We start from the raw sequence: 144,179 nt of genomic DNA on the forward strand, positions 1-144,179 counted from the left end.
ATGTAGCTGAGGAGGCGAAGCAAACAAGCATGCCATTTCCAACTACAAGAGCTTCTGTTGAATAAACACAGACTGTGTCAATGCATAGAGCAAATGTAAGAGTAAAATCTGTGGAGAGAAAAGTATTTCCCAGGGAATTGGGAATTATTTGGAAAAATTAAAGCCACAACTATGTTAGCCATCCCTTAACAGGTTTTGTGACTTACAGATGAACCCTGCTTCAGAACCACTACCAACTTCTCCATTACTGTGGCAAAAGTCTAGTAAAATATCCCCCCCGACCCAGTTTACATGTTTGTGATTCTTGCTTGGAAATATTCTGGAAAGGATAATGTCATTTTAAGATTCTGAGTACGCAAATCTATTTTTGAAGTTTTCTTTTAGTCTCACTTTGCTTTTAGGAAGCATTGTTTATCTTATTGGTCTTTTAGTTGTGTTTTATGGTTTTTGATTTTTTTATGTGTTTGGGGTGTGTGTGTGTGTGTGTGTGTGTGTGTGTGTGTGTGTGTGTGTGTGTGCATGAATGAGTGAGTGGGCATGCACATTTCAAATGCTCTTTCTTTCATTTTGTTTTAGCCTTGCTTAGTTCTCTTTTTTATTTACCTGATTGTTTTCTTAAGAGAGAAAGAAGACTTGGAATTGGAAGTGTCAGGAGGTAGGGAAGATCCAGTAGGATATGAGGGAGGGAAAATGGTGATCAGAATATATTATATTAAAAATCATTTATTTTCATAAAAACAATATAATAAAAGATTCTAAGTACTATTTTAAAGATTCTCTATGTGGTTAAAAAAAACACATATAACCAATTTTTTTTGAAGAAATGACTTGCTTTCAGTAGGAATTCTAACTAGAGATAGGTTTGTCAAGGTGTCAACCATTTTTTTTTTCACAAGGCATACTTTTTTCCCTAAATACTAAGGCACTAAATCTGCCTATTTCCTGATTGTTTACATGATCTTCCCATCCAACTCCACTCATTTCCACAACCCATAGAACAGGTCTGTAAAATTCTTATTTAAAACTACTTAAAAGAGAAGCTCTGTGTTCTGGAAACCCAATCACATACATCATTGGCTGTTGAAATGCTCCTTGGATATCTACAAAGCTGTTCCATGGAAAGCAATGCCCCAGAGCTTACACACAGCTGTCTCTAAAAAAGTAAGAACAGTTCTCCCTGCTGTGAGGCCCAAGCTATGGCTTTGCCAAATGACAACCTTGGACATTGCATTTTTACTGGCCCAGAAACACCCTCCACTTCCCCCATACACAGTGTCTATCTGGCCTATTGTCTTTTCCTCTCCTCTTGCTGTTCTCTACTTTTCTTTGTAGACTTCATACCATAATTCACAGCTGGTGGGAGAAAAATGGGGTTTTGTCTCAGGTGTTCACTTGGTCTTGGCTGTTTAGTAGATGATCATCTCTTTTGCATCTGGGAATGAGTCTGCTAAGAACTGGATCTTTAGAAAGCAACAGGTACACAGAAGGAAATAAATCATGTATACAGAGAAGACACATGTTTTAGAAATGAAGAGATATAAAATAGATGTATGCCTTGGGAAATCCACATTAAATAAAATTAAATGTCTTACTAGACATTAAGCTTTTAGCCTTTGTATGTTGTGTTTCGATGGGAACTGCTAGGATTCAAACATCTAATGAAATTAAACATCATCATGGACTTCCAGTGCTGAAAATACTGGTGTTGTTATCACCATTACTTCACAGATAAACTGAGCCCTACAACACAGGAGAGACCCAGACATCGCACAGTAAATACCATTCACTAGCAGAATAAATGTCATCTACAAAAGGACTCTGACATTTGTTATACATTGTGTGACATCCCCCTCCCAAGAGTAAAGGTGCTGTTGGCTTTAGCAGAATGGCATATTTTTTTATTTTTTATTTTTGCCTTTCTTAACCCTAAAAGCTTCATATCCCTTGTTTTCTCTAGTTCCTCTTATTTCATTGATTACTTCTATTGTGGCTTATCACATTCTCTGGAGGTTGTAATATATATATTTCACCCCAAAACTGTCTAAGAACTACTGTACTTTTTGTTCTCCAGTTGACCATTGTTCTCTCAACAAATGAATGACCAAATGACCAAATTCTCAAGAACTTAAACTTAGAGATCATGAAATCACAGTTATATGGTATTGAGAACCAGCCCCAAAAATTCATGGTTAGAATCAAAGACAAACTTGGCATCATGATTCAAACAAACTTCAAAAACAATATAGCTATGAGATATGGAGATGGATCCATAAGGTGCTTGCTTTGGGGATATGGAGATCTTGGTCTGGAGCCCCGGAACCCATGTAACCAGCTGGGTATGGTGGCACATGCCTGTAATCATAGCAAAGATGAGATGAGAGGTGGGTCCTTGGGAACCACCTATTTGGCCTATATGGTGCTGCTTCAGGTCAATGAGAGGTCTTATCTCAAACATAAAGGTGGAAGGTGCCTGTTGTGGTTCCATTGTCAAATGTTCCCCTTAGCTCATGGTCATGCCATCTGTAGCTGCTAGTGCAATTTGGGAAGGTTGTAGATCTTTAAAAGGTGGAACCTTGAGGCCACTGGTGGCAGGCCTTGATGCTTCATAGCTTAGTCCCACTTCATATTCCAACTTTGAGTGTGGATGTAGTATGAGAACCGTGGTGCCTAATCTTGCCACCATGCCTTCCCTGCTTGCTGGCATGTCATCCTTGCCATGATGGACTGCATCCTTCTGGATCAGTTAGCCAAAATAAGCCTTTTCTCTTTCAAGTTGTTTTTGTTGAGGTATTTTACTATATCAAGAGAAAAGTAAGAAAGATAGTGTCTGAGGATTAACATCAGAGGTTGAACTCTGGGCTCCACATGGGTGCTATGCACCTGCACCCTATGAATTCGTATACGCACACACACACACACACACACACACACACACACACACACACCTATGATAGAACAGAAGCCAAAGGCTTTAGGTAGGGCTGCAGTCTACTGCCAATGTGGAGAAACAAACTTAAGTGAAAACCCATCAGAGGTCTAGAGAGATGACTTTAAAAGTAAGAGTATTTATTATTCTTGCAGAGGACCTGAGTTTGGCTTGCAATTGCTCTAGCTGCAAGGTATCCGAGACCCTCTTCTGGCCTCTGTAAGCACCTATAAACAGTTGACATGTACACAAGTATACACACATACACACACACACACACACACACACTCACACACACAAACTTTTTAAAAATCTTAAGCCACTCTCCAATTACAAGTTAAGTGTCACTATTTATATAAGCCAAACATTCTCTCTTCCTGTGATCCAGCCTCACAGCTTCCTGTTTTACCCAAGAATATAAATGATATATCCACACAAAAACTTGGACATAGACCAATACATTAACTCTATTCATAGCTGCCCAAATTTGGAACTTGCCAACATGTTTTTCAGCAGGTGAAAGTCTGCCTAAACATTGATATAAACAGGCAATAGCAAGCTATCAAATATTAAGAATAAAAGTATTATCTTTGTCCTATGTTGTTCAAACAGAATACCACAGACTAGACAATTTATAAAGGAAAGCTTACTTTTCATAATTTTGGAGTCTGGAAATTCTCACAAGGTGCTGGTACTTTTCCATCAGGTTCAAATTATTCCATCTTTTTTATCTTAGCTTCCTGTGCAATAATGTATTAAATCTTCCTTTATCTACTCACAGAAAGTAGAGTATAAATGGAAATGTTTGAAATTTTCATGTTTATTCTTACTTTTTCTCAAGAGAGGCAGAGAAAGAAAAATGGAACACAAATCATTTTTTCCTGAACATGAAGAAAGGAAGTAATATGCAAAGGAGAGACACAGACTGGAAAAGAATCAAGAATAAAGTTGTGGGAGATTAGTAAGGAGTGGGAAGGAGAAAGAGTAAGTTTGAATATGAAAGAGCAGCACGTTGTTTAACTGAGAACTCCAAAGCCTGGCCAAGGCACTACATTTACAAAGCTCAACTCATGCAGACTTCAAAAATGCTACAAACAGAACAACATGGAAATCAAACAGGGGTTTCCTATGAGCTCCCCACCACTGCTCAGAATTGACTTGATCACCCAGGTCTGCAGATGGTCCTTGAGCAACTCCTGTTTGCTTAACATGACTTGGCATGGAGTTGTAAGCTTTGGCACAGAAGGCCTGGTTTTGTAGTGACCTGCCAAAGTGCCTCATAACTTAGTGCTGGGCACACAGTTACTAAGGAAGACTGGGAGCCAAATTGGCCTTGGCGCTGCAGAAAGGAATGATCTAAGTTAACAGGAGAAAATAGAAGAGGTTTCCTCTGTTCTGATCATGCAAATGAAGTTAACTAAAATGAAGATGGACCAATTTCCAAATCTCCCTCAATGGAAACAGTAGCAACTGTAAATGTGAGAAATACATCTCTAAATAACACTAACACTATAACACTATGTTCCTTTTCTTTTTTTTTTTTTTTTTTTTTTTTTTGCTTTAAACTTTCCACTTTCCTTCAAAGGAAAAGGCCTAAGTTATGTTTTAGATGCCATACAGCTCTGCTCTGTATCAGTTATCCTAAGAAATTTTAACAACAGAGTACATCAATTCTAGGATCTGGATCTTTGTCACATATTCATTCCTAGTGTTTTGGCAAAGTCACCCCATGTCATTGGATTTATTGGTGGCAAGGATATTTTCCAGTTGTCAAATAATTTTTCTCCTATTTAAGAGTCAGAAATAGAAACATTCACTCATAAAGGAACTGAATAATTTGGAACATGAACAACATAAGTATTTATTTGAAAAAAATCATTTTCCGTTTCAGTAAAATGGCAAATCAGCTTTAACAGTTTCTCACTGTTAATTTTAGTCTGCCCTCACAGTTGCTTTTATCCATCATATTCAAGAGCTATTGCTACAGAAAACAGTTTCACAATTTTTCTAGGAAAAACAATAGTCTCTAATAGGTAAAGTTAATTAGAAACAATAAAGCTTGGCACCTGAAAGCTAAGAACGGGAAAAAAAAAACTGACATGAACACAAATAAATAAATATGTATGTACAGAAGAGACAATGCCAATGACAAAGGTAATTTTTACTGGGTAAGAACCAGTGATAAGAGTGGAAATTATCTCAGGACCATAGACTAAAGCTGTGATGTCACACAATGAAAAGAGAAGGTGGGGTGGAGAGGGAGGAACCAGAGCCTGGCATTGTTTAACATGTGGTTGGAGGCTGAAAGATGGGTCTCCTGTGGAATTCTTGCCCCATTTCTTCTCAGGGAGCAAATGCAAATGAAGACATGTATTTGGAACTGAAGGTAGAATTTAGATCAGTCTTTTCAATCCACTTGTAAATATTTCTAGTCTGGTGTTTCTTCATTTATTTTTCCTAATTTGTTTGCTGGACATTTTTTTAAGTGGAGCTGACATTATTGCCAAAATGAAAAACTAAAAAAGATTTTTCCAAGACCTGAATACTTGTAAGTAGAAATCAAAAGAAAAGCCATTTTTGAAGCTATGTCATAATTTTTACTATTAAATATGCACTTTGTGCAGAAATCTCACAATAGAGAGCTAATTAAAATCTACCTAAGTTTTTTTTTGGAGGGGCATGGGGGGAGTATGTGAATATTTAGTGACTATTATGAGCTTAAACTTTACCTATATGTATCCTCTTGCAAAATGAGCAGCCTGCTAATATAAGCCCAGAGTAAAGGATTGGCTTTACTGAAGTGAATCTTTCTCCTAAATGGACTCCTTCTCTGTGAAAGCTAAGTCTAGCAAAGTTCATGTATACCAAGATGGCTGTCCAGGCTGATACAAAATGCAAGGGCAACAAGAACTCACCACCACATTCTGTCAACATCTTTTTGCAGCCTGGCAAATACAAGCAGATCCTTCAGCTGTTGCAAAACCTGCAAGGTCTTCTATATCTTAGCTGAGAATGACCTATGTTCTGCACAGGTCTGGCCTCCCACTTCTGACTGCCTCTGCCAGAATCTCTCCCTTTTGTCATCATTGTGCTGCTGTTATGCTAAACCTGAAACTTCCTGAACAACCCTGAGAAAGGCTAAAGCCAGCAGGTACGAAGCCAGAAGATAGGATTCCATTACTTGAGAACAACCTATACCCTCATTAGCAAACACACATTGTTTAGGATCATTTAGGAGTTAGGTAAGCTGCTTAATGCTATATGTGACTTGCTTGCCACAGTCTGATCCATAAATGTTACACCATAGAGTAGTATATCTTGCCAGCCCTTCTTAGGCTCTTATATACTCTGATTGGAGGGCTCAGTGCAAATGGTTTTTCAACTAGCAGTTGTAGACTTACATATTTATAAATTATTTTGATTAACTGATCCAGCTGTATGTTTCAGTGTATGTTCCATGGAAGAAAACTCCAGGGGAAGTCAGAGGTCTCTGAAGTTTATGTGGAGTGTCTGATTTTATGGCTTAAAATCATTAAAGCAGGGATAGGCTCACATAGTCTCAAAAGTGTGCTCTTTACATGGTGGAAGAGGCCATCCCAAGCAAGGTTCTTAACTGGAATTCTCACTCCTCTCCTGAGCCAGTGGGCACAATGCACAGGGAAGGACAGGGGTGTGTGTGCAGCAGGTTTACTCTTAATGTCAAGGAAGCCCACTTTAATGCAAAGTCCACATTCATGTGTGCATGGGATGGTGACGATGTTTAAGCTGCATGTCTTGAGATATTGGAAATTTATATAGTATATAAACTACATCAAATTTTTGAAATACTTTTTAGCAAATTACATTCATGAAAATTAAATAGTTGACATAACAGAAAAAAACACATTTAAAATTACATGGGTCAAATATTAAACATCTTTTCTATTTACTCTTGAAATTTCACTGAAAAAGATAATAAAAAAAAAAACACTGCTATATTCATAGAAAATAGCATTGGAACAGAATCTGTGAGCACCCAAAATCACTAAAAAGATACTTAGTGTATTTTCTATGTAGTCCTTATGAAGCCAGGCCACATACAAGCCTAACCATGAGATTGGGTAGATGAGATTTAAACTAGAATTCACTCTTGGGTTTCTTCCTCTTGTGTCCTCTAATTTTAATGCCTTTTCCCTCAGATTCTCACGACTTTGATTCAATTATTCATGCAAAAAAAAAAAGTCCTACCTCCTTACAGTGTTCAAAGTGTTCTCATCTCTCAAGAGTGATGAATGAAGCTCTTCCACAGAAGAAATATTCTGAAAAGATGAATTCTGCATCTCACAAAAGCTTCTCTAACAATATCAGTCCTTAAGGATCTGTAGTTACCTAGGGAACAGCACACTGACTTCCGCTGGGCATAACTTTCACTGCCTGTAGAGATTCACACTTCTCCAGAAGAATTTTCAGTTTTTCTTTTCATGTTTTCCCTCTTATCAATGACATTAAAACTTTGTACTGTGGTTGAAGGTATCTGACAGGATAATATTTTTATAGAAGTTATCTGAATGAGCATTACAGTAACCCTTGACCTTATCAATAACCTGATGGACAGGGCTGATTGACATCTGTTCTCCACCATCATGGGTCAGTTTTGACAAGGACTTGTCCATGGAAGTACTGTCTGTAAGAAATGTTAAAAGAAATTAGGTTGCAGGATGAGCTAGTTACAAGTCTGCGGCCATGACACTCAAGAAACACACAAAGGAATAGAAGTTCCAGGTTCCCTGGCAAGTTAGGGAGTGGGTAGCACTCAAATATGTTCCCCTTTCAATGCACTTTTAATATTCACCGAATGTCAACTTGCCAAGTAATTTCTGTTGTAGCTTGTTACAACAAAATATGCCCCCAAATGACATTTTTTTAGAGTTAATGAATAAAATAGATGAACTTTTTTTTAAGAATATATGCACCAAATTGCCCCAAAGTCAGAAATGAGTTAACAACTGAATTAAAATGTGCTGAAATACTCATAAAAGATATGATATCTAAGATATATGTTTTACAATTAATATAGAGTAGAGAAAAATGAAAATATGGATGCCTCTGAGTTCACAAATAAAACGAGACTCACTACATTCTACTTAATATGTAAATTTGATGCTCTCAGAAGTTTTTTTTTGACACAATTTAAGCATGAAAGGCTGTGTTGTGATATGAATGGAGGTGAGCAGAAGCATTATCATTTGTAAAATCAAAACTCTCTTTACTGGAAATATTTCAGAAACAACAATGTTAGAGACAATAACCGCAACTGAGAACCACTAAATAAATTTCCAGAATTTTCCATCCTAGATAAGTACATGCTGCTCTTCTACAGATTTAGGAATTCTAAAATTGGCTCAGGTGATGGTATGAAAGTTGAAACTCATACCACCTTTATCATCTATGTAAACTATTGGGTTTCTCTTAATATAATCAGGGTCTGTCTTCCTCCTCCTTGGGGAAAGTTTTGCCCTTGAATTAACCAAATTACAGACTTCAGAGAGATGATAAAGGGGAAAAAATGGCTTCACTATAGTCATATCTCCTCTCTAGTTTTCCTCTAAACTTGGTGAGAGAGACAAGGAAATGCTATTCCCAAAACACTCATCTCAGTAGCTGGAGCTCCAAATGGAAGAAGCATTTACTTCCTTTTGTGTCTTGAGTAGACTCCATATGTGAAATGCCCCGTAAAATGCATCAATAGGCGACCAAAGTCCAAGGCATCTTTGTGCTATCTGTTGTTCCAGTACTGTTCTATGTTAGGACAAACACCAAATCAAAAATAGCCTAAAACAGGAAATGGCAGCGCCATCCCAAGCTAAAGGAAACCAGAGGAAAGAAGAGATCCTTCATGGGAAGATGGGCAGATGGAATAACAGCATAACTAAAGCATGTTCTAGCACTGATTAGAAAAAGCCTGGAAGAGTCACAGACAAGGCCCCGCCCATGAGGCTATCAGCAAGCTGGTTGATTTTGTGCTTCCTTCAGGTTCACAGATTTGCTAGCCACTGGTTTTCTATTGAGGATATTTATTAAATTAAATGTACATAATAAATAATTTGTGCTTGACGTTTTTAGCAAACAACAATTCCTCAGAGAAATGCTGAAGATGAATCCATTTTGCTTCCTGGATTGGTTCCAGGGGCATGGATTTTTAGAGGCTGTAACTAGCCCTATTCCAAACATACAATGCCATTGGATGGTTTTCCATGCTCTCCTAGAGTAGAGCTCTGTGTATATGCATCCAGTACATCCTATATGTACATAATTTCCCATGGCTTCTGGTTAAATACCATATTATGAGTAGCAAAGATATGAAAACCAGGGGCTAGAGATATGAACTGTTACTTGATATATATTACAAGCTCAGCTTGCAATGGATAAATTTCTCATTCAAGTCTTCTACGAATGTACCATGACATATCCAGTAATCCAAGACATTGAAAAGTAAAATAAAAAAAAAGTCACATCATATCACAAAGTTTATTAAGCACTTTTTTCTTTTGTCATTATATTACATGGTATGTTACCCATTCTTCTGGAGCATGGTACATTTCTTAGAAGGCACAGTTTGCACACACCTAAGCAGAGAAGAGCTGGCATAGCCCACTACCAGAAATTTCAGACTCTAGCTCAGAGTAGGAGCACCATTGTGCTAGCTGAGAAGTGCTGTAAAGAACAAGCCATTTTGCTGGTGCAGCAAGACCATTAGCTTAGTCCATGCAGACATTCTCATTACCTTGTACAAATTCATGCATCCAAGAAAAAGCAGTATAAGTTACCTGAATGTTCCTCTTTTGTTGAAGGAATTCTCTTAGGAGAAATTATCTATACCATAAACATATGAATGTCTAGATCAATTCCAAGAAATAAACCAACTACATATTTTTGAGGTTATGTGGCTACTCTCTGTATACCCGAAGCAATCCTCAGCAGACAGCTGTCCCACTAACAACCAAGAGGGATGTAGACTTGCAAATAAACTATAATTTGAGTGTTTTCAACATAAATAAGTATAGACACTTCACATCTCACTCCTTTTTAGAAAAATGTCAACTATTAGTGTTTTCTGTGCCATTCACTTCTGCTCATATGTTATATGTGGAGAAAACATTTTCAACTTATTTCCATTACACTCTTGGAATGTAGTATGTGTTAAGGCACTACAGCTGTCGGTCAAGGGCTTAATTACTATCTGAAACTAGAACCCCTATCATTATCCTTGGAAGCTAAAAGTTTAACCCTTTCACATGTCACTGTCAAGTAATGCAAAATTTTCTTTATTTCCCAGTTGTCATCAAGATTGTTTGGGAACATGTGGCCACAGCAGCTAGTCTGAACAAAGGACACAAACAAAAGCAGTGTTTCTCATGGTCCTTATGACTTTATAAGAATTGTGCTACCTTTCTTTCATATTTTATTAGTGTGCCAAAGGCAGGTTGCCACTGCTGCTCGTCACTTCCAGTAGTTAAGGAATTAAGTCTTAATCAAAACATTAATCCTGCCCCCATGCCAACTTGCCAGTTTCATCCTGGCAAGTTTCCTACTGGGCTGAAACATTTTGCAATTTGATTTCTGTATTTCTAAATAGAAATAACTTTTATTAAAATGAAGTATCACAATTTGAAAAAGAAAACTGTTTCAAGTTAATCTTTGAAGTTATAATAGTGAAAACTAGTGATATTATGGCTGTAGACTAGATGTAACTGGGTTAAAATATTTTAAATTTAAAATTCACAAGGCTGATGGATAAAGTCTTTAGATGGACGGTGTAGGTCATATAAGTCTACAGTCACCCTCTATTAGGCACTGGGATCTACAAGTCAGTGTCAGTCAGTTTTGTGATGGAATGGCTAGGTGGGAAACAACCAGGGAAAGCTTTAAATGACTTACCTGAGTGGCTGTTTTTTTTTAAATAGGTAGTGGAGCTGGATTTTGATTTAGATGTGAGGTACGTTGAGTTGGAGCCAATGGAACTTGAAGAAAAAGATTTCCCCAGGTTATCAGAGCTCTTCTTAATGATATTGGTAGCTGTCTTGCTCCAATCTGAAAGAACAAAGGACAGGACTTCATTAGTTGGCTTATTGAAAACACAAACTGTCCCAAAAATCCATTGCTGTGTCATTTAATCTATCCAGAACAGTCAGTTTCTTACTACACTCAGTGACTTAAAGAGAATGATATGGAAACAGGGAGAGGCTGGGGCAGAGAACTATCTTGCTCTGAACCCATGCATATCCCACTTTAATACCCTATAGATGAGAAGTGTTTGTAGGTGTTTAAAAGGTTAGTGACCCTTCCATTCAAATGTTATACATCCTAAGAATATTCTCTTCACCTAAAATTCAATTGAGAACCTAAAACTATGGCAAGGTAGAGTTACTGTAGTGGAACCTGCAGATTTGAATTGTCAAATTAGACATAAAAACTTAAGCAATTTTCTAAAGCTGTCTGGGATTCTTGTTTTTTCTCTACAACATTCAAAATGAGGTCCCATGCAGAATGTTCAGAGATTCCAATTCAGCATCTTAACATGCTTTGTTTCTATAGCACTCTTGGTGGATTTTGTTGCTCTGACAGCATAAGGCAGAATGCCAAAGGTTTCAACTGCTTCTCCAAATTAAATCTACCTAATAACTCTATTACCTTACCTGAATTGTCCGCTAACCGAAACCTGCCACAGCAGAGGTGGCGCCTCCACTGTTTTTGAACATTCTCCTTCATTGCACAGTGGAAGATAAATATAAATAAACCTGTGAGAAGAGAACATGTGAATATTTAAGACGAATGGTACATTTTAAAGGATAAACATTATGAACTATATGGAATTATCTTAGTATTTTAGAATTAAGTCACTGAGGGACAAAGATCTCAAAGAATGGAATCTTAGTGGGTGCAGTAGGCAGTTTAATTGTCTACAGAAGAACGCAGAAATTTGGGTAAATTCAGAATGAGTTCATGGATCTGATTCTATGCGTGTTCAGCATGCCTTATGACTTAACTACACTCCTAAGATACAGCAATGTTGTTCATCTTTGACTTCATTCCCATCTCACCCCAACACAAGATTCCAACCCACACAACCATATTGCTTTGGCTGAATCTTCTACATCTCATAATTCAGATGTTCTTAACTGAATCATAGTCTCATGCCTACCAGATCCAGGATACTGCAATAAACTTTTCCTTGTGGCACCAACAATGTGTACATTGAGTTGCTTTCTAGATGCTTCTAAGTTTCAGGGTGCTGGCAGAGCTAAAGAGTACCGAGATTGGAGAGTGAGACATGAGGTGAGATTCATGGATGCTGTGGTTCAGTCCTTGCCTGCTGGCTTAGGCTTACTAAATGTGTCCTATGAGGTTTTTCTGTTATATAACTGAGAACATAGGTAATTGTATTCTCTTAAAGAACTGTATAGTGCAATTGCCTGTGTGAGCTGGAAGATACTATACCCATTTAAAGAAGTTCATTCCTAGTATAAATCAAAGGGTTACTTTAGGGCCTCTCTGAGCCAGTGATTATCTTTCAATCTCACAGTGGAAAGTAAAGTTTTGTAGACATTGCTTTCCTTCATACTCTATTAATATTCTTTTGTAACACAAGTGTTTTCACATGTTGCACAGATGAATGAGAAAAAAGAAAATTCATAGGGTGTTTATGAGATTTTCAGGATACTAGGAAAGAACTAGGCTGTAAACTTGACCTTTTGGAGATCTAAAATATGAATTATTTTGAGAACCACATGCAGAATGTATTCATAGAGAATGAATTCAAAGAACTCATGTGAAACATTTTTAAAGAGCTAGAAACCTAGTGTAATAGAAGCTCCCAAGAATCCATGATGGTGACTCTACCAGAGACTCCTAGCAGTGGGGGATATGGAGCCTGAACTGTCCATCCCCTGTACCAGGAAAGACTTTTGGATTATATGACCTGCCTTTAATCTTTATTCTCATAGAGCTATTTAACTATTAGGGGGGAAATGATAGTTTCATTAGAAAATTGACCCACATGTGGAATGCATTACCTTTGCTTGATTCAGGCAGAAATATGGCTTTTAGTGTGGGTGTCCATAAAGATGGATGAACTCCATCTTGGAACAAGGACAGAGAGTTCAAAGCTGTCCTCAGCAAGTCATAAGACCCAAAGGTCAAAGGTGTGGCTACAGTAGGATGTTTGGATAAGGTATATAAGAGTGGTGAAAAAAACTCATGGCATTTCAGTATTGACTGATTTGTCCTCCTGAACTTTATTCTGTTTCTCTGTCTTTTCTCTATTGTCTATAGCCAGCCTTTCCTTCATCCACACTTCCCCACTCAGGTATGAACTTAGGGCCACTTGGCTGGTTCTAATTGCTGCCCCACAAAGACCTCTCCCAACATTTTAGGAGTACAGTGAAAATGAGTAGCTATTTGTTAGATGTTGAGCCTAATTATCAAAAAATTTAAAATAAAACATGCCAGAAAGACTTTCCCTAGATACAAAGGTGTAAAGTTGAAGTCAGTGTAAGTGGCCACCTGTCCAAAAGGTCTGATTTGAGTGCAGATGGAAGGGACAATGATAGTTTTGACTGCTAGTCTCTGAGAGTCCTTAATATCTAAAGGCCACTGGTACTTTCCAAAAAAGTAAACAATAAATGTGGATAAATAAATAAATAAAACAAATTTCACCTTTTCTGAACCTGAATGATAAAGTTATAGAAACACAGAGGGAAGACATAAACATTAACATAACATAAACTTAAGAGATTTCAGAGATCAGGTAAGCAGCAGTGGGTGATTGATGTCTTAGATCATGACTATAAATTTCAGACTTTTGATGTGAAAATAAGTCACTAATTCATCAAACCAGCTACTTGGGAAGAACATTAGCTTGATTCTTGACCATTGGGGAAACAGCCTAGATGGCTTCTAAGCTCTTGAGTGACTGTGCCCAAGACTAATGCCCTCCCATGTTCACTCATCACTCTATGGTTACGATGGGTTTATGGCTGTTTTGGGAAATGCATTTTGAATCTTCTTTTCATACTATAAAGACACCCTTTACAAAATTATTTCTCTGTAGCTCAAAATGCCATGTCAATGATGAGTAATATATTTCCTTACAGTGTGTCATATTTCATCCAACTTGATGTCATTTTGAGTGTCTGGAGTTGAAACGTGGGACAACTTTACCTTGGCAACCTTGGCAGCAATTACACATGTGCATGTTGTGTGTGTGTGCGCGCGTGTGTGTGTGTGTGTGTGTGTGTGTGTGTGTTGTGTAATAACTTAACTTCCATGAAGCTCCTAACCAGGCAAGGGAGATTCACCTGGAATTTGATTTTAGTGCACCCCAAAATTTAGCTTAATGTCTTAGTCTGATAATGGGATTGAGAATAATGACAGTGCCTGATGAATATCAAATGAAATTCCCACTATCTTATTCAAAGCATATTTGCTAGTGTTTTAATATATGGAGGTAGATATTCACTTCCTAAATAAGAACACTGACATAAACTGAGGGGCAGTTAAGAAATTTTCTTCAGTTTTGTTTCTATTGGAAACTATAAATTTTATCTTATGTCACCTTTTAATATGCTCTTTAATTTCCATATATATTACACACACACACACACACACACACACACACACTCACACACATACACACACACACACAATATTAGTATTTTGATTAGTATTTTGTTGTCAGATGCAAAAGGATCTTGGGAAAGTCATTAGCTTTTCTTACCATTAAAAGTCCTAAAAAGTAATGTTAATGATGGACTAACCTAGAAACCAGTATCTGTTCCTAGGATTTTGCTAGCTTCCTCTCACAAGGCCCTGAGATAAGAAGAATTCACACTGCCCCTCCTTTCCTGTGAGTCAACAGGTGGTAAATAGGGTCAAAAGATAGCTGTAACTCTGGTTTGCCCAGACAAGATTAATTAGCACACCTGAGGCCCTAAGGTCTGCTGACCCTAATAGCAGACCATCCGGCCTCCAAGGGTCACGTACTCAATGGACAGAGGGTCCCACCCCCTCCCTAAGCTTGTGGGTTTGCCTTTAAAAACACCTGGGCCCAGGGGAGGGGGCTTCTCCCTAGCCTGCATGCTGGAGGAGCCCGTTTGCGCAAATGTTTCCTGTTCATTAAAGCCTCTTGCATTTTGCAGCAACTGGACCGGACATTGAGTTCTTGGGGTATCGACCGAAACTGGAAGACTCCTCATTCTGAGGGTCTTACACCATCAGTTTGCCCATTAAAAAGGAGACTATGTCCTCTTTCTGAAGTTTCTGCATTTCAGATTTAGGAGCCTGATAGTAAATGATAGTTAGATGAAAGTGTTTCATTAACTCCTATGCACTACACAAATATATTTGTCTGGGTATCTTAATTTTATCAATGTAAGTAGCAGACTGATAATCCCTTTTTGTGTTCACTACAACAGCTGCTGATTGTACAACTATGCAATGCATTTATCATGCTCTCACATGTGGGTACTTGACTGCTAATGGATATTGCCCCCCTCCCCGGAAACAGAAAATGTATTTTTAAGTTCCAGGTATAAATTGAACTTCATAACTTGAACTTGTCAAGAAAGTCAAAATTCTCCTGATGTTGGAGAAATATATAAAAGGGGTTGGGGACCATATAGAATTTAGATAGTAGTTTAATCAAACCATTCTTTCTGATCCTCTTCATTTCAGAAAAAAAGAGAGAGAATTTTCTCAGTTTCATTGCCTCATGAAGCTTACCCTATTACCCCATTGTAAACAGAACCTCTTTATGTAATTCAGAATGGCCTAGAATTCAGTATTTTTCTGTTCCTGCCTCACAAGATCTGGACTCACCACCACACATTACTATACATGCTTCTAATAAAATATAACATTCTTACCAAAAGAAGCCTCATGTTGAAGGCAAAAATCAGCTCACCAATAAAAGCAATTAAAAATGTATATACTGTTCCAGGAAGTTTTCATATGGCCTAGCACTGAAATATTTGTTCATAGAGCCATGTCCTTAGTATCAAGGTCTTTGCATTTAAGTTTTTGTTTAGGAGATGATTTTTAATATCACTAGATGTGGATAAAATTGTTCAGAATGTATATGATTTAAAAACAGTCTTAAAGTCAGTTTCTTAAAGACTCACTGACTTGTTGGCAACTCATATTTTTCCTTTTCATTAGGAGACCCATGCTGGGAAAAGTAAAGCCTCCCAATTCTCATTAACAGAAATGGAGATATACATACAACTGTGGCTGTTGAAGTTTACTGCCAGAAATTCTAACAGTAAAATCAAGGTTGGGCTGGAAGTTGGCTGTGCCTTTTAAGTACAATCCTGCAATATAAAATCATGGAATTCCAAATACAGGTGGACACTCTTATCAATATTGTTTGGGAACTTTTTTGTAGTATATCACAAAAGAGATTAAATAGAGGAATATTGCCTTTGCTGAGCTGGATCCCTGTGTAGATGTGTTTATACACTATAAATTTAGCTTCCAACTTATTATTCCACATATTTATGATAACAAGCCTGAATATTTTGTCTGTTATGAGCCTAAATAAATTTGCTGAATTAATTAATGAGTATTTATGCAAGAGGCATCTCAGATTGGATCTAGGCCATGCTTGAGGCCTCTCCTTTCCCTCATTTTTTCCTTTTTATTTATTTAACAGTCACTGCACATCTACTTTGTGACAATTGTTTCAGTTCAAGAGTTAGCAGACATTGCAGGATGGTGAGTAATACTTTCCCTTCAGATAAGTATAGACATCTTAGATTATGGCAATAGGGAACGCCCAGTGAGGTAACTGAATTTTGAGATTAGAAAGCCCTGCTTTCTACCCGAGCTCAGATTTGGTACACAGTGAAATACACACACACACACACACACACATACACACACATACACACACACACACACGAGGGGGTGAATATTTCAGACTCTACCATTTAATTTCTAATGATGTGTTGCACTCCTGGTGCGTTAGTACACAAAAGAGTTTTGTCATAAGAAAGGAGATTGTCTGGTATCTTAAAGAATGTTATAGAAAGACTTGGGAAGTAGTGCAGAGTCTTGACATGTGGGAGACCCTAGGTTTAATATTCAGTACCACAAAGCAAAGAATGTCATTTAATTTTCAAGATGTAACCAACATACACTAGAGAATGCACCATGGAATCAAGATGATGATTGTATGGTATGGTATGGTATGGTGGTGCAGTAGGCAGGGGTAGAAGAATCTCTGTGAGTTAGAGGCCATCCTCTGGGATATATAGCAAATCTCAGACTAGCCAGAGCTACATAGTGAGACCATTTCCCTGTCTCTTTGTCTCTCTCACTCATTCACTCTCTCATATATGCATATATGACATATACTATAATATATATATATATATATATATATATATATATATATATATATATTTTCTCCAAACCAGGCATTGGCATGTTTGATAGGTTGAATTGATTCTGTATCTCATATAAACAAGTTTTTGAATTAGAGTTGGATTTTATTTTTAAACCTGAGAAGCTTAGGAGGTAAGGTGAACTGCTCTGCCCATGCATGGGAAACCTACACAGTTTACATGAAGGGCAGCTGTAGCAGCTGAACTGAAAAGAAGACAAAAGTTGACTGTGCCCCCTAAAACTTTTAGTTAGGCTCTGAGCTAACACTTTGTACTGCCCCATACTCCTTTGCATGAGCCATATTTCTTGAATACCTTCTGTCTACCTACCAGGAATTGTTCTAATGTGCCTGGAATATATTACTAAGGAAAGAAAAGTCAACTCTTTATCTATCCAAGAGCTTTTTAATGAGTGGCTACTTGTGCCTGAAACTATGGTTAGTACCCAGAGTAGTAACAGAAACTTGACCTATTCTGTCAAAACGGAAACTGTCTGAAAATATGATAAAATTAGAAAGCAACCACTGCTTGGGTACCACTTATCTTACCTTGTAAAGAATTGAAGATGGAAAAGAGGTACATGAAAGGAATATTTAAGGGTCCCCAAGCAAAGAAAGCAAATCCCCATGTCATGCCCAGCAGGAAGGTCAGGCTGACCACACTGCGAAGGTTCTTTAAAACCTCTTCTCTTAGGGTTCGGTTGCTTCTCTTTCCATTCCTCCCACATATCTGTACCATGACCACAATGAACATGGCAACATTCAGGAAGAACATGACTCCAAAGTACCCAGCACAGCTCACATAAAATACCACAGGGTCTTGAATCCAGCAGCTTAAAAGAAAAGAAAAAAGAACAAGATAAGAGAGTTTGGCAACCACACCCTGTTTACTCGTTAATTTCTTTGGCCTGGTTTACACAGCTAGCAGAGTTCTTTCTAAAACACCTATGAAAAGTCTGCTCACTTCTGTGGGCTCAGGTTTTGTTTTGATCCTTTCATAGGCAGTTTTTGTTTGCGTAGTTTTGGATGGCTGCTATCTTGATCTCGTTATTTAAGTCAAAATTAAAGAGCAAACAAGGTTGCTTGTTGAATTCTGATTGGTATGAGTGCATGCTTGTCTGGCTGGTTCTAAAGCACATATGACCCTTTCTCTTGTGTGCCCTTAGCTGTCCTTTCCTGTCAAATGGTGGCTGTGTGGATATCATTCCCCCAAAATAACATGGAAGCAGAAGTCTGCTAAGAGATTTTTATGAGAGCCATGTCTGCTTTGTACCTATGAAGGGAACAAGAGAGTTGCTGAGATGATTTTTAGCCACAGCATCAATGGTAGTGGTCACATATGTCCCTAGCTCCTTATCATCTGTGATTAGCAAATTCTTCTTTGTCACACTGAATGGAGGATTCAGGATACAAAGCAATTATTGTTTATATAACAGTTCTAGTTGCATCAAGATATTATGGAGTTAAAAGATTCATGTATGGAAGTTTCTTCCACACAATTATAAGGCATATGTAAATTATAACATATCTTCATTAAGAACAATATACTTGATTTTCAGAAATATATCAGATAATAGATGGAAGAAAAAGTCTAACTAGTTTGTGTTGCAAAATCGCATTAGGGTGAAGCTGAAAAGCAATACAATTTGCAGATGCCCTCATGTTTCTTTAAACTATTGAAATTCTTAAGTATCTGAAAAAATTCAAGTAATTTCAGGAAATCAAGTTCATCTTAAATGGACTACCCTCATTCTTGCTACTGAAGTGAATGTTCTCTTAAACAATCCCAGTTCCTTGAGCACAACATGGACCTCTAGCATTCAATGAATGCTCACTAAATGAGATTTCATGATGGCACAAGTTTTAAAAAGCTTCAAAATCCTATGACAACTGAGTAAGATAAATTTTACAGTCACTCGTTTAAAATTGATTTAATTTAAAATTCAGTGTTTCTCATAGGGATCCCCTAAATAACACTGCATACCCATGGCACTAGATTTTCTTTAAACTTGAAAATCGCCCAAAGATCCAGGAATATTTGTTACTGGTCTGACTTGTTAGGGTCTCATGGTGTTGCCTCAGAAATACAAGAAGAGAAGACCATGGGGGATGAGAATTGATTAGGTATAGAAGTTTTAGTTATCCCTTAAGTTTATATGATATAACGGGGGTCTCACATAATAAAAAAATATTCATCAAGCAATCAGTAATTCTTCAAATCAATAGACATTGATGATCCACAGTATCCTTGGTACATAAGAGCCAATTGTTTAAACCATATGATGACCTTAATCTCAATGACCTCAACTTCTGAAGGAAAGTTTTCTCTAAGAACTCACTGATCTCCCTGTGTTTTACAAAATCCTCACATTGGCATTGGGGCATTTCTGCTATTGCTGATATGTCTGGGTTGAAGGAGGAAAGAATAGTACAGAATCTCCTCCAATCAAATGTGTCTTCTAAGTCTAGAAGAGAGTATCTCAGGTTTCTGAACTCTCCAGACCACAAAGTACTGTATTAAAACAAAGAAAGGCAGCTCTGATCATTGAAATGATTAATCTGTGGCAGAAGGATCTTGGACAGATCCTCACAGGTGAAGTAAAACTTTTAAAATTGGGGCATTATTGTCATCATGGTAACTCATACTAAACTTTAGGAGACAATGTACATATCCCATCACAGTCTCCCCCCCAAATGTATTACTCACAATTCATCATCCTGCTCTTTCCCATAACTTTCTTTTCCATATACTTCAGGTTGTTTTCTGCTCACTAGGATAGTGGACACCACCAAAGCTGGCAGACCTGTTATAAAAAGATCATGATGTTGAGAGATCTCCTGAAGACTCTGGGACTGCCTCGTGGGACTGATACTCTTAAGTGAGAAAAGAAAACCCTCTACAACAGAGATTCAATTTTCTTAGAGTGGCTAGTTTGGTTGGTTAAAACCTACAACAAAATTCCCTTCTTAATGTGGAACATATGACTCTAAGTGGCAATAGTTAAAACCTACTCTTTAATGATAAGATGCTTGAGTCTTCTTTTGGGTCTAGTGGTACTCATTGGAGATCTAGACCCTGATTCTATGGAATGCAGCACCAGCCAGTATGGTTGCTGCTGCATTAGGCCACCAGAGTTCAGAAAGATGAGGCAAATATAGCTGTTTTTTATCCTTCTTCTTTTTTTAAATATAAAACAATGACTTTAGGAAAAGCAGGGGTAAACAGCAAGTGTAAGATGTCCTTTCTTTTGTCCTCAGAGATTCAGTAATATTCCTATATCTACTTCATTGAGCCATCCATGCCTCCTCAGTTCCTCAAGCCATCCTTGGGTTTCTCATGGCAGGATATGGAAAATTAAGGATGACTCAGCCTTGACTATTGCCATCTGAAAAGGGTATGTGATTGAGCTTTAAGATGCGCAGCTCGACCTAAAACCCAGATTAAAAAAGACATTCAACCAGAAGATTCTGAACAGGATAACATGGATGGCCTTTGGATATCTGACCCAGGATCCATGGTTATAAAAAAAGAAAAAAAAGCTAAAAGCAATACTTCTGTAAATGTCCTGGTTGTGCATGTGAAAATAACACTCTTTTTCTGGCTTCCACGACAGGAATGAGTAGAAGTAGGCATTTAGCTGGCTACAACATTTGGAAGCTTAATCGGCTGTCACTTGCTTCTTTAGCCCTGGGTGGACTGGCACTGTGCTCAGGAAATGAGTTTGTGGTGACTCGGGAGATAAGGCTTTCTCCTTTACTCCTGAATTTAGTGTGTACCAGTAAGAGGTTCACAAACATACAGTTCTGGGGAACTGAGGACTTCTTTTCCTTGGGATTGTCTTATGAATCATAGCACTTCTATGGGTCTTATAGTATGATATACAAGGAAAGATGTTTGTGGGAGGTCTTACCCCAGCCAATGATGCAGAACTTTAGAATATACCGATGGATGTAAGTGTTAAACACTTTCACAAGAGCAATGTACATGTGGATGGCTTCCAGCCCCATCCAGGTGAAAGTAGCCAGGAGAAAGAAGTGCAACAGGGCAGCCACAGCTGTACAGAGGCCAACCACATCAAAGGAAGTGATCCAACCATCCAGGAGGAAGATGAGATTCAGGAAAAGTAGAGCTGAACTCAGGTTCATCAGGATTTTGGAGGGATAATCCCTGCGCAGCTTTCTAAGGATGGAGAAGAAAAATGTTTGCAAGGAGTAACACTATGCACCAATGTTTTACTAACAGGCATCTGTTCCTTTTTCCTACCATCTTGATGGTAGGTAACCACATATACAAGATATGGCCCCACCACAGGGAAGAATGAAGATATTTATACATATTTTCCAGGCTCCAAAGAGTGATTTTCATTTCAAAACTGTTTCTAACATTTCCAACTTATTTATACAGAGTTTATATTTATTGTCTATTTTTGAGACAGGATCTTCTACTACCAGCTCAGGCTGTCCTCTATCTCATGGAAATTGTCCTGCTTGGTCCTTTTGAGTGCTGGGATTAAAGCCATGAGCCACTATGCTCACATTTTGTTTTTAATTTAGGAATTTTTCCAATTACAAGAATTACATATTTAATCAACTAAGTTGTTCACCTCTATCATCTGTCTCTGGCTCTGTCTCTGTCTCTCTCTCTCTCTCTCTCCCTCTCTCTCTCTCTCTCTCTCTCTCTCTGTGTGTGTGTGTGTGTGTGTGGTAGTACACCTTCATGTGGATGCTAGCAAAACCCATAACAGGGCATTAAAGACCCTGGAACTAAAGTTACAGATGGTCATGTGCTGCCTGATGAGTGTGGTAAAATCTAAACTCAGGTTCTTCTGCCAAGGTAGCCAGTGATCTTAGCTCCTGAACCATTTCTTTAGCCCTGACATTTTTATTTAAAGTAATTTCCTTTGAATTGTTTAATGTTTCTTGATTTTTAATGAGTCAGAGATCCCTTTCAAAAAATTTCCTGTTTCAAGAATGCTTGTATATAATTCATGAAGTAAATACCTTTTACAATGTAGCAAGTATTTCGTGTCATTTTAATTTACATAAGTGTTATGTTACTAAACCACTTTACAAATAGAGATATAGTAGTTATACACTAAAATTCTATACCTGGAAAATTCATGATGCATTATCTTATGGGAACGATGAGGATTAAAAGCGAGACAGCAAAATGATTCACAAACTATAGAATTGTGTCTTAAAGCTGAGGTAATTTTCATGCTCACATTTTCAATTGTTAGTACTGGGCTTCACAGACAGATATACTTACTCAAAAGCAACATATGTTAGGAGAGTTGCTGCTGAGAAAATAGCAGATATCCCACACCCAATGTAGGTGATGAAAGTGAGGACCTTTGTGTTTCTTCCATCTATTTGTGAGGCACTCCTTGGAAGATCCTAAAAAAACATAGGATATGGCTATATTATTCTTCTTCCATAACAGTGGTATTTTATGTCATTAGAAAGTTCACAGTTAACACTAGAGTGGTTCAGTCACAGGGCCTAGAAACAACAATGCTCACCAACACTGACATAGCCACTTGCTGCACTCTTGTGGACCAAGCCAAGAAAGAAAAATGAAGCGTTATTACAGAAGTAGGCACACACTGTTTTAAATCAGTACCTCCTAATCTAAGCCTTTGGCATCCTACTATAAGCCAATGAGTGAAACCACAGGTGGCCCCAACAGAAATGGTGGAGGGTACAGTTGTCTTGTATGATAAGTTAACAGTCACACCTGCTTCTACAAGGATAGGTGCATGAATATAAATGGAGGTCACTATGCAAACATTCTAGGCCCCTCCTAGGTATGAAAAGACTTCCCCTTCTTTGACAGCCCGAGTCCCTCAAAATACAAGGAAGACATGTGGGAATGGGGTTCAGGGTTTGAGTGAGTGCCACTAGACTCAAGGTGGGTGGGTGCCAATATGGTATACTCACTGAAGAATAAGCTAGAGAAATTAGGAGCTCTGTAGGATCATCTAGGTAACACAAACAACTGGTCACTAAATAAAGTAACAGAGTAATTTTACACACTGATAGCAACTCTCACAGAATTCAAATATCATGTAGTGCCTTCTGAAAAGGATCACATGGCAATGGTATCCTTCTGAGCCAGACAACATGAACAATAAAAAAATAGGAAAGTCATTTCTATTGCAGAGAAATATAGAAAAGGACAAGGAACATTTTCCATGGTTATAGAATAAAAGCTATAAATTTATGTGTTGTGGGATGATTTAGATTATCTTATACAAATGAACAAAGAGCTTGTAAATCTAGAAGAAAAAACTATGACTCAAGTGTTGGTGGTTTGGAAGCATCAAAAGGATGTAGACACATTGCCATAAAGGATGAATTTTTAGAAAGTCTTTCTTGCAGCAATTTATAATCTTATAAAAGAAGCCAAATAGAAAGTGGAATATTCACTAATACAAAAATCTCCACAAAAACCTGACTTTTTACTTAGACAACAACAGAAAATACAATGTACATTTATAAACCCAAATAAAACGTAAATAAATATAGTGCTGTCATGAGAGTAATATGCAGGTAAAAATCTGGCTGCATATAAATTACATTTAAGGAGTCAATTGTTTCAATAGCATCTATTTGTCTAGAAATAAAAGTCATAATCATTTTCAAACATACATGCATATTGTTCAAATAATTAAGCTAAAGCTCATATAGCTGAATGACTCATTATGCAAGTGTTTTTCTGAAGAATAACTTTAGTCACTTTTAAAGAAAAGATGGGAGGAAATATGAATTTCTGTTTAAAATGCATAGGGAAAACACACTATACTTTAGTTATTCATTATAATCTCCTGAAGAAAAAACATATTTTGACAGCAATAAAGTTACTTTCTGTGACTTGACACCTTTGTCAATGTCTTGTCCTTCTTGCCCAGAGTATTTATATCCTTGGATGTCAGGAAATTTACAACTTTCAGGGTTGTAAATTCATATGACAATGGTCATTTGCACAGGCCAAGTAGTTCATCTGCCAAGTACTGCAGTCCACAGTTGCTCACTGTTGCCTCCCAGACCACACAGGAAGAAGGCCATAGGATTTAAGGGGAGGAAATGAATACAACCTCATGTCTGTGATTCTGACTGGATAAAATGTTCCACTTCAATTCACACTACTCCCATCTTCTATGAAAAGGCAGGTGTGGATGATCCCTTGGTAGAACCCTTCTCAAAACAATAGCTATGCTATGGCTCAGCTTATTTTCCATACTAGAGATGTGCTTATACAACATAAGTGTACCAGATCAATGTTACTGACTCGTGGGTAAGTTCCAACACACCCTTGGGAATAAGATGAGTCTTGAAAATTTAATGGGATAAAACAAAACACTGATTTTCTCTTTTTTGATGCAACCTCTTACATGTGCTGGCTAGATATATTTTTTCTCTCTCTTTTTTTTAACATGGGAAAGTTGAGAACACCAATTCTTTGTGATAACTTTATAATGTAAATAGTATTTTTCTTTTTTCTTTTTTTATTTTACTTCATTTTTTTTTAATTTTACATGTTGATCCCAATTCCCTCTTCCCTCCCTCCCTCCCTTGTTCCCTTCCTCTTACTTTCTCTCTCCCCTCACATGCACCCTGACCACCCTCCCCTCCCATCCTCTGACCCCCATTCCACATGCAAGGCTATGCCATCCAGGTGGGGTCATTTAGATCTGTCAAATCATTTGAAGTAGATATATTTCTTTTTAAGGACAAGAGAAAGAAAGACTAGAACAAGTGAGCAAAACCTCAAGGGATCATCTTTCTTGCAGGACTGAAGTTACTGACTTAAACTACTAACTATCTGAACAGAGTGTCTTCTTTGGGAGAGAAATTAGTACAAGACACAATATCAGTTGGTAAGCAATTGTATTAAATAACACATAAGGAAGAAAACTCTTGATAAGATTATTAATATTCTGTTCTATAACAACACCCAACACTTCCTTTTTCCATTACTCTTTTCTTTTGTCTCTGTCTCAGCAACTCTTCCTCCCTTTATGAGTATTTCTTTTTGATTCTGGAATTAGTTCTCATCACCGTTAATGCTACAATCAAAATAAGGTAGAGTTCTTTTGTATGATGTTGTCATTTGATGTAAATATGCGACTTCTGTTAATCGGATGCTTCTTTAAGACTCAAGATCTAGGGCACAGATTGGCATGATTAGGAAAAAATTTCTAAGATGTACAATCTAAAAATGTGGGTTCACATAAAAGAAATGTGCCTTCTATAATTATAATGAGTCAAGAAAGGCCCCTTACCATCAGGACTCCGAAGTGAGTGAAGTGGTTACACAGGCAGATGGTTTCACCGGCATCTGAGTCAGAGTGTGCAACACATCCTGAGGTGTTCCATCCTCCAAAACTTTCTGCATAAAGAAACAAGTGAAGAACGGTAGCAGCTGTGTCCTCTGTGTGCCTTAAATAGCTTATCCATAATATAGGTGTCATTCTTGGAGCAACCAAGATGTAGAATGATTTTATATTTCTGGAATTCTTGACCATCTCAGAATTAGTCAGGTGGTAGTTTCAAACTGTGTTCCAAAGAAATATCTTGGAGTTTCTGAAGATGTTCACATTAAATTTTTAACAAAGTTTGAAATCAACTTCCATAAAAAAAGAAAAAAAAGTAAGATTTCTTTCCCATTGTTATGTGCTAATGAGATCTCCGAAGGCCAGCACATTTTTGCTCTCTGGTATCTGACTAACGTTTTGTGAAACATACAAGGAAAAGATGTCAACTTTCTTAGAATATTCTGTGATATACACAGTGATTATCAATATGAAGACAGGGGAAAATGGCTTGAACACACCCTACCTGATATTTTTGCCATTATATTTGTCCATTTATTTAAATATGTTTAGGCACAGGATAACACTTTTAACCAAGTAGACAAATCAATCAGGATCTCAAAAACTAAAACACAGCAACTGAACCATCTGTAATAAAAGCTGACAAAAAGAGATTTAGGGGATGACTAGACTGTATTTCTCATAGGCAAAGTAGCCAGTAATGCATCAGAATGAATTCAGCAGCAACATGGCATTAGGGATTCATGGGGAAGATGACCATTATGGATGAACATAGGAGATTTCCTTTTGCACATCCCCTTATTCATTTCCATACTCTCTACCTGGTGATTTGTTGATTCCTTACATGTTCCTTCCTGTCTTGATTACTCAATATCATTGTGGAGGTCATTTTTCCCTAAGTAATCTATGTTCTTTATAATCAAGATAATATTTATCTTCCCTCAGTAGGCTCTTTCACCCACCACATAATTTTTATACCTTGTGGATTTTAAATAATCTCATCAGATATATAATGGGATGAGCTTGAGCTTATGTTCAAACGAAAATGGCTATAATAAAAATATATCCCACACCATACATATAACCAAAATGAAAGTAGTCAATTCATTCAAACTGTGAAGTCAAATACATTTATCTATTGCAGTGACAAAAGTTATTTTAAAAGTGAGAATTAATTTCCCAAGCCATCTAATATATACTGTGAAGCTCAGTTGCCCTTAAGTTGTGGTCTGAGGTGGCAGGGGCACTGGGAATGCTTGACAACACTTGAAATTTTATGAATCTATATTAAGTCCCCCAGTATTTTACAACTTACTATTTTTGTTCAGATCCCAGAAAGCACAGATGGGATGATGTACTTCCTGTATTAACATAAGAATAAACATGCAAAATTGTATTTTATACTGTTTAAAAGTCACAATTCAAATGCAATGTCAAGGACATGAAAATGTCAAGGACTTCACAAAAATGCTAATCAGTACCAGACATGGCACACCACCTGAGAGGTTCAGTAGCCTGATAGACCTCCTCTCCCAAAGAGATCAAATCAAAATCAACTAGGACCCCCAAGGAGAATTGCACTCACTTTTCTGCCAGACACTCACTCTCTGTTTTGCTAAAAAATATCAAATCCACTATTATTTTTCATGTTCATAACACCTTCAAAACTCTCCTGTATGCCTAAAATCAGAGCCTCAAAAAGCAGTTGTATGCCCACAGCCAGATTACTTTATCCACAAAAAGTAGTCAGAAAATAGAAGCAACCCAAGTAAGCATCGAGGGATGAATAGAGAAAAGACAATGGACTGTCTTTTAAGGAAGGAACACCAGTCATTTGCTACAACACAGACAGATCCTGAAGGCTTTAAGCTAAGTAAAATAAGTCACTTCTGCAGGATGATTACTGCCCTGTTTTCTGAGGTGATTGTCAGAATTCGATCAGTACTACAGGAACATGGAATGAATAGAGGTTGTTAAAGATTTCTGGAAGGTAAGAACAGGAAATTAATATTTAATGGGGGCAGTGTTTCAACAGGGAAAGATTTAATAAAATAACTAGGAGAGATAGAAGAAATATCTGTTGGCAAAAATGCAACTGAATTATGTATCTAAAAATGGTAAGTTCTAGTAAGTGTGTTTCACCATGAGCTATAAGCCAAAGTCCTCCTTTATGAATGCCAAATCAAATGAATGAGGCAAAAGATGAACAAGGAGATCTCTGAGGGTCCACCATAATGGTAGGTAGATTCTTCAGTGTTTCGACTCCAGTCCTCCAGGCCTTATCAGCCTGCTCACTTCCTGTCTGGTTATTGTGAGACCATGACCCAAAAGCTCTACAAAGGTGAAAAAACTTGTTTGTGAGCTACAGGGGAGTGTATGAACTCCCACCTCCTTGCATCACATAATTGGATGACAAAGAGGTTCCTGAGATAAGAATGCTAACACTTGGCATAACTTGGGCCACTACACATCTCCCAAAGAACAAGTCTACTCACTGTTGCCCCTTTAGCTTTCTCATCTGCAATTGTCTTTGACTTTAAAATCAAAAAGAGACAGACTCATTGGTGGCTGCTGCCAATCATGGTGCCTGTATATTGCCCCTTGCCTAATAAGCACATCTCCCTTCTGGAGGATGGATGTTGACCCCTCATAAAATGGGTTGGTTGTTCTTTATTTTGTGCAGTTCTCTGAGGTAGTGTGCTACAAGCTGCAAGATCACACAGTAATTATACAGCTATCATATCATGAGATAGATAAGAAAAATTAAGGATTCTTCTGATAGATAAACCAATACAAAAGTTGTATTTGGCATTAGAGTCTTGTGAATGAATTGTTTCTTGCTGCAGATTCTTCCTATAGCTTATTCCTTTCTGCAACAAACTTGGGATTTACTTCCCATGGAACAATTACTCAGCACAATCTACCCCTCCTATCCCTGCCTCCCCTCCCCCGCTTTTGGAGTTTAGTCATTACACCCCCTAGCTATGTAAAACTTGTTCTCCATTAACAGGTCCTAGTTTACTGAGTACATTCCTTAGCTATATGTCAGACCTGTTTCCCACTATCAGGACCTTGTTCCCCTCTCCATTGTAATTGCAGAGATCTGCCTTCCTACAATTATCCTTATTGACAGGCATTTGGTCAATGTTTAGGGCCCGGCAAAAGCATCCCATCTAAGACATTCCCAGATATCCAAGGACACAGAATTGTTATATGCCCAAAGTTGTTGGTTCATAGTTGCCTAAGTAGACAGAAAAAATAGGTATGACCTAGTTTTAACTCACTGGCAGATAGAGAAGTAATAACCTAAACTAACATTTTTAAACTTCTTGTTTTATTAACTCAGTATTTTAGCTCAGAGATTTACTGCTTTTGTTTCCCATGAGAAGATAATGACAAAGGTAATCATCCCTTTCCTGAAGGCCTGGGCTGCCACTGAAGCCAGAGCATTGGAATACACCAGATTTTGCTTCTTATACAAATTAAACTTAGAACCACCCTTTGACCTACATCCTAAGAAATTGATGTTAACAATTGCTTCTAGAAGTTTTAATTTATTGCTCTGTGTGTCAATCTTATTTGCCTTGCTGACCCTGAGAAACTCAAGCCTCCCATTGTATTACAAAAAAAGAATTACTGTTGCAAACATATATAATATACCTGTACCTCCAAGAACTTGGAGGTGGGGGAGAACAATAAGAGAGAAAAAGAGCAAAAGAAGAATAAATGAAAATAGAGAGGATCAATTGTGTGTGAGTCAATTCCTTTTTTCCCTCAAATTTTAGTTCCTTCACTTATTTGTAGTTCCCATTTTTGAACACTGAGCAAAAATTTTAGAAGCTGGCCTTCTAAACTTTTTTATAGTAGTGTGCACTCTTCAACCAGTATCTATGGCATTTTCTTACCTGAGTTCTAGTGTGTTTGATTTTGATTTGAACTGGATCCTTCAGATTCTGGATAGTAATGTTCCCAATGCTACATGCCATCACATAACTCACTAGGACTTTTCTTTGTGATCCAATATCCTTTTAAAGAAATGAACAAATTGTGTGAATTAGTCCCAAGTACACACTTTCCTGCTCCAAAGTAAGCAAACTGTCAGCAACTTTTACACTTAAGATTTTCAGTTCTAGAACATCCTGTTTATAACTTCCAATTGCTGGCTTTCCTGAATAGTCTACATGATTTCCCTGATTATAATAAATACATTGCAGGAACAGCACAAATCAGGGCTATAAGGGAATGTTCATACTCCATTCTCCATCACTGCGAATGATGTCAGCCAATCGACAACTGAAGCAGTATGAACTTATAAATCATATGAACTCATTAAAAAGATGCGAAACAATTAGATAATTTCTCAACCCTAGAAAACAGGTAAAGTTATTTACGGTGTAAAAATTAAGAAGCAATTCATCATGCATGCCAATAGCCTGACACATTTACCAGCTTATACCTAAATGTAATTCTATAGGATTGAAGTTCCACCCAGAACTTCTGCCTTCTATGCTTTGGAACTCAACAGCAGTGCAGATTTCACACAGAAATTAGACCAGAGGCATCACTGATTCTGCACTGGCCAATGACTAGAGTACTAGCCTGCCTTCCTAACAACTTCTCTGGGTTTCTCTTCCATCTGGGGTTCTTGTCAAACCATGAATTTCTTTATACTGAAGTTTTTAAGTCAGTTGTATTAAAATTATTGCAAGATTTCTTAAGTTCCAAACATAATTCTAAAACACATCTTTTGATTCATTTTGTTTGTTAATACCAACAGAGTTGACTTGCATTGGGGATAACCATTGCTTATTGAAAATGTTCCTATCTTATCTAATATAAGAGAAGAATACCACAGAATCTTCACTATTTGTTTTGTTTTTATTTTTTGTAAGTTCACTTTAAAAAATACAAAAATGTACTACTGTACAAGTTCACTATATATACATATATGAAAGGAACATTAATGGAGCCAAAAATAATAGGAAAGACAAGACTCCAATTAGACATTTTACACCACCAAGTGAAGACCTCAAGTGCCAGGAACTGGGTCTTTAGGCAAAGGGACCCCATGGAAACTCTAAGTCTCTTAGGCTATGGACAAATCTGATTGTTCTCCAAAAAGTGATGGTAAGGTCATATTGCTAAAGACAACACACATCTCATAAAGCATGGAGAAGTCAAGCTGGTTCCTAACTCAAACTTGTATAAAAGACTGAGGTCCATTTATGCTATACACAAATATTTTACAAAGCCTATTCCTAAAGCATTTGTAGACAACATATTTAAGTTTTAAAATTAGTGCTCACCATATTCATCCCCCTTGTCATCTGTCTATCCATCATCTATCTACCTACCTATATCTATCTCTCATATATCTATCATCTATCATCTATCTATGAATCTATCTCTTTCATTCTATGACTATCTTTTTATGTCTGTCCCTCTCCTCTTTTATGCTGTCCCCCAAGTTCTGGGATTATAGGAGTGTGGCAAGAGGCTCAGCAATTTCCTTCTCCTATAACTGAGTGATTCATAGTGTGACCCTATGAGAAACATCCCCATGAGCCTGAGACTCACAATGCTCTCCTACACAGGGTGCACAGCTAGACAAACACTGCTATCTTGAGTTTAACTGGTAAGTCTTCTTCTGAGGAACGAATCTAGCAAATGCTCTAAATGGGGCTATCCTCATCAAGGCAGCCAAGTGTCACTTGTGTTTTCTGGCAGTGGATCCTCTAGTATCTGAGCTGCTGCCAATAAAAATGATAATATGTGCTCAGCACAATGCCACCCTACTCTGCGGATATGAGAATGCCAAAGGTCATTTGAAATACTAATGGGAAAAATGATTAAAGCCAGGAATGCTACCCATTATTTAAAAGGTGCTTCCTGCTGAGTTAAAAAAAAATCCTTTCCTCTGATGCACAAATGCTTTAACTCTAAAGGCCTTGGGGGCTGGAGAACAAAAGAATTAACAAATAATAAATAGTAGTGTCATAACTAACTCAATTTCTCATTAAGTAACACAAGTCTTAGCCTGATAATTTGTTTTAAAAACTCAAGTAAGTAATTACTGTTAAAAGAGGTATTATTAGAAATAAATATCTGAACATTTACGTTATATTTTTAATTTTGAAAACAGTAGATTCATTTTTCTTTGCACCTGCTCACGTATTTCAAAGAAATCTGAACGTTTTAGCCTTTGAGCAAAGATCCTTCTTTAGAAATTGAAAAATAAACTGACGTGTTCTCACCTGGAAAAGTCCAGTTTTGTTGAAGAAAGTAAACTGTGCTCTTCTGACTAACGCAGAGTCTTCTTGACTTAAATTCTCCAGCAAGTTTGGGGGTAAAATCACAGATGCCAGTGGATCTGTCTGTCCATTCTCAAAATCCATCTGCCACATACAAACATATTGGCAGAAAAGGCATCATGAAGACAATGGTAAGGGTCCCCAGGCTGAGTTAAATGAGAGAACATCTGGAAGAACCACATAAGCCAGAACCAGGGTTGTCCTTGACCTCTACAGACGTTTAGAATTCTGGGATAAATCCCTCACGATCAGGCAGAGATCACATTAGGGGTTCGCAAAAGAATACCTTGATCATAAAGCACATTGACAATTCTAGAGATTGATTAATATTTTCATCTTTGAGTGTGGGACGTAGAGGTGTCAGATTTTGACATTTCCTCCATACACTTCATGAGAAAGCAGTGACTATGGGCATAGACTAACTTGTCTAACAGCAGAAGTTAGTTTTCTCTGCAAAAAGTCAACATCTGTTTCTGTTTTGTTTTGACATCATAGCTTTCATTTGAAATGAGATAGGCAGAGTGACACACTTTGAGTGGAGGAATTACACAGTAAATCTCAGCCTTGACTGACAACCCTCTGGTTGCTTTATGGCCTATAGACTGAAAAAACAGCCAGCACTATGAACACCCTCAGATACCATCTTTTCGTGAAAAAATAACTCAGGCCATAGAGGTTCCCTATACTTAGTATGAACCTGGGACCAATGGAGCTTGAACAGTTTAAATATGAAAACCCCTAATACCCCCCACCACAGCCCCTAATCTAGAGAGAACAAAAGTCTGGTTTGTATCTTAAGATTACACATTTTCTATGTTCATGGCAATCTATCTTGAGAGACAATAATAATAATAATAATAATAATAATAATAATAATAATAATAATAATAATAATAGCAATAATAAAAAAATCAATACTCCATGGATACTTTCCTAGGTCAGGAACAGTGCTATATCATTGTGTTTGTTCTGTTTGCTAACAGTGCCAGGACCATAACAGAAACTTGAAGATTACCGGATGAAATGTGACATTAATATATCCAAGAGGGTTAATAGAGCCCCAAATTACTTGTTCATCCTGGTCTGCTGCCTGCCACTGCCAAACCTCTACATTGTGGATTTGTACCACATGATTCTCAGATCATCAGCATCACCAGCAACTGAGCACTTGATTAACCTGGACATGGCAGAGCCCTATAAAAAATCATCATCTCAGAGGCCCTGATGGCAAGGCTCAGAATTGCTCTTAACATGTCTTCCCTGGGATACTGGAGTCCATTTTTAGAAGCAGTGGCAAGGGAGACAGCTTCTCCCTTGTCTCTTCCCACCTGAAGTTCTTTAGTAAGACTTTTCTCTCTTTATACTGGTTCTCAAACCATATTTCTAATATGGTGGTCTCTACCCATGTACCAACATTTCAGTTTATCTCCTCTCCTTTAGAAGGTGTCATTCATCATGTAGGCTATAAATCGTATGCTGTCTGTGATTCTACTTTTCCTCTGTATGCTGATGTCATTTTAGCCAATGTTCAGATCTGTCTAAGATCTCTTGGATCAAGACTTCCTTGAGGTATCTAATATTAAAGAACCAGTAAGTTTGTTCTCTGTGTCATTAGTTAAAATGAAAACAAGCATGGGTTTGTTACCTGGAAATAGGTTTCATTATTGCTTGGAAGGCCAATGCTAAAATTTGAAGGTGCATCTGTCCCTGGCATCAAAGATGAAACTCCAAGAGCCAAATTCTGTGTAGCAATATTCACATGTGGTGTGCTATTCAGGTCTATTTTGAAGGCTAGCTCATCAATTGTTTTTAAAGCTCTAAAGAAAAGAAAATTTCATCACTGTTAATTATACTGTGTTTTAGGTACTTGCCGCATAATAAAATACTAATAAATTATCTTTAGCTCTCTTATCTTAGAACACACAGCCATAAAACCATCCCAAACTCCAGTACTAGCTACTAAAACACAGAATCCCAATAACTGCTTCTGCCTACACAGGAAGTACACCCTCTTAAACAAAAATCAGCAACTAAATCATCAGAACTTTTGTTGTCCTCTCATATTGTTTGAGAAGCCAGAAGATAGTGTAAAAGTGTTTAGAGTTAATGTGATAGAGGTAAAATAACTTAGAAAATATGTTTAACAAATACATTTTATCAAAGAAGAATTATTTAAAGAAAGGAAATAGAAGAAATTAAAGACCCTACTATCAAGGGGGATAATAAAATACAAAGTAATGTAGTCTTACCTACCCTAAGCATTCTGTTTTGTTTTGATTTGATTTTTGAAACAGGGTTTCCCTGAATAACTTTGGACCCTGTCCTGGAACTCTCTGTATAAATCAGGCTGGATCAATCTCAGAGATCTGCCTGCCTCTGCCTCCTGAGTGCTATGGTTAAGAGTGTGTGCTTCCATACAGCTAGCATTTTCATTTTAGAAGTTCACATAGCTGTGACAATGTATAGAACATCCCATAGAATGACAAGTGGCCAAGTTATAATAACCCTGGCTAACCAAAGTTTTAGAATAAAAAATATATTGTGATGTACCAGGGTATGCTTTAGTTGGGGGTGAGAGGAGAGTGGTATTTATATATGCTGCCCAATAAAAACTCTAATTGCTTTGTAAACTATAATTTTGAAATAATTAGAGAGCTTTAAAGTTGATGTTGTCAATGACCTTGGGAAATATCTATGCATCTTCTAGAGTTGTGATTTATGGAGTCTGGGTACAAAGTATTCAGAGAGGGAGCAGAGCTGTCATCACGACACACGAGTGCAATTTAAGTCTCAATTATACTTACTCAGAAGATGACTCAAGCAAATCACTATCCGAACTGCTTAAGATGTTAGAAAATATATTCATGAGAGTGGAGCCAAGTGCTATATCAATATTTTCTTCTTTGTTCACGATCCTTTTGACCTGTTCTACAATGCTATTAATGTTGGCTGAGGATAGGTTCTGCCCATCACCAGTTAAATCTAATATCTCATTAGCCACTTCATTTGATTGTCCTAGAAGGAGGGAAAACAACATCAAGTTTGTCTGGGTGTTTTGGACATTTGTAGGAAAAGACAGTGTGAACAGTTTACTATACAACTGCAAGAAGTAGGGTTTCCATACAAACCCCATACCCACCTTTATAAGGTAATGTATCTTTACCCAAAATGACAAATTTCTTAATTATGATACAAGTATTTTGAGGGAGCAGTGTTCCCTTGAAATCACAAAGTACATGTTTTCTACTAAAAAATAATGCAGAAATATGAAAAACATTGACAGAAATGGCAATTTACATATTACTTTTAAACCCTCTATATGATTTTCTTACCATTTTTACTTCCTTGGGTTATAAATATGACAGAAATTAAAAAAGCAGAAGAATGTATTTGCTACCTAAATTATGTGAGATTTATTTGCCTGAGTTTTAATATTATAATAATATCACACAACAGAACATCATCCCTGCAAAGAATGAAAACCTTGATGTTGAGGTCATTTCACTTTGTCTTTGGGAATGGAAGACAAATGGTACTCACTTGAACAGTTGGAGGTATCAATGGGGCCCCAGAAGGTCGATGTTGCATTAGAAAGGCTACAAGACAACCGAATGACATTTAAATGTATGGCACCAATGAAATTATAGGGAACAAAACTTCAGGATTTGCCTTGATATCCAGCTAGACACCTTTTTAAAAGAATACTGAAAATGATGTTAAAATGAAATTATGTTATTGGAAAATCAGTCAGTAGCTTGAACTCTTGAAGGAACACATAAGCTACATCCTGCATCCTGACCTTGTGTACACAGTAAAGTGCCTCTTTAAGGACTTTACTGGAAAATTCACATTTTGATTTCACATACCTTTGGAAAGCAGATTTCAATCCAGGTTTATGAAAGAGGAAATGCGTTTTAGAGAAGCCAAGGAATTTTCCCAAGAACTTGAGCCAGGAAGAGGTAGGGCCACATTTCAAACTGGAGTGCATAAATCTTGAAGCACTTGTCTTTTGCCCCCACCAAGTGTCAAACTGCCCTTGATGTGGACTGATGACTCACATTTAAGCACTTTCTGTTCCTGAATTCCTTCCCAAAGAACTAACTGGGCCCCAGTAGAGAAATCCTGTGTCTTGGCAATCTATGTCAACAGGCTGCCCAACCTGTATCTGGTCTTTATTCCCCCTTTATCAATCTCTCTTCCCCAAATGGGTAAGAAGTTATAAAAATTTAGGTGCATGCCCCCATATCCTTTGCTTTGGAGCCATACTGGTTTCTAACTTCCTCAATCTCCCGGACAGAGTGCAATTAACATTGCTCAGAGCTAAACAGCCCCGTGGGTAATATTCTTTCCTCATCTATAATAACCCATGAGTGTGTGATTCCTACCCAAATTCTCAAATCAGCACAAGGAAAAAGTACTGCTGTGACATATATAATGAGGTTGTACATGTGGCTTACAAATAAAAGAAAAAAATTACCATGTCCGTGTCACAAAAAAGCCAGGCTTGTTTGGGCATGGATGTTTGTAGACAGAAGGTGAGGTGGCTGGCCAGCTAAAGCCCTCTGGATCCTCCAACCCATTACACATACCTAGGAGAAAATAGAAGTCAACATGAGACAGACTAAACCTTAATTTTCTGAAGTTAAAGCTGTAGGACTTAAACCAATGATGGCCAATTTAGTAGAATAATATATTCTACAAAAATATCAGTGTTTTATATTTAGATTTTCTTAAATTAGGAAAATAAACATATTTCAGATAAAAATTATTATATCTTACAAAGCCATCTTAAAAGAACATAATGTAATAATAATATATATATATGATTGTTCATGTAAATGATTGAGATATTAGGAAACAAGTTTCATTCAGAGAATAAACATGATAGGGATTGAGAAAACACCTAAAAATTTCAAAATCTGTTTAAAACTCAGGGTGGGAAGTTGGTCAAACTGTGCATGAATAGTTTCATTGCTGAGTTGTTAGCAAATTTTATGGAACATTTTCTAGCTGTTCTCATAGTGTACACTCTCCACAAGCTTACTGGAAAAGAAAAAAGGGAAAGAAAAACCAAGGAAGTTCCCCCCAAAACAGCCCTACCTTTCTTAGCTCCTGCTTTCATTCTCCAAATGTTCCACTTTCTACGTGAAAACACTCTAGCTAATTGATTGGGATGGCAAAAACTATTCAGATTTTATGTTTTGAAAATGTCAAAGTCACAGCAAGGTAGAAACAACTACAACAAAAACTTTCTGAGTACTGAAAAAGCAGTGAGCTTCTGGTCTTTCTGAGAACCAGTACCATAAGCCCCAACTGAAAATTCAAATGACTTTTCTAACCTACTCTTTGAATTTGGGAGATTTTAAGCTTTCATTTTCAAATGTCACAGACCTTTCTTTATAGAATCACTAAAGAAACAACATAAAATAATAGCAAATAATGAGTATAAAGTAATATTCATGTATGCACAAAAGGCAGTCTTAAGATTTCCTAGCCTTTGAGAGCAGATGGGGTTAGTTCCTTGGGGTTGTATAGTCAGATCTTCCTGCCATTCATCACACTGCTTCTTGTGTATGACATAGGAGCTCTTGCTCCTCTCTAGAAACCCTGATTGTGAGGAGGCAAATACTTTGCAAAGCCCCAGAAACTGTTGAGTAGGAATCCTCACTACTGTGGTTGTTATTTACACTTGTCCACCTCTCTGAGGGTCTCCCTAACTCTGCATGTTGACACAGTAGATAGAGGTGAACAGGTGCTCAGAGAAGTGGGCATTCACACTTGGGTCTGATCTTGGCTGTTTGCATGGGGTCAAGAACACCCACATTCCCACTTCCCACTTCAGTTTCCTTAGTGTACTTGAGGCAAAGCAGCTAAATCTTTTGTCCCGATTCCTACAAAAGTTCCGAATTTGACTCTGACTTTATTCATAGAATAACATCAAAGCAATTAATTTTTTGTGCACAGTTTTAAACATTTGATGGTAAAAATATCTCCATTAAGATGCATCCATTTAGCCAGGCTGTGATGACACACACCTTTAACTCCAGCACTGGTCTACAAAGTGAGTTCCAGGACAGACTCCAAAGCTACACAGAAATGCTATCTGGGGGCAAAAAAAAAAAAAAAAAAAGATGGATCCATTCAATCCACTTGTTGATTCATTCAACAATTACAATTACTCAAGTGGTGGTGGCTGAGCATTTAAAAAAAAAAAAAAGATGTCATCTCATGCTAAAGATCAAACTACATGAAGACAATATGCATATGAATGCAGAAAATAACAATGGAAGACTATAACTCTTCTGGGGTATGTGAAGCACAAGGTATCTGAACAACATGAGGCAGAGGCTCAGTGATGGTGGTGTGTATTACATAAGGTGATGTCAGGAAAGGCCTTAAAGAAGACATGGCCTTGTAGCTATCACTAAAGATATGTAGGTGAAGGTGAGTGGGTAGTTATGACAGAGGGTATGCACACATCTAGCTATGAGACAGCATGGGAACTTGGGAAAATACAGGAATCATGGGAGCTCAAGACAGGGAAGGTGTGTTGCTGAGAATTGATTTTCACTTCAAGAACCCTGATTTATTCCTGTTACATCATTAATAGGCAAAGAACATAGTAAACAGAAATGGTTTATGATAAGGAACATTCTTCATGAGTAACTTCATGAGAGTCCTAGTAAATGCATATCTGCATTTTATAATTCTGTAAGTAGAAGTCAGTGATGGTCAGTGTTTTGCCTCTTTTAGGATGAGAAAGGACAAATATAAACTGCCTGCCTCCTTCATTCCCTTAGATTCAGAGGTGTTGAACTGATTATTATACAGTGTTACACATTTTTAACAATCTGTCATATAACAAATTTCAGAACTAAAATACACTTTACACAGACAAACAACAAAATAATATTTGGGCTGTTACATGCTTAACTCTGAAAAAATAAATCACACATATGAACTCACATACCTAGCTGCTTCACATTGACTGTGTACAGTCTCAGGCCATCCTCTAGTGATGCGTTGTTTCTTAAAAGTTTCTGTTTGATCATTTCTCCATCCAGGTTGGCATTATTGGTGGCATTGTAGATTAGAAGAGCCCACAGCACCAACCTAGAAAAGGATGTCAGACAGTACTGTTATCTGGGTGTTGCTTTCTGACTGGTTGCTTTTGGCTGGGAGAAATAGAACATGGCTGCCATGACACCTTGAGATTGAAAAGATCAGCCAAAGAATCTTGGCATTTATCTGTGGTACAAATTACAACATTCACTCCACTTCACCTGGAATAGATTTGTGTAACATAGTTCTTTCGATTTTTTATCATAGCACCCACCTTTTCCCAGAAATATTTATATAGTATCAACAGTTCATATGTTATAACATCCACTCAAAGGGGACATAGTATAATTAATTCTCTTTTGTTTCTTTAGAGGCAAAACTTAATATTTCAAAGAAAATTGTTGAATTGCATATTGGGCTCCTGAAGCTGTCGTGTGTTATTATTTATAATTATGATGCATGTCCTGCCAATGGAGCTTTTATAAGTACTTTGTATGGTGAAAATTTGTAAAATAAATACTCAAGATATTCCCAGTTTGGCTAGTAAAATTATTTTAGAATGTGTGACCCTGAAAATACCTTTATGGGAAGCAAAGATGTATATTTTAAAACCCTTGTTAAAACTTACAGCTGAGCCATAATCACAGTTTTAATCAATATAAAATTTAAAGGCAATTCAGTATTGAGGCAGAGGTACATAATGCCATTTTGTGAGGCAAAAGGAGATTTATTTTTTGCTCCTTATGTGAGAGTGCTGCAGACATCAAACTATCATCCACATTGGTTGTTATTCATGTGCCAAAGAGAAGTGGAGGCATGTAACCTCAAAGAATAGAAAATGGCACATTCTACTTATGAAATTTTGTCAGTAAGAATAAAAGTAAATGCAACGCTAGCACATTTGTGCTGCTAAAAAACAAGGAACAAGTTAAGTATTTGTTATTCAAGGTTAGGTGACATAGCTGGATTTTACCCCCTTAGTAGCTGGCCAACTCAAGGACAAAGTGTGCTCTCCTAATTGACGTTGAAAAAACATTTTACCTCTAAAATGATCTGCTGCTTAACACCCATACATATGCTGTATTTCAGGATGAGGCAAGTATAGATCCAAACATATGGTGCATGGTGAACCCTTAATCACTTTCTAAATGCACGTGCTGAGGTATCCTCCAATTAAATGGCTGTTGGAAGAAAATCTTTGCCATTCTGGTTCCTGAGAATCCACAGTCACATCCGGGACAACATCAGCACAAAATATCGCAGGTGTACTCGGTAAACAAACTCAAGTATTCAAGACGGAGCCTGTATCTTCACAAGCCTCACCGTTGTTATTTTTCTTTCCCAACTGAAAACAGAAAAACTACCCTATGGTTCTACAATGGTCAAGATCTATCTCTTGTTGTCAATGGCATTCATCATTGGTTTAAGCCAACCCCTCTGTGGTTTCATATTCCCTGCCTGTCTAGACAGTGGAGTACATCAGCATTATCTGACACTTAAGCTGCAAGACTGAATTGAAAGCAAGAGTTTAGGGGAAAAGAATGGATGTAAAACTAGTAGATTGTGGCCTGAAGGTAAACTAGAAGGGAGGCTATAAAGCCTTGTCCATGAGTATAAAAGTAGACAGAATAGATTTTAAAAAGAGGGGGAAGCTATATTTAAAAAGACAATGCTGAGAATTTATAACAAAGAAAAAGTAAGTGGATTTTCCCATAAGGTAGATTGGTTCATTCTTCCCCTACTTTTTAGTGACACTATTCACTGGTTTGACATACCAGAAATTGAGATTTTATTTATTTAAATGTCTTTCAAACAAGAACTTGTGAGATGCTGGTATCCATCAACTGTGCCTGATTTTAGTGTTACCAGTAATATAATAACCTCCTGAGTAACTTGATGGGATGCTCAATACTGTTCTCGCTCCAAATTAGCTTTGTCCCAAATGCTAGATAAAGCACCCACAGAGGATCCTAGCTGCTGTTGGATGCATTGCTGAAGGCTCAACATGATGTAGTAGGAGGTGTGGGGAAGAACCATTTTCCTAGGAAGAGGAGAAAGTCTTGGCTCTTACTATCCTGAAGTATGTTACTCTGATTTCAGATCAATGATCTGAACATCCCTGAAGCAGACAGTGCAATCCCATTTATTGAATTTATATATAAATGATAAGGTGACAGGTTCAAGATCTGTTTTTCTAACATTTCAATATTAAATAGAAGGGGAAATTAATAATCAAGTTCTCTGGTAAACTCTCAAACACAATTTTATGTGTATCTTCTCAAAGTAGCAATAGTCTTCATGATTGCTTTCAATTCGTAAAAAAAAAAAATTTATATTTTGGAGTGTGTGCATGTGTGTGTGTGTGTGCTATGTTTTCCATAGAGCACCTGTGAAGGTCAGAAAACAACCTATGGGATTCCGTTTTCTCCTTCCACCATGTAGGTCCTGGGGATCAAACTCAGGTCATCAGGCTTGGCAGTAAGTAGCTTTACCTAAAGAGCCATTTAATCATGCAATGGCTACATTCCCATAACATCAAGTCAGTAAGTTAAAACCTAGTAATGTTTCTAAGAACACTAGTCTTTCAAATGATTTGTCAGAATTCTATGGAGAGACAATATGCAAGATAAGTATTCTTTTTCTCACTCAAAGAATTCATGGTTTTTCACCTTGCAGAAATTTGAAAAGCTGATCGTATATGCCCACTGGTTGGACATGCTGGGCATAGCCATTAATCATCTATATGTTAAGTCAGGGTTTTTCATTTGAAGCCCGCTTGCTCTCTTTCTACTTCAGACATGAGAAAACAGTGACATACATTAATGCTGAAGGAACAATGTGAATTTACCAAATAATTCAAAGGTTTTCTCTGACCATTGTTTCACTTTTTTTAATGAGCAAAAGAGAAAATACCACACTTTCCAGGTTTCCTCATTGTTACCTTTTATCATCATCCATGGTGTCTCTCTTGACTTTAATCCTGTCCCCTCCTGTGCTTTGATGAAAACTGTAAAGATAGACACGTGTATCTGTTATAAAGCACACCTACTGTGTCCAGTCACAGACAAACATATGTATCCCTTATCAGTCCTAGCCATTGTTCCAATCATAGACAGACATATGTATCCATTATCAATCCCATCCATTGTGTTCAGTTCTCAACAGCAAATCTGGAGAAGGTGAAATAAGGAGGCAGAATAGGTGCCCTAAAACAATTTTCTCAAGTATATATTCTGAGGTTGCTAGTCTGCAGAGCTAGATACCTACATTTGCACTCTTGTGAAGAGCCACGGTACATTTTAGTAGACCACAGACCCTAAGACACTGCAAGAAGGAACCTGATATCAGTTGTTAAGTGAGCTATCTCCTGGACTTATTGGACCTCTTTCTTAGATTATTACATCTCTGAGGCTTAAGTATCTATTGGTTTGTTGATGTCTTATTTTGTAGAGAAATCCGTCTCTAAAATATGGTGATATGCCTGAAGCATACTCAGTGTGATATATTAAAGAAAGAAAGCTAAACAATTTCTGTCTATAATTACCTTCTTTTACTTTTAATACATTGGGCGAATGGTCTATTGATTCAGTTATACATATAGAGCCATACACACAGGTGCTCAGATATAGTCAGAAAAATGAGTGGTAAATTAAAAACATTTCTGTTTTTCAGATAATCATTGCATTTACCTTATATTAACCACATATACAGTGTAGTTCCAATTTTGGAAGGTTGAATTGAGCTGGAAGACACAATGGAAAATGTTGAGTTTCTGTAATGTTTAAAAACGTTCTTTTCTGAATCAAGGTTGTCTCCCCTTCACACCATGAGCTGTCATTGGTTTAAAAAAAAAACCCTTGGGAAAATGCTGCAGAATCACAGGAGTGAAAGATAAAGGGAGGGTTGCTGGGCCAGAGAATACTACATTACCACCCCAACTCCACCCTCTTATTTATGAAGAAATGGGAATTTGGAGAGATGAAACAGCTTTTTCAGGATCATCTGCTAATCAACAACAGATCTAACACTGGAATTCAAGCCAGTGAGATGGGAAATATTGTCCTTTCCTCTGTAGCTAATAGGATACCAATCCCTCAATAAACACCTTCCTTAGTTTGGATTTAATAAGTAATAAGATGCATTCAAACATGTTTTGTAGTATTTGCCATCTCATAAGAACATCAGTGATAAGAAAAAGTATAAGCAGAAAAATATCTTTGATAAGTCTCGATGGTATTGGTACTATGCCAGTTTTGTGTAGTTAACAGTGGTGTGAGTCTCAATATGAATAAAAAATTTTCTGTGGTACAACTACACAAAATCCTATTACCTTTAACTCATGTCCCAAGACTTCTTTACATCCTATTTCATACACATCTTTACTCTTGTTGTAAACATTGCTAAAATACAATGTAAATTTCAGAAAATATTGGCAACATAATGATAATTATTTTCTGTGTACTTGGGTTGTATATACTGTATCTAAGTTTGGTACCCAGGGCAAAAAGCATTTAATATTTCTAAACTTTTCTTCTGGAGTTGGAATATTTACATGGATTTCACTGTTTTTTCAACTCTAATTCAAAATACTTGAGAGGTCTGTCAGAGTTTGAGTTTTCAGGTTAGGGGACTCCTGTAATGGGTGTTGGGGACATCACTCCTGCAGGCTGTTTTCAAGCACGTTCTTTGGGAGCTTGCATCACAAAAGGTAGCTAATGAAGTTTACCTTCCAATGACAATGGTGTTAAATGAAACACACAGGACAAGATGTGTTTTGTCTTTTTCTAATGCAAGCTACCCAGTTAGCGCTTATTTCTTAATTAGTAATACTAGCCATGAGTTCAAAATTCAAAGAAATAATTTAATAGTTAGAAACCATTCTGCCTATGAAAGCAAATAAAAAGAACACTGTGGAAAGAAAATGGGATGTAAGAAGGTATCCTTTGTCCACAGCTTGTTCTCTGTGTGGTCACTGAACACATATCCTGTTTTATTCCAAGGATAGTTTCAGCTTTGTATCCTGTGTTCAATTACATTTCTCCTCCTGTACATAAACACAAGACCTTGTTTCTTTCTAGTCATATACTTTTTAAAGTTTTCAGTTTTGCTTTTAATTATGTGTGTGTGTACGAGTCTATGTGGGAGATACGCACACTTGAGTGCACTACCCACAGAGACCAGAAGAGGGCATTAGATCCCTGGGAGCTAGAGCTGCAGGCAGGTGTGAGCCATCAAATATAGATGCTGGGAACTGAAATTGGATGGTCTGAAAGAGCAATATGCACTCTTAACAACTGAGCTGCTTTCCCAGCACCCTATTCATATGTTTATAGTGCATATATATTATTTGTGCAGTAATAAGATCTATGATTTCATTCATTGTCTTTACACTCTGTAAAGAAGTTAAAGTTGAAAGACCACCAGCAACACATCTGAAAGAGGGCTCATCTCCAAAATACATAAAGAACTCAAGAAACTAGTCACCCAAACACCAAATAACCCTATTAAAAATGGGATACAGAACTGAAGAAAGAATTCTCAATAGAAGAAATAAAAAGACTGGAAGACACTTGGGATAGGGCTCAACATCCTTAGCTATCAGGGAAATGCAAATCAAAACAGCTTTGAGATACCATCTTACTCCTGCCAGAATGGCTAAAATTAGAAACACCAATGACAACTTATGCTGGAGAGGATGTGGAGAAAGGGGAACATTCCTCCACTGCCGGTGCAAATTTGCCGGGAGCAAATTTGTAAAGCCATTTTGGAGAAAAGTATGGCAGTTCCTCAGGAAACTAAAGGACCCAGCAATTCCGCTCTTAGGCATATACCAAAATGATCCACATCCATGCACGAAAACATCTGTTCAACTATGTTCATAGCAGCATTATTTGTAATAGCAAAAACCTGGAAGCAACTTAGATACCCCACAACTGAAGAATGGATAAAGAAGATATGGCATATTTACACAATGGAATACTACTCAGCGGAAAAAAACCACAATGGAATCTTGAAATTCGCAGTCAAAGGATGGAATTTGAAGAAACTATTCTGAGTGAGGTACCCCAGTCACAAAAAGAGGAACATGGCATGTACTCACTCATAAATGGATTTTAGACATAGAGCAAAGGATCACCAGCCTATAATTCCTGCCCAGAGAAACTAGGCTACAAGGAGGATTCTAAGAGGTTCATACACTATCCCTCACAGAAGGGGAAAGGGACAATATCTCCTAAGCATATTGGATTTGGAAGGAGAGAGTGAGTGGAGAGGGAGCTAGGAGAAAGAGATGGAGAAGAGAGAAGAGCATGTGGGACTAGGAAGACTGAGAGAAAGAGAGAAAGAGAGAGATAACATAAAAGAGGGAGCCATTATAGGTTTGAAGAGAAAACCGACTCTAGAGAAATGTTCAGAGACCTACAAAGATAACCCCATCTAACAATCTGAGCAACAGTGGAAAGGCTACTTTAAATGCCCTTTTCTGATAATGAGATTGATGACTAACTTAACTACCATCATAGAGCCCTCATTTAGTAGCTGGTGGAAACAGAAACAGACACCCACAGCTAAACAGAGAGCCAAACTGGAATCCAGATGCATAGAGGGAGGAGTGATAAGAAAATGGGGACAAGACCAAATTACAGAAACCCACAGAGACAGCTGAACTGAATAAGGGGGAGCTAGTAGACCCCCAGACTGATAGATGGGAAGCCAGCTTTGAACCAATTCAGACACTTTGAACGTGTGCCTCTGTTAGAAGGCCTGGGAAGTCCAAGGGACCTCTGACAGTGGAACCAGAATATATCCCTGTTGCACAAAAGAACTTTGGGCGCACATTCTCCATGGAGGGATACTCCCTTGACCTAGAGGCAGGTGGGAGGGCTTAGTCTCTATTCCAAATGATTTGACAGATTTTGTTGATCCCTCCTGGAAGGCATCACCCTCCCTGTGGAGTGGGGGTGGGGAATGGAATGGGAGGGTGTTGGGGGTATATGGGAAGGAGGGAGGGATAAGGAACTGGGATTGATATGTAAAATAAGAAAAAAAAGAATGTATTTGTCTCAAAAGCTATGTATGCTTATGTGATATCATCTAAATAAAATGCATACCTCTAAAAAAATAAAAAGAAGTTAAAGTTGTTTTAAAGGAAGAATCGATGGAATAATGTTACTTACCCATTCTGCTACCTTGCTCTGCACCTTTACTTCAGGGTGATTAAGATCATTGTGAATCACAACAGATATTCTATACATTATCCCATCTGCACATGGGAAATAGGATTAATGTTTAATTACATTTTACATTCAGAACAAACAATGAAAATTCATAGTCACATCATTTCACACATGTCTGAAGACACAGAGGTACAAGAAGTTGGGCCAATTTTGATGTTAAAATTACTCTTGCAGCTACTTATAAGGAGCTATTGATTAGTTTACTCAGATATTTTTATTGCTTCTAAATTAATCACTCAGCTATGACAATTGTAATACTTGCAAGCTAGTATTTTTAATTCTATAGATTTCTGGTATCTAAATTCCATAAAATGATAGTTCTGCTGTGTGAAGCTTGATTTTGGTTTAAGAAATTATGCTTTCTTTTGTTTGTGGTTAAAGATAAATTCTTGTGGTTCAAGAATGTGAAATATTGATTCGAATCCTTGGCAAGATTGGTACTGGAAACGAACAGGCATTACACATCTCTAGTGAGCCTTTCCTCCTAACCGCTTTGCTTCTCCTCAGGGAAGCATGCACTTCTAAGTTGAAGAACTGGATGGAATTGGGCCAAATTTTTCCATTTAAATTTCTAAGTATAGCCCCTTACCAAAATAGAGAGGGGAAGGCTAATATACACATGTAGAATTTTAACTGGTTTAGTTCGCTTTATAAAGAAAGCCATATTCTGAAAATAAGTTTTTATTTTTTTTTTCTCTTAGTTTTCTATAAAGTAGTTGAACCTTTTTGCCCTCATGAAAAATGAACTCATCTGAAAGGTTTTGTTGGACTACAGGAGCTAACTGTGTGCCACATGGCATGTGACTCAAGGTAGCAAGTGAAAAAGAACTCTTTTAAAATTGAAGTTAAAGAGAAGGGGTAATTGATATCAATTATTGTTAGCCATATTTACCCATGCTTTTTAGGGAAGTGTTGAGTAAAAAGCATAAAATATCTAGAAATATATAATTAAGTAATGCTGAGGAGTACATTCAATGAAAATTTGAGGGAGGTAATACAAAATTATATGTAAAAATATGTCTTTGAGAAGTTCCAGGTATACCAAAAATGCATATCCCAGTATTATCTCGTATTATTTCTACCTTATCATATACAAATATGCAAAAACAGATTAAAAGACAAATGAGCTTAGTTTATACAGACAAGGTTATTTTAATGTCTAAAACTCCTTTTTGTTTCCTGATCTTGAATTTTCTATTTCTTCAAAACTTATTGTCAGTGGAAACTATTTAGACACATGTAAGAAAAAGATGATGATAACTTGAATTTTTAAAAAAAATCCTTCACTGTAGGTCTCCTCACATGAAATTATGGACCTGCTGAGGGACTTAGAGGATATTGAAGCTGCAGAGTATTCAAGCTGCAATGTCTCAGTATCATAGGATAGTCCATGAACAGTTGGGGATGTTTGTAGGCTTGTAGTGTTTTTAAAAGCTACCACTAGATGGAGCACAAATTATAAGTAATTATTTATTTCCCTCACTTGAAAATACTACAAAACAGTAAAAATATCAATATTTTAATATTGACATTTCTTAAATTTTATGGAAGCATCCAAATATTTAACCCCATTTCTTCTATTTTAAATGTTTCCTGTCCCGCTTTTTTCTTCAGTTCATTGTTTTCATAAAATGAAATATTCAATATCCAATTACCTTAATGCTTTTTAGGACTGCTTATGAAAATTACAACTAGATTAATACCTCAAGTAAACTAGTGTCTCATATTACAGATTCTTTTAAGTTATAAAGAATTAGCAAATAGTCTCTGCTTAGACACCATACAATTACAAACTTAGTTGAAAACTTAGTGGGATCTGCTTATTTATTTATGTGATACATAGGAAAGGAACCAAGGAATTAAAAAAAAAAAAGAAAAGAAAAGGAAAGAAAACATGAGTGTCTATTAGTGGGCTGGTGGCAGGGTTTTTTGTTGTTGTTGTTGTTGTTTTGTTTTTTGTTTGTTTGTTTGTTTTTTTATTTAACTTATTGTTACTGGGGAAAGATGCTTGAAAAACACTGATAAGCTCCCCTATGTTATGAGAGCAGCAAGTCAGCGCATCTAGATAAAATGACATTCTGGTATCAAAGACATCCACAATTTTTCACACATCCCTATAGACCAGAAGAATCTGATAGACCATACCAGGAAGCAGAGGAAGGAAGGAAGAACGAAGCAGAGTAAATAAGTATGTATATATCTACTTTTCTGTCAAGTCACTCTTCCAGCCATATAAAACTTCAAAGAGCTATTGCAGATATTGTATTAAACACTATTTCCTACTGTAGACCTCCAGTTAACCATCTAAGTTTCCAGAGTAATAAAAAATATTGTCTCCAAAGCTATGAAATACAGGATTGAGATGATTAAATTGAATGTATTTATTTGAAAAATGAATTAAAATCCAACTCACATGTTGTTTAGATTTCACACTATTCCTCCAAACTACAATGAGGCAATTATGCCAGTTGCAGTTATACAATGAATGGCAACCTGCAGGCCCTTACATGTCCAATTTCTTTACGACATCTGGCATGCCAATCTAATGACTGCTGGGCCCACAAAAAGTCCTGCAAGTGAATTTGTTAATGGACTACCTAAACACATCTGGGAAATTGGAAAAAACACTGCAATTTGCACTTGTGAGTTGAATTTTCAGAACAATAATGAGGACCACTAATTCCTTAGTTGGGTTGCTTGTACCTATGTCACACAAGTTCACTACTTATTAGGGTTGGTATTTGTTCAAGCACAGACAATCTCTTTAGGAATGGAAATTGTTATTCCAGGAGCACTTTGGAGAAGTTCAAGAAGATGGGCAAAGATTATTTGTGAAAACACTTAGACATCTATAACATTCTCAAATACCTGTGAAATGTTGCCTAAAAGATGATTCTCTTGGTATATGAGGTATGAGGTGCAAATTCTATTTAAAATAGTGAAAAGAGAGTCACAAAGAAAAATAATAACATTTCATGACAATTAGAACCAACTTGGTTGGTATTAGGCAGAATATGTGACCATCAAGCAATCTAGCTCTCTCTCTTCCTACATTGGTAGATTAATATTGATAAACCCAGTTTTCTGACAGTCCAGAGTTAAGAGGACCAGATAAATTAGACAGTAGAGTTGACACTTGTCACTATCTTTCTGACAATGGAAAAGTAGGATTTTCTAATATATCAGACAATACCCTGAGAATGTTTACTGTACCAATTTCTCAAAGAATAAGAAATCATTGATAGTATGTGAATGACATTAGAGGGTGAGGGACATGACATTAATGTGGTTTATATACAGAGAAAAAAATCATCTGAATTTACAAATGGAAAAACCTTATTTGAATATTTTTGTTTGTAATACTTTGTTACTTACTTTTTGGATAAGATAGTGAAAGGCTCAAGCTCTAAGCTCTGAGAAATCCAGTAGAATATAAGAGATACTTGTGGAAAACTGTGGCATTGCACATAATTTAGGTTTTCATTTCTGTAGTTATGGTTTCATTATATAATAGTAAAATCCCATGTGAATGTAGATAAAAAGAGAGTCAGTCATTGTATGAAAAGCACATGGCTCAAAAATATGATAAAAATTGCTAAATGATAAAAAATAATTGAAGCACAAAATTTTGAGATGATGTCCACCACACAGTGGCCTAATATTTTAATAGTTAAGATTATATGTTAATCTAATTAATATATAATTAACTGTTGAGTCATCTGAATTAGATTCTTATTTATTAATGTAGTAGAGATAAACCATTTTAACTGGCTCTATTATTTCCCTGCTTTGTTGAAATGCCAATGCAGCTTATGATGCAGAGATGGATGGCCTCAACAAGGCTCTCTTCAAGAGTGTTAGAAACTACAAGACTCAATGAATACAACCCCAATCTCCCAAGTGGAGGGCTCTGAAGTACCCATGTCAATGTTCTTGAACAGCAGAGGATGTGCCAGTTCTGAAGAGAGAACATCACAGAGGCTCTTTGTATGCATATACAAAGAGGAAAATAGTTAAAATTATAATATTCCCATCTGATGGCAGGAGTCCATGTGCAATATGCACTGGAAACTTATGCTATTGCTGCTTGCCCAGCATTTGTGTTGGAATCATAAATCTCTGTGGTGAAACTAACAGAATAACCATAAACACTTCCTTGAATCAATGTCTTTATAACCCTAATGAAACATATGTCTATGTTTCATGTAAAATATTCCATACTTCTAATGTAAATGTTCTTAAAAAACAAAACCAGTGAACTATGTGGGTTTATTTTTCCCTGGGTTTTGGGCCCCTGGTGATACATTACAGATGTTTACACTTACAAGCTACAGGACTGGATTTTGTAAAACTCCTTTGCTTCTAGTATTTCATATTTGAGAACACTACTGTGTTGAAGGCAATGGGGCAGTCACTTGATTGGCATGTGCCTTTATTACAAGAAACTGAAATCAACTAACTTCAAATTGCAAATGGCTATTATGCAATCCATATGTGAGGCAGAATTAAATAAAGAATTGAGCCATCTGGCTTTGCCTTTACTAGTTTCTTACAAGACATAACTGCCACAGTTGGACCTTTATGATTAGTACTAATAGAAAGACATAAATGGAGAAAAGGGGGAGAGAATGCTGGAATTACTTGAAATTTAATCATTTAAAAACTGCGGTTACAAGTGGAGCTCAGAGTTAGGGCCTGTGCCTAAGGTGTGGAACTCTGGATTCAAAACCAGTTACCTAACTGATAACATATCCTAACCAATGTCTCTCAAGAAGTGATAAAAAGTGCAAATTGTTACCATGGCCACTGATATAAACCACATAAGTGTTTAAACACAAAGTTAATTTCCACAAAAAATTAAATGCTGAGAATCAGATTCTGAAAAAGTACAACATCCTCTAAAATCCTGTTTTCACAGGCAGTACTCTTGGTACTGACCAGCCTGATACTCATTGGATTGCACAGAGAAATCCTGTTTCTCAAACAAACAGAAAAGTTTCTCAGTTGTTGTAATTAGACAAAACACCATTAAAAGGAAAGCACTTTTTTGTTCCCTCTCAGGGGTATCATAATGGAAATTAACTCTTTTCAATTAAATAAGTATCTTTTTCTTAAAACTTTCTTTGAAAGAAAATAACTCAAAGTGAAGGAAAAAAGTGCTCAGAGCTATTGGTTCAACTGGGACTCAAGACACAATGATGCTTGTTTCACCAGTCTTCAAATGTGCTAATGAACCAAGTGTTGCCAGTCACAGACCTTTGCTGGCACTGTCTGTATTTCCAGAATACAATTTTATATACTCTAAACATACTAAACATAGGATCTTACCAAATGAATCTTACCATTCTTTTGTTTACGGACTCTGTTAGTAACAGGGATATTAGTGGTGACAGTGAGTGGTGTAGTACTAGGAGGGCTTACAGTAACTGGTAATAAAGATGAGAAAGATGCAATTTTACAAGGAGCACAAAACAGTTAATACAGATAAGCAATCTACAGCTAATACTTGAAAATGCATAAGAGAGTTGCGACTATATCATGCTACTAATACACTAGACTAAAAGCTTACACTGCATAAAACGAAGTAAAGCTTTTTATGGGACATTAAGAATCAGTTTGCATGGCTTTGGTGCTACATTGCACAAAAGTCTAGAGCTGGCACAGAGGCACTGGAGAAAACACAACTGGATTCTGCACCTACATCTGCTATCAACAAGCTGGTAATCACATGGGAAATTACTCTTTCCAGAAACTAGTTCCCAGAGTCTGTTTAAAGAAACTTAAAAGCAGTCAATCTGCATAGATTTATACCTTAGAAGCTGTCTAAACTAAGTAAGTCTGGACTGATACACAGAGACTAAAGAAATAAAATAGCAAAAATAACATGTATCTCTCTTTGAAAAGATGAATGAAAAAGAAAAGCAAGGGAATGGTTTGCATAAACTAAATCAATAATTTGAAGGCTCCAGAAGCTTCAAAATACTAATGTGTGGGAAGTATACACAAGGACAACCCTTAATGGAGGTAGTTTCTAAGTCTTACATCTAAGCTATTTGTCTGACTTTATAATGCACAAATAAGAAACCCTCCTGCTATGCTTCAACGGCTTCTTTCTTGGAGATTGTATGCCTCTGTAAAATTAAGCAAGCCTATATTGGTCTTTATGCTTATCTTTTGGGTGCATTTGTGTTAAAGCACAGTCATATGTACAATGACTATCTGTTATATCTTTTTAATTAAATATTACTTAAATATAAAACAATAAAGAACTAATACAGAGGACTGCCTTCCCAAGGCAAAAGAGAAAATATAAACTCCTTGATGTGAAATGTATGTAGCAACAATGGTTTTCCATTCTAGAATAATATAAAAACTTGACAATGGAAATAATTTTGTTTTTTTTTAAAGTTGTGAACAATTGTGTTCATCTTAATGCAAATGCATCATGAGATTGTTTTTGTTTATTAAGGACGACAGGGACTAAATGAGGAGAAACCTGAGTTTCTCCTTTAGTCCACAGAATGAGTACTTTAAATATTTATATTAAAATAATAAAAAACTTAATGAATTTGTAAAACTTTTGAACAAATGTCTTCTGGTATATTTTATACAAATATTTCAGAACTGCATAGGGTTCATGGAAAAAACAAAGAATGTGATTTTCATGGGACATTGATTGGTAATAATATTCTCGTTATCTCAGAAGGGAAATCCAAAAATAGTCAGCTTCCTCTTGGCCCGTCTGGCTGATTCTCAAGACTGCCAAAAGCCTAAATTGTACTTTCTTGTTCTTACTTCTAATCTGTCACCTTTGTGCCATGACCCTCTTAACAAAGCCACATTCTATGCAAAGGCATACCCATGATTCTCATGTGGAACATAGAAGATGCTACGTTTTATTGAGGAATTTAGCATGACAATGGATGAAAACCCATCACAAAAAAATTAGGAGTAGTGATAAATTTAAGCAACATATTTATATCATTATTTTTGTTATATGTTGCATACATATATAACTATATTAACATGCAACTACTTAGTACATAAAACAATTTTATCCATAATACAACAATTAAGCACCAAAATAATTAACATAGCAATATTAATATTTGCTTACTATAAATATTTTTAAGATTCAAGTTAACTGATCTAATATAAATTGCTTCATGGGCTCATCTTTAAATCATATCTAAATATTCAATATAAGCTTTCCCCTCAATTTATGGATAAAAGCATTTCTTTAAAACACTACATGACTGCATATCCAAAACACTGGCAGTAATCTTGAGAAGAAACACTGGGAGAGATGAAATCAGACCTTTTAAGAAGCATATATCCTTTCACATTTAGAAACCCCTGAGTTTTATGGAGATATGGCAAAAGAGGCCAATATGTCCTGACAGCATACTATTTATGCACATTGGTACTGTGCACCCACATAGCTAAAACATACTCAGTCATTCTGTTTTTACCGCTTCTGTGTTTCCTGGTGAAAGTTAAGATAAAAAAATAGAGGAAAAAAAAAACAAAAAACAAACAAACAAACAAAAAAAAACAAAAACAAAGCAGTGACAACTACATCATCCCAAACAACAAGCCTAGGTACATAAAAAGGTTCAGGTAGATGACCCTGGCTCCCTACCTTGACAGAGAGTCCCGAGATCTGAACAGTTTGTCAGCTGAGCTTCAGGGAGCGGGATCAGGTAGGACCCTAGGTCAACACAAAAGCATATGTAAATTTAAATTATGATTTGCTGATATTATATAAAAAGTCAATATTATGAATCATCATGTAATTGGTAAGGTAGAAACAGTGCTCAGAGAGTCGACTGACAGTACTCCAACATAAAATGTCTTATAAGGTTACCTTAGTTTCCTCAAATACAAAACTGAAGAATTGACATCGCCTGCAAAATCTTAACCTCTGTTTTTCAGCCATCACACATGAATGAAGAGTGATTGTTCCTTTAAGTTTGTATAAAAATGTTTGGGCCCTTTTGAATAATGAACTATGAGACTCAAGTAGCAATCCATGTAAATAAAATAATTTGAACATTCACAGTACATTTCAAGACAGAACTTGGATAATATAAATTACACACAAAATATCCTTCTGTGACTTCAAGTCAGCCCTGTTTCTTTTAACTTCCAGCTTTCGCTGATTCCTCCTCAACAGAAAACAGACACTGAGCTGTTTTTTTTTTTTCTAGCAGAAATATCAGATGCTCTCAGATGCTCTAATTCCTCCTGTGTTAATTGTGGGCTAAACTTATTGCAAGTAATAGGATATTTGAACAAAGATATAATTAATTCAAATATATGCATTATACATACATAATGCATATTATACATCTAATTTTGAAAGACATTTATGTAGTAATGAATTCATTTCAATGATTAAACATCTGTCCAACTTTCCCATGAGAATAATATGTAAAGGCAGAGCAGGTGCATGGGCTCACAAAGTATGTCAAATTAGGTAAGTGACAGATACAAACAAAAACATCTCAACAGTTTAATGGCATCTAAGAATGTATGGTTTCCTCCTTCTCAGATGTCTCCAGCTCCTGGCTCAATTCTAGTACATTAGGAAAGGCCAGCTCTTCAGGCAGGTCTATGATGTGACATTTGTTGGCAAAAAAAAAAAAAAGAAAAAGAAAAAACCTACTTCAGGGATTCCTGCAACAAACACAGACACTTATCTATAGCTTATGAGGTTTGGAGACAGAATTTTTCTGCTGCCACATCTACTTTCAGAGAGACACCAATGGAAGCTAGCCTCACTGTGACATATGTTCAAGACCCTAGTGAAGAATCGTGATAGTGGTGGTGGTCAACAGGAAGCTGTGACATCAGTTTGGTGAAAAGAACAGACAGAAAATACAATGCATAGGCACTGAGGTTGCAAGAGCTCTGAGGCAACCAGACAGGATTTCTGAAACATGTGCCTAGGCATACTGAAGAGGTCTGGGAATAAACAGAGTTGGCAGCACTGTATTAGAGTGTGGGAATGATCAGATATCTATCAGTGCAGCCTGGGGAAAGCCATCTAGAATACAAAGAGCAGTAACATTGAGGCTCCAAGTCTTTCTCCCAGTGCTGAATCCCATACACAGTAGGTGCATGTTCAAGCTTTGCTAAAGAAATTATGAATGAATTAATCACATTATCAATTAAAGCTAAATTTAGTCTAAACTTGTTTGTAAAAGCCATTAAAATAAATGAAGGGGCACTTGGAAAAACTATAGACTGCAGTTTGAAAATAACTACTTTTGATGTGAGGAGATGAAAGAAGTTAAAATAGTATTAATCATTCAGGTTTAACATCCTGAAGATAGACAGAAAGAGATGGGCACAAGTAATATGAAGCTAGATTGTGTAAGATATAGTGACTAATTGGAGAGAGGAAGAGAAAAGGAAGAATTGGTTTCCAGCTTGAGAAACTGGGCATGATAACATCATAAATGGAGAAAGGAAACAGAAAGAGCATGGATTATCTTCTGTTATGTCTGGCAAGGGAAGCCATTTGCCAGGAGAACGTCTATAATGCACAGGTGAGAAGTTATCTTTCTTTAAGGGGACTAGTCAACAAAAGGTACTGATGAACTTGTGTTCGCCAGAGTTTGGCTTCAAGAAGAGAGCAGGTTGCACTTTAGCTATTGCTATATTTAAGTTTCCAGTGCAAAGATTTGGGAAGATAAAAGCAGCTTTTGGTCAAGGTGGCTTCTTAGAATTCAAGTAAAGAGAGTTAAATGGAGGGTGTGGCAACAATGAGTGGAACAGGAAAATTGAAATGACTGAAAAGACCTTTAACTGTAGTGTATAGGAATTGGTGTCAGTCTCATGGGAACAATGAAAATCCAATTGCAGGGTTTTGGAGAGTAAATGAAACTGGAGGAAGCATGGTGGTGCGAAAAAGCAGAGATAGGGAGGGGCAGTTTTGAAAACCTAAGCAAGCATGTACCCTGGAAAGGCTTGTCATATGGCAAAGTTGAGCAAGAGTGGAGATAGAGGGAGAACTTATCTTGAGAGCTTTTTGTCTCTTGAGCATGTCCACATTTTTCAGGACCTCACTTCTTTAGGCACTTATGTTTCAGAAAGTTTTTCTGAAAACTAACAAGTCTATCAGACTCATGTGACTGGAGAAATCTCAGCTATTTTAACAGCACAGTGGAGGCCCTCGGATGAGGTTCACATAGGTCTCAGATTATACACAATGCTGGCAGTCCAGAGCTCCTTGGAGGCTTCAGAAACTGATATGGTATCACTCCAAGCCAAAGATAGATAGCGGGCAATGTTGTGGGAAAGTTCTTAGGCTAACTCTATTTCCACTCTAGTATATCTATGAACTCAGAGGTGGGAATACGAGGAAATGTCAGAGGAGCCATGATTTAAAACAAGCTCTTGACCATTTTATCAGATTCACTGTATACATGTGGCTTCCTCTCAGGGGAAATTGTAAACATTTGCTTCTGAACATTTTAAATAGTGTTCTTTCTAGGAGAATGTCAAGTTTATCAAATTGCTGGTATTGTGTAAATACTGAATAGTAGATACCACTCTATTATAATCTCATGAAGCAATAGAAATTACATGTGATTTTTTTTTAATTTTTTTGTGCACATGGCACCAAAACAAGTGACAAATTTAATTAGAAGAAAATCACACTGGCAAAAGAAATCTCCTATTACAAATACCTGGGACTATGTAAGCAAATACATGAAATACAATAAGTAAATACTGCTGGGTAATGCCATTGTAGATTTACCTACTCAGGAAGTTGAGGCAGGAGGACCACTTCAGTGCAGGAATTCAAGGCTAGTGTGGTGAACATCACAAGACACCACCTCAAATAAAAAGTAGGTACCCCAAATATATACAAAATTTTCATTTCTAATTCATTTTTGTTTTCATTACCCAGTGTTTTAGTCTTACAGATTTACCAACTGGGAGACTGGAAGAAGAGGCAAACTGGCCTTTTGAAACAGTAACCTCATCAATAGTGCTTGTGTGACCTCTGTGTGTTGTCTAGATTTGAGTCTACTAAAGAAAGGTATCTAAAGCTTATTACCTCAGCAAAGTTTAGAGTCACATTTTATTCATTTTTTAAAAATCTTGAAAATGATTTGTTAGGCCTGGGCATATAGTTTAGTCGGTAGAATGCCCGACAAGAACCCATGAAGCCTTGCAGTCCAGTTCCACTGCATGAAGCTGGTATAGCAGCACACATCCTAGCACTTGGGAGGAGGAAACAGGACTACATCAAGCTTATCTTGGATAGATAGGGACTTTTAGAACAGCATCAGTTAGGAATCTTGTCTCAAAAAAGGAAAAAGGCAGTTGAATACACAACAAAACAAAAACAAAGCAAAAAAAAAAAAAAAAAAAAAAAAAACCAAACCAAAACAAAAAAAAAAAAAAAAAAAAAAAACAACCCTCAAAGACTTCGGGCTTCTCTTACCACTGCTCTTCTCTCAACAGGCTACTAAAAGACGTCACTTCATTTCTACAGGTTATGCCAGCAGCACATCTCACATCCTAATTAATAATTTTAATAATAGTAAAGTACATTGAAAATTTCAGAAAAATATACTCCTCTCCAAATTTTTCCTTTATTGGTGTTACTAAGATGAACTTCATAATTTTTCACAAGTAAATATAAAATTATTTTATGATTTTTCTTTCACTTTTTCTCCTTTTGTGTTGTATTGTGTGTATATGTTCATGCATATGCAGGTTTGTTTTAACTATGTGCACATGAGTATAAATGCCACTAAGTTGATGCCAGGTGTCTTCCTTGATCACTTTCCATCTTAATTTTTTGATGTGGACACCTTCATTCAACCTGGAACTCTCTGATTCCACTGCACTATTTGATTAGTGTGCCGCTGAAATCCACCGGTCCCAGCCTCTCCACTGATGGGATTATATGCCTTTTAGGTAGGTGTCATAATCCAAACTCAGGTCCTTGAGCTATCGCTTCACTTTTATTTTATGACATTTTTATTATTATCTTGTATGTGTAATTATTTCTGAAGATCACCTATGCCCATAACAAGTTTAAGCACCCCCCCAAAATAATGTGATGTCATGGTAAAGCAATTATGTTTTCAGTTAAAAATGATCTACTAATCTAATAATGGTGAATTTAGTAATTGGCTGTGCATTAAACTAAGGACCAGTAATTGAACTTTAGAGCTGTGGAACTACAGTATATTATGTAGTTATATATGAATACAGTATATTATGTAGTTATATATGAAAGGATGGGAATTAATGATCGGAAGCAAAATTGTAGAGATGAGAATGAAAGTACAGTGGAAAAAATCCATAAACCTCTAGAAAAGAATAACAATAAAGTTGAGTGCTTACAAATTATGTCTTATCTCTATATCCACAATGACTAAGAGATGGAAATGACTAAGAAACACTGGATAAATAAATGTAACTTGCCTGAACTTAGACCATTCATTGAGTTATACATTACCACTCCTCAGGAAAGAGCAGCAATTAGTTAAATAAATAAAACAAGAGAGAAAGTATTGTCTGTTCTTTGTGAAAATGGATGAGCATTAGCCAATGTCTAAACCATAATCATAACACAGGCAAATACTAGCACCTATAATTAAAGGGACAGAAAAGAAAATGATCTGTTCCTGAAGGTCATAAACTAGATATGTTTGAAAATTGTTCTAAGAAAAATAGAGATGCTATAACTTTAAAAAAAGAGAAAAAAAACTTGATGCTACAACATTTGTATCAGTAAAGAACTCAAAAGATTGACTGTGATTTTTAAAATGACAAACCAGTCAAAAAAGTCTCCACATACTAACAAAAAAATCTAGGGAAACAAAGCAGTGTGATTATCAAATTACTGAAACATTTACTGATGACATTGGTTTTATAGTTAATACATGAGATAAGTGATGGCATACTTAAATATTAAATGTAATCTGTCCTGTCTTACGTCCTTACTTTCCCTTTATATAATTTCTCCAGTAACACACAGATGGAAAACATACTCATTTTCTACCACAAATGGATACTAAAACAGTCAATACTTGGGAGATATGCCAATCTACTGGAATGCAAGGAAAGAGACTGCACTTTCCTATAGGTTACTGTACTCACTGAGAGCATGTGGAAATATGATGACCATAAACAGCAAACCACAATATTTTCCAGTAGTGGGGGAGGTTAAAATGTTAATAAAACACAGTTTATTTTTCTTGATTATTGAAGTTTTTGCTCAACCAACATAGCCAAGATACAATCTTTGTACAGGTATTTCCCGTCCATTCATAAGTGACTTGGATTCTTCAGCCCCAGGCTGATGATTAAGCAGCAGGAAATTCCATCTCCCACCAATCCAACTGACATGCATAACAAGACATCTGGGAGCACACAGTTGTAGGAGGAAGCAGCAGGGAATAGTGTCACCCTGAATGTCAAGATGACAGCTATAAAGTTACTGAGGCTCAAACTCATTGAGTCCATAAGACTTCATTGCTCCTACAATGAAATCATTTTGCAGACATACAGATGACTAAGATCTGTGAGGACACATTTGATACATTCCAGTAACCTTTAGGCTTTATGATGAGAAGCTCAAAGGTGGTTAATGTTTAAGAAAATAGAAAGAATGAATGACTTTACTTATGTATGGAATCCCAAGAAGTTGAAATCATAGAAATAGAGTAAAACGGTGATTCACAGGGGCTAGAAGGCAGAAGGTGGGCCACCTGGCCTTTACCAGCCAAAAGAATGATTTCAAGAGTAATCAACAGTTTAGAGGATCTACTCCATAAGGGCTTTAGGTAAGAGTGGCATAGTGTGTGCTTAAAGTTGTTGAGAGGACACTGATGGTGGAATCAGTCTGTTTTCCTTTGTCTAGATACAGAACACTAAAAGAGAATCATTGAAGACTTAAAATTTTCTCACTATGATTATATGGCTAAGTATGATGTAGTAACTTGACCTAGCCACTTCATAATGTATATAGCAAAATGCCATGCAACACAAATACATACAATTTTGTCAGTTAAAAATAGTTTCCATTAACTATTTTTTTTAAAAATGGTGAGGTTGCTAAGTATGAATTAATGATGTATGTGTTAATAAATTAACCTCCTCAACAGCTAATGTGTTCTATGCTTCATTTTGCTCCCTATTTGAAAAGAGAGGTCTAAATTTAGATCTTCATACTTAAATGATGGCCAGGGTGAGAAGGTAAGCCTGAAGAGGAAGAAACAAACAAGAGAAGGTGGACATAAGTGCGATGAAAGCTGAGGTAAACTCTAAGCCTCTTCGACAGGAATAGCCACAACATCACTCTAGTGGTGTTATCTGTGAAGAAATATAGGCCAGGTATTTGTGCTTGACAAAGAATCAAATCATTCATTTTATATGAAATCTAATCTTTCATTGTTGGAAATAAAGTCATCATTGAAACACATCGTGTAACTAATGCAGGAAAGAACATATATAAATCCACTAGGACCTCCAAAGTCTAAGGACACATGGAGGCTTGCTTCCTCACATCTGGAGCGCCTTTTCTACTGTTGCTCAAAGTATGAGTTTCAACAACTCTTAGGATTCTTTGGGCTAGTTTTGGGGCTCAATAAACTTGCTCAAGAAGAGCAACAGTAAATCTTTCAGGGTGCTGGGACTTAGAGGAATTGACAGCAAATATTTTAAGATAACGGGCCATGATAGTATGTCTGGCAGTATCAGACAATTTGGCCCTGATAGCACAATCACAGTAACTTATAGTATATAAATCCATGGGTATAGCTGTGTTCCTATAAAACTTTATTTTTAAATTAAGTTGTCTTCATGAATCCTCCCATTTTGACAAATCTTGGTCTAAAGGACTTTTTCCAATATCACATACATAGTCTTTTGAATAGTAGGCCTCTGTCTTTAACTAAAAGATGTTCTACCAACACCTGAGAATTTATGCTATGCCATTTTAAATCGGTAACAGAACCATTTTTATAGGTGTTTAAATCAGTCTTATAATAAAACATGACTTCTAGGACTAACCTCTATGATACAAAGAATACTTAATAGAAGTCTATTTCAATATACTCCTTGTTACATACAATCGTTTTCTATAATAATTTGCATTCGGCTATTTCCAATATTGTCAAAGGTAAAGCCTTCTAAAGAACAACCTAGAAGGGAAGAGTATTGGACATGAACCACAAATGTTTGTGATCAAACAAATAGAGATGGAAGTTCAAAGAAAATTGTGGTAATTCTAGATTAATCAAAAGTTCCCATACAATGTACAGGTGAATTTTTAACTCTGGCTAAATAAATATTGTCCTATGTAGTGACTATTTATTTAGGTAATGCAATTGAAATTCTGTTCCAGAATGAAAAAAGATCGGTGTATCAGGATAACATTTTGATGAGTAAAAATGACATTTAATATCCTGGAAATCAAATCTGGTGCTAATATTTTCACCCATGGGCCAATCACTTTGACTGTTTGTAATGATAAACTGTGATATTTTGTGACCTAGGGGATACTTAAGAATGGCAAACCCACATTCACTAAGTAAATGTGGCTCACCATCAAATGTATGCTGTGAATGGCGAAACTGGCATCAGTTTTAAAGCTAAAAATGCCCTTGGTGATGATACTATATACATGTATTTATACATAATTTATCAGTGACGAATATTTTCACTGAATGATTCTAAAGACTTGAGGTGTGTGAAGTCTGTGTTATAGACTTACCACAGCTCAGGTTGTTTTCAGCTTTAAGAGCCTGGGTTGAGATACTCCAGAAGTCATTGTGCCAGTCCACAACATTCCCGGGCATACTACAGCTGAGGTTGGCGAGGACTTTCGGATCCATTGTAAAATTCCAAAGTCGAAAGTTATAGATGCTGCCTTTTAGAGAGGCAATTTCATCTCTATCAGAGCCCAACAGCAATGCCCCATTCCCAGGGATGACTGTACTCATGGTGGAATCACATGGAACAGTTTCATAGCTCGTTTTGAAATTGACACCCACGGAACCCAAAGTATTATTCCACACAAGACAAAGCGGCTCAAAATTTTCTGTGAAGATGTCTTCATTTTCCTTCATAGGCAATGCACTGTTAAGCAAGCATCTTGAGCCAGATATGGACAGGAAGTAGCCATTATTGGCCTTTTCAAAACTGAGCAGCTGTGTGAGGGACGCATTGGAGTAGGAGAATGCTATCCAGTCACCATCTTCATTGCCAACTTTGGAGGTTTCAAAGCAGAGTGAGAAAGCAGTGAGCGCAGGGATGGAGACACTTTTAGCAACTGATACCTGATAAGAATCTAACGTCTGGGGCAAAATGACCTTTTGATTCCGTAAGGACACAGCAACTAGGAAAAAACATAACACCATGGCATAATTCCAGAATAGGAGCTGATATGCAAAATGTCTAGTGTCTCTCAGTTCTCTACCACTTTCTTCTAATTAACTTTACTTACTTTCTCTGTTTGCCTTTGCTATCCTCTCTCTGCTTCTCCTCTGTAAGCAATTTTTTTACCAATTCTACTACATGAAAAATAACTATAAGCAATCCCACCAAGGTCATTGTATGATTTAATTTCACAACGAAATAAGTGACAGAAAGTGACAGTCCTGTTAATATTTTATTCTCTGCACAAAAACATTAAAAAACAAAAATCAAAATGCCTGAATTAGGAAAGACTAAGCTTCAGGATGATTTTGTTTGCATATTATGGACTTTTAAAATAGACTATTAAAAAAAAAAAAAAACCACTTTCTGAACACAAACTAGCTCTGCTGCACTGGTAGTTGCCTTTCACTCTCTCAAACATATCAGACAGATCTCATGGCTTCAAAATTTCTGTAACCCAGTCTTTCCCTTCCACACTAATTTTCTGTTTGACCTATAGTAAATTTATTTTAAAGGAAGAATCTTATATGGCCAAAAATAAAACAATTTCTAAATATTTAAAACTTCTAGGGAGGGGATGTTAGAATTACAGATTTTCATTATTACTAGTAAGTGCATTTTTTTAAATTTTTATTTTATTTATTTATTTTTTTATTTTATGCAGAGCTGGGCATGTGCCATACTTGGAAGGCAAAAGCAAGCATATCTCTGTGAATTTGAAGGTAGCCTCATCTACTTAGCAAGTTACAGGCCAGCCATGGCTATAAAATAAGACCTTGACTTTAAAAAAAAATGAAAATAAAAATGTTCTGCAGATAGACAATCTACAATTCAGCTCTTCTGAAACCAGAGTTTTGATTTAGTAGTTCTAGCTTGCTAATGAGGATTCTCCGAGACTACTAATAGGTTCTCACCCTTGAATCCTGAACCTGACCATTCCCATTCACATAGCTCTGTCCTCCAGCCCTGGCACTTACTGCAGCACATGTTAAGTGGAAGCAGAAGACTGGCACCATCTGTGGTTTACATACCTCGAATGTAGCTGGCGTTGAAACCTTTCTTCTGAATACTAAAGTCACTTGAAAAAGACACGTGCATCTCATTCACAGTTGAGTTAAATGACAGGCCTTTGGCAGTTGCTCCACAAAATTTTGTCTGGCTCTCTCCATTATCAAGGGATACTGAGTCATAGATGCAATTGGGAGCTTCTTCAACATCAAAGTCATTAAACGTTATCTGGATGATGTAGCCAGTAGGGGCTCGGAGGATCCATGAGCAAGACTGGGTGTTAGGGTAGTCGTTAGGGTAGCATGGAGAAGTAAAGGTTCCAGAAGGATTGGATAGGACAGTCCTGCAGTTGTCACATCCCCACACTGTTGATTAGGAAAGAGAGATATTATTTTACATGTCGATAAATTAAATAAAAAAATTAAATAGGAAAGAGAGATAATGGCTAAAATCAGATTATGTATGATAAAGCAAGGATACCATTCATAGGGAACAATTAAATAGTAATCATTAAAAAGAATCATAAAAACTAAGAGGTAATGAAAGCAACTTGGGGAGAAAAAGAAATGCCAAGAGTATTCCAAAAAGTAAGACAAATGCACTATTTTAAAGAGCAAAATTTGAGGTTCTGAGAACCCAGTGAGGGATAGAGGAACTCTGTCAAGGAATAGGGACCCTGCAGTTACCACACATGGCAGATAATTTTAAAGAGCATATAAGGACTAACAAGGCTTCAGAAGTTCTCACTAAAGTTCACTGAGAATGCCAGAAATCTCTACTTTAGAGAGACATTTCTGGGGTAAAAGGGTACAAAACCACACATTCAGAGCTCAATATATAAAGAGAAATTCTTAGAAATAAATGTTGAAATATAAAGTGGAATAAAAAAGCACATAAAAATTTGGACAAGTTATTATCTGTTAGTAGTTTTTTTTTTAATTCAAATAACTTACTGCTATTCCATTTGTTTATCACGGTTGATGGTCATCATTTAAGTGATCATGTCACTTACTCATACATTCAGAAAACATTTATTGTTTATTATGTGCTAAAACTTGTTCTAGATAGAATACCAAGAATCAAGACAGTCTTTATATGAAATATTAATACTTAGATCTAAAAAAATATGACAAGTGGTATGATAGTTTTAATTTTCAGCTTGACACGATCCAGAATCACTTGGCAAGACATTTCTAGTGCAGGACTATCTAGATCAGGAAAGTCTGTGGGCTTACTTGGGGGATTGTCTTATTTTATTAATTGGGGAACAAAGAACCATCCACTATGGGTGGCATTAATCCATGCCTTTCTATTTCTTAACTATGGACACAATGTGACCAGTAGTTGTCTTAAGCCCTTGCTACTTTGACTTCCCTGCAATGATGGAACTGTTAGCTAAAATGAATCCATTCTCCCCCAAGTAGCTTTGGTCAGGGAATTTTGTCACAGTGACAGGAAACACAACTAAAGCATAATAAGACATACTGTAGTTCTCCAAAGGTGATGTTTAAACAGAAATCCCACTGAAGCTAGGGAATGCCATAAAAAGTCTAAGAGGCAAACAATTCAGTCAAAGGACACAGCAAAAATAAGTTCTACTACAAATGAAATTTTAGTCCCTGGCATTGAACTGTCAGTTCCATAGATCAAAGTCTAGGTCTCCTTTACACACTACTATTTTCTCGATGTACCAGGGGAACTAACAATCCATGTTAATCGAATGAATGTAGAGAGAGTCTTGTTGGATAGGCAAGAAAATGCTACTATAGCATTTTTTGTAAGAGAATATTGAGGATCTTTTTTTGTTATTCTGAGCTATAGCCTGGCTACCAGCTGGAATGAGAAAACAAGGTCTCCTGTGTCCTCATTTACAAGTGCTTCCTCAGCTAATATTCATGCCTTAAAAAATTATTTGTAGAAATAAGCATAACAATCATGTGTGCACAACATTCTAAATTATTAGAAAACCAACACAAACTTCACATAATAATTCTTAATTGTGTCATGTAAACCACTTTCCTTCCTCTTTTACTAAGTGGAGAAGAATGACTACACAATAGCTGTTCTCAAGAGTGGCAGCTATCATACATATCATTTATTCTTCTATGATACAGTGACATACACTCAAAAGTTGAGACTTGTTAGCCTGCTGAAGTCAGTGTTACCTTGTTGCTATTCCCTGGGGGTTAACTTGTGTTTTGTGAGGGTTTTCTGAGCTCCATTGCACATCCAATTGATCTAATCCTCCCTCTGTTCTTTCAGAGTCTCTAACATTTGGGCATGGTCAAAGACAGAAAGGAGAAAACAAACTATGATTGTCCAGTGTCTGTCCAAACTTTCTCTTACTCTCTCCCTGGAGCATTATGTAGCACTACCCAGAGAAGTGGTGTTACTTCTACTTGTGGTATTATTTGCTCACTGTATGTCCTCTTCCATTAGTCTATAAAGTTAACAATCAAAGGCTACTTACTGGGCATGTTAGCCAGGCTTCTGGAAATACTCCAGGGAGTTCCTGACATAAGAGACATCAGTGTTCAAAATTTTAAAGACTTAAAAAACCAGCTTAAATGAACAGAATGTATCCAAATTAAAGAATGACTACACACAGTGTATAAATTCTAGTCAAAGGAAATGCAAGCCTGAAAAACAGGTGAGGAATGCATGGGTTGTTGGCACGTCTCTCGATAGGGTTGGGGCGGCTTTTTCTTGTAATTAATTCATGCATAGCAGTGACTGAGATGACTGGGCCTCTCAGACAAGTTGAATTTCTTTCATTGAGTCCCAGACTCAAAACACAAAGAAGTCATCCTAGCCTATAATTTGTACACAATAGACATCAGAGGTTTAAAAAAGGAAAGTAAAAAAAAGAAAAAGAAAAAGAAAAAGAAAAAGAAAAAAATAAAAATTAAAAATACAAGCAAACGAACAACAACAAATAAACCCACCAAGTCCCATGTTATATGAACATGCAGACAGGGGCATCATTTATCTAAGAAGAGATACATTTCCCTATATCTAAGACCTAAATAATATGTTGTACTTCCTGTATTAAAGTTTGATTTGTAAAACTGGCTACATATCTTGACCTAGTTTTGAAATTATTTGTGGTGGGTGCGTGTGGGGGGTGTAACATGCTCAAATTTACAGTTCTAATTGGCAGCACAATCAAAATTCAAACCCATTGTTCTGAATATGATCCTATAGTATTTTGTGGAAAACAGATGTGCACAGTGAAAAGACACAGGGTAAAGAGGAATGTGGAGATAGAAGTTATTAATGGCAAAGTTCCAATAAGTAGTTTCATTGCCCAAAATGTATATATTTCCAGAGATTCACTTGAAATGACCATGGAATAATCAAATGCTAGTTGATTCCTATGCTATGAGCTATGCAATTAAGAATTTTATTTGGAGCTGGAGAGATAGCTCAGTGGGTGAAGTGTTTGCTGTGCAAACATGAGGACATAAATCCAGATCCTCAAAATCCATGTAAAATCTGACTACAGTAGCATATATCTATAACTTTGTATGCTAGAGGTCTAGAGACAGGTATATCATAGAGCTACAGTGGCTGGTGAGTCCAGCTGAAATGGCAAGATTCATTTTCAGTGAAAGATGTTGTAAGTTGGAAAATAGAGGAAAACCTCCAACATCAACTTTTGTCCTTAACATATATACTGATGAGTGCACTTTGACAATGCATATACATCTGCAAGCATACATATCACACACACACACACACACACACACACACACACACACACACAAGAAATGAGTTTATTCTGTTATACAAAAGTCTTTTATAAAAAGCTGGCTACTGAAGCACCATTGAGTGGGTCTTAACATGTCTCCTTAAAAATCTGCCCAAGTAAAAGTCTCCCACTTACTGTGTCCTCAAAGCCATACATAGTATTGTGTTCTCCACTTTAGTTAATAAAAGAAAAATGTTTTCAGATAATGTAAACAATAACAAAACCCACATTTATCTCTGTGTGTGTGCCTAAATAAATGCATTAACTTGTCTGTACCTTACAAAATCTTAACCTTCAGTTAATCTTAAATTATCTCCAGAAAACCTCTGTGCCAAAACTTTCCTCAAATAGCGTTTGATCAAAGACTTACTGACTAAATAGCCAATACCTTTCAAATTTTTTAAGTTTATTCATTTTATTTTGTGCATGAATGTTTTGACTGAATGCATATATGTGCACCATGTATGAGTATGGTGCCTGTGGAGAACAAAAGAGGATATGTGGGTATGGGAATTGAACCCAGGGGCTGTGGACAAGAAGCCAGTACTCAGAACTGCTGAGCTATCTTGCCAGTCCTCCGATCTTCTCACCAACACTACAAAATTTAAACATATGCTCTTGCACTCAGCTACTTGTTTAGTTAGAGTAAGTGCACTGTCTGTTATCTATCTATATCCATATAATAATTATCTCTGACATTAAGAACTGCCTAAACAGAACTTTCAGGTTAATACTTTCAAGCAATTCTAAAATGTGTTCCTTTAAACAAAAGCATGAATTACACTTGCTCAGAAAACAACAGAAATCTACAAAACACTCCCACACCTAAAGTTCAGGAAACACTGAAAAGGGGATAGTGGAAAGATTATAAGAGCCAGATTATTTCATGATATTCAGTCCTCTTTTAGATGTCTCCACATGTGGTCAACAAAACAAAATTTAAGAACTGGTGACTGTTATTACTTCCTATTTGTTGAGTGTTAATGTGGTATAGGTGATGAACCTGAAATTAACAGCCAGAGCAAATCTGGGGTTTGCACATTTACCTTACCAATAAGGTGGGAGGGCATATGTGAAGATGGTAATTGGTAGGATAGGTCTGGAGGTTAGCTCAAGTTTTCCACATGAGCCTTTAATTTGAGGCCATAAAAAACCACTCCAGTTTGTGCGTATAAATGGAATCAGTTTAAATAGTGAAGGTTTAGAGAAAAGGAAACTGCAGGTACAATATATACACTTTCTGTCTCATTATAGAATATTTCTTTTTGCAAACTTCTTAGCAATAAGGGAGAGCTGGTATAAAATTCTTTAATACAAATCTTTAAGTAGAATTTTTTTCAGTATGACCATTCTATACATGAGGAATTCTTATTTAAATATGCTATCCATTGGTTTTCATTCATTATCAGAATCAATTACTTTAAAAATATTTATATAAAATTAACTTCTCATATAGATCTCGACTATATTAGCAGAGTTCATTGTGAAAGACAAGAGAGAAAAGGGTGATTTTTAAATTTCCTACAGTCTCAAATTGAACTTCTGAAAGTCTCTTCTGACTTTATTCAAACTATATTACAGGGCCTGACCGATGCTAAATATTTTCCATCACTGTGGGAAATCATAGTGTAGAGGACAAAAACAGTCAGGAAGCTAAACTTGAAACTCTCCAGATTCTCTGGACTGAAAATACCCCTTTTAAGGCAGTCTTTAAAATCAAAACACAGTCAAAGAATCTCTACAACAGTGTCACAAGGCAATAACAGGTAGAGAGGCAGAGAAATTAATGACAATAAACAGCATTTAGTGAATGCTTATGTTCTCCAATGAGTGAAGGCAGGTTGAGTGAACTAGAAACCATCTATGCTCACTGTGGGAATTGGCCATATTATCAGTACGTCAAAGACACACTGGTTGTGGCTTTTCCATTAGCCCATGTTATGACAGTAAGCAGCCATGGAAGCTTTGGTTTCCACATCGCTTTGGTTTCCACATCTCAAAACAAAAGTTTCTTTAGTTTCTAAAACCCTGGTGTGGGGTATAGTTTCAGATTTCATGCATAGTAGAGTTCCAGAAGTTTCTTTGCAGGAAAGAAAAATTGCAGAAGAATCACGAGGAAATCTGGAGTTTCCCTAAGGAAAAGAATCATGATGTGCAGTTTATAAGGTTAGGAGGCAAGAGGGTCTTTTTGTGGGTTCATGAGACCCAGACTATTTATATTCATCTGTACACTGTGAAGCCCCAAGTCCAAGTCCCAGAGGGACAGCCAATACAGGTTGAATACAAGTAAAGCTAATGGCAAGCAAACATCCTGGCTCCTGGGGTACATCACTGCTACTCAAGAAATTTTCCACATCTTGCAAACACTGCATATTGTGCTATTTTGAATATTGTTGGCTTGAAATTATATAACAAGCAATGACAGATCATGAAGATTTAAAGTGTGGTTACATTAGGAAAAAAAATCATTTCCTTTCTACTTAATATAGCTAAGTTAGTATTCTCTCATGCCAACCAGTTCGCTTTACAAAGAACATAGTTTATTACTTTCATGGAATTAACATGCTTATTAAGAAGAGGCTGAACTTGGGTTTGCCACACCACTGCTGAAATTGTTATCTAATTACAGGTTGGGGGACAGGTGATAGAGGTGCTAACCCAGCCCTGGCAAGTCATAGACATGGAGGCAACCCACCAAATTCGCCTGCAATTCAACTGCTTTCCCCATGCCCCAGGGTTCCTCCACATCAGTCCCATGTCTGCAGCAAAAGCAAGTTTGAAAAAAGTTCATAGAGGTCACAGAAGTTTATAATTGTAAGTTTCCAGGACAGTATAAAAATTGACTTGCTTACTGTTTTCTCTCAGCCAGCTGTATTTTTAAACTTCAGGAAAATCGTAGGGAGACTTATTCTAGTTGAGCAAGGTCACACCTGCAAGCAAAGAGGGCAGAAGCCAAACCAACAAAAGTGGGTGGGCTTGGTGGTCTACCCTGAAAACAGCCCAGCATGTTTCCAGTTGAGTCCTAGGCCTAAAAGCAGAAGCTCCTCAGAGACTGGGCAGTCTGGGTGAAGGCAAATCTCACTGTTGCTGAGAGCGAGCGTAGGAGGTCTCAGCTGCAGGCATCTGTTTCCCTTTCTGCTGTAGGAGGTGAATTTACAATTTTGGCCAAATCACCTCTGTGCTCTGGATTACATTTAGGTTTGTGGGGGTGTTTGCAGAATGAAAAGTATTAATAGATTCCTTTCATGGTCCCCTTGGAACATCAAGTAGGTAAGCGCTGGTTGCTATGAGCTTCTGGGTCAGAGCAGACTGTAACACAATTCAGTCTCCCAGGTCTCCATGACAGTAATGCAGATGAGAATGAGCCCCAGTGTTTCTTGGAATTACAATCATAATCATATACTTGGTACACTTATGTATTATATAGAAAGCTTGGTCTTACAGTAGGAGTGAAAGGAAATTTTTTTCAAGCAAAGGCAATTTGGTTTCCCATATATTGACAAAGCTGAGGCCCATATATTGTTTTCTTGGGGAGTGGCTTATGGTGCCTCTAATGACAAGAATACTTTGCCATCAAATCTTCCCAAGAAAAGATAAGTAACCCAAGGCATGGATTCTCCAGTAATGAATGAAAATAAATAGATGTTTACATGAGAGGTCTTTCTAAATGCTGTGTGCTAAAATGATAAGTTCAGCCTCTATCCTAGGAAATCAGTATGATTTTCTCATTTCTTTCCACTTCCTCCTTATCTTTGTGTGTGTGTGTGTGTGTGTGTGTGTGTGTGTGTGTGTGTGTGTGTGTGTGTGAAGATAGTATAGATATTAAACCAAAGGCCTTACACATGCTAGGCTCTCTTTTGCCTTTTGTATTTTGAGACATGGTCTCACTAAATTACCGAGGGTACCTTAGGTCCACTTTGTAGCCTAAGGAGGCCTTAGATTTGCTAAACTCGTGTTTCAGATTGCCAAGTAGCTGGGATTAGAGGCCCACACCACCATAGTCAACTTCCATATAATTTTTTTTCACCTTCTGTTTTTAGGAAGAGCATGCCATTAGGCATTTTTTCTAAAGCACCAACCAAATAATGACACAAGTTCAAAGTTGGAAGAACCAGTAGCCTTATTGCACAAGACAGGTTAGAAAAAAGTGCACTGAAATGCCAATTGAATATTTGCTTTTAAGTTTATAGAAATATTTGACATGTACATGATTTTGTCTCAAAGGAATAGATTTTTCCACTGACAAAGAAAAATATTTTTCTCTGATCAATGTCTTTTGTAAATGTCTTACAAGTTTCTTTCCTATAAAAAATTAAGTAATGGTTCAAAGCAAAAAAGAGTATAAAGTACCTTGATCACTATCTTACCATGAATATAATATGAAATATTTCACATTGAATTTAAAAATCATATCAAACCCTTGGCTACGACATAAAAGACAATTTTACAAGTGATTACAAATGAAAATTGCTGTGTAATTGATAGGGGAAGATTATATTTGATCAATCACATCTCAGGTATACAAAAATCCCTTTGTATAGGAGACTGTATGCAGGGCAGCAACTTTGGGGGCATCTCACCTCATTATTCCAATCTTCTACATTTAAACATCTATTCATAGGACAGCTACATATTAAACACCTGTAGTTCTCATCCACCAGTCTAAACTTCTCACTAAACTGCTTCTATGTTGTCCCAACTCCAGCATCTCTGCAGCTGCTTGAGAGGAAAGAGCTCATTGCCTGCCTGGAACTTCCAGCTCAGGGTTTCAGTGAAAGACACCACTGTCCTCCAAAGCACATTATTCAATCATTAGATTCGGGCTGCCTGGGCTGGAGACAAAGGCGGTACTATATCCTATCTCACTCTACCATGTGCTCTGTCAATGATGTCATTTTAGATATCGTCTTTCAATTCAAAGCACAGATTTTTGTACAAGTTCTAGTGATGTTAGAAACCAAGTAAAAAGTGTACATCCTTTCCTATGGGTCACTCTTTGCAGAAAGTATAATATTTTTTAAAGAATTGAAAGAATATCTTATGCTCTATCATTCTTTTGAAACAAGACTACTAATAAAGGCAAATTTTAATATTCATAATATCTTAATGGAATAACCAAACAAATCCTACTCTGATATGCACTATATCCAGGACATACTCTAGATTGATCCTTTGACAGATTAAAAAAAAAAGACAGAAGTTAAAAATAATAAGATGATAACAAAGATCAGTGGGTCTGATATAGAATTTTTGAGGAAAGCTGAAAACCTTACCCAATAAGAATGTTTGATGTTAATCATTATTAAATCATTGTAAGATGAGTAGATTTTGTTATATATAATTAAACTTGAATCATGTTTGATTACAGCATTACATTTTACTTGTGATTTTTCTTTGGTTATTGACAGTAAGAATATAGAAGTTAAAAAAAAAATCTTGGGCATAGATTAGATGGGAACCTTTTGCTGTCCACTTCCCTTTTGATTCTTTGGGTTTTGGCCAATAAAAATGGAAGTAGAGGGGAAAAATAAATAGCAAGTTGCTATCTAAGAGATAGTAGTGGTGTTATCATGAGTTCACACTGTGACACTGGATGATGCCAGAACAGTCTCAGATTTCCTTCGTCCCACAGGGAGAGCCTGGAGGTTTCTCATATGAGGGAGGAGGGAAAGAAAAATAGAGATATCACAACACAGTGCCACACTCTTTGTGTAATTAGGCACTGTTTTCTTTGGCATGTGTTGCCTAATTTATTTCTTTTTTTTTTTTTTTTCTGGTCTCTAGATATTTTTTATTTATTTATTTTATTTAATTTTATATAACAAAGTCCAATTAAATGAAAACAAACATTTATACACAATATTTGGGAATTTGGGCGTCGTTCTTTCCAAACTACCTAATTTATTTCTTCCTTGGTTATTTTTTCCTTGACTGAAGACCATATACTCATAGAAAGAGGTCAGGTTTTAAAAGAGCATTTTATTTTAAAGAACATTCTTTTAAAGTAACTCCTATGCTTTCTGGGTATACTCAGGTGGCATGCACACTTAGTTAACTTCTAAACCTCCGATGCTTGGCATTCTACATACCTTTTAAATATGTAGAAATTGAGAAAAATTGTCAAAATACACATATCATCCACATGTATCTACAATTGGTAGGCATATATATTGAAAGACTTCTTTAAAATAAGTCAGTGTTTTGGACTTGGTATAAGGAATGATCAAGTTAATAACATCCTCCTTCTGCTGGTCATAATAGTTAAGTTGAATTTCATCCACAGTGGACCTATTAGAGTGACTTATGCAGACTCCAAGCATATTATGTATGAAACACACACTATAAATATCAAGAAAAAGAAGAATTTACTGTGGGAAAGACAGGAAGCAATGGGTGTAAAGCTGCAAACATCCTCAACAGAGAAGGGCCCCTAACTTAGGCTGGCTTCTGACTTTGTTTTATCTTGATCCACTAAGACCTCTACTATCAGCAACAGCTAATTTGTTTATTTTATTTTATGTTTAACTGAAATATTACATCATTTCCCCCTCTCTTCCATCTAACCTTTCCCATACCCCCTGCCAACCATTCTCAAATTTATAGCTTCTTTAATTATTACTGCCACATATACAACCCACAGAGTCTGTTTAACTTTGCTTGTATGTATATGTCTTCATGGATGGCAAATGGGTACTGGATAACCAATTATAGTGCTCATCCCTGGAATAGGCTAATTTTCACTCTCTCAGTAGTAACTGTCTATCACTTCATTTAGGGGTGGGACTTCTAGATTTCCCTCACCCATATTGGTAGACCAACTGGTATTGTCATTTTCAGGTTGTACTTGGGTAGGCAAACTGTTGGATTTAATAGTTGTAACATCCCTGGCAACTCTAGAACACAAAATCTTGTAGCAGACTTCTTGGATCTTAAAATCTTTTTTCCCTTCTTTTGTGATGTTCCCTGAGACTTAGGTATAGGAGTTATATTGTGGATATCTTGATCCTGGGCACTCCAAATTCAGGGTTTCTCTGCTTTTTGACCAGTAATGACTTTCTGTAATGGTCTCTGTGTTAGTATTCAGGACTCTATACTGGTCTGACCTTGGAGTTCTGACAGGATATACCCTCAGTTGCAGTCACTAAGAGCACCACCTGTGCACATTTACTGTGTTACCATTTAAAAAGGCCCTGCCCACCTCCCATCTTTCTCTCTTTCTTTTTCTTTATCTCCTTCTCTCTGTCTCTCTCTGCCTTAGCTGTCAAACCTCCACTTTGGGTCTGACATTCATGGAATTTAGCTTGCAATATTTTCTTATTTGGGCTTTATATTTGACTGAAACAAGAGGTATTTGGGACACTCACAAAAGAACTCTGCTCAAACTACAGTAGTGGAGAGGAGAGAACAACGTAAGAACCAGAGATGTAAACTCTGATTCCAGTAACTACTTATAGCCTGGCTTACACCTTTCATATTTCAGCTTTAAGGCTTTAAAATGGGATAGCCTAGTAACTTTGACACAAAGTTTAGCCCTCTTCATTTTGGAACTATCTTTAGGCCCAATGGTTTCCCTCAGGCTAAGAAAAATGTTTTGCTTCTATTTAAAAACATATCAATAATTGTAATTTTAACAAATCCTAATCCACTCTCACAAGAAAAACTCAGGATATTTTCTTCAACAATTTGGAACACAGACTTTGTATATTAATTTAACCAAGTGATGATTCATTAATTTACTATAGAATACTATTATAATTAACACTTAGTGTCAACTTTATATGATCCAGAACCCACCAAGGAGACAAACCTTAGAGCATGCCTGGGAAGGATTATCTAGAGTCACTTAAATGAGGCAGGAATATCCACCTTAAGTGTGAATGGCACCATGCCATTGGCTAAGGTTCCAGAGTGAATGAGTGACTAAGAAGGAGAAAGTGAACTCAATACATGCATTCATCTCCCTCTGCTTCCTGCCTGTCTCTATAAGATGGCCAGTTTTCCTGCCACCATGACTTCCCCACCACGATGGACTCACTCTGGGACTGTGAGCCAAAATAAACCATTCCTTTCTTAAATGACTTCACTCCTGTATTTTCTTACATAAGTAAGCAATACAAGTATTATTTATAAAGAAACAAAATTTCTTACATTTTTATCAAGACTGAATTTGAGCACACCATTTTCTTCTATGAAGTCTATCCATAAAATATTTCATATTCAAATATTGTTTGGATCATGACCCACAAATATATATTTTAAAACATACTAAGGGAGTTAAGTTACTGCACTATGCTTTGTATTCATGAGGAAGCAGATACTTTTCCAATGGTGCTACACATAAATAAGGAAGGGTCTGGTCTAAAAATGTGTGGACACTAGAAAATGATATCTGTCTTCCTATTTAGACTAATATAAACATAAACAGCATCACCCTCTGATCCCGCAAATGATAACTCATTGTGTGCATAAATATTGGCTCGCATATCAAATCTTCTAGCATGTTATGTCTAGTTCAACTATAAGAAGGCTCAATTGATCAAAGTTGGATTTGCATGTCCTTTTGATGTATCCTCAGAAGGGCTTACCAAATCCCATTTTAAAAATATACCATGCCTAGAGCATCAATCTATCACTCATGTTTGTTTTTCATTGAATTTCTGGTAAGCGGGTAGGGACTGTGATGATTCTCAAAACCTTAATTCCAGCACTCCATTACCATGTTGGTAATGGGTTCAGAAAAACCCAACCACAGAAAACATAATCACAGTAGCCCTCTGTAAAGAGGTACCTGAAACCTCATTGATTACAACACTTAAAATGTTCCCTGTGAAGGTCAAACTCAAAATATATTTATGAAAAATAAACCTTTATGTTTATATTTTAAGCCTCTTGGCCAGAAAAAACATAGCAGTTTGGACCAGAGTATAAAAAGCTAACATAGGTTCCAGAAGAATATTTAGCTACTTTATTCAAATAGAAACTTGCCAGCACTTTGGAGCCATGATGAAGATTTCTCCAGGAACAGAGGTATCACATTGTGCTTTGATTATTAAAAGTTGACTAATCTTCATTGATAGCAACAGACAGTTATCTTAGAAGAAACATCTTCCTGGGTAGGATAAGACTTGTACATTGTTCACTGTAAAAGTCAAGACTCAAAGAGTTCAGTAGTCATTTCTACCCAAGAGTTGCAATGCATCAACAAGAAATGATCTACAGTTCATGTAGCACTGATAAAACCAAGCCTTTTGCCTGATGGATTCAGAAAGCTCACTTGGTTTGTGAGTCTTACAGATTGGTTCACTTACACTACCAATTAAGTTTCCTATACATATGGGATGGTCTATTACTTTCTAGATTCTCTATAGTGTTATTAATTACTTAGTCCCAACTGGCCCATTAAAACTTAGTTTCCTGAGTAGAGAGATAAGCCTCATTATAGTGATGGAAATATGGGTAATAGCAAATATACTTAACAACCTAATAGAGTGTGGACTAATATCTTGATTAATCAGAGTAGATTCTGACACAGAGGGGAGGCCACTGAAAACAGCTGTGTATCATCTCTGATTATAAGGTTTCTGAACTTTCATTGACTTGTAATTAAATTTTTACTTGTTTACCAATACTCTTCTCAAACCCAGGATCTGTGAGCACGTTATGCTCGATTGATTATTGTATCTTCAAGGAAAATGACTGTTAAAATGCCTCACCCTGCGAATCTATAAACATAATGTCACCCACAAAGTTTAGCTTAGCTGAATCTATCTTTATAGAAGGACATTACTTTCACCACCTTATAACAAGATCTCTTGGGAAAGAGTTTAATCAGCCTCCCTACCCTATGCTGGTCCACTCAGACATGGAAAATTTGTCCAAGATCATACAGTATCTTCCACCTGACTACAAACCAGAAGGGAAATAGATGCAGAATAAACTTTAGACCTCAAAATCCCTCACCAAAGACATTCACTATTATCTTTTCCCAACAAGAACGTCCTTATGTTGCTAACCTAACTCTAAGCCTAACTAATTTAATAGCTTAATGTAATAAGCCAATTTTGCTCTCAATGAAAGTCTGGCCAGTAGTTACACATTTGATTGTTGAAACAGCCAACATTATCTATATAATTAGGGGCAAACTTTTTTCTTTTTTAATTTGTTGTTTTTTAACCACACCCTTGCTTCAAACAGAAAATATATTTTTAGTTGAAATGATTTGATCATAAATTTACATCACACAAATAAACCACTTTAGAACATACTGTTGGAATCCAAAAATCCTAATGTTTATGATACTGTTTCCTTTCTTTGTGCATGTCAGAAACACCCACTAAAAACTGATGCATTTAGCTGACATGTAAACCAAAAAGCCTATTTTTGAACTCATAGTTAATCATGCTGTGAATAACACTTTGAAACCAAAGGGCTAGTTACTTAATATAACATTTAATTTTATACTTATAAAACAAACTTTGTTCTAGTGTTTCCATTATGTATACAATGTTTACAGTTATCAGGCATTAAGTATGGGCAGAACAGACTTGACTTGGCCTGCCAAAAGTATCATGATACCATTTTCAACTTTTTCACATTTTCCCCCTAAGTTATTCCCTAACTGAAAATAAAGATAATTAAAGATAGAAGACAATTGTTACCGTGTGTGTGTGTGTGTGTGTGTGTGTGTGTGTGTGTGTGTGTGTGTGTGTGTCTGTGTGTGTTAATGAGAGAAAAAGAGAGGAAAGGAACAGGGAGGGAGGGAGAAAGAGAGGGAGCTAGAGAAGGAGGGGTAAAGAGAAAAGAATGGTCCCCTACATGGTACCTTACACATGTGGAAGTTAGAGGTTAGACTGACTTGCAAGAATCAGTCCTCTTGTTTTACAGCCTGGCTAACTCAGGCAGTTACAATTTTATATTAAAAATATTAACTCTTCAGTGAGTCTCTGTTACATATGTTACTCCCTTGGTGCTATGTTGAAAACCTTTGTGGTGTGAAACATTAAAAATACAAAATAAATATTCCCCATACTCCATGACCTTAATAATCAATGATGCTCTAAAATCCTATTGAATGACCCATAACTCTGAACTTTTTTAAACAGACTGGATTCTCAGGTCTTTCCATGCCGAACTTTGTCCTTCCAATGTTCTAGCTTTCAGATTTCGGAATTAATGGAAGAATGAGTAGAATCAGCTCATTTCCTAACATCCCAACAGAAAAAGGGAATTTCAAACAACCTCATAGGCATCAGTTTATTGCAAAGTTGACTTCTAAGTACAATTTCAGGTGTACCTTGAACATCACTGTTTAAAACATGATTCCTAGGGATATATGCATGCATGAGCACTCTAAGACTCCTTCCTAGGAACTCTTACCTATCAATCATTTCCTCAAACAGAATGTAGGCAGGGATTATCTTTTGCTTTTTAAGGCATCAAATTACTTTCACAGGTATCTAAAGAAAACATCATTTGCCCAGTTCATGATAAAACTTGTTTATAATTCTTAAGCCTAGATGGTTTCCTTTCTAAGTCCTAGCAACCAGAGCACTTTACTGTTCTAATTTAAAAATACATTTATTACCAGGTGGTGGTGGCACACACCTTTACTTCCAGCACTCAAGAGGCAGAGGCAAGTGGATCTCTGTGAGTTTGAGGCTAGCCTTATCTACAGAGCCAGTTCCAAGATAGGCTCCAAAGATACAGAGAAACCTTGTCTTGAACACCCTCCAAAAAATTAATTGATTGATTGATTGATTATTTATTTATTTGTTTATTTCATATAGTTCAGTATTTTTGCCCTCATGCATGTGCACCATGTATATGATTAGTGCCTGTAGAGCCCAGAAAAGGGCATTGGATCTTTTTGAAACCGGAGTTACACATGGCTTAAGGGTGCTGGGAACCAAACCTGCATCTACTCCAAGTACTCTTAACTGCTGATTCATCCTCCCAGCCCCATTCAGAATGTTCTAATTGGCCTCCTGTACTGTTTTATTTTAAAAACATGTTCTAAGAAATACTCAGTCACTAATGATTTTGAATGCATTCAAAGGACCAGTCACATCAAACTTATTTAAGGTGATGTCACCTGGACACATTGAAAACACAGTCAACATAATTCAGAGTAGCATAGTAAGATGTGCTAAAACAGTAACACGTGCAGACTAAATAAATGAAGTATATTCCTTCTGAGTATAAAATTTTCCCTGACTGCAAAATTATAGTAAGCAAAAAACCCTATTGCAGCTTTACATCCATTAAACAGGGCTTTCCCAAGAAATTATTCCTTTTGTAATTTTGGGTTTACATGGTTTTTTATCACTAATATTTTGGAAACAAAACAACCAGTAACACCACATGCTGGATATTTTTTTTCACATTTCACAGAGCAATAAGTCTAGAATAATAAAATCTCTCCTATGTCTCTCTGAACACTGGTCCAGTCTTCCTGACAAAAGAAAATTCAGTAGGAACTGTAACCATTATTCAGCAGAATTATCTCTCATATATTTCATGAGGAATTTGGACAAGCTCTAGAAACAGAAATCCCATGTTGTGTATGTCAGAAGCTAATGAACTGCACCAAGCTAAACACTACAGGACACCTTGGACCTTTGTCTTTCAGTTCAGTGACATATATATTGAGAAGGCCCCTCTTTCCAATTTTGTTTCCTTTCATTAGACCATTTTTCTTAACTTTTGACATTCAGTGCTTTCCTAAAGTACTGTGCTTTACTAAAACAAATGAACTATACATTTCCATGGCTTTAGATTTGTTCATGAAAAAAGTTGTTGGAGCGCTAATGCTATGCTAAAAACTAAATGCACTTTAGAATTACTTGATTATTTTTGTCTTTTCCAATGACAACTGTAATATTAGTAATATTCCCCTAATGTTCTAATTTTAAAATTTTATAATTACATAATCTCAAGAAGAAACTGAATTTAGACGCATATAATAAAACATGCATCTTCAAACACTTGGAACATTTCCATCTTTCATGAGGAAAATAATGTAACAAAATGTCTTTATTTGGAAATAATGGCACATGTCTCATTTTTATTAAAATAAACATGTATTTGTTTTTCTTAATGCTATGTTAAAGAGTTAGGTATCAGATTCAAGCTGGCTCATAGCTTCTACTAACAGTCTTTAACCATATGCCAAATTACTTCCTTCCATGTACTGTTTTTTACTGTTGTAACCCAATCATTTTTTTTTGTTTACATTCTTGATGACAATGAAAAATGCAAAGGCAGTTACTTAGGTGATATAGGATTATTGACAAAAAAGAGAATAAGTGAAAAATGGATATATTTGTGAGAAATGGGTATCATATCCTACAGAGATAACTTATTTTTCATAGAGCTAAACTGATATTTTATACAGTTCAACATAAATAATGTAGTATATGTACTTAAGTATATATTGTAATATCTATAAACTTAATGCAATGTGATGAATATAAGCTGTATTATCAGCAGAAACTTTACCCAAATATGTTTGTAAAAAAGAAAATATTACTTATCCCCCTTAAAACAATGTTGGAAGACAATTTATGCCAGATGTATATATTTTCACTTACTTTTCAATTGGGTTATTGACTTTGTTATAGAGTTCAGATCATTTTTAACTTTCTTGCAAGATTTGCAAAGTTGTAGTAAAGAGATTATTGTAAGAGAGCATTGAAAAGAACAGAGACATCAGCCCTGGGGCTTGTGATTGCCTATTTGTATAAAACAACATCATAGCTGCCATTCATGATCTGATTAGGTAGCAACATATCAATAATTCTGAGTAAATTAGAGGCCTTAAAAATAAATGTCTAAGTTAATGGTAGAGACCTCCTAAAGTCATTTAAAAGTAGTGTGTGTGTGTGTGTGTGTGTGTGTGTGTGTGTGTGTGTGTGCATATAAAACACACATCTGTGTTCTAAGGAAAAACAAGACAATAAAAATAATCTGCATTTCCCCATTTTTAGAAATAACCATAGTGTGATACACAGTAGGTATGGTTTATTACAGCATCATAAAAACACACCTCCTTGGAACATGTCCCTGGGATAAACTTGGCTTCTTCTCATCTTCCTCTCCACACTGTTCTCCAGCCTCCTAGAGAGATTTTCCACTTGGTTAAGCTGTCTCTCTACACTGGCCACATGGCTCCAATGTTTCTGCTTCCATGCTTGAATTCCACTCCCCTCCATTCCTGCTCTTCACACATGCTCTTATAACCAAGTCTTCAGAATCTAAACTATGTGAATCTCAGGAAGTGAACTACATAAAACAGTACTTTCTAGATTAAATAGTGAGCCTTGAGACATGGGGAAAGGATGCCAGATTCTACTTCTTCCATTTACAAAGTGTGTGTGTGTGTGTTGTGGAGGGGGCAATTTCAACAAGTCAAGTTTTTCAATTGATCAATTTCTATACTTTACTATTCATTTGGTCAAATGCTCACAGCATTACAGAGTTCTCGTTGCAATAGAAGTAGAAAGCATATAAACAGCTGTCTTTATGTCTAATTTATCGGGACATCGAGGGGGAGGTTCAACCTGCCCAAGTAGCATAACTACGGTGGGGATCCTGTTCACTTTAGAAATATTCAGGAACAATATTTCTAAACAAGCTGCAAACCAATACTGTGATTTTCTGTGAAAGTGTGTAACAACCCTGCTAAACAACCCTGTGAGAATTAATAAATCCTTATATTATGCTTTTATTTTACCTATCTATCCCAGTACCCTCTCCTACCATCCTTCTATGCCCATCAACACCCCCCCACACTATTCCCCATAACCTTAACCCTGAATTAATAAATCCAAAGCATGGGAGAATTAAGGAATTGCCAAGTCACAATTCAGATGATGTGGAACAAGATTTCAGACCCGATGAGTCTAAGTCTTCAAACTTTCCTCTTACACTGTTTCACTTCCCCATCACTATAGAAACACCACTGACACATACTTAGAAAACAGTGGTTAATGGAAGGCTGTGTCCTTTGCCTTCTGGCCTAAAAACAAGAAGGTTACTATTTTATTATGTTTTCTTTTAATTTTTGAAGCTCGTTTTAGTGTGTGTGTGCATGCACACACAAATATGTACACACATGCATACACGTTTAATCCACGTGGAAGCAGAAGACAACTTTGAAGTGTTAATCAGATCCTTCTTCACATGGATCCTGAGGATGATATTCAGGTTCTCAGGCTTCTGCAGCAAACATGTTTTAAAAAATTAACTTTTTAATTTTAAAACACAAATTTTATTTTTTAATTTTAAATAAAAATTTAAAAATTAAAACACACTCTTTTTTATTTTATTTTCTAAGACAGGGATTCTCTATTATGTAGTTTTGGCTGTCCTGGGACTTTCTACATAGGTCAGGCTGGCCTCTAAATGACAGAAATCTACCAGCCCCAGTCTCCTGAGTGCTGGAGTTAAAGAAATAAACAACCACATGCACCTTTTTTTTTTTTTTAATTTCTAAAGATGTGCATTCCTGGCAAGATTTTGCACATGCTGAGACCATAACTCCACATACATATTAAAATGTCATAATTGAAGTGACCCTGCAGTGTCTTAAATCTCAAGTTAGCCAGCGAACATGATGTGTGAGCAGTACTCTAATTTATTGTGAAGCTTCCTTGGAGATATTGGCTAGTAACAGTATCACAGCCTCTGCAGAGTTAGACACATTCTCTACCTAACAAAAGTTACCCACTTGCTGAAGTTCAATAGCTTCACCAATTACCAGTTAACGATTTTTTTGTTTGTACTTGAAATGAAGTGAAAAAGACAAAGTTTCTCTCTTCCTCCCTGTAAACCAATTGGTTGCCCAATATCAAATGGTCAGCCCTGAAAACACACATACAAATAACATTGTGCAGATTGAGCATACCATATTTAGGAATATATACGTCTATATAAACTTGCATGTAGTGACTAATGAAACCAGGCTATAAATATGAAAGAAAGCAATGAGGAGTACAAGGGAGGAGTTGTAAGGAGGAAAAGGATAAGTGATATAATATCTCAAAAATGAGATAAATAAAAAATAAAAACAAAACAAAAAATAGAACAAATAGAATGGTAATCTCTCTTTACATTTCATCTTAATTATGGAATAAGGATGTACTTTATATGAATTTATACAATAGACAGATACATATACAATTATATGTTCTGAAATTGTATATATCAATATGTATATGAAGTCTTCCCCACTTATCACCAAATTAACCCATGTTAAATTAAATGCAGGTACTGGTGCTTGAATAAATACAAGCTATTAATGACCAGGAAGATTTGTACTTAATATTTAGTAAACATTTGCAACATATAAATTGCTGTAAATGGATTTCTTCCTGTGAATGCATCTGTATTTCATGTTGTTTTCTCTGCAAAATAATTCACAATTGTTGGTACGTCAGCACAACAACCCTTGTTAACCTACCTCCCACTTCTAATGTTCACCATTCCACAGATGTGGAGTGACTTACAGAGGGACAGCCTGATCCCATTTTGTGCAAAAGCTCTGGTTAATATTCAGTATGTTTTATTAGCAAAGTAATATAAAATTCATTAACCACTACCCATCTATGCCTTATATTTGAAGACATTTGCCTTTAGAGCAGAAGCCTGAATTCCCAAAACCAACCACACCTGCAATACAGATGTGCAACAAGCAAATGCAGATGGGAATACTCAGTCTACTATGTTGAAAAGCAATTCACTAGAATAGAAGGGGGATTTCTAAAGTTTCCATGATGAAATGCAATCCAGACACTGCCACCTGGTATTAAATGTAGAAAATTGCAATGGAAAGCTGACACAGTCCACTTGGCTATAGATTTTCTTCTGAAAACAAAATACTCCTTGAAGTTACTCCTTGAAGTGAGAAAAATCTAGAAATATGAATAATCTAGAAAGACTTGATTACCACTGCCAAGTATAAGAATACTGTATGTGTGTAGTCCTTGCTATCACAAAAAGTTCATGGTTAATAGCAAGCACTGTTAGCAACAATCCATAGAGAAATCTGCTTGCTCACATATGGCAGCAGAGAACAAGTCCCATGTCTGTCGCCATGCACAAAACTCAAGTACAAATGGATTAAAGACCTCAACATCAATCCAGCAACAATGAACCTCTTAGAAGAGAAAGTAGGAGGTACCCTTGAACAAACTGGTATAGGAGACCTCTTCCTGAACATAACTCCAGGGACACAGACAGTGAGAGAAACAATTAATCAATGGGACCTCTTCAAACTTAAAAGCTTCTATAAGGCAGAGGACACAGTGGACAAGACCAAATGGCAGCCCACAGACTGGGAACAGATTTTCACCAACAAAGGGAGAACCGACAAAGGGCTGATCTCCAAAATACACAAAGAATTCAAGAAACTAGTCAACAAAACACCAAATAACCCTATTAAAAAATGGGGTACAGAACTGAAGAAAGAATTCTCAATAGAGGAAATCAAAAAGGCTGAAAGACGCTTAAGAAAGTGCTCCACATCCTTAGCTATCAGGGAAATGCAAATCAAAACATATTTGATATATCATCTTACTCCTGCCAGAATGGCTAAAATTAGAAACACCAATGACAATTCATGCTGGAGAGGAGGTAGAGAAGGGGGAACACTCCTCCACTGCTGGTGGGAGTGGAAACTCGTACAGCCATTTTGGAGATAAGTATGGCGGTTCCTCAGGAAAATGAAAATTAGTTTACCACAGGACCCAGCAATCCCCCTCTTAGGCATATACCCAAATGATCCACATCCATGTAACAAAAACAACTGTTCAACTATGTTCATACAGCATTATTTGTAATAGTAAGAACCTGGAAGCAACCTAGATGCCCCTCAATTGAAGAATGGATAATGAAGATGTGGCATATCTACACAATGGAATACTACTCTGCAGAAAAAATAATATAATCTTGAAAATCGCAGGCAAGTGGGTGGCACTTGAAGAAACCATCATGAATGAGGTAACCCAGTCAAAAAAGAAGAACATAGTATGTACTCACTCATATATGGATTTTAGACCTAGATCAAAGGATCACCAGCCTATAATTCACACTACCAGAGGAACTAGGATACAAGGTGTATTCTAAGAGATTCATATAAAGTCCCTCACAGAAGTGGGAAGGGACAAGTCCCCCCAGAGCACAGGGGAAGTGGGGGGGGGCAGCGAATGGAGAGAGAAGTAGAAGAAAATGAGAGGGAGAAAAGGAAAACACATTCGACTAGGAAGATTGAGTCCTGTTAGGAATAGAAGACAGGAGAGAGAGAGAGAGAGAGAGAGAGAGAGAGAGAGAGAGAGAGAGAGAGAGAACATAAAAGAGGGAGCCAATATTGGTTTGAAGATAAAATTGAACACAAAGAAAGGTATGGAGAACTACAAGACTGCCGCCAAGTAACAATTTGAGCATCTGTGGAAAGGCTACCATAAATGCCTTCCCGGATAGTGAAATCAACAACTTATCCATGGAGCCCTCATCTAATGCCTGTTGGAAACAGGAGCAAACACCCATACATAAACACTGAGTCGAAGTAGAACCCAGATACAGATGGAGAGGACAAGACCAGGCTGCAGGAACACATAGAGACAGCTTAACTGTACAAGGAGGAGCTAACGGGCCCCCAGACTGATAGCTGGGAAGCCAGCATAGGACTGATTCAAGCCCCCCTGATGAATATGGGTCTCAGCCAGAAGGACTGAGCAGTCTAAGGAACCTCTGACAGTGGAGCCAGGATGTATCCCTGGTGCACAAAAGGACCTTGGGAACACATCCCCCATGGAGGGATAACTGCCTTTACCCAGAGACAGGAGAGAAACCCTAGTCCCAACTTCACATGACCTGTTAGATCTACATGACCCCACTGGATGGCATTCCCCTACATATGGAATTAGGGTGGGGGGATGGGAGGGGAGGGTGGTTAGGTTGCATGTGAGAGGGCAGAGTGGGTAAAAAGTGAGGGAGGGAGGGAGAGGGAACTGGGATCGACATGTAAAATAATAAATTAAAAATAAAAAAATAATAAATAAAAAAATGCTTTGACTCCAAAATTTAAGTCAAGGACAAGTTCCTGGGGAAAAGGATTTCTAGTTTTGTTTCCACAGAAAAATGAAAAGTTGTGGATTCCTTCCAGACTAATGTAGTTTGATCAAGCCTGAAACAGAGTACCAGGTGATCCTGCATTCAAAACAGCTGGACAAAGCTGCCTTGCAGACTACAGCCAGGATTTCTGCATCTTCTTAGAATCTCCCTTGACAGCGCCCCTTACCAGCAGGAAGTAGTTTGGAAAGAACAATGCCCAAATTCCCAAATATTGTCTATAAATGTTTGTTTTCATTTAAATGGACTTGGTTATAAAAAAAAAATGTAAAAAAATAAATAAATAAATAAAAAGAGAAGAAATGGCCAAATACATATCAGCTTCCATTCTTGGCAATGGGAAGGAGAGGAAGAGTTTTAATTTTTATATGGTTTCTGGAAAGTTGCAAAGTCAGCCCTGATTGAAGGATGCTTAGCAATTCCTGAGCAAAATCCCAATTTCAGTGTGCATCATGCCAATTTTTACTATTGTTGGTTCTTCAGCTTATTTGGAGGCATTCTTATGCTGGTATGCTCCTAAATCTAACAACATACTGTCTATAATTTATGTAGAAGTTTCTGTCTGACCATGTCTATCTGCTTCAGTAGACTATTGTGTTAAGGGAAGTAATGTCTAATTAAAGTCTGTCCTTGACAGAAACCTGAACTGCTATGTAGACAGGAATAGTGTACATCTGGGCAGAGGGAGAAATCACAATCATCCAGGAGGGAAAATGAAGAATCATACAAAATCCCTTGGAACAGCAAACCTTTCCTAATTCATTATCTTGCTATGGTATGTGTGTTCATGTTTACAAAATAACATTTTCACCTAGTTTTTAAGTCTTGGTTTAGCATCTTCCTTAGAAAGATCTTTAGACTTTCTTGACTTCAATTGTTACATTACTCATTCTCACCTTTGTTGGCTTCTAAGAAATACCATCTCTTGGTTTGTTCTTTATTCACCTCACTCTGGTTCCTCCTTTATTCATCACAGTCTTTTATTGCCTTCTCTGATTACCTTTTCCTCCTTTATCCCTATATTCTCCTACTGTCCACAATCCAGGCCAGATGACTCTTGTTTTTTATCCATACTCTTTGCCTTTGCAGTTCCAACAATTTTCATGACTTCAGTTCCATTTACCACAAAATTCCTGAATCAGTGCCTCAGATGCCTGATAGCTGGCTCATTTGCCAATTCTGAATTGGGATTCACTAATAGCCAATACAGGCCTCCTTGCCAAGAGGTCTCCAAAACTGTTTTCTCCTGTTTTTCATTTCCTGAAGCCTATTTTATCTTCTCTTGCATTGAATCATCCTCTTTCTAGTTCTAAATTTTTTTCTTCTGACTCCTTCTATACACCCTGATTCTTAGCACTTATGATGTAGGCTTTAATTTTTCTCATCTAGATGCCTTATTCTCATCCCTCCAAACTTATCCCTTATCTAACTTCCTTCCCCATTATTAAGTTTGCCTCCTGTTGGATTTCTGGAAACTGTCAAGCCCATTAGCCTTCTTTTCTTTTCTTTTTTATGTGGGTTCTGGGGATCTGAACTTTAGCTGTAACATTTACAGGGTAAGTACTTTATCCACAAAGTCATGGCCCTAGCCTTTTGGAGTTCTTTATTCATGACTTCTATTTTCTTAATTCTGCATTCTGCATAAACTTTTTCACCTGCTAAAATCATGCAAATTGCAACAAATAGATTCCTACATGTGTTGGTGTTCACTGCCAATTTTTAATTCATTCTTCTGAGATTTATGATTCCCATGCCTTTACACAAGGGCACTTTCAGAAGACTCTCATACTTTTATTTTTCCTTGTAAAGCAGATAAGTTTGAATTTCATCTCATTAGTTTTTCAAGAGATTGTCATGGCTAGTCATATTTTGGAATGTACTGAAGGATGTTTATGAAAATCAGTAGAACTTTGCAGTTCTCTTATTGAAAAAGAAATAAGATGTAACCAAAACAATCACAGAATCATGAATCTTGGCAAGCCACCTTTATATTTTTCTGATTCATATTGTGACCTCATTCCAGCCACAAGATTTTCTAGCTACTATCTGATGCTGTGGTCAGGGAGAGACAGCTAGGAGAATGGGTCATTCCACTGTTGGCAGCTTTGCTTTACTCTGGGCCAGGACATACTTCCTGGTAACCTTGCCTTACTACCCCCAGCTCCAGGTCTACAAACACTTGGATGTCTCTTACTTGTCAAGTTTCAGACCCATGTTACTGCTCCATGAACAGGATGCTAAGAATAGGTGGTCTGGATGATTTAGCTATCATATCTGTTGATTATGAACAATAGTTTTGCTTTCTATTCTGTTTTCTTTATTGATCATTTTGTCCTATCACTAAATGCTCTACTTCGATTTTTCTGCTAGCAATCACCCTAAAATCATTTATTTCATTTTGCCTGGGGTTGTTATATTTTTCTTTTAGAGACCATATTATTTTTACAATTTCATATTCAACTATTACATCTTACAGTTTCCCTTGAAACAAGTCTGAAACTTCCACAGGACAAACTCATTGGAACCAGTTTTTAGAAGTACTTATCTCATAAACAATGACAAAGCACTTATACCTGTTCATTTTCAATAAGTACCATTGCTTGATCATTTGATCCATTTAAAAATCACCCAACTGCATCTGAATTCAGAGAAGTGATAGGGTAGAAAGATGAATACAATCAGGACAGAAGGCTTCCAGTGAAGTTTCTCTGACACTGAGTTCTAAAAGGATGATGGGCAAACCAATGAAATTCTCAATTACTTCAGCTCAATGAGCTTTTCAACTTCCCCAATCCCAGGCAAACTGGCAATTTCCTCGTATCTCAACAATGACAAACTATAATGTCCCTAAACATCAAGTCTGTTATTTCATACACTCTGTGGTATAACTGATATATCATTTGCTCCATTCCCCCCCAAAAAGACTATTAACTAATATTTTTTAAAACCCACAGATTATAGCAGAATGTTGGGAATGGTGAGCTGATAGATGGGTCTGGCTACAGCATCCTCTTTAGTCCAACACATGGAAGTGTGAGAAGGCAAAATAGCTGATAGTCAAAGTCAGCCAAACCTCAATGTTTGACAATGCAAACAACTAGAGGACAGTAAAATTATTTGGGACAATTGGAGCTCTGACAAGGCACACATACATACACATGATGAGGAGATGAAACAGAGTCAGCACAGTGCCCTTGATATACTCATTTGGGTCTTCCATTCCACCCAAATTTGTTCTATGGGTGAGGAGTATGCTTAATGAAACACTGGCCAATTTACACATTCACAAATGAAAATAGTTTGCCATGACCTTTGTCAAGTCTTATTGTTGCAGGATTTCTTTTGGGCTACCAACCAGCTCCCAAATAACAACACAGAGACTTATTATACAGCATCAACAAATGTAACACACCTCTGCATAGTTAAGGTAATATTCTATTCCACAACATCTTGTGTCATGCATTTTCTTTACTCTGAAGTTTGAAAGTACATGACAGGATCATGTTCTTCTATGGCATGTTAGATACTGGTGACAATCTGTGCTGTCCAGCTTGTGAAACAGAAATGCTGTCAGTCAGTAACTAAATGCCATGCTACATTTACACTCAGTTACTGAGTGTAGCAAGACTTCAAAAATACCTCTACAAAATTCTGACACCGCCACATGCTTACCTCTCCTAGCTGCAGGGCCAAAATCATCCTCCATGATGTTCATAGTCACCTCTGGACCACTATCCCTGCTATGCTGCTTCTGCCATTTGCTTGTTTCTTTCAAGGATATTTTCACTCATTTAGAGCCCCAAAGATAAAATCAATGAATATAAACCAAATTCTGCCTTTTGGGAAAGCAATCAGTCTTGGTTCTCAGGAAATAATAATGTTTTCTGTGTACACGACATCCAAGGACCACAGCAAGATTTATAAGGAAAGGAAATCATTTCCTAGAGAAAATGTCTTGGAATGAGGTGGTTCATTATGTGAGCCAGCAGAATGTCAACTGTGCTGAACTCAAGCTTCCATCACAAAAGACACAAAAACACATCCCAGTCAAATATTCCAGTTTAGTGGAGAAGAGCAAGCCAATTAAGGTCATCAAGTCAAGAGTTTGCAAATTTCCCTTTTATTAAAAATAAAAAGAATAGCAGTGCCCATGGTATAATGGTGTCTAGTAATTGTATATAAGTATCTGTGAATTGAATTAGAAGAAATATCACTAATACTATAGTGGTCTCTATGTACGCATGACTATGTTAGCAATAACAATCCTTGGTGTAGAAGTCAACATTTGAACATTTCACAACACCTAAATATGCTATAGACAGGGTTATTTTCATAACCATTAGTAGAAAATCACTCATATTGTTATGCCTAATTCTGGTCCATTTGTTTTTAAAAGAATTGTATGGTACTGTTCATATATTTTCATGGCTTTTCTTTTTCTAAAATACATTTTACATTTTAGGTTTGACATGTTGTTCTAAATTACACTAAATTATCTTCTCACAGTTTTCTTACCACTATAGAATGCCATATTCCTGTGGATTTATAAAAATTCAATTAGCTATTTGAAGAGAGCCTTTTTTCACATGCATTAAAAATATGATACAACAATTAGGCAAAAAAAGAAAAAGTTAACCAGAATACATGCCAAATTCCACAAGCTGTGAATAAAGATGATTAGTTAATAGGGGGAGGGAAAGAGGTGGTAACACATATTTTTCTACTTAATCACCAGTATACTAAGAATAAAAAAGCAGTTTATCCATGGGGCGGGGGCATTGCTTTCATCTATGATTCTGCTCCATTAATTCTGCTGGTAATAAACACTCAATATTGTTATTTTCAAATTTTTAAAAGAAATATTTATAACTATATTCAGTAAATAAAAATGCATTTCTTACTTTCCTCAAAGGCTATAATAAGAGGACAAGCTGAAAACATTTCTTGAAAGACTTTTTGCATCTTTTCAGAGGGCCCTGTCATTGCTGGAATCCATCTGCATTTTCCTCACACAGGGTGCTGACTGCACAACTCAGGCAAACACAGAACAGAAGGGTCCCTTTTCATTTCTGACTCTGCAAGATGAGGTCACTGAAAGCCTCACACAATGCCCATGGGCTGCAGGACATGTCTCACTGGGCCAAAAGAGACACAATGCTTTTCACTAGGGTTGTTGTTTGAACTACATGCTTTAAAGGAGTCTTAGGATTCAGGGGAGGAAGGGAAGGAACAGAAGGGAAGAAAAAGCAAAGCCAGTATATCTGTCCCTCTGACCCAGATGCAGAGGAATGACAAAGGTTAAACATTAAATGTGGAGGCCAAGACAATTGAAAACACTAGTTTGATAGTTTCATTTTTATTACCCTTTTCCATTGAATACTCTGCTATGTTCAATAGAATATGTTACTAACAGCCATATCTGCCCTCACTCCAAATTCCAGGCAAAGGCAAGTTCTACTCTTGAGCTCTCACAGCAAAACCAGTGAACAAGCCTTATTCTGTAAATGAAACTTTAAGAAGAACTTTTGAAACAAATTTGAAACATCTTTGACATGGGTATGGATTTTATACCCTAATAAAATGATTGGACTATGGTTTAATTCCTCCAATGTGTGATAAATTGAAAACATATTTTCATACTATAAATATGCTTTAAAAGTTGCATATTGAAAAAAGAAGAGTGTATTGTGAATTCCTCCTTCTCGATATATCAAGTTCACAATCAAAAGGCATATAAAATATTGTCAATGTTCAAGCCCCTAAATTGAATCACTATTATGAGCTTTTGATAAATCAAACTGACATCTTCATAGCTACATTTTATTTCTTTTCCTGGAGGGAAAGGCCAGGCAACAGCACTTGGTCACGTCATCGGTTTCATGACGGTGAACCGCAGACAGAAAGAATCTGGTGGCCCATGCCTTACACAGAAGGTTAGGGTAAGCCCTTTCCTCAATATGTTTTTATGAGTAAGGGAAGACATTGTCATGCTCACTCCCACCCCTTTCCAGCTTGCATAAGCCCTTTTGGCTAAGAATGCCATCATAGGGAAAGAAATGCTGTCACTGCTTCATTTGTAACCTCCTTGTCGTTCTGCTTTTAAAATGATTGCAGTGGCAGAAAGATGTCCCAGGAGGACACTTTTCCCTAGCCTGAGTCTGAAAGAGACTAAAAGAAGCACACTTCTGTGGGCTCTGGGATGTGGATAAAAGTGAAGTTCCTACAATATGTGGCATCCATGCTTGCTGTCCTGTACTGCACCCAGGCCAACTCATGAGGAGCCTGCAAATGCCTATTGTTAAGGACTGTGCTTAAATGAGAAAAGAACTCTTAGTGTAGAAAGCCTAATGTCCATCCACAAGTCTCTTTAGGCTGCTCACAGGCAAACAGTGAATGCTTTTTAAAACAAGGATAGAATGCAATGGTTAGATGATGTATATTAAACTCACTTGCTGAATTTCTGTTTTTCTTTTTCTTTTGCCAGGAAGGATACAGATATGCCAGTAGATTGACAAGAGTATATTTAAAAAATTGTGAATATGACTAGATACTTAAGTAATCTATTATCTTCACTTCTAAATGTGAACATTATCACTTTCACATACGTTACCTAGAATAATTTAATCTTTATGCCTGTCTTTAGTTACTAAGAAATAACATAAAATAAACACTTAGAATGAAAGGGGCCTGCTGATGGGACATAGACAATAAATACATCCTGCAATTGCAAAGTCTTCTAAATTGGTTGTTTTCCCCAAAAGGTCATTATCAATAGCAATTAAAGGGAAGGGGAGGAACCATTGGTATAGAACATTTCTTTGGAAATACTTATAAGTGAAGCATGGTGGAGAAATTGCGTTGAATACAATTACCGGGTTAAAATGAAGTTTAGAAATCACACCCCTCCATCCTGAGTGAGGTAATTCAGTCACAAAAAGAGGGACATGATATGTACTCACTCATATATGGATTTTAGATATAGAGCAAAGGATCACCAGCCTATAATTCACATACCACCAGAGAAACTAGGATCAGAAAATGAAGGAATGATGGCAGAACGAGAGATCAGAAGATCTGTATCGTGGTTTTATTACAAATGACTATCTGTCACTCACCTATTCCTAAATTCAATCTATCCTCATTTATCACAAAATGAAAAAAAGAGAAAAGAAGGAAGGAAGGAAAGAAGAAAAGGAGGGAGGGAGGAGGAAGGAGGAAAAAAGAATGAAGAAAAGAAGGAAAGAAAAAAGAAGGGAGGGAAAGAAGGAAGGATGAAAGAAAAGGAAGGAAGGAAGAAAGGAAGGAAGGAAGGGAAAAAGGAAGGAAGGAAATTAATTTCCTTCTCTTTTTGTGATGGGGTTGGTGTTTGTAATAATCTACTGGGCAGTTGGTAAAATAATACCTTTCTCTGCACTCTGAAAAATAATATGCTAAACAAAGTAGCATTGTTAGGATTGATCATGTTTGATTCAACTTTAAACTACAGGACTCTTTCCTTTCAAGAAAATTCTCTATCAATTTTATTTAGTGATTATTACCATGAAGTATTTAAGTTCAAATATTCCCTAAAAAGTCAGAGGAAAAAACAGAAGGGATAGTGAAAAACTAGTTTTCAAACCTTACTTTTAACAGAAATAGCAGACTTTTGAATTCATGGTTATTTAATCCTTTGCAGGATTAAACAGAGAGGGGATATAAAGAAATCTGCATTTATCACCAAGCAAGGTTGTGGGAGACAATATCAGAGAACTTTATGCGATTCCCTTTAAGTATCTAATAACTTATGTTCAAGCTGAAATGACTAACAGAATTCAGCGGCAAAACTGAACACATTGTCGACAAAAAGCGCAATCTGTTTTTGTTTGTTTGTTTTGGGGTTATTTAGTTATTTGTTTATTTATTTTTGCACTGGTTTCCATACTGAGCACAGAAACAATGCTTCCTCCCATGGGAAGTGGTTTTCTTTTGCTAAATTTGAATCTATGGATTTGTTTTTTAGTTTACGAAAAAATGTCTGCTGTCTTTTCTACTTCCTTCTAGAAGTCAAAACATTATTTTAAAAGATTTCCTCTTTTTCATTTTTTCCTGTCATAAAATTATGCTCCAATTGCTTTGTCTCTTATTTTTATGAGGCTTTAAACAATAAAATATTTTGTGAAAAGTCATAACATGCCACTGATGGATGCATTACATCTACAAACAACAAAGTAAATACCCCCCAAAAAGTGTTAAGACAGGATTCTTCTCTTTCCTAATCAAACCAAGCTGAAATATGATACTTTCACAATATCCAGGATTTGGTACTGAATCACTAAATGATGGGCTTGGATTTCTCTGGATGTTATCAGTTCCTGAAAGAATGATCTATGTCAATTTCCCTTTAGAAAATTCTTGATGTGAAAAAGAAAATTCTTGATGTGAAAACCTTACAAATCAAAAGTATGTGAATACACATGCAAACCCAAAAGTTTACAAAGGGTCCCTAGCCAATGAAGTCACCCTGACTTGCATCTGTCCCCACACACTGAGCTCTCCCCTTCCAGCTTCACTGTGCAGCCCCCTCGACAGATGTGATCACTTCAGACATGAGGTCTGTCTCCACCTAATAGCAGTTCTGATAACAGATGACCTCAGTCTCATAGAATGAATTTGTTCTTGCACCATTAATTTAAAAGTTCAGTGAACAGTCAGGGGGCACATAAGAACAAAACAACTTTATTCTGTGTGCAGAGGGAGCAGGCGCTTTCAGTGTGACACCCATCTTGAACCATATTCAAAGGCAGAAACAGTACAAAGTCTGAGAAATTGTAATACTGTAAATAATTAGGCACCATGAGAAATGTTGACTGTCTTTCTAAAATTCTGTTTTAATGCCCATTACTATGCGGCTTTGAAAATTTACAACTTGCAACAAAAATGAGAAAGGGAAACAACAGCTAGAAGTCACTTGGTAAGGAAAACGTTTTTTACTAGTCAGGAAGCAGAGGAAAATAATTATGTTTTTAGTTTGCCCTTGTTACCAGGTATTGGGGTTCCCTTTGTGCTTTTGTAGTATTCTTAATAATGTAATTTAAAAGTGGTTCAGAAAGAAACAAAATGACTGTTTTATTGGAGTTTGAGAGACAATGGGGCAGGCAGAGGGGTAAAACCTGGCAGCTTCTGGGAGGGACACAGAGAAGAGAGAAACTTACGACTTTTTGAGTTAGTCTTAAACACCAATTCACGGGTTGAGGTGAATGGGAGGGGAGATTATAGGGTAAGGACAAAGCATGGGTGACAACATTCGGAAAATCATGGAAATAGACTGTAGAGGAGAGGAAGTACTTGCAAGTATAAGAGGGGAAAAAACCCTGAGGCAGTTGAGCTTTAATAGGATAGTTGCAGAGCATCCTCTTGTGCCATATTTATAGATCCTGGGCTTTTCTCTCTCGTGCTGTGTTCCTCACATAAACACTGGGTGAGACTGGGCTTCCAGTCTCTTTATGCAAACCATCTTCTCTCATGCTGTGAATGATGTTGAACGTTTTTTACCTTTAGTCTCTCCTTTCCTGCCACATCCTGCTGCACTGCTGTAAACCATCCCATATTAGTGTTCCAAAGGAACTTGTGGAAAAGTGGAGCAGAATTGTTTGGAAGATACATTTTTGAAAAAGTAATAGAGCCAGTATTGTTAATTCCCTTGACTCTATTTTATTGTCTGCATGCCACATTCCCTTCACCTAGATACATATCTATTTTGCAAACATGGCATTCCCAATATTTAGTACTGATATCTTATTGCAAACCTGTGTTTTTCTACCTTACAATTGTCTTAGGGTTTCTATTGCTAACACCATAATCAAAAGGTAAGTTGGGGAGGAAAGGGTTTATTTGGCTTACACGTCCACAGCTCAGTTCATTACTGAAGGTCTGAATAGGAACTCAAGCAGGGCAGGATCCTAGAGGCAGGAGCTGATGCAGAGGTAATGGAAGGGAGCTCCTTACTAGCTTGCTTCCCTGGCTTGTTCAGCCTGCCTTCTGAGCAGGACCAGTAGCCCAAGGACAGCACCACCCTCCATGGGCTAGGCTCTCTCCATTGATCACTAAATTAGAAAATGCTTTACAGCTGGATCTCATAGAGACATTTACCCAAACAGAGGCTCCTACCTCTTTGACTCTGGGTTATGTCAAGTTGATACACAAAGCCACCCAGTACACAATTGCAGTTGTCCATTGTTGGTAAAATTATTCTGTGTCAATGGAATCTAGCTGTTATTTTGTTTTTCTGCTGTAGACAGTATTAAAATATTATGAACATCATTCATATATAAAAACTTAGTTTTTATTTTTTATACATAGTTCTACTAATTAATCAAAAGATTCTTATATGAATAGTCTATGCCGTTCTAGTTATAAAAATTAAAAGTCAATTAATTATAAGGTAGATGAGTTATATTTCAAATTTAAAAGTCTTTAAGTGGGAAGAGATCTGATAAATAACAAAAACTTGAAACAGCATATAGTGTGTCTAAATAATGACATAAATAAAAGGATATTTTAGTTTTAATTTAAGAATGGGGCAAGGAATTTTCATATATCTGGTCTTTGATAAGCTTAAAACTCAGCTAATATATATTAATTCATCATGTTTCAAAAAAAGTGGTTCAAGTTCATTTTTTGGATTTTAAAATTATTTTCACCATGGAGATAATATAAAATTCATTTACAACCCCAGGCCAACTCTTAACATAGCTAAAATATTAATAACAGCCCTAGGTCCCAACTCCACATACTCCCATGGAATTTCAACTCAGGATTCTGGTAAACTCTCAGTCTCTTGGGAGGCAAAAGTGGGGCTGAGTAAAGGCTCCAGGACTTCTGACTCCTAGGAAAAGTGGTGAGAGGTACCTTGGAGCCAGGGGCAAGTGATATAGTGTCTCGAGGGTGTCTCAGCCTGGAAAATACAGGAAGCAAGCTTAATGACCATTTTTAGACATGTCATCTCCAAGTCCAAGATTCTGATATGATCAACTGCTTGAGAAATTTTCCTTAAGGTTAATACAATTTTAGGTGGAGTTATCCATTAATAATAACAGAGCAAAAATATTCAATAAACAAAAGCATTCTGTACTGAATGTGTACAGACCTTTGTTCTGGTCATCACTCCCTAAGCAATATGCTATAACTACTTACATATTATCAACATCACAGTAAGTACCATAAGTAACAAAGATATGCTCTAAAGGATGTGAAGAGGTTTTGAGTTATATACAAGTACTGCATCATCTTATACAACAGAGTACAGTATCTGCAGATTGATACTCACTTGGACTCTAAAACCAATTCCATGTGGACAGTAAATGACAGATCATAAAAATAAAGATGTACCCTGTCTTTAGGCCCAGTAACAAATATAGAAGAAAATATAAATGTATGGATATGAATGCAAATTATTATGCAAATTATTATGACATTCCAAACAAGATACTGAGGAAAATAGAGATCTGCATCAATACATGAATTTTCTGTTACTACTTTAAAAATGCTATAGAGGGGTAGAAGAAAACCCCTACTTATCTGTCTAGCCTTGTTTTACATATTCCCTGCATTAAAAAGTGTTTGAAAGTAAGTCTTGTAATAAAGAAGGATTTTATTAGGTTACAAAGAAGCAGAAAAGAGCGAAAAACAGTATGGAAGCAGAAATACATATGGACTGCCAAGACGGGAAAAAATATTTCCCAATCTGCTCATGCCCTAAATTATATATAAGTAATAAAAATGCTTTTGAAAATATTAGTTGATAAAATGTGACAGAGAAGAACCTCAAGTGCTAGTCAGTAAGAGCCCTACTTAATTCAGAAATTAAAAATGTCAAAATTCCCAGGCAAATTGTACTTTAAGAAATTATTGTGTAAGAATGGTTTCTTGCTAGATTGCAAGTTCTTACTAGATTGACAATGCCTTCATGAAAGGCAGGACAAGCACCAAGGACCTGCACTACAATGAAGTTGAAAAAAAAAAGGGGAGGGGGAGGTAAACAAAAGATGTTAAGCACAGCATCAGCAACAAGCTAGATTTCACACAGTTGCTGCCAAGGAGGTGTCAGAGATAATCTTTGAAATGTTGATTCTGTGTCAAAAGAAAAACATCTATGCTATGAATAACATTTGAGGTCAGGAGGAAGTTTAATTTGAAGAGCTTAGCTTGCTATAAAGAGGTCTACCAGTAACTCCTAATCATCTACAGTTGACTGATTGATATCCTCTCACAGATTTCTCTGTAAAATGTACTGAATATGGGTTGTGTAATTGATAGATATTATCTGTTTTCAATGCTAGTTGTACTTCATATTATGGTAATAAAACCTATCATCTCTATATGAGTCATGAAATAAGACAGTAAAGAAATATATAATCCTGTGAAAGATTACTTTAATGGCTAAAAAAAAAAATAGTAAGGATGAAATTTATTGATAAAGATTTAAATTCTGGTAATATGACCTTTAATAACTGATGGTAAAGCTCATAAAATAATGATTTTACACTCCCTCTTTTTCATACATGCAGTTGAAATTTTAAAATTACCAATGATGAGTCAAGGATATGATTATTTAGACACAAGAGAAAACCCTGAGATCTAATGAGTATATCTATCCAGGGGGAGGGGGGGAGATGGCCTAGCTCTACAAATGGTTGAAAAAAGAATGCAAGCTTGTGTTTTGGGTTCAAACACTTCTGGTTTCAACTATAATTAAATAATGAGTATTGTCTTTTCCCTTGTATCACAAGGAACAATGAAAGTAAATACAGTAATTTTAACTGTTTTCAGTTGTGGGAAAACCAAATAAAACTGATTCTTGGGAGAAATGAGTTTACGGGCTAAGCCTCCTATCTCCTCCAATTTTCTGTCAAGACCCTGCTGAAGTACAAGTAAGGGACAGTGACTTTAAAAAAATGAAAGACACATCAATCCTCCTGTCTTCTCATCACATAGATTAGGTTCTAAGGTACCACTGTATCTTTCATACCTCATAACATGCACACAGTTCTATGAGAATCAATCATTTTCCTGCTAAGTAGATACACTCCATGACACTAACGTACTGTCATAGGTCCTAATAGCAAGATACCTGCTGCATAAGCTTAATTTTTAGCATGCATGACACTCACAAATGTGATCAGACTATAAGATATAAAAGTTGAACTCCATCTTTTTGTAACACTTACTGAAGTTTAAAATTACATCATTTTCACTTTGGGGATTTCTTGCATTAGACACAGTACATCTGTCAAGTTGACATGTTTTGTTTTTGTTTTTGTTTTGTTTTGTTTTTAACAATCTGTGGATCATCTGGGACACAGATATTAAGAGATGATGATTATTAGTCTTATTGTTTGGCTTCCATCAATAGCTCCATTTTCACTATGCTCATCAAAATGAAAATAATGACCTTTAGCAATGAGATGCTCATAGCAGGTGTTCTTCTGAAAATAGACCATCTTGACTGATTCTTTCAACTCTCTACTTAGTCAGTAACCATGGAAGAACAAAGTACCCCTCAGTAGTTACTCTCCAGGTGCTTAGTCTACTTTAGACTCAGAAATCTCAAGTGTTTGACTGATATTTACATTCTGGTTCATACCTAATATTTGTTGAGTAATTAATCTACTTTACAGTGACATTTTTTGGAGTTTCTCCAAAGAGCATGGCTTTTCAAAAATAAAGATTAATGACTTTATAGTAAACAAGCGAAAAACTATTTCTTTCAGAATAAAAAAAAAAAAAAAGGTCAAAAGTCAAAAGAAAGACAAAATAAAATGTATATGATAGACAGAGGGAATGTTCCTGGGCCACTCCCTTTTAATCTTTTGTTTTAATTAAACTTGATGAACTGAAAATACCTGTCAACCTCACATATATCCAAATAAAAGGCAAAATCAACTATATAAATATGAAAAGATAACTAATATAAGAGATATGCTGATTATTAAATTATTTTGCTAAATAAATAAAAAAAAGAAGCTATGAAGGAAGGGGGATCTAAACAGAGTGATGTGCCCACGTAGACTTCTACTGAGCTAATCACTAGCCTTTGCAGATATTGTAGGTTCCCACCCCTATAACTATTCATGACTAATATACATGTGTGATTGAACCTCACCAACACAAATACAATTGTACTCCATATCCTTTTCCTGCTGGCCAAAGGCAAATGTTTCAGCAAGCAGCAACGAAGCTGTGCTTTAGAAAGTCATTACAACTGAGCCATTAAAATACAGGTAATTCTGAGGATAATGGAATGCTTATATACTAAACCCCCTCAAATACATTTTTTTAATGAACTTAATGAGATTTCTTAAGTTGAGGTACAATATTCTAATATATACATCATATATGATTAAATTACAAATTTTAAGTATACCATTTGATAATTAAATATGTTTTCCTGATTGTTAGACAATAACCACCATTTGGAGCATTCCAACTACCCAGCCTGTCCCCTTGCAATCAGTTGCTCTGTACAGGCAAACGCTTTTCTGATTTTATCATTGCACTCTGTGAAACAGAATTATGGGGTTTGTACTCTATGTCCCTTCCTTTGTTCAACATGCCTGAAAGATTCACAGCTCAGATGGCCACAGGTCTCCAAAGGTCACTCCAGTTGTGCTGGGTAACATTGGATTTTATGAGAATCATAAAATCTGTTTATCCATTTACAAGTTGATGGGAATTTGAATAGTTTTCAGCGTGGGACTCTAATGAGAAACATGGTATTACGAAATCCTTGTAAAGTTGTCTTTTTTGAACAGGGCTTTTGTTTTATTTAGCTAAGTACTCAATGATACCAGTGTGTGTGTGTGTGTGTTACTTAGAAGAAACCACCCCACTCATTTTATTTGCTCATACTTTTTCACATTTGCACATGAGATGCAACAAAGTTACACTCATCCCACATCTTCATGAAGAAGAGTAATTTTGGGTATTCTTAATCTTAGCCAACCTTCTAAAAATAAATTAGTACTTCCAGCTTTTAAAGCAAGACTATCACTATTTAGAGCAATTTTCTTATACAAAAATATTAATCACTAGAATTAGCTTATGTAAGCATTATAAACATACATTGTATACATATTCATGAAGCCAAGCATTACTCTTAGATATGTCTCAAATTACAAGAACAGGAACTATGCACTGATTTTACATTTTTATGAAATTAATATTTGTAATTGAAAATAATTCTGTAAAAAAAAGGGAAGAAATTGCTGAATCATAAAAACATGGATTGCTAATTTGCTTCATTTTTTATTTATTCATTTATAACTAAGGCTATTGTTTTAAAAATAACACAACTCAGAGTTTTATGTCACCTTTCTTCCACATTATGGTTGACAAGGGTTATCTGTATCTTTAAAACTGTAAATGAAATAAAGTTATTAAAACCTTTCTTTTGGATACTTAAATTCTCTCAATGGAAAGCTCCTACAACCAGTGTTGTGATAACATTCCATATGTGATGTCATCCTTGGCAGCTTACTTCCAAATACTTTCAGAAAGTTTGAAAAATATCATGAAATTTACTGGTGTTTGAAAATGTGGTACAACACTAATACATATTTTTAAAAGATCAAAATATCCAGCTGGTGGGCCTCCTCTGGAACCTGTATCTAAAGTTTATGGTGTCTTTAGGAATAGGGATTCACCTTCTACTTCTAGGGGCAGGGGGCAACCAAATGCAGCAGCAATAACCTATAATGCTTTGGTAGTCTCTTGACAACTCTGAACATCAACTTTAAAAAAAAATCCTCAGCCTGGTGATAGAAGATGTCCTTCTGTATATATGTTTCTCTTATTTGTTGAAGAATAAAACACCATGGCCAGTAAGGCAGGGAGATAGGAGATAAGGAGAATTCTGGGAAAGGTAGGCAGAGAGAGCCCACCAGAAAGAGATGACATGTGGTGGCCAAAGTAGAAACAGGTCTGGGCATTCTCCCATAAGCCTAGACCACATGTAAATACTTGGATTTATAGAAATGATTTAATAATTAAGACAGTCCTAGACAATAAGAAGCCCTAGTCATTAGCCAACTGTTTCATAATTAATATAGCTTCTGTGTGTTTATTTGGGGCTGAGAAGGACAGTGGAATGAGAGAAAATCCAGCAACAGCCTAGTGTTGGGTTGTTGTGTTAGATGATTTATGGCTTATGGAAATTTTTCATTTAAAACATAAATGAATATTTATATACCAACATACATGCATTAGAGTTATTTTAGATAGTCAATAGTCTGAGTCCTTATAACTTTTTCAGAAAACCTTACTGCTATTTTAAGCACCTTCCTTTATTCAATATGTATCCTTCTCCTCCTTAATTAGAGCCCCTCCTATTTTCCCATTTACTCCTCCGATCACTTGTATGCTGTTATTCCCCTTTCTATTACTCCATGCCCCCACAATGATTACATTTTACTTTCCAGATTCCTGTAGTCACTTCAGTCTATGAACTCACATCTGAAGATTCGGAGTGAGGAGCCTCAGATGAGAGAGAACATGTAACTTTTGTCTTTCTAGGTCTGAGTTAGCTCACTCAATATGATCTTTTCTAGTTCCACACATTTATCTTCAAATTTCATAGTTTTGATTTTAACAGCTCATTAGTATTCCAGAAACTACAGCCATGTAAAGTCTCACCAACATAGTTGTCTAAACATTACCTGAGCATCAATAGACATAATAATGTGGATGGAAGAAGGCTAATGAGGCCTCAACCCTAAACAAAATACTAAAAACAACCAAGGGATGCTGAGAGCAGGATAAATAGTCCTCCCCAGAGTAGAGCACATACATACATACATATATGTGTATGTATATATATATATATATATATATATATATATATATATATATGTCAGATTGAGAAGGCTGATATAGATGATAGATACAAAATTAAAGAATTTGAAAGAGAGAAAGGGTATTGGTATGTAGAAGGGTTTATATAGAGGAAAAGTAAGGAGGAAATGATATAATTATATTACAACCTCAAATTTTTTTAAATTATTTTTTTTAAAAGATCAGAACATAACACAGCAAATCAATTCACAGAATCCTTTCTCAACTTACTGAACTTACTGGAGAATTTCAAATAGAGACATGTCATATTCATTTATTAAATAAACAAGAATGGAAGCTTTATTTTTTAGAAACAAAAAAGTAACTAGGCAGAAGTATGCTTTGGCCCAAGGTGACCTACACCTAATAACTCTCCTGCTTTAGTCCCTCAAGACTGCTTACAGAGATGGGGTCTGAAGCCAATTTTTGAGCCTGTGACATGTGGAATATCTAGCCAGAAAACATGAAATAAAACAGAAATTACTCTGCATTACCACTTTGAAATCCCCTCTGCCTGATTTTGTCAGGATTAGGGACTGAATAGCTTAGGGATTTTTACAGTATTAATTAATACTATTCCCTTGCCTGTAATCCAAAAGGAACAAAGCTCCTGTATGTCCAGAGGGTATTTGTGTTTGTAAAAGAACATTGTTGCATCATATTTCCATCTCAAAGTCCACATTTTACCCTATGTCAGTGATTGCTCAAGTTAAGTAGAATCCAGGTAAATGAGATGGATGTATTAAACAATTATTCTCTCTCATCACCTTGCATATATCAACAAATTTCATAATGCTAAATGATTCATCACAATGAGATATTATCCAACTGTTTTACATTTTAAAACATTCATTCCTTGAAAGCATATTTTTCTCTTCAATGTCACCAATTATGCTTACTTATAAAGCCTTATTTCTGCAGCTCTTCCCTCTAGAAAATCCTTTTCAATGCATCTACATTTGCACTAGCCCATTCCCTGCCTGGATTCACTCTTCTTGTGCTTCTCATTTTCTATTATCAGTTGACACTTAGTGGATACAGTCCACTCCCATGGAAGCAGTTTTACAGTCAGTCAATCAACTCAATTGAAAAAGAAGATCTGTTAGAATATTCAATATGAAGGCAAAACAACTTTTAAACATTTCATCCATAATTTCATCCAGAAATTACCCATTTTAGGAAAATTTTCTAAGATGGTTTCTGTCATCAATTGATGTCATGTTTTCAATTCTAGTAAATCAGATTATGTCTCCTCTCAGTCTCCCTATACAGTTATGATTTAGCTGTGTAGAGGTATGGGAGGAAGGAAAAAAGGAAGGGAGAGAGGAGATAAGATGGGAAAACAGGGAGGGATGGAGGAAAGGAAGGTGGATCTCAAATATGATGACATATGACACAGATCCTAGCTTTTAAATTTTATGATTATCAATATTAACTCTGAAGATTTAATAAGAGTTTGGGGGAAGAGGAGGCTCTGATATAGTATACCTAACTTTTATACCAACTAAATTTCATCTTGCTAGGAGAAATACAAAATCTCAATATAACAGCTTGAAAAGCAACTCAGTTCCTTTGGAGCAGGTTTGCTAGACATATCTCCAGTGGTAGAAGCATCTGCATGGTGCTACATTTGCAAAAAGACACTACCTTAAAATAGAAGTAATTACTTAACATCCATAGAACTATTTCTTATGACCTAACTCCAGAAGAGGGAGGCCTCTCTAACATGCCAGTATTATAATGCATGCAAAGACAAATCAGGAAATGAGAAGTAGTGAGCATCTACCTACACACCAGTTATGACATCAGGCATTATAAAAATGAAAGCCAAAGGTGCTACACCATCTTAACAAAGCTCACTAGAGAAAAAACCCATGACCTTGTTTTGGTTGAAATGTGAAGTCTTCCCTGGTACTGAAACAGAAATTTTGTGGTCATGACCTTCTCCCAAACAACAGATTTTCAAGTCACCATTCTCAAGAGATGAGATTAGGACTCTAAAATGAAAGCTAGTACTTCTGTACAGCCAGCCAGAAAGGAGCCGGCAGACACAATCTGTATAGAAGAATTCAATGGGGTGGAGGTATACCACAAGGGTAGATTGTCTCTAATTACCTGGCATTCTCCCTCTAGCACAATCATTACAGCCAGTGGTACCCCGTGATCAGTGAAACCTCATTTTCCATCTTTAATTTTGTTCAGTAAAGCCACCACTCATCAAAACCATTATTCAGCCTCAGCAGAGGCCAGTCTCAATGGCGCAAGATATACACAATTTCTGGAAGTAAGGTTAAGAGCTAAGCAATGAAAGAGTGGAGGGCAGAAGAAACTAAGGATGCACACAGAATCAGGAAATAATGGGAATTCCTGTTTGGTAGATTCCTGTTTTTTCTGGATCTGTCTTTTAGTTCAATGACAGCCTTTAAAGTCTCAATCAGGGAATGGATCTTCTACAAAAGGATTATGAGCATTTGTCTATTCTTTAGTTTGTCTAAAAACCAAAACTAATGTCTAGTGAGATCATATGATTAATGAAAAGTGCCTGATTATTTCAATGAGTTGACTCATGATCTTCATTAGCTTCTAGAGCAAATGCCCTCTGTTTTTTTTAAATGAGAGGCACTAGGCTTGAAGTAGAATGTGTTAGAGGGTGAACCATTTTGGATTCACAGTAGTTGAACTTTTGAAGAAAAATCTGTAATTATTTTTAAAGCTGATCATTTCTAAACCACAAGCTTGGGTAAAATTGATTTGGGGATGACTACAAATCAAGATATTTTGATGTAAATACATAATAAGTTAAACTATCTTCTTAAGAAAAAACTTCTAAAAATGGTTGAAAACAAAGCTTTAGGATTCTTTTGGTTTTTTTGTTTTTGTTTTTTTGTTTTTTTTTTTTAAGCTAGAAAATTAGCTTCAACTACAAAGCCACTACATTCCACAGTTCCTACTGTGTAGTTAAGTGCTCCTAGAGTGGGTGTTTTAGAAGAAAGTTAAAGCTAGTCTGAGCTAATGACAGGAAAACCATGTTGTCTTTCCAGGAATTAAGTGGATGTACTTCAATGGTGGGCAAAGGGTACTTGTGTGACTTCATCACCCATCATGGGTTGAGTGTATTTTCTCATTTAACCACCAATGTTCTTTCTTTAAGCTCTATTTTCTTTTTAAACCTGGATTGTGTTTTGTCTGCCTTTGGTTCCTTTCAATTTACTCTTTTCCACATTCTTTACTTCCTGAGAGCCATGATAGTATCGAAAGCGAAGTCTAAATTTTGCCAAGCTTACTTTGTGCAAAAAGCTACCTAGTTCACTGTACAAAATGATACAGTAAAATTTGAAGGGGATGACACATTAGAGAAAGTTCTGAAAAAAAAACAGTTACATGGCTTCATACAGAAACTTCTTCTACATAACTCACACACTTTATAGCTGGTGAGTGGGCCAAGGCTCCCAGCACTAGCTCCTCCTGTGACAACTGATGATAGGGAATGTGATTGACAGCTGATTTTATTTCCTTGGTAACCAATTGTTAAGAGAGTTGTAAGGAATTTGCAGCAGTATATGTCTGAGTTGAGATTTGCTACTTAGAATAAATGTCTTCCAAATAAGTACTTTTCCCCCTAAAGTCATACCACCCTGAACATGTCAATCTTCTCCAAAAGACCACTTTTCAATATCTAGATCACCTTCTTATTCCTATTAACTTTGCTATTTTAAAGTCAGTGTGTGTGTGTGTGTGTGTGTGTGTGTGTGTGTGTGTGTGTGTGTAAGCATGTACACATGTATGTACATGTTGATAGAAGCCAAAGTGTATGTCTGGTATCTTGCTCAATTACTGTCCATCTTAGTTTTTGACCAAGTATCATCCACTAAACCTAGAGCTCACCAGTTTGGCTAGACTGACTAAGCAGACAGCCCCAGGATATCCTCCTGCCTCTGCCTCTCCAGACAGGCACCCATATTCAGCTTTTCCCTGAGTGCTGGGAATCCAAACTTAAGTCTTCCTGCCTTTGCAGGCAAGACTTTACTGCAAGTCATCCCTTCAGGTTTCATTTTCTTTTAAGTCAATAAGCTTTTTGCTTAAGAAAAAAAAAAGTCAAAATTGATACATAAAAGCATTCCTTATAGGAAAGGCCTCCACACTTGCAAGTGCATCATCACATGCACAAGATAAGGCACACAGTTTACTATAGGCAGAAAGAGACCTAAATTGTTTCTTGGATGGCTGGATACTCACCCATGCCCTGACTCCTCTGGTCTAGATAGTTCTGGGCATGAATTCTTTCTAAATAATGACACCTGAGATGACACAGGTGTGACCTGACCAGGGAAAGGAAGATTCTATGTCAGTATCCTTTTCTCCATAACATCATCTATGTGGTGTTGTTCTCACTGTAGACTCCATCATACTGGTTATTCACTAGAGACTGTCACTACAGTAAGAAATAAGCCACGCCCATTGCATGTTTAAGTAAATGACTTTGCAACTTCTCCTGTAGGATTTCCTCTTTGACTTCATCAGATTCTACTTTCTAGGATTTATTTGTTCAATCACACTAGCTCTTTCTACCTGAGGCCTGAGATGGGAAAATGGTCCTCTCAGTCCTTTGGTTGAAAATATCTAAAAGAAAGTTGTAGCAACCAAAACATGCATATGCTTCAACATATGTATTATATTGATGTTTACAATAGCATTTAGTCACTCTACATATATGTTAAGACCAAAATGGCTTAAATATTTTGCAGATTTGCAAAATGATTATTCCTTTGGACATTTTGGATCAAATCCTAAAATATGTATAGTATCTGTTTACTTTAAATGCAGACTTTGGTTCAATAGATACTAGGTTGCAGTTGTTCATTCTGTGATCATGAAAATGTTAACACTCAAGCAACAACAGAAAGCACACATGTTGTCACTTGTCCAATCACCTGCCTTCTAGAAGAAGCATGTTATACACTGGGACAAAAAGTACCCAGCATTTGGGGCCAAACTTACTTTCATAATTACTTCTGCTTTCTGAGTTGAGGTCTCATGGATATCAGAACAACAACCTGCTGATGCCACTGATTTTCAGGGGAGCAGGGAGGTGCCTTCCTCAGTGTCCATGACTAAGTCTATCTGAAGAAACTGGCTTTTGGTTGCCTAGAAATTCTTTGGCTTATAGCTGTTTATTCTGTACTCAACTGGAAGCCATAATTTCACCAGCTTTTATATCATTATTTATCTTCAGAGTCATAGTGTCAAGCAAAAAAAAAAAATACGTTATTATCTGAAAATGTTTCTGAGAATCACCAGTGAAGAAAGACTAACAGTTAAGTGACTCAGAAAATTAGTCATGTGCTGAAACAGTTGTTCTGACCCATTTTTTTGTATGGCTCTTAAAAAAAATCATTAAGTTTTCTTCAAATTGATGAGTTTATACATATTCTTTTTAAAGACAAAGCATCTGAGGCAGTGAAATACCTCAGGGAGTAAAGGCAGTTTTGGTCATGCCTAGTAATCTAAGTTCTACTCCATGATCCACACAGTGGAAGGACAGGACAGGTTCTCACAAGATAGCCTTTGATCTCCATCGTATTTCTCCTACCACATACAAAAAAGTTTAATTTTTAAAATAATCAACAAGCATATAAACTATCACTGCCTTGTTCCTTTCCCTAGAGAGTACTCATTTTTAAATTTGGTGTAGTTTACTTCATGTTTAATTATGTTTATAAAGTCATACAAGCATACAAATACAAAATGTCCCAATTCCATAATAAGACCCATTGGAATATGGAATAATTTCATGTTATTCTATAATCTAATTTATAACTATAAATTATTATCTCAGACAAACCATTATAGTAAGCCAATATGCATGGTTTTACCTCATTATTTTAAAGAGCTGTGCAGTATTTCATAGTATGAATACAAAATAATTCATATAACCATTTCCTTGCTGATAAACAATTAGGATTTTCCAAATGCATGTTTTTACATTTACACATTAACACATATATCCACAAATGCATTTTAAAAATATTTATAGGACAGTCTAAAGACAGTATACACCTTCTCGAGTTTTATAACACATTTTCCAATCACTTTGATGAATGGGAACTCATAATGTTGCTTTCCCAATACCTTTAATTTTGCTGGATGTTGACAAATATTTTAAAAGTTGGTTAGCTAGTGTGTAAAAAAACATCATTTGTTGTTTGAATTTTTATTTATGTTGGGCCAGTTATGTCATAGGTCCTACTAAAGTTACATTTATCACTAGTTGAGAGATAATGAGTTGCTTTTCATACATTACTTTTAATAATTGCTTTTTCCATGAAAACACATTGTTAGCCTACCTACTAGGACTCTTGACATTGCCTTTCTGTTATATAAAGTATTGATATTACTAGAATGAAACTAAAAGAGTTTAACTTTAATCATCTGAACTGTCACTTTTAACAGTGTAAAGAGATCTATCAATCATCCACCCTAGCTATTACAATAAAACTAGCAAAACATTTTCATTTAAAATATCCCAATAGGAGTAATAGGAAAAAATGAGAGTGGGAATCCTCTGAATTTTTAGTTGGGAAACATCATCTTATACAAGCGGATCTCAACCTGTGAATCACAACCTCTTTGGTCCAATGACTCTTTCACAGGGATCAATGAAGACAATTGGAAAACACAGATATTTACATTACAATTCATAACACTAGCAAAAGTACAGTTATAAAGTAGCCGTGAAAATATTTTATGGTTAGGGGTCACCACAACATAAGAAACTACATTAAAAGGTTACAGTATTATGAAGGTTGAAAAACACTGTGATAAAGAAGCAACTACACAGACAAGAGCATAAAAAGAAATAGGTCTATTGTTAGAGAGAACATGGGGACTGAGGAAAGAGTTTGATGAGTGGGTAAAGTCAAAGAATAGGTATGTATCTAAGAAACAGTGAGAAGCTAGGAAGTGTGGTAGATTGTAGAGCTGACAAGGGAATAGACAGAGAACTTTGGGGGAGAATGGAGATTATTATATACACATATAAAATCTAAGAGGTGTTCAAAATCTAAGGAGAAACCATCAGCAACCAGATGAGTGAATCTAGGATCCAAGACTGAAGATGAGGAGACATTAGCATCAAGATGCCATTAAAAGCCCCCCAAAACTGAAATGGTCTAGTTGTATCCAAAGGCAGGAAAGGTTGAAACGTAGAGTTAAGCACTAAGTGTTCTCTTCAATTCTAGTGGTAAGCTGACTACAAATGGCAAGACTGAAATTTAAGTCTCTCTAAACTTGTAATCTGAATCATTTTAAATGTCTATGAGTTCCTTGTAAGGAACTGCTGCAGATAGTACAAAAGGAAGGAATTTCACATCCAAATGTTCCCAATAACCTATGAAGTAGGGAATTCAGGCATTTGTATATGAAGTTGAGGCATATTAAGTGAGAGAAGGGTACAGGAAAGACAATACACCCCCTCTGAGGATGAAAAAAAAAACCTGCATTCAACATACTTTGGGGGTAAGTCAATATAGATGTTAGTTAAGAGGAAGGACATTTGGGGTCAGACAGTAACTTAGAATAAACTTCAGATCGCCTTATCTCAGAGGTGGGTGACTTCTAACAGCCTGCACCCTCTAGGCTTCTCTACCCCCAGCACAGCCTGGTTGACTTATTTTCACTTTCTTCAAAGTATATGTTTTATTTCACTTCTTCAAGAAACAACAATTCCGGAATGTGCCTACGTCAATTAAAATGATGACAAGTAAAATACAAAGTCCCAATTTGAGGTACACTGGTTTGCAGAAATGTTGAAAGTTTACAAACGCATGACCTCACAGAAACGAAAGAAAACAGATCTCAACTAATTTTCACCTCATAATTTATCTTACATCATCCAACTGGTTCTTGAAAAACCACTCTGAAGGTTAAGAAATAGTTCAACACTATACATCACAAAAATTCCATCTCCCTCTGACTTTCAGATCAATTTAATGTTCTTTCTTCTGGCAATGACTAAGGAACAGAAAGATGACTTTATACAGATATTCTAGCTAACACACACAAAAATGCACCCAGAAATCAGTTCTGTTTTGAACACTTAAAAAAGAAAAATGCCAGTGATTTTCCAAGCAAGTAGCTGAAAAGGCTTAAAACACTTGGTGACTTGAAAAACAGCCTTTATGTACTGAGAACAAATTGAGTGTCTTGATTCATGAGTAAGCAATTTTGATGAATAATCTACTTCAAAGATTCCTTAAATGTATCATTTATAATAACATACACAATAATATGGAACTGATAACCCCTGATTGAATCGTAAGTCATGATTACATAAAAATTAAATTAAATAGTTACTTTCTTAATTGACCGTTTGGCTCCAAATCTAATGGAAAATATAATAAAGTGAATATAAGAGAAAATAAACACAGTGTTAAACACAGTGAATTTAATAGAAAATCAAACAAGGTAACAATTTCCTTTAAAACATTGTTCACCTGGCACAGTCTAGTTGGTTTACTTATTTAACTATTTATTGGTCCCAGCCTCCAAATCCACAGAGAAAAAGGGAGAGAAGAAGACGAAGGAGAAGAAGGAAAAGAAGGAGAAAAAAGAAAACTTCAATTAGAAGAAAATAAATGTTCTAATTATTTAAAAAAAAAAACTGTAAATAAGCCGTAAATAAGGCAGCCTGGGCTGCAGAGTGAGTGCCAGGATAGGCTCCAAAGCTACACAGAGGAACCCTGTCTTGAAAAAACAAAATAAATAAATACATAAATAAATAAAACAAAAAACTAAATAGAACTTTTTCATACCAGATACTCTAAAGAAACTGTAAGCCAAAGGCATCATTTCAAATTCCTCAGTGAAAACTACAAAATTCATATTGCAAAGATTTAATCAAATCAGGATTGGTGAAAATGACCAAATTTACATTTTCCATAAACGATGATGTGAAAACTTGAAAGGGGAAGTCTATTCAACAGAAGAAACAGCCAATGTTTCTCTCTGCCCATTATGTGTTTATCTCATCACTCACTATGGGCTAAATAAACAAATAAAGTGAGAAGGAAGATAGCTGAGATTAAAAAAAAAAACTCATTTGGAAAGAAAGCAATGAGGCAGTGATAGAATTCGTGCAGAACAGGGAGGACAGAAATGAGTAAGGAAAGGTAACTGGCAAAAGTGAATGTTTCAAAAAGATGTACACTTCCAAAGAAGAGAATGAAATCATTACTAATCTGGCCTTGCAGAGAGTCCTACCTGAGCGAGAAACACACATAACCCATAAAGCAAACAGGAGCAGAAGGGCGCTTGGCTTCCATCTCCAATGGCTGCACCTTATCCCTGGTGCCTCATCCATCCTGCAATTAATGACAGAAAGTCACAGTCAACATGTACCCTTCAGTAAGGAATTAGGACAAATAATGCTAAGTGTGGTTCTCAGCAGGGACTGACTATAGAATAAAATGTTAGTCTTATTTTCAAATAAAGACTTTCATGTAAAGGGAAAGAACCCAGGACCTTAGTGTGAAGCAAATGTTCTCAGCCATGTCCTCAGAAAAGACTTAAAAGATAGTGAGGACCAACTCATCTCCTTCAAGCAAAAGAGAATGAAATCCAGGGGTTGGGGAGTTAATAAAGTGCTTGATGGGCAAGCCTAGACAGCTAAGTTCAGGTCTCCAGGACCCATGTAAAAAGCCAGGCTGAGGTAATCCCAATGCTGAGGAAATGGTGACAGAAGAACCTTGACCTGCAAGACTGGCCCAGTGAGGAAGCTTCAAGGTCAGTGACAGATTCAAAAATGATGTGGATAGTGACGACAGAAGACAGTGGATGCTGATCTCTGGCTTCCACAGGCATGTGCACACACATACAAACATGTACACACATACCCCCTAGACACATACATGTACATAAATTCATCCATTTTGTTTGTTACCTATGCACTTGTACAGGTCCAAATTTGAATTCTCTATTTAATGGCCTCTGTATCTTCTGTCTCCTGACTATCTCATCTCTTGCATGAGTCAGAATCTGTACCTGCCTAAAGGCTGTGAATATGCTTGTTCCTATGTCTGTTTTTGTTCCTGTGTCTGTGTGTGTCTCCGTGTGTGTGTGTGTGTGTGTGTGTGTGTGTGTGTGTGTGTGTGTGTGTGTGTGTCTGATGTGTCTCAGTACAAATTTTGTCTGCCCTTATTGGACAGCATAAGAAGCTTCAGGAGGGGAAGAAATCTTTAAGAGTTTTAAAAAAGATTAAGTCATAGGCTCCAACTGACCCCCACTGACTCAGACAAAAACCATTATCAACCAATATCCATACATGGTGGCTTTCAACTTTTGTGGTAGATTTTTTAGGAAGTTGCTTTCAACATGTGGTATTTGCTGCCTTCAGCAAATGATACATATACATTGTTCTGGGCCTGGGCATGGAGGAACACATAATATAAGTTTTCAGCTATGTGTTAGCTTAGATGGTGAGAGCTAATTACAAGGAAAATCCAAAGCAAGTAAGGTTGGCTTTACATTGTTCTCTTAAAGGCAGGTTAAACAAACAGGTGGGGTATACAGTAGGATAGCAGTCCTAAGTCGACCTTACTAACTCTGGCTACATGGTCCAACAGAAGTCCAGTGTTTTAGATTGTAAGAGATATTTTCAGAATATAGCATCACCAAACACTTGTTTGTACCTTCCTTACTGTAGGTGATTTCTTAATGAAGATGGGTAAATATTCAATAACTCTAGAAATAAAGCATTATCTTTTTTGGGGTTATTGTTTTAAATCTTAATAAAAAGTTTTCATGTTATAATATCTGATGTCAAAGGGTAATACTTAAAATAAAATTAAATTTCTCTTCTTTCCCTAAAATGAAGCACTGAACCATTAATATTCAAAACAAAAACAAACAAATGAAAATAACAGCAACAAAAAAAGAACCCATTATTTGTAACAATATCTATCAGTGTTTTCAAATGGTTAGTAATCACCAAGTAGTTCAGAAACTACATTAGATGCAGTTGAAAACATTTAGTGTTTTCAGTGTTACCAGCTTCCATTTTTAAATGACATTTATTGTGTTTGTGTATGCCTGCACACATGTGCAAGTCAGAGGACAACTTCTGGGAGTTGCTTTTTTCCCTTCCATACTATGGGTCTCAGGGTTATAAGACTCAGTGTCAAAAACCTTTACCTGGTTGGTAACCCATCTTGATGGACCAGCAGAGTCATACCTAAATAGAACGATGTTATTTACTAAGATTCCACGTTGTCATGGCTCACAACAGATTTAATTGAGTCAGCATCTTTAAAAGAGGAAAACCTGTGAAGGATGCAATAGGAACAAAAGCCATTTGTTGAAAGGGGCCATGAAAGGACTGGTACTGAGCGGAGGCAAGGGCAAGCAGGCAAGCACTAAAGCAATGGGAAGTAATCTCCAGGGCTTAAAATACCCAAAGAGACAGTAAAGTTGCAATTACTACCAGAGAGTAATTTTATTTCTAGAAAGGCAACATTCTTAAACCCTAAAGTCTGCTTATTTTGGTAACGTATGTAACACTAAATGAGAAGCCAAAAAAACACTCAGATAAGAAAACATACATGAAAGAGTTTTGCATCTTTTTTTTTTTTTTTTTTTTTTTTTGGTAAGAGGTAACATTGCATCAAAGAAAACATAGATTAAAGTAAAACAGGTCTGGGGGTCTGGGTTTGTTTCCTAAGACCTATGCAATCCTAAAATTCTACTTGACCTGTTGTACCTATGTGTCACTTGTAAAGAACAGCAGTGCACCTAGCCCATAGAACCACTGGCTGACAATTTCAAAATAAGAAGATGTCTTCAAAAGTCCGTGCCTGGTACCTCAAGCATTCCATAAATAACAGCTGTTGTTATAATTACTGTCAGGCCAGGTATGCCAATGTGTTTCATGTTTCTTCTACCCACTATAAAATAAAATGAAAAACCTTCAACAATAACAGATGATAAGCCTCATCATTTATGCCAACATCCATTGAGTGAATCTGGAGTTACTTCAGGGATCATCTGGGAACAAGATAAACTTATTTGTGCTGGCTATGAATGAATACATTTTATGTAGTGCCTAAAGCTCATATCACAATCTTGTTCTCCACATTCTACAAGTTCTAGCTACAGGTAGCTGTCTATTTGGAATTTCTAAAATAAGATAAAATTAAGAACCAAAGAGGGCTTTGGGGGGGGGGTATGGTAAACATGTTTTCAGATATTTTCAACCAATATATTTGAAGCTAAAAGAAGTTACCTATTAAGAGGGACATATTTGAATATCAATATTAACAGTGGGTACAAATTCTGGAATGGCCAGAGCTTACAGCTTGTTCCTCTGTTGACTGTGTGATTTGTGGGATGGGCACTTTGGGAGACACTTAAATTGTCAGCCTAGTCACTCTTCTGTAAATGGGTTGCTACCACCCACAAAGAACTGCTAGTTCTAGCTCAGTCATTCGGGCTTACACAAGCTATATAATCTGTCACAGAGAAAGGTTACTTAGCTGGAAGAATGGGCCTGTTTCCTATTGTAGGAATGAGGAGTTCACCATTCATGAATAAGCTGTGCTTCTAAAACAAAAGGACAATTACATATTCAAAGAAGTTTAGAGAACAGAAAATCTAAAAGATGTCTAGCTTACGATTTTCACAGAAGGAGAAACTGAGGTCCAACAAAATGAAAAAGAACAAACAGAGGTGGCTGACAATCTTTCTAAGAGTTATATATAGGTCACCCTTCCAGCTTCATACTCACATCAACATGTGAGCAATGTCCCCTCTCTTGAATTCATGCATACTCTCAAACAGAAGTGTGCTCCTTAGCCTGGATACCAAACACCGTTTATTTTCCATGTAACTTCTCCTTTACTATAAAAGGTGTTCACAGTTAGGGACACTACAACTGATCCTTGAGTTGTTTCACCAAAGCTGCCTGCAATACTATCAAGCAATAGCTGCAAACGAAGACTAGGGCTTGACACATCCCGGACTCAGGACTCCATCATTTTTTTCAGACACAAAAGGAGCCAGAACAGAGTAAGCACTTGTAACAAACATAACATAAACCATATGACAAACCAACTTTCATCTACTTTACTGTTTACTGAATAACAGAAACAAATAAATTTAGAACAGGGGAAGGAAAGCACTGTGGGTCTTCTCAGGGGATCACTTAATAAAGATACATCCCAGAATTTAAACAACTTTCTCAGAAGAATGGAAAATCCCAAGCAGGGTTACTAAGGTTCTAAAAAGGGACTTCAACTTGGTACAAGCTTGAACGTGGCCTCAGAGTTCAACCACGAACAGAAACAATTTTTTCAAGATCTACTTTTCTTTTTATTTATGTGTCTCTGTCTGTGTGTGTATATACCAGGTAGATAAGGGTTCCCATGGATGTGAGAAGAGGGTGTTGTTAGATGCTCTGGAACTGGGGTTACAGGTGGTTGTGAGCCACCTGATATAGATGATGGGATTGGATTCTGGTCCCCTGGAAGGAGAGCAAGCACTCTTAACCACAGAGTCATCTCTCCAGCACCCCCCCCAAAACATATTTTAAAGGAATACAGAGTCTTGTATAATTTGAAAAGAATTGTTTTCACTCTGAAGATACACCTCACAGACAAGAAAATAAGAGATTAAACTACTTGCCCAGCTTTCAGAATCAATAGTAAAACCCAATCGATTTGTGTGCCCTGGCTTCTAATCCTGCTGCCCATTGTGAGGACAAGTTACCTCTGCTGCAACATTATATTAAAACAATAGGCTACAAAACACAATATGCTTGAGCCCCATTTCAAAAAGTTTTGGAGAACAAAGTGAAGTTACAGAAGACATTCTGAAATTAATATAGAAGTTGCCAGAATATTAGTTCTGCTAATATCAATAGTTGGAATTCATTTCCACAACCTTATTCTTACTGTATTTCTATGGCAAATCTTTTTCATAAAAGTGTTCAGAAATGACAGAGAACACTTTGAGATTCTACCAAGATAAAAAAAAAAAAAAAAAAAGAACAGAAATTTAACATATTCAAGCCTGTTTATAACAGCATTTCTTCTTTCAGTGAAAGGTCATGTTCCCAAGAGTAAGCAATGTGTAAAAGAGTCCTGTTACTGAACTCAGACCTTTTCATTAGGCTGGTTTACCCCCACTACAAAAATCTCACTTATTGTTCAGGTCTTCAGAACAGTAAGTTCTGCCTTATTTGAACAAGAATATGAATGACTGACTCATATCATAAAGTCAACTTAAGAATTTATATAAATACACACACAGAGAGAGGGGGTATATACAAAAACACATGAGTGCATTCACAAATAGGAAGAGAGAGATGTAATTTATCAACATCCTATTTCTTTTTTGCTCTATATTTGTGTAAAATTTTCTCTCTTTTTGTTTTGTATGTTTGTTTATTTGTTTTGTTTTCAAGACAGGGTTTCTTTGTAGCTTTGGAGCCTGTCTTGGGACTCACTCTTTAGACCAGGCTGGTCTCAAACTCACAGAGATCAGCCTGCCTCTGCCTTCTGAGTGTTGGTATTAAAGGCATGCTCCACCCGGCTGTGTGAAATGTTCATAATGGAAAATTAGCCAAAGGATATATGGAATATTGTGATATTACAATTTTTACAACTGTAATTGAATCTGTAATTATCTTAAAAATTCTCAATGAAAAAGTAAACCCCTAAGCCTTTGTGTGGGCAACTAAATTTCAAAAGATTCTGAAAAAGACAAAATTGTAGGGGAGGGGTATACAGGGTATGATTACACAAATAAGGCTGTTGTTTATATGACTCTTGGGGAAAAGATACTCAGTTCTTTGTAATTTTTAAAATTTGTTTGACATTTCTATGTAAGTGTACGTCTGTTTGTGTATGTGTAAGAGCACTTGTGTTTAAGTGCTCTTGGAGGCCAGAAGAGGGCATTGAACCCTGCAGAGCTACAGTTATAGACAATTATGAGCCTTCCATCTAACTGAACTGCTCACCTCGTCAAGAGCAATACAGTTCTTCAGTGCTGAGCCATCTCTCCATCTCCAGCCTCTTTTGTATTTTCTTTTTTATACTTTGAAACTTCTTGTAGGTTTACAATTATTCAAAAAAAAAAAAGACAGAAAAAAAAAAAAACTTAAATGCACTCACAATGTCCACTGGGGCTGACACCCGAAATGGTGAGTGGCACTGCTTTGATCTCTGTCAAATGACAGAAGTGTCTCTCTTGGATTTCCTTTATTTGGATTGGCAGGACCAAGTCATATACATACATTTCTACCACAGTATAAATATTTTTCTTTCTGATTGTGTTTTTTAACCAATTTTATCATAAACATGTAAGCTTTCGTTATATCTGTGGTCTTCTAAATAATCTCGAAAGGCAGTCCTAAGAATTCCCCTCTGAAAAGATTGGGGAAAGCAAGAAAATAGATACCATAATAGAGGAAGCCATTAATCTGGCACTAGAGAAATATCCAGAGATCGACAAGAATGACCCCAACTAACAATCTAACCAATAGTGGAGAGGCTATCGTAAATGCCCTTTCCCAATAATGAGATTGATGATTACCTTATATGCCATTCTTTAGCCTTCATCTAGTAGCTGATGGAAGCAGAAGCAGATAACCCACATCTAAACACTGAGCAGAACTCCAGGAATCCAGTTGCAGAGAGGAAGGAGTGATGAGAAAAAGGGTCAAGACCAGGCTGGAGAAATCCACAGAAACTGCTGACCTGAACAAGGGGAAGCTAGTCTTATAGCTGGGAAACCAGCACAGGACTGATCCAGACCCCCTAAATGTAGGAATTACTTAGGAGGGCTGGGCAGTCTATGGGGCCTCTGGTAGTGGATCCGGATTTATCCCTAGTATACGAATGGATTTTGGGAGCCCATTCCACATAGAGGGATACTCTCTCAGCCTAGATATATGGGGGAGGGCCTAGGCCCTGATCCAAACTATATGACAGATATTGAAGATCCTCCATGGAAGGCCTCACCCTCCTGGGGAGCAGAAAGGGCAAGGGATGGGAGATGGGAGGGGGACAGGAGAGAGGGGAGGGTGAGGGAACTGGGATTGACATGTAAAACATGCTTATTTCAAATTTAAATTAAAAATATTATCATTTAAAAAAAGAAATTTCCTCTGAGTAAAAGATGGTTCAAGGTTGCTACACATACTAGAATTCTTAGTTGGAGCTGGTACATCCTTAAATGTTATCATTTCCACCAAGTAGTATGCATCATAATGTCATCTAGCATGGATAAGGTAATGATGTCATCCAACAAGGAATAAACATGGCAATATATGTCTGGTTACAAATGCTACACACACTTTCTATTTAGTCTAAGAAGTAGATAATCTCTAGAAACTTCTACTCCTTTCATCAGAACTGTAAATTCTATATAACATGTGGACAGTTAGAAACATGACTGTATCTGAAGACATTATCATCAGTTTATTTTTAATATATAAATTAAGTGTCCCTCAAATCATTATTTCCAGAAATCAGAGTGGCACTTCAGTCAGGCAGTAACAACTATGCACTTCTAATATTTCCCATAAGCAAACAGACAATAGCCTCATTCACCATTCACACTGGACAGACACAATGTCATGTAATTTATATAAGCCATAAATGGAATAGTAGCTTCATGAGACCAACAAGAGCAAGCCTTGCTAAATCTACTGGATTTCTCGAAGCATGCAAAACATGCAGTTGTTGCAACTCCTAAATATATTTAAAATATAATATTTCAAAATGTGAGCTAACAATTTCCTTGTAGAAAAATGTTATCTACAAGGAAAAGGTGACTAGGACATTTAATTAGCCTGTGCATTTTTACTTACTGCAATTAAATTTTGAAAAAAAAAATATAGTTCCTGTTTACCATTTCAACATTTTCAACAAAATAATAGGAATATTTACCTTGGGCAGATGGGCACTATTTCCATGTATTCTAACTTGCCCACCAGCCAAAAAAGGGCCAAAACGTCTCAAACCAATGCACAGAAAACTATGCATAATAATATTGAAAGACACAGAAAAAATTCCACCAAAAGAATTCGGTAAAGAAATTTAAATCCAAGTTAAAGCCTCCGATGACTGCTTATCAAGATTCTGCCCTGAGAAATCATAAATTTAATCACACCAAATTCAAATGGATTAATAACGTAATTGCATTATCAAGAAAAAGTTACATTACCTGTTGATCAGTTTCACATCCTTTACTTTTAAAGGTATATGTGCATGCACACACACGCACGCGCGTTTGTGCGTGCGTGCGTGCGTGCGTGCGTGCGTGCGTGTGTGTGTGTGTGTGCTTTTAATCCCATGAGCTCTACATACCCAGGGAGGCTGAAGAAAAGCTGCCTAAATATCCCCTGTAGTTCAGAAAAACTAAAGTTGGAAACAAACTTAACAGTCGTTCCAAACCTATTGCCTGCATAGGGGAAAAAGTCTTATGTTTGGAGATTGGCTATAAGGTCCAACAAATGCTCACAAGTTATCTGTTTACCCACTCTACTGTCATAAGCGACACTGTAAAAGTCACAGGTGTGGCATTACTTCACATGCAGTTTTAATTTAAAAAAAAAGGGGGGGGTATTTATTACAGGGCAAAGTGCCAAGATCAGAGCAGCAGAATGGAAGGTGAGGCTGGTGTGCTCTGTTCCATCGTCCACCTTAAAAATGTGTGTGGGGTTGCAGATGGGAACAGAGCATAGAAGGAAGTAAAACGACCCAAGCTGCATGTTAACTTGGAAGAGGAAACAGAAGCAGAAATAAGTAAGGATGGAGTTGTGGAATGAGGGAAGTATCAATTTCTATAACTTCTAAACAAGTTACAGTGGGTAAAAAGTCTGTCAGGTGTCTGCCCAAGAATAGATAAAATGGCAGAGGAAAAATTTACACAGTATGAGAAAAATAACTGCTAAATTGGCCTCAAATATAAGTGTGGTCCTTGTGAGAACCATTTGTTCGGTTTAGAAGACCAGGCGGTGCACATGGCCGCCCTTTCTTTGGGTCCCTGGGAACACCTCACTGCTTGAATGGCAATTACATCCGAGCAAAACTTTGTTGATTTTTGTCACCATTTCACCCTCTCGTCCTTGTAATTCTACAGGAAGCCCCTATCACGTTCCTTAATTACTTCTTTAATCTACATAGTACACCGAGAACATTTTTCTGGGCTCTTAAAAGAAAAACGGCGCAGGGCGGGGTAAACTGCGAAGAGGGGAAAAGTCGTTTAAATATCTTAGAGATCTAAGAACAATTTCTACTGGCAAAGGTGACAGCGCAAAGCCAACATCTCCCCCGCTCAGCCCTACCTTCCCAGACCCCAGGTGTTGATCCGGAGAGCGCTGGCTTGGCAGCGCCAGGGCCCTGCAAGCAGCTGCACTGTCGGTTAGTCCTTGTTTAATGTGTTTAATTTGAATCAAAACCAGGTTCTCCCCATACTTAAGCCCTGCCCTTCTTACTCTGCTTTACACGGCCTCCGAATGAAGTTCACCTCTCTCTCTAAGCGAGAAAGGGAGAAAGGAAGTCTCACACACACGCCCCAGCTCTGTTTGCCAATACCTAGTTCCCGGTACCTCGAGGAGAACGCTGAAGTTTCAGTTACCATAGTTGGGACCTTTCAGGGGAGCGCTGAGCTAAGGGTCAACAAGGGGAACAGAGATGGAGGTGCGAAGGGCTCGGAGCTGGGAGGTGACTTACGTGCTGACTTTACGAAGCAAAAGTCCCCAGGAACTGCACGCTCATCCTCCTCTTCCACCGCTCTTCTGCTCTGCTTCGGGCGAGCTCCACCGAAGGGTGACCCGGGCGGGTGGGACCGCGCCCCACAGGACCCTTCGTCACGCCCTTTCTGGAGACTTCATAGGGTTTCCCGGCAGCTGCTCTTAGCCTGCGCGCGGGGCGGCGCAAGGTGGACCCGGGGGCGCGCGCCACGGAGTTCAAGAGTCGGTCCCGCGCTCAGGGGCGCGGCTGACGGCGGCAGGTTCCGCCAGGCGCAGAACTTTCCTAACACTTGGGGCCAATGGCTCCAGCCGGGTGGCGGGCGATCCAAGCCTGCGGGGCTGGAACTGTGCTACCCACAGGGTCCAGAGCCTGTGGCGCGGCGTCGGTCAGCCTCGTTTTCCTCCTGGGCTCAGGTGCGGCTCCGAGCAATATCCAGGGTGACCCCCACCCCTACCCCCGCTCTAGGCGGTCTGAAACAGAGGACAGTCCCGGAGGAGCAGCAGCCGCACCCAGGGCAGGCTACCCCAGGGCAGAGGGAAAGGGAGAAGTCACCATGAGGGGCGTGACCGGCGCGGGCGGCGCGGGCGGCGTGGTTGGCAGACTGGCGCAAGGCCAGGCGCAGATCTGGGGAGGAGACCCCGCTGACCACGAGTTCACCCGCTTGCGGCGAGCGCCGATCCCCTTTAAAGCCTACGTGAAGGAGAGGAACTCGGAATGCAGGCGCGCCAGCGGGCATCTGCTCTGACTGCAGCCAAGCACCCGGGCCGCCCCTTTTCTCTTTTTAGCTCTCCTCTTCCTCCTTCCCTTAAAAAAAGCAAGGGGGGGGGGGCGAGGAAGGGAAGGAAGGAAGAAAGAAAGGATGGATGGAAGGAAGGAAGGAAGGAAGGAAGGAAGGAAGGAAGGAAGGAAGGAAGGAAGGAAGGAAGGAGAAAAGTTAATGGAGACTGGAGGAGGGCTTGGGAGGTTTGGGACGATATGCTTACTTTATTTAATTTGTTTAACTTTTTATTTTCTTTTTTAGCGGGATTAATTTACCAATGCAAACAAAGCCACTAGCTAGGAAGAGCCAAGTAGGATGACTGCTGGGCAGTGCTTCTTCAGGGAAGCTGCTTTGCAGGGAACATGGGCACACCCACTTGCTAAAAAAGGTGGAAGCACTCAGACAGAGGGTCCTTCACAATGTGCATCATCTCAGTAAATTCACTGAACGCTAAAGACGGTTTTTCCAGACTTGGATACACGCCCAGAGCAGAACAGTCCTGCTTGCGTTGTGTGGGAACACATACAAATGCCATAAAAGCAGATTAACCTTGCTTGGCTATGGGGTAGGGGGGAAAGAGGTAAAACAGGATTTGAGGACAGACAGTTACAGACACAGAAAGAGGAAGCTGGAAGGCCGCCAGCAATACAGACTACTTCTGGTCCGGTGTATGTTCTTGTGATTTTTATCTGTATTTATTTTAATAATAATAATAAAAAAGCAGTAGAGTTAATAGAGACTTGAACTGCTCCATTTAAGAAATATGAGATCCTTTTTTGGTATTACAGTTAGGGAAAATGAGACCTAGGGAGGCAAAGTCTGAACAAATTATTTAGAAAGGGCCAGAGCTCAAGACTCAGGCCCACAGACTCTCAGATCAAGTCCATTTCTGTGACACCAAGATTTCCCTAAGGGTATATTTAATGTCCTACCCAGAACTTTTCTAAACAACATAACTTCACAGTTTTGTGGGATGAGAATCTGGGTGCAGGTTAGCTCTGTGTGTACCTCAATACTGTAATCAAAATAGGAGTTAGCTGCATTGTCTCCTGATGGCTTGACAGGAAGAGATTCTACCTGGAAGCTCTTACATGAAGTGTTCCAGTCACAGAATTCTATTTTGCTTATTCTTTGACAGAGATCATTCTCTTTCCTCGCCTTCTTTTTCTCCCTTTTGTCCCTACCTATCCTAGTCCTTTTTACATGTACAGATTTGTGATTTTTGGTTTGGTTTTTGTGACCCCTGTAGTTTAACCAGTCCCATCTGTGTGACTATTGGATTCAAACTATCCATTGGAGCCTAGTGGGGTCACAAGTAAAAGCAATAACTCTCCACTCCTTGATCTGATCAGTATCAAAGAGTACATCAATTAGAGGCAGTGTTTCCTGAGTTAGTGGTAGTGTGTCCGAAGGTCTTCCTCCATCCATGTATGTCTATTGACAGGAAACCAACCTTCTGACAGGATGTGCTGACTTATGCAATAGTGGCATTGCTGCTATGGGAGTAACAACACTTTAATGGGATTTGTGGCCTGCTCCATAGGAATCTATGTCTGGTTCTGTAAACCTGGTCAAAATTCACAGACCCTAGAAGGGAACTTAATAATGCTATTTAACTAAATTAACATAACATGATTCTGAATGTGTGTGTGTTATTATCCAAGAACATATATTACTCTCAGTCCCTCAGTCTATATCAGAGAACCCTCTTTTTTTTTTCCAGTGATGAATTTTGCAGAATAGTGTTAAATGCAGACATTCATGACTGTACAAGGTGCTGAGAATAAGTTACAGATTAGGGCTCAGTCCTGAACAAGATATATACATATTATCACTTCTAAGATTCAGAGAACACTGTGAAAGGAAGTGGGGAGGAGAATTTAAGAGGCAGAAAACAAAGAGGAGGTCTAAGACACACCTACTGCAGTCATGAACTCTTAGCAGCTGTGTTTGTCTTAACTGGGTCTATGTGTTCGTAGAGTTTTTAATCTGAAAGTGACCATAAAACAAAGAGCAAAGGGAAACACAGAGGAAGCTGCAGGAGCCAGTGTTCCTCTACAGAAAAAAGAGAATCATCCAAAGATATGCATGTATATACGGAGATTGTTTTCAAGGATTTAGCTCACACAGCTATGTAGCTGTGGATCCAGAATCCATATGGTAAATGAGCAGACTCAAGGAGTTGCAGTCTGCTGGCTAAATCCCTTCTTGTCTGAAGGAAGTTATCATTGTTCAGTTAATCAGTCAGAGACCAATTTTTAAACAAATTTTGTTAAGATTATTTTTGAAAGTATAAATAGTTATGGAGTGCAATGTATTATTTTGTGTGTATAATGTGGAATAATTTATCTAAATAACATATCTGGAACCTGATTTATGTACCTTTTAGTGGTGACACTTTATTTTCTTGATAATTTTAAGATACACAGCACAATTATTATTGATTATAGTCTGTTTTGCAAATGATCTGAAAAAATCAATTCCTAGTTAGGGGTAGGGAATGTATACCTGCAACCCTAGCACTTGTGAGATTAAGACAAGAGGATGGAGAATTTAATATCAGCCTGGATGAGTTTGAGATCAACCTCAGATCCTCTGTGTGCATAGGGAAAGTTATTCCTAGTGATTGAATATTGTTCCCTTTGATTGACAGCTCCCCATTTCCACTGATCCATAACCATCATCCTACTCTCTACTTCAAGTGTCTGCACTATATTCTCCACAAAGTGAAACCACATAGCAATTGTCTTTTGTCCTTCAAAAGGTAAATGAATAATTGTCTTAGGGTTTCTATTGTTGTGATAAGACAGCATGACCATTCCAGCTCTTACAAAAGAAATCATTTAAATGGTGTTTACTTATAGGTTCTGAGGTTTAGTTCATTGCCAGCATGGTGGAAAACATTGTAACAATCAGTCAGACATGGTGCTGCAGAAGGAGCTAAGAGTTCTACATCCTGATTCACATACAGCAGGGAGAGAGAGACACTGGTCCTGGCTTAAAGTTCTGAAATCAGTGATACACTTAGTCCAACAAGGCTACACCTATTTCAATGAGGCCACATTTCTCAATAGTGCCGTTCCCTATATACTTATTGGGGCTGTTTTCATTCAAACCACCACAATAAGGAAAATATAATACACACACACACACACACACACACACACACACACTGAATAAAATAAGGATTTTTTTCCATTTTGAATACTAATGAACCTAAAAGATTTAATGCAAAGACAACTGATTTAAATGTTAATCTCATCCTCAAACCAACATCTAATGCACATCCAAAATGATATCTGACCAAGTATCTCAGTGCCCGACCAAACCAAGTTAACAGGTAATATTAATCACGACATTAAACATTATTCTAGGAAATAAAGATGTAGCTATTATGTGTTACTACATAATTTATGTATTAAAGTCTTTACAAAAAAGAAAAAATATCTCAGTGTGCCTGCCTTGGCAATTGGCCAGTATGTTATGATTATCTGTATATTTTGAAATCTCTTCTCACAAGAAGAAATTGTTCTTTATTGTTGGAACAGCATGTGAGGGAAGCAGTGTATGACGCAGTAGACAGGAATTAAAACTTGACTGTACATTTTGCATTGTGAACTTCTGTGGTATAATTATCCTGATCTGTCAAATAAAGATAACCATTGAGCATGTTTCAATCACATTCAAAAGCTAAGGACATAAAACACTTGGGGATTTCCTGGTGATATCATTTGAACCGCCTGCTCCACATGTCATACCTTCCTCAAACTCAAAGTGCCAGGACTGCATTCCTCTGTATTCAGGAACCATCTGATGGCATTCCAGAAAAAAGGAATTTTGGACATCTATACAAATCCCTTATGCTGATGTACACTTGGCTATGAGAAACTTCCTTTTTCTATTGATTGACTTCAACATTCCTGTCTTTTAACATCCATTCACAGCAGGGACAGTCTGCCTCTCACAATGAGTCTTTCACTTATGTAAAGGCAGTGATCACTTCCATGTCTTCTTTACTCAATGTTCATAGCCTTAGTTTTTATTTTAACCATTTAATGTCTAGCTTTTTACTGTGTATCTGATTTCTTCTTCTCAAGACATGTATCATAACTTGTACATATTCAAACCCAACTAGAAATTTCTGGATCTTCTGTTCTTCTGTAATCAATTTATCACATCCCTTTTCATCAAGCTTATTTCTTTCTCCAGCAAGGAAGAGAGAAGAAAGCTAACAATTGCCTTGTCTGCATCCATGGACATCAACCTGACCAGTCCAGTCCCTAGTAATTAATCCAGTATGGGCAGTGGGGCTCTTTGGGTTTTCTAACCATTCCCTGATGACCCATGGCTGTTTTCATCAGCCTAGCTACTGCAAAACCTTGACTCATCAATGGGTCTCTCTCTCTCTCTCTCTCTCTCTCTCTCTCTCTCTCTCTCTCTCTCTCTCTCTCTGAGGCAGGAGAGCAAGTTCAAGCCACTCAGATCTCCGAGCACAGAAACCACTTCTGCAACCCTTCCTCCCTTCCTTCCTGCCTTCCTTTCTTCCTTCCTCCCATCGTTCCTCCTTCAATCCCTTCCTTCCTTATTTCCTCCTTTTTGTATGCACCATCTATAAGACTGACTGAGGAAAAAGAAGGTAAAATAAGTAGAGAGGGATTAATCTCTCAGAAATATTGTAAATTCACAAAACTAATTTTTCTGTAAATAATTAGTATTTCCACTTTGAAAATAAGAAATTGAAATTTAAAATGGATCTATGTACCTGCTGTACTATCATTTCTGTTGTTGTAGAACACTCTAGCCAAGAGTAACATAGGAGAGAAAATGACTTGCAATTCCAGGTCATACTCAATCAGTGAAGGAACTCAGGACAGGAACTTGAAGGCTGTTTGCTATTACAAACATCATTACCCCTGAGTAAGAAATTTACTTCAGAGCCAAAGAATCACAGAATGAAGGATGAGTGAAACTCTGTGGAAGATCCTGCTTCCTGCATGACCATCATGAGATTTATTCTCATTTGGCTTTCTTACATAGTTCAGGATCACCTATATAAGGAATGGTGTTGCCCACAATAGGCTAGGCCATTTTATATCAATTAATATACTAGACAATTTCCATAAATAAACCTGATATAGACATTCCTCAAACAAGGCTCTCTTCTTAGGTGAGTATAAGTTGTGACAAGTTCATATTTAAAACTAATTAGTAGAAACACAGTAGACTAAGAACTAAATGGCTTTAATAATACTTTAACTTCATGTCTGCCTATCACTGCAGTCCCAAGTGTTTTGATGTAACTGTCAGAAATCTCAGGTAATTGTGTAAATTATCTGAATCCCTGTGCAAGGAACTTATTTTGTCTCATTTGATCTAATATATCAGTTTGGAGAAATCAATTTAAAAATGGATTCCTCCATCAACTTTAATAGTATTTTGCAGTTATTTTGTCACTGAAAAATTTAATAGTGCTATTTGTTACATTTTGGTCTAATAACAGTATTTGCCCCCTGAAATACCAATAGAGAAACTACCTTCTAAGTGATGTTGATCTATAGCTAATCAACATTAGAAGCCACAAATCTTCAGTCACTTGTTAATCTATCATAGGCAATTGTATAAACCAAAAAGTTCATAAGGGTTTTATATCCTATAGACCTATTAATGTAAACCTTTATTTATCCACCCAGAACATGAGCTTGGGCTCAGGAGAAACACTTGCTGTTACTCAATCATTTCTTATTCTTCAAATACTCTAAAAAACACCATATATGTTTTTGGTTCTCTTTCCCATGATTCTTCTTTCCTATTGAAAAGTAAAGAATAACATATATCATGTTAAGGTTGTCATAAGATAAAGGTAAACCTAGTCCTGATAGTTAGGTGAGAAATGTAGGATAGAGAAAAATAAGAATGACAACTGAAATTTTCTTTAAAATCTTTGGGAAAAATTTTCCCCAATTGATGTCATTGACAAAGAAACTTGAATTAGTGGGCAATAGAAACAGTTATGTGGAGCAATAGTGTTTCAAGTGAGGAAAATAAAGTAGAAAACGAGCTTGAGGGTGAAATGAGGTTTAAGAGGGCAAAGGGCCGGGGAACAGCCCTGTGGCCAATAGATCTGTCAGCAAGTTTACTGCAAATGAAGTTAGAAAAGAGGATGAGAATATGCTGCCACCAAATGCCAGCTCTGCATAAAGATTTTGAGCAAACACAGTTGGGAAGCAGCAAACCCAAAAATAATTCTTTGTCCTCCATCTATTTTTTACAGTGTCAGGTCATAATTTTTTTACACACATTTTCCTCCTCCCCTCCCCTTCATCAGGAGGAGCAAAACAGTTCCTTCTATTAGAGATGGAAAATAAGCATCTTGATATGGTTGCACAAATTTTACTACAATAGCTGTATTCCATTAATTTTCCTGTAGACATTTGCCTTCCCACAATTCACTATCTCCAAGAACACAAAGATCTTTTCCATTGCTTGTCAACTCTGAACAAATGTATCACCCTTTGTGAGGCAGTATATGAGTCCCAAACTCTAACCTTTGAATTATTCATCTCTGATTCCTCTGTGCATGTGTTCACTGTATGAACAAATAAGTCCTGAGACAAATTTTTGTTTGGTTAACTTTTATTATTAAAGTCTAATTCAGGGAACTGAGTCAGAAATCTTAATAAGGGAAGGTTGTATTTCCTCCCCTGTGGAAGTCACTGGGTAATTCTGAAAAGACAAGAACAAGATTGCATTTATGGGACATATACACAAAGTAGTTCAAAAAGTGGGAGCAGAGAGGTTTCTTAGCTGGCCATTGCATAATCCAGATAAGAGACAACAATGGAGGGTATTCACTAGGGAGGTAGAAATTGAAGTATTTGAATTTGAGATTTTTTAAGGCATTTCTAAAAATCATATATCAAGTATAAAAGAAAGCAATAAAATTTGTGATTTAGACCCATGCAACTGGGCAAAGCTGGAGTATTTAATGAGGAATAAATTTAGAAAAAAAAAAACCAAAAGTTCAAATTAGTCATTTTAAGTCCCGGATCTCTGTTCTCTGTCAGTGTAACTTGCACAGCTACAGGATTCCTAGAATTTCCTAAGCATTTGAATAAAGTAACTGTTAACTAAGCAAGTGTTTCATTCTGAAATCAGTGTCCAGTTTATGAATGGTTATTTACAGAATGGACTTCCACAGTAAACTGGGATTTTTAGACAAACAGTAAAAATTAAGAACACTAGAACAATTAGCTACAGTGTAGAAGAAAATGAAAAATAGGAAAATGTTTTTTTCCAGAAACTTTAGCAAATACTATGGCTTCAGTGGAGGACTTTAGAGGTTGATGGGGCGATAAAGGGCTTACAGGTACTAGAAGTTCTCTAGGCTAATGATAGAAGCTTGCCTTAATGATGTGGGATATACAAACCAGTCAAATATTTACATCTAGGCTTTTATTGGCTTGAGAGAGTCAGTTAGTCAAGGAATGTTACAGGGGTTAAGCAGGATGGATGGTGTTAGGAAACACCTTTCCAAGAGAAGGAGATAAGGAGCAGCTATGCAATGTGGGTAGGATAATACAGAATATGATGCCATTGGAAATGCCTGTTAGTTATCCTGTTGTTCTGACCAAATACCTGGTAGGATGTGACATAAACGAAGAAGATGTTTTTATCGGTGTTATGTAAGAAGGGATACAGTACATTATGGGAGGGAAGTCATGGCAACAGGAACATGAAGCAGTTGTTCACATTACATCAGCAACAGGAAACAAAGAACAGTCAATGCTGATGTACAGCTTGCCATTCTTCTTTTAATTTGTCAAGGGCTCTAGCCCACATGATGCGCATAGTTAGGTTGGGGCTTCCTTTCTCAGCTAAAGCTTTCTGGAAACAGTGTACTTGACACATCCAGAGCTGTGTCTCCATGGTAACTCTAAATCCAGTATAGTTGACAGCAAAGATTAACTATCACAAACTATGAGATCAGAGATGTATGAAGAGGAAAGGTGAACGAGAGTCATGGATTTTGTCTAGTTTATCCCTGTAGGGCAGGTATGTGAACCTTTTGTGCCTGACATCACGTAGACAAGGCGGAGTTAGCAGATTCTTATCAATTTATGGAATCACACACAAACCTTTCCTATTCCAAATGCTGTATCTGTGAGAACCATAAGGACTTTTCCCCGGGGAGTTGGGGAGCTGTTGTTTACCCTTCTCTGCAAATGTCAATGTCAGAATTCTTCTTCTTCTCCTCCTTCTCCTTCTCCTTCTCCTTCTTCCTCTTCTCCCTCTTCCTCTTCCCTTCTCCTCCTTCTTCTTCTTCGTTGACTGTTTAAACATTGCAATCAGTTCCTTTATTAAAAAAAAGTGTGATTATCATACACTATTGTAGAGTGAAATTCATTCTCTTCTCTTGTTTCTGTGACAGTGTAAAGGGAGAAGGTACCCCACTTGGATTCTAGAGTGGAGAGTATATGTAGCAGGTACTCTAGTCAACTGCCAGGGAAATTTGTACAAGTCACACATATGATTTGAAGCTATTTGACATGAAGATTTGGGGTTTTCCTGTTAGCAGGATATCATTAAAGTGCTTTTAACTCCTGCAAAAGCTATTGTGTAAAGAATAAGTAAGCTAAAATCTAAAAAAATTAATAAACAATATATAATAGATTCAAAAGTTATTCAAATAATTTAAACTAGTTGTTTGATATGAAAATTGGTATTTGTAATATTTCCGAGGTATTGAGCAACTGAAATATGATAATATTTATAAGGCTGACCAGCAAAGGACAAGCATGGGCATAGATACTAGTTTATATTACATGTTTGCTTTTTTATTTGATTTTATGCAAGTTTTCTTTTTAAAATTGAAATGAAGTAGTTCTTTAGAGACCCAGAAAATAGAAAGTGTGTGCTTGACAGATATGGGAGAATGACAACAAGAAAAGGGAAGAAGAGATCAAATTTCCTATTGGAGACAGGAAAAATTAGAGTTGAATCTAATACTGTGAAACTAATACAACTGCCTTGTGTATGGAACTTCTTGGTGCAGAACTTTATCCCGCCTAGAGAGATTAACAAAATTTAAAAGATTAGGTACACTCTTTAATGCAAAGAACTTCATGCCATTTTTATTTAGAATAGTGCAGCTCAAACTATATGTATAGACATGAACAAGCCAACTTTAGATTTAGAGATATTGGCACACATTTTCTATTCCTTTCTTAAAAGGAATGTATTAGGAACCTGCAGAATTAGTCAGGCTAAACTAAGTAGACAGTGTTTAACAGAAAAAACAAAACATTCCAAGAAGGAAGAGTGATAATGTAATGACTCACCTACAGAGAATAAAGCCAGCAAGGTGGTTAAATCTGCACAAAGCAGAATCCTATGTGACTCAATTTAGGGTCAATTTTACCTTGTTAATTACAAAAAATACAAAAGGAAGGAAAGCAATATGCTCATTAAGTTTAAAAAAAGCAGGCATAGCTGAAGAGAACAGGGATGTATAGCAGAGAACAGGCTTATAATGTTGAAGTCTGTAAGTCTGTGTACAGACTAAAATTTTATTTACAGTTCTATGGTATGCTACAATGAGATTCAGTTATAGACTTGACCATTGTATACTAAGTTGACCACAGATTAGAAAGAGCAATAATTAAAAACATGATGCGACAGTTTTTTTTTTTTTTAACCTGTTAGTTTTTATAGGTTCACAGGTTATCCAGATATTTGGCCAGACAATTTTCTAGTTGTTTTTGGAAAGGTATTTTTTTTTATTAGATTAACATTTAAATCAGTAGACTTAAAGCAAATTGTCCTCTATTAAAGTGGCCCCCCTCTTATCGACTTAATGGGGTGGGGGGATCATGTTGTGAATGAGGGAGGAATCTGTAACCTTTGGACTTCTGCAGCATCAGATCTCCCTGCATGTATGAGCCACTTTCAGAGGCGGATTGAAACATTGATTCTTTGTGTTTTTGGCCTTCCAGACAGACTCCACAGACACATGAACCAATTCAATTACTTTCCTTCCCTCCCACCCTCCCTCTCCCTCTCCTTTCCTTTCTCCCTTCCTCCCTCTCCTCCACACTTCTCATGCCCCCTCCCCTCCATATTCATCCCTTGCTCTCTTGCTCTTGCTTCTTGTTTTCTCCCTCCCTTCCTATTGGTCCTGTTTCTTGGGAAAACTCTGACTACCAAACAGTAAGAATACTTTGGTAGGTGCTGCTGTAATCTTGGTGGATGCTAATGATGACCCAGGTCAAGATGGATTTTAGAGGTAGGATGATCAGATTCATGATGATTTGTGCTCAGAAACCCAAAGTAAAGAGAGGAACCAAGAAGAACACTCCATGTTTTAGACTAGAACAGCTCTATGGATATAATGAAAATTCACACTGAAAGAAGAGCAATTTGGAAGACTGAGGATGTGCAGAAGGTAAATTGCCTGCCAATGTCTAAAGAAATCTCAGAGATTATTGGCCCATTTGTCTGGAACTTAAGGGAAATCTTCAACGCACTGGTGACATTTCATGCGCTGGGAATGAGTCATACTTTATCTATAGGCACAGATAAAGAAGATAGACACTGAGGTTGTATGTGTCATGGAACAAATAAGCCCTTACAAGGGATGAAGTAGCAAAGGAGACTGGAAAGGAAGCCTGATGAAGTAGTGGGGAAGTAGGACTTGGGAAGTAGAAGATATATTTCAGCAAAGAAGTCTTAGAAAAGTTCTGCATGATCTCACATCTCTAAGAATGCAAACAGTCGTGCTTACACAACTCCAAACCTGAGGCTCAGTGAGGCTAGATGTGGAGATAATAGGAGACACTTAGTAACACTCACTCGTTCCTATAATCAGGAGGAATATGGTAAGATTATGTGTTTGAGGTCTTTGCCCAGTATGGCAATCATATTAATAATGTTCATTTTTTTTTCAAAAATATTTAAAAGCATAGCATGGCTGGGAAGGCCTTTTAGCCAGAGGACCTAGGTTAAATTGCCCAGTGTTTATGAAAAAAAAAAAAAAAAGCAGGCATCTTGGTGCACAGTTATGATCTCAGCTCTTGAGAAGCAGAGATAGGACGGTATCTGGGGCTTGTGAACCAGAAAATCTAGCCTAATTGTTAAGTTCCAGGTGCCAATGAGAGAATTCATCACAAACAATTAGGTGGAGGTCTTCTAAGGAATAATACCAAGGCTGACTTCACACACAAGCATTTGAATGCACATATACAAATACATATATTGAAAAAAAATTAAAGTTTGTCCTTACCAATAAGAAAAAAAAAAGTCTACAAGTTGATGTATAATGTAATTTTCTTGATGCAGTGATCTTCAACATATACATATAAAAATATCACATTACATCCCATAATTATAAGCAATTATATATCAATTAAGATATATGTATGAAAGAAGAAAGACAATTTGCTATAATCAATTTTTTTAACAACAAATTTAGCTCTAAATAGAAAACCAACCAATGAAACATTTCCTTGAGGAGTATAGTAGACACTTTTTGAAAATGCAAATTATCAAAGCTCTGAAGCAAAATCACTAAAACATATACAATTTATAAAATTCTATTAGCATTTAGAGACAAAATAATAAACCTCACCAAAAGTCTGGGTCTACATAATCTTTGTTGGAATTAAAAGGGAAATAAATGACAAAATTGTAAAATTTACATTTGGGTGCTGGGGAGATGGCTCAGTGGTTAAGAGTAGTCCTGCTCTTACAGAGGATCCCATTTTATTTCCCTTTGCTGTCATCAGGCAGTTCACAACCACCTATAATTCATCTCTACAAGGCTTGACTCCCTCTTCTGGCTAAGGTCAGGACAACCATTCATACATCCTCACAGATATATACATATAAAATTTTTAATGAAAAACAGGATAAAAAAAACCTTGTTTTTCCTTTTTTGTTGTTGTTGTTTTTTTGTTTGTTTTGTTTTTCTCAGAAAAGAAAATTATGCCTTGGAAATTTAGAAAAATTTTAAAGATCTACATGTTAAAATTCTTTGAACACTTTTTTTTTCCCTAAAAGTTTTTGCATACTTAACTTCAAACCGAATCTTTGATTTTCCACTCATTATTTGCCACCCCGTAACCAAGATTTAATCATTTTCACTTCTTTAATAATGGTTTTAATTATATCTTATCTGCTGGTCTTAAAGAAGCTAATTTTATTGTTTAAATTGCCTTCCAGAGACAGAACAATTGGAAACAGAAAGTACCGTCCCAGGCCAAGAAATGTGATTGAAAACATGAGACTTGACTATTAAATGAGAGAAGAGAATGGTTAGGAAAAGCTATGTGGAATCAGTTTTGCTTGAATTAGTTCACAGAGTAGCAGCAACTTACAAAATGTATTAGAGGTCTCAGACAGTAAGAAATAGAGAGGTTCTGAGACCTGGAACTGGTAGAACGAGTGAAAAATATGGGGCTCCAGTACAACTAAAGGCCCTATATGGAAGGCACCACTTGAGAGCTACAGAAGCAGAGAAGTAAACACAAGCTGTTTTACTTACTCAGTGACCTCTAGTCACACCTTGGTCTAGCTCCACATGTAGGGTGTAATAAATGCTACCCAGACTTGTTGATTGTTGTGTTTTCATAGTGTTAGTAAAATATCTGGCAAGGCAGAAGTTTAAAAAGAATAACAATGACCACTAGTTGTTATGAGAAGTTTTTCCCGCCAGTCTGGTCAACTGTCCCACGTCAGCCCCAAATAACACACAGAGACCCTGTATTAGATATAAAGCTGTTGGCCTGTTACTAACATTTTTTATTGGCGAGCTCTGTCTTAAATATTAACCCATGTCTATTAATCTAAGTGTTTCCACGTTGTCTTATCTTACCAGAAAGAGGGTCTGGACCTCTTCCCTCAAGTCCCTACATATTGATTCTCTTCTTATTACATCTCCCAAAATCCTCCTTGTCCCACCTACCTTGCTTTCCTATTTGCCAACAGGGCTTTATTCATTAATCAATAAGAGAAACATATTTATAGAATGACATCTCCCATCAATTAGTAATTTCAAAACAGGATCAGGTTTTCTATAGGAAAAAAATAATAAACACCTCAGATCTCCTGAGTGAAGAAAGCAAAATTCATTAACAGAATAAATAGGCAAAATTAAAAAAAGTTGGATTTTGTGATTCTGTTTTGTGTTTTTATATTCTCAACATGGAAATTGTTGGTAGTTTCCATTCCTAAGATTGTGGTATAAAAAATTTTCCCATCTCAAATTTTCATGTCTTGGATCACCCACCCTGGAATAAGGACATACTACTTGGACCTGGGATGTATGCTGTAACCTCTAAGGAGACAATAGAGTTGGTTAGCTAAGTGTTTCCACATTCAAAGAAAAAACACAGAGCTAGGTAAAATTTGAGCTTAATTTCATCTTCAGAAACTACTTTTTCTGAGTTCTGTATGAACTGCCTTCATACATTTAGGACAAATCACATCACTCTTGCTTATGATTTCTCCAGTTTTCTTTGTCTATTGCTTACCTATGGAATGCAGTTTTTTTAATTGTTTTTATAGTTTTAAGCATTTTAAAATACAGTTAAAATCATTCACTGACATTTTGTTCCATTTTTTTTTTGTTATAGTAAAATACAAAACATTTAGCCATCCTAAGTGTGAAGCCCAGTGGCATTACAACATTCACATTGATATCACCTGAACCTATTAATCAACCAAACTGAAACTGTAAACTCACTCAATAGTAACATCCCACTATCTGTCTTCCAACTCCTTGTAATAGTGTTATGGGTTTTTTGTTTGTTTGTTTGTTTGTTTTTGTTTTGTTTTGTTTTTGTCTCCATGAGTTTGTTTGTTCCTGAAGCTTATATTAGAAAACTGTAAAATAATTGGCTGTTTGTATCTGGTTATTTCATTAGTATAATGTCTTCACAGTTCATCTGTGCTATAACTTCTATTAGATTATCATTCTCTTTAAAGGTTCTGTTAGATACATTTTTTGAACATAATGACATTCACACACATTATGAAGGAACAGCAAAAACATTCAAACTCCCCCCTCTCATCTTTACTGCACATTATCATTTGCTAGAATTAAATAAAACATTATTAGAGTGATTGTAGCACTACCTGGTAAATGAAAAAGAAAGGTAAAATTCCACAGAATTAAAAGCAAGCAATACCTAATTTCAAATGAAAGCTTTTGCTTTGTAGTTTATTTAAATGTGACACAGAATGAACAGTTATATTTTTAATGTGCATAGTTTAAGAGGAGACAAGAAGGGGTGCTTGCCATTAAATTCATAGCTAGGGCTTGATGGGAGATGTCATTCTGTATATGTTTCTCATACTGGTTAATAATAAAGTACTGTTGGCCAATAGGAAAGGAAGATAGGCGGGACTAGGAGACAAGGAGGAAAGAGAAAGTAGATAGGAGGAGTCAGCCTGGAGAGACCAGGGAGACCAAACGCCTGCCTCACTCCCTGGTAAGGAGACCATATGGAAATACATAGAAATGGGTTAATACTTAAGACAGAGCTAGCCGATAAAAAACTAGTAACTGGCCAACAGTATAATATCAAATACAGAGTCTCTGTGTATTATTTGGGGCTGACAGCATGGCGGCGGGACAAGACAGGTGGCGGACAGAAAACCGTACGCCTTACAAATGGCGCCCAAACAACTGTTAAAAAAAATACTACTAGATTAATTCAATTTATGTATTTTAAAAATACTTTAACTCAAACATTTAAGTTCAAGGACAAGTTACTGGGGAAAAGGATTTCTATTTTTGTTTCCACAAAAAATAAAAAACTGTAGATTCCTTCCAGACTAATGTGGTCTGATCAAGGCAGACCCCTTGAAACAGCATTCCTGGTGATCCAACATTCAAAACAGCTTGAACAAGCCAGCCTTACAAACTACAGCCAGGATTTTTACATCTTCTTAGAATCCCCCATGACAGCGCCCCCTATCAACAAAAAGTAGTTTGGAAAGAACGACGCCCAAATTCCCAAATATTATTTATAAATGTTTGTTTTCATTTAAATGGACTTGGTTATAAATGGTTAATGATCACAGCCAATATTTTGAAAGGTAAAAAGAGGATTATGGTATAGATATGAATACTTTGTTTTGGAATGGATTTTCATTTATTGATACAATTTAAGGTCAATAAGGTGATATGTATATTTCTCCTCTTGTTTAGGTATTGTGTTTATATAGATCATTTAGAAATGTAATGTATAATGTAGTACATACAGATTATAGATAATCACCTATGATAGTCAAAGCTTAGAGTTAAGTTAGTTAGGTTTTCAAGATACACAGAGATAGATGTATTTGAGATAGATAGGAATTCTTCAAACCTTTCAAAGACCTACAGACTATGGCATTTAAAATGGTTTAGGGTTTTTCTTGACAGTGAGACATAAATGCTCCTGGCAACACAACCTGAGTCAAAAAGAAAGATGAAAATGGACATCGAAGAAATGCGTTATGAAGTTTGCTTCCAATATGGCAAGACTAGCCATTTGGACAAGATACTGCTCTTGTCTGGACTGTTTGACTTTATGCTGTATAAACTGGACAAGCAGGACCCACAGAATAGTGACTGCTGATTCAAGATGGACATTGCTACAGCGTTCCTGCTTCATTGAAGAGTCTGCCAGACAGTCTGCAAAACACAGAAAAAAGTGACTGACAAACTGCGAATACAAAAAGACAGTTTAAAGTTTCTTGCTTTGCTGAAGAGTCTGCCAGACACACTATGGCCTATGGGCTAAAGATGGAAGATTACAAAAAAAAACTTCGGGTGACCAGGCAGTGAGTTGTCTCTGTCATTTCTAGAGTTTATATACTATCCTTCTGTGGTCTTTAAGGGACTTAAAAACAGAGAGTTATGGTTACAGTTTTCCTTAATATTAAAGATAAATTACATAGACTTTAGACACACAAAGGTAGGATAGATGATGGTATATTTTCTTAAATCTTACTAAATGTTAATGGACTAAATATTGTTAACTATGATTCTTATTGGATAACTGTTGTGATATATTTTGCTATGTTAAGGTTAAAACCCTTCTTTTTATTTAGACAGAAAAGAGAAGATGATGGGATATGTTATTTTGTATATGTTTTTATATTGGTTAATAATAAAACACTGTTGGTCAATAGTAAAGGAAGATAGGCGGGACTAGGAGACAAGGAGGAAAGAGAAAGTAGATAGGACGAGTCAACATGAAGAGACCAGGGAGACCAGATGCCTGCCTCACTCCCTGGTAAGGAGACCATGTGGAAATACATAGAAATGGGTTAATACTTAAGACAGAGCTAGCCGATAAAAAAGTAGTAACTGGCCAACAGTATAATATCAAATACAGAGTCTCTGTGTATTATTTGGGGCTGACAGCGTAGGGGCAGGACAAGACAGGTGGCGGACAGAAAAACTGTACGCCTTACAAGGGCTTTGTTTCAAGTTACAAAATATCATTAATTGGCCAGGTAGTGGTGGCAAATGCCTTGTTCCCAGCACTCAGGATGCAGAGGCAGGTGGATCCCTGTGATTTCAAGTCCAGCGTGGTCTACAGAGCTAGTTCCAGAGTAGCCAAAACTACACAGAGAAAACCTATATATATGTACACACACACACACACACACACACACACACACACACACACACATCTTTTAACAAAGTAGTAAAAATCCTCCTGTGATTCTTGTGTGGAAAGCACTAATAGACTCAAAAAGGAAAGTTTACATGGAAAGGAGCTAGTTGATCTGGACATGGGCAACTATGTCTATAAAACATGTAGATTCAACCAAACAAATGAGTAAAATGAGTGCCATTAAAAAGGTTTCTTTCACTGTGAAATTAAACTGTGCCCACACTGACTTTTGTTAATTAAATTATGCTGTATTAGTGAATTTTGCTAGCAATTTCTCATCTTCTGAAAATATGGTCAGCATCAACAAATCATCATTTATACTGCAAATCAATTTTTGTTTCACTTTGTGTGAAATTTACACAGTATGAAATTTAATAAAATTTACATAAAAATCCAAACACTCTTTCCAGTTTATGGAATTGTACTGTTTTCATATTTTCTCTTTTTCATCAGGTCATTGATTTAACTGAAAAATGTTGCCAGGATTAATAAAATTTACATCTGTCAATGTGTGGTTGTGTTTTTCTGGTTTCCCTACGTGAATATGAATCATGGATCTCACTTTCTCAGAAAAGCTACACTTGACAAAAGTTTTACTCTTTTAATCAAGACCTAGGTCATTGCTGAATGAGGAACGATCCCAAGAGAGCTCAAGGGGTCCATTGTTCAATTGCTGGTAGGCCTTGTAAGAAGGTCAGTCTCCTCATGCTGACACAATGGAAAGCTATATTGCATAAGAACAATGAGAAGCTATATTGCATATAGACAATGCAAAGCTATATTGTACAAGGACAATGCAAAGCTATGTTGCATAAGAACTAAATTTCTTCTTCCAATATGCTTGAAATAGTTATTGTCTCTTCAAGGAGACATTTGCTTTTAGTGGACCATTGAGAAAAAATAAGCAATTGTTTATATTATGCTCTTTTGTATTTAATAATTGGGGATAAATTGATAAAAATGTGAATTTTAATTTTGGTTAATAGCAAACTAAAATTCCTTGAGTTATGAAGTATACAGAACTCATAAGCCATATTTGGTGATGTTACTTGTCAAGCAAAAGGATATTCTATAAATGAAATACTGATTTTGTATGTTTGTTCATACTTAAAACCATTATTCAGCTTGTTTATTTACACTTATTTATTTTTACTAATAAGCATTTGGGGAGTTAAGTAAAATTACCTTTTTAACTATAATGGCAAGGGGTGTCATACCTAAATTACGCGCTATCTATGCAATTTGGCACAGATAGGTGTAAAAGAAATTATAGTGGTTATTACTACTAATAAAAGTACTAGAATTAATTTTCATCATATTCTTTTATTTTTAAAATAATCACCAGTAGGTACCTGCCATCAAATGAGTGAACTAATACCAATGTTTTGGTTTGTTTGTTTACAGATTCTTCTTTTCAATTTCTTTCTTAAAAGATCAGCTTATTGCCTTTCTGATGTTAAGATGGAAGTGCTGAAAAGATCTTCCACACTGATGGCAGTATGGAGATGATTATAATGTTGAAACATAATAGAGGTCCCAAGTATGGAATGCTCATACCCACTGTAAGAGGCACTGTAGAGTTCTTAGGGACTGGCAAAACATTGAGCTCTTCAAGGTAAATAGTAAACCTCAACCTTGAAACCAGTATGTTGTTGTTTGGAATTAACACCTTGGAGTTGGCTGGACAGCCCTAAAGCATGTAAACTCCACTTTGATGAAAAGGCAGGGCTGAATGAGAAAAAATTTTTAAAAAATGACATCTGTGCTCATGTTTTAATTCATGGGCCTAGCAGAGGGTAGGACAATACTCAGAGCCTGACAGTGCTGCTGCTGTCAAATTCCATCAGACAAAAGCAATACATATTTGCATCTGAAACACACAAACACACACACACACACACACACACACACACACACACACACACACTCACATATACTCCAAATAAAATGAAGGTAACTTTTAAAAAACTTCTAAAAGCTATCAATATATTGGACATCCTGTAGAAAAATACAAAGTATTTCAAAACCATATGTAAGACAATACAAAAACAATTTAAAATGTGTATCTACCAGATGACAAAGCTCCCCAACTTAACAAAATTGGAAAGAGACCTTGCAACACTTGAAGCCATCCAAGAATGATGGGAGATGTCATTCTGTAAATATGTTTCTCTTATTGGTTAATGAATAAAACCCAGTTGGCCAATAGGAAAGCAAGATAGGTGGGACTAGGAGATAAGGAGTACTCTGGGAGATGTAATAGAGGGGAGTCAAGATGTACGGACTTGCGAGAAGAAGGTCCAGACCCTCTCTCTAGTAAGATAAGAAAACGTGGAAACACTTAGATTAATAGCAATGGGTTAATATTCACAACAGAGCTAGCCAATAAGAAATGCTAGTAACAGGCCAACAGCTTTATATCTAATATAGCATCTCTGTGTGTTATTTGGGACTGGTTGCAGCAGTGGGACCAGGCTGGCAGAAAAACTAATTGTAACACAAGTACTTTTTTTTTAAGTGCTCTTTGTATTGATAGAGAAAATAAGGTCATAAAAAGTATAGAGAGCTTGAACATTATGGATCAGTTGACACATCTTGAAGGTATTACAGGGTGGTCTCATGAGCTATCTTTACAAACCTATGTAGAGGGCATACCAAAGGGACTGCAGGCCACAGCACTGTTTTTAAAAATATAAAATAATTGAAATCACAAAAAATATGTTTTACAAGAGCACCATTAAGCTTAAGTTTAAAATAGAAATGCCCAAGTATTTGGAAGTTTAACAAAAAAGTTTTAAATAAGTCATTAGTCAAAAAAGAAACCCAAATAATTTGAAAGTATTTTGAGATGATTAATAATGAACCCATTTTTTACTAAAATTTGTGTAATTAAGTATTTCATGAGAAACTTGTGGTATATCCAATTTTTTTTTCTTCTTGCTGATTTTTCTGAGCAGGGTCTCTCTTTGTAACAGACCTGCCTGTCCTAGAACTTGATTTGTAGACTAGGCTGGCCTCGAACTCTCAAAGATCTGTTTGCCTCTGCCTCCCAAGTGCTGGGATTAAAGGTGTATGCCACCATTCAATACTTATTTTAAAAGATGAGAAAGCTAATATTGACAGTATCAGCTTCTTATTTAGGGCACACTAATGCTACAATTAATCCCTATCTAAACAGAACAAAAGAAACAAAAAAAAAAATATCAATGAAGATGTCAGAAGAGAACATAATGGAAGACCTTCTATTGTTAGAGTAAATGTACACAATTTTTACAACCATCGAAGGTCAAAACAAACAAAACAAAAACAACCACCAAAGTCCTATGTGGTGGCAAATGCCCTTAATCCCAGGATTTAGGAAGCAGAGTCAGGTGGATCTGTAGGCCAACCTAACCTACATAATGAGATCCTGTCCCAAACAAAATAAAACAAAACAACTAAAATGGGAGGGGGAAAGTGAAAGTTCTTTCTGAAGAAACGGGAAATCTGAATATTTGATGTCAACTAAAAATAGTGAAGCCATAATTAAAATGATTTCTACAAGGAAAATTGTTGGCTTATATGGCTTGATTGGTATGCTCTGTTAGACATTTTAAAATAACATTATATCCTACAGAAATTGTACTTGAAAACCAAGAGGGGAAGAACACTTTCCAATTCACTTTACAAAGCTAATTCACCCCAGTACAATTACCAACACATAATAAGCCACAAACATTGAAGACAACAAAACTGTAGCTATGAGGGTTTTAGCAATTCATGAGCAAATTAAATGCAAGGCCAGTTGAGAAGGGAAATAAAATGGTCCTGTTTGAGATGCTGCTCCAAGGTGAGAGTGCTAACAGGAAGGATGAAACCCATTGCTTGGAATGCAGATCTGTGAGCTCCCTAGCTGCTTTGACTAGCTTTGTACTTCTCAAGTTCCTCAATTTAAATAAATGTTTTGGGCTCTGGTCAAGTAAAACGAGGGAACTTGGATTCTGAGGTGGAAGCAGGAGATAAAATATTTCTTTGGTTTGGAGCTAGATGAACCAAGTAGGATGCTGAAGACATTGCAGGCATTCATATACATAATTTTTTTCTTATTTTACATATCGATCCCAGTTCCCTCTCCCTGCCTCCCTCCCTCCCATACCCTCCACCCACCCCCTCTCATAACCCTCCCCCACACTCCACTGGGAGAGTGATGCCTTCCAGGAGGGATCATCAAAATCTGTCAAGTCCTTTGGAGTAGAGACCAGGCCCTCCCTCCTGCCTATAGGCTAAGGGAGTATCCCTCCGTGGGGAATGATGAGGCATTCTTTTCTTAAATAGTGCTATGAAGGCATTTTTATCCAGTTTTAAAGGGACCAGGAAGGCATTGTAGTCTATTCTACTCTACTTTTTTTTTTTTTTATTTTATTTTTATTGCAATGTAGTGAGTGAGCCATCAATCCCTTACTGGGTAAAATATTCTCAGCACCCACTCAGGTATGGCTTTGGGCTTTTGTTTGTTTGCTTTGTTTTTCTAATCTTAGCTTTAAACATGTCTGTATTTGAGAGAGAAAA

The 144,179-nt window shown here is 36.8% G+C and overlaps 1 protein-coding gene across 2 annotated transcripts; it reads right to left on the bottom strand.

Annotated features, from left to right (window-relative positions):
- Window positions 1-4,762: 4,762 nt before the first annotated feature.
- Window positions 4,763-112,785, bottom strand: Adgrg6 (adhesion G protein-coupled receptor G6). 2 transcript variants are annotated; one of them, XM_051203278.1, is made up of 25 exons: window positions 112,714-112,785; window positions 63,734-64,075; window positions 62,038-62,661; window positions 53,932-54,000; window positions 51,632-51,715; window positions 46,230-46,315; window positions 42,744-42,796; window positions 41,996-42,061; window positions 38,963-39,105; window positions 36,470-36,581; window positions 35,533-35,588; window positions 34,797-35,007; window positions 33,638-33,809; window positions 31,936-32,076; window positions 29,587-29,706; window positions 26,997-27,042; window positions 25,631-25,737; window positions 22,615-22,742; window positions 21,257-21,525; window positions 20,053-20,149; window positions 17,895-18,178; window positions 11,602-11,703; window positions 10,844-10,996; window positions 9,733-9,778; window positions 7,441-7,589 (listed from the first exon to the last, which is right to left on the bottom strand). In XM_051203278.1, the coding sequence occupies exons 1-24, from the start codon at window positions 112,730-112,732 to the stop codon at window positions 9,765-9,767; spliced, it is 3,498 nt and encodes a 1,165-aa protein (XP_051059235.1). In that variant the 5' UTR covers window positions 112,733-112,785; the 3' UTR covers window positions 7,441-7,589; window positions 9,733-9,764. The 2 variants fall into 2 exon arrangements, with proteins under 2 accessions (XP_051059233.1, XP_051059235.1); XM_051203276.1 differs by lacking the exons at window positions 9,733-9,778; window positions 51,632-51,715 and having other exon boundaries at window positions 4,763-7,589.
- Window positions 112,786-144,179: the final 31,394 nt, after the last annotated feature.

Source organism: Phodopus roborovskii, unplaced genomic scaffold (assembly GCF_943737965.1).
Source record: "Phodopus roborovskii unplaced genomic scaffold, PHOROB, whole genome shotgun sequence".
Taxonomy (NCBI): domain Eukaryota; kingdom Metazoa; phylum Chordata; class Mammalia; order Rodentia; family Cricetidae; genus Phodopus; species Phodopus roborovskii.

What these genes read in the sequence shown, in the direction of transcription:
- Adgrg6 (XM_051203276.1), bottom strand. An exon ending in TTGCTTGAGTCATCTTCTGA is followed by an intron (nt 33,810 to 34,796) that starts GTAAGTATAATT and finishes TCTTTTCTTTAG; the next exon opens with AGCTTTAAAAACAATTGATG. An exon ending in AAAAAAAAACAGCCACTCAG is followed by an intron (nt 7,590 to 10,843) that starts GTAAGTCATTTA and finishes CATTTCTTACAG; the next exon opens with ACAGTACTTCCATGGACAAG.